Below are 119,034 nucleotides of genomic sequence, written 5' to 3'. Positions count from 1 at the left end.
GGCTATCAGAACCCTACACCCTGCAGCATGTGTGTCAGTAGAAGTGTGTCTGATCCAGGTGATGGTGGAGATTAGATTTCCTAACACCCTGGAGTCAGTTGAACAGACAGTGAACTTCAACCAGAATCACAGACTGGGTGTTCTGGCCATGTCAAGGAAGGACCAACAATCGTATGATATTCCCAACAAGGAATGGAGGAGGTTTTTCCCAAGAAAAGTTGATGTAGTGAGCATGGGGAGGAGGTATGTTGCTTTCAGAGGTTTAAGGCAGCTCTGCAGTCATAGCCACTGTCCTCATCGAGGACACTGGCAAATTCTCCCTGGATATTGGTGAGAAGGTGTTGGACACCAGAGTGGAGCCTCTGCCACATGCAACCTGAGCTGTTGCACATCTTTTTCAGGTTTCAGTTCATGCTTTGGGAGAGTAAAGGGCTGTTTCTGTGTACTCTTTCTTTCTTTATGTGGTGTCACTAGCAGATACCTGGGAAGACAACTGTTAGGGGGAGAGATTCAGAGCTCTGTATCTCAGCGTGTCCAGCATCCCAGCTCAAGAGTGCAAGGGCAACATCTCCCCTTATCTCAGTCAGTATCTGTTTCCCCTTTATGCTCTTGGGTAGAGACCCTGCAAGGTAGAACAGAGCATAGTGAACTCGACATCAGGCAAGTAACAGTTTTTTAGGCAGGAAGGACTTTATCAGTGGACACAGTATGCACAAGCAGAAGACAACCAGCATCCACCCATTCTGTCTTTGAAGGTGTGATTTGTTACAATCACTGTGTGTTATAGCTCAGAGTTATATCTCTCCAACATGCTCAGGTCTGTGGGTTTCCTGCAAACAGTTAATTGTTTAGCAGCAGTGTGTGTAAGATGTCTCCTTTTGGAAGGAAATGGGGTGGCTGTGAGCTTAAAGTCATCAGCTTCTCTTCTTTAAAATATATTTTATAGCTAATCAGTGTCCTGTTCCCTTTACCCAGTGTTATGTGAGTTGAACACACCCTGACCAAATTCAGCCAGGGGAGGAAAGGGTTCATTTCAGCTTACATTGATTTCTATAGCATTTTGGACTACCAGTCAAGGAGTGGCATTACCCACTGTGAGCTGGACCATTTATATTTATCACCGAATAAAAAAAAAATGCATGCCAGGTTTTTGGTGCATGTCTTCAATCTCAGGACTTGCATGGGGGCCAGAGGGACGTGGATCTCTTTGAGTTCAAAGCCAGTCTGGTCTACACTGTGGGTTCTAGGACAATCAGAACTATGTAGAGAGACTGTCTCTCAGTAACAAAAACAACAACAAAAAGAAAACGTAAAGAATGCACTGTACTACTGGCCAGTCTTATGGAGGCCTTTGCTCAATTGTGGCTCTCTCTTTTCAAGTGGTTCTAGCTTGTGTCAAGGTGACACAGAACTAGTCATGGTACACCCACCCACCCACACTAGAGATGTCCTCAGAATGCTCCTGTCTTTTGGGGTCTTGTTTCTGAAAACTGTTTGCCTGTTGGGAATAATTAGTGATCATTTAATATTTGGGATGAGAATTCCCACGCTTAAACCTTGGCACACCTATGTAAGTGCCACACACACCTGCTGTGGGTCACATACAGCTGGAACCATCCAGGACCATGCTTTAAAAACAGCCCTTTTCTGGCAAATCACGAACTGATAGTGCAAATAAAGGCAACATAAGTAAGTTCAGAATGCACAACTGTGTCTGTTTTTCTGTGATGGCACTGCGGCAGCCCCATGTGGATTGTCTCTCTGTTGCTCTTTCCCTCATGTTTGACAATGTTTTCTCATATAACGTAGAATATTAACAAATTTCCACAGCATGTCACTGTTCTAAGGAAGTGCAGGATTTGTGCCCTCACACCCACACATGGTACATGCAGAGTTTCATGAGCAGTTATGTGTACTGTGTCATCTGATGCATAGGAACACAAACCTACACACAGGGAGACACATATACCAGCTCATAGACTCTCTCTCTCTCTCTCTCTCTCTCTCTCTCACACACACACACACACACACAGAGAGAGAGAGAGAGAGAGAGAGAGAGAGAGAGAGAAAGAGAGAGAGAGAGAGAGAGAGGCACAGAATGTGCACCCAGCTTTCCTTTGTATCCAAGGTGAAAAGATCACCTATCACTTGCTCTATAACTAAAGAGAGAACCATAGTGTCCTTAGATGGGGAAGGTGTCTTAACTCTGAATTAAGCAAGTTTGACAACTACAGTTCACTCATGCTTTACTTCTCTCACTCTTCCTTGGACTCTCCATCTAGGTGCTCTGAGGATTACCATTCACTTCTCTTGTAGAGAGAAAGATAGACGTCTCCTCCCCCTTTTTATACCACAGAGTAACTTCATGGTGAATTTGTGACACATTGCAATATAATCGAGTCATGGCTCCAGTTATCTGGAACTTAGGCACTATACCTACATTTTCTATTTCTAGAACTATATTTTAACTCCAACAAGGAAACCAAGGAAGAGCTGTAGTTAGTTCTAAGACAAGAATATACTAATTATGTGACAGTTTGTGTATGGGAGGAGACAGGATCACTGTGAGCCTTCAGATGATCAGAAATAGAACCCTCAGACCATAGAACCAACCTCCCAGTATCTGCACTCACCCAGCCATTCAGATCTAGAATAAACTCAAACCACAGGGAGCTGGGAGAATGCCACAGTTTGAGTTAGGGATCTATTCTTCATATCTGGTAACATGTGCTTAAGGTATGCAGAAATACTGTAAACAGAACCCAAACCATCTCATGTTGAGACACAGACTTCACCAGGAACAGAACATGTCAGCTGCTCCCAGGTTCCTCTCTGAACATGGCAGCAAATGACTTCCCTCCATTATGGTAAATGTTGGGAATGCAGAAATAGATTAAATATGGTGCTAATAGCAGGAACTGGGTGTTTTCCACACCAAGGCAAGGGTATATGTTACTGGGAGATCAACTAAGTACAGCTGTCTACATGCTCATTTTTATACTGAGGCCATGGTATAGGATGTGTGAAGCCTCTGCCATAGGATGCAGAGTCAAGTAGATGTCCACCAGGAGCAGACTATTCAGTAAAAGCTACCAGAATTTACAGATAATGAAGCAGAAAGAAAATAACCTAGTACCACAAGAGAAAAAGAATTAGAAAGAGAAGAAGGTATTAACACATGTCTTCTCACAAGAGGAGGGCAAATAGGGAGGGATAATTAACACTAAAGATCTTTGAAAAAGTCACAGGAAACCTATTGCTACAGAAGGTTCATAAAATATAAAAATGAGTTTAAATTGATTGACCTACAGTGGTGGAGGGGGAAATGCTTCTTTCAGACATCATAGGCTACCAACTAATAAGCTCAGTGTGAAGTATCGGTTACCTGTTTTTGAGTTTTTGGCCACTGGGATCCCATAGACCTCTAACACCATAGCTCTTGCTTCCTCTCCAGAACTTGACAGTAAGATCCTATTGCTGAAGGCACCACACAACTGGGTCACAGGACCCGGAGAAATTAAGCTGGAACCTTCATTTCTACTGGGTAGCTTTCATAATGATGTAAGGTTCTATGCATGATGCTGGAGAAGAAAAGTAATCAGCAATATGATCCAGCTGTGAAATCTGCAAACTACAATACTGAATGCTCTGCCAAGATATTCCCACCAGTGCAACAGGGACACAGATGCTATGGGACTCACCAATAACTTTCTGATTAGTTTTAAAGCCTGTGCCACAATTTCAGGCTCATATCTGGTACTGTTAATTGGGCTAGAAACCCAAACTGGCTATAACATAGGCCCTAGTGGGGGAATCTAATGTTAAGTTTTCATTTTTATACTCATAGATTAGTATATCTCTCAACTCTTATCAGAGAGACTCCTTTCACAGTAGTTGGTAATTCATGCAGACCAAAAGCTGGCTAACATTCAGAGAATAAGAGATTGTGGAGCCAGTTGTGGTGGCACATGCTGGTAGGATTTGCCTGAGAAGGCAGAGGTAGAAGGATTAGGAGTTCAAGGCTAGCCTGGGCTTTTTTGCCAGGCGTTGGTGGAGTTCCAGGTCAGCCTGGTCTATGGAGATAGTTCCAGGACAGGCTCCAAAGCAATACAGTGAAATCCTTTCTTGAAAAGCAGAGAGAGAGAGAGAGAGAGAGAGAGAGAGAGAGAGAGAGAGAGAGAGAGAGAGAGAGAGAGAGAGAGAGAGAGGTTGTGGGGTGCTCAGGTCTCAATGGTAATTCTATGTCACACTCCTTTCCCACAGCTCAGAGATATTTCAGAAGAGAGGAGGGGGAGATTGTAAGAGCTGGAGGTAGTGAATATCTTCAGAGAAATACTATTTGTTGGACATTGTGGGAGTGTTGTATACATGAACTCACAGAGGCTGTGACAGCATCAACAAGACCTGCACAAAATCAAGCCAGTCCCAACCCTAGCATGTTAGGGAGAAGAGCTCATGAGTCCCACTCCTTTGTGAGGACCAATTAACAACGGGTGGCTTCTGGGAAAGGAAGAATCAGTTTTCTCAGGGATGTGTCCCTAGAGAGGCAACCATGGTCCAGTGGATACTCCTACACCCACGTGCATATAGACAACACTAAATGGACCCAGTGGACTTTTAAGACAGAGTACATTATAAATTGTTCTCTTTAAATTATGTAGGGCCACACCTTTAAATCTACCATTCAAGAGGCAGAGGCAGGTGATCTCTGAGTTTCAGGCCATCCTGGTCTACAAAGTTCTAAGCCAACAAGTAGCTATAAAGTGAGTTTGTCTCAAACAAACAAACAAACAAACAAACGAGCACATGAAGTTGGAGAGGGCAACAATGGAGTGGATTTCATAAAAACAAATTATACACATAAATGAAGTTATCAAACAATAAGAAATTTAAAAATTAACCTCTGCTATATTAATACCTAAGCAAATTGAAGTGCCAAAAAAACTCACCAAAAACTAAGAAGTGATTCTGTCATAGTAACAAAATGATGTTGATTTGGTTAGGACACATCGTATCATTTTGTTGATGTGTTATATTGTCCATATGACATAGACAAAATTCCCCATGAATCAAAGTAATTTAAAACTGGCTAAGGATATGGAAGCTCTAACTACATAGATTTGATAGTTACATGTTGTATATCTGTGGCATTCAATCAGTGTCAAGTTGACAGTGTCTAGAAACACCCCAGAGATGGGCCTTCCAGGCATACCTTTGGGGGATATCTTGGCTGCTTTAACTCTCATAGGAAAACTTATCCTCACTTTGGATCAGACCATTCTCTCAGCAGGGGAACCAAGGGTGGATAAAATGGAGAAAGTGAGCAGGGCACCAGGAGGAATCCATTGCTTTGTTTCCTGATTGTGGATGTGATATAGCCAGCTGCTTCAGCCAGGATGGACTGTATGTTGTTCTGTCACTGTGGGCCAGGCTTTCCATTTGCATACCTAGGAACTTTCTCATGTAAGGTAGATGGAAGGAAATGCATCTTCCAGATGTGCTGCACAGTGTCTGCTTACAGGAAAGCACAGAGCTGCCCCAGCTGCCCGGGTTGCAGGTACTCACGGACTTCAGCTCCTTCCTCCCTCTTCTGTCCCAGCTGCCTGTTCGGGACTTAAAGTTTGACTCAGACTCACCCTGAGATTGAACATCCATGCCAATCATTTTCACTGTTTTCTTTAGGCTGTTGAGAAGGGCTAGTTCCTCCAGGGCAGTCAGAGTCCTACCTTCTCTTTATGTGTCATTCTTCCTCATAGAGTGTTGACTCTATCCAGTGCCACCAGGAGGTGAAAGAGCCCTAAGGAACTCTGCCTCCTTAGCTTCTTCAGAGAAGTCCCAATGGCACTCGTGTTATGTCAACAACTTTCTCAGAGCATTCTCCCTTATTCCAGACACACTGCTTTTGAACTTTTTCTGGCTCCGGAAGCGCTCATCCGGAGTTTTGAAATTTGTCAGCCAGGAAGAAGCCTCTAAGGGTTGCTCAAAGTGCTGCTTGTTGTGGGTGGACTGCAGACAGTCCACAGTTTTAAACCAAAGATGAAGATCTGGGATATGCAGAATCAGCCAGTCATGGTTTGTCCAGAATGAACAACATGGCAAAGAATGAAGTTTTCTTCCTATTTCCTTCTGTCCAAAGAGAAGACATTGCACAGCTGGATGAGCAAAATCAGTATTTTTTGAGGTAACCCAGAAACTCTAGGGCTGGCTTCTTCATCATCAGTCAAGCTTTGCCAACTCTTTTGGTGTGACCATGAGGAAATACCAGGTTCAGATCCTGGAGAGGAACGCTTCAGTACTAATCTTCATGCTCTTTCTGGTGGTTAGCTGGGTCATTCATTGTCTCTGGTATGGGAAATACTTTTGGGATACTCAGCTAGAACCTGATTTTGCTGAGAGGCTTGGGCACTCCCATGTAAAAAACACCTTGGGTCCAACACCTGGACCTCTGTTATTCCTGCCAGCATTGTCTTTGCTCTCATGAGTCCCCCCACCAACCAGTTCGCCTGCTGCCAGTGATCCCTCCAGCAGCTGGATCCATGGTGTCAGTCCTGCAGCTCAGAAGCAACCTTGGGTCATGAGATAGGAAGAATGCTGATCTTTTAAAGTTGATTTTGTTGTTTGTTACTTTGCTGAATGTGTTGATCTGGAAACTTTCTGGTGGAATTTTTGGGATCTCGTAGGTATATCATAACATCTGCAAACAGGGATTCTTTTTCTATTTTTAATCCCTTTAATATCCTCCTCTTGTCTTATTGCTCTGGCTAGTATTTCAAGTGTTTTGTTGAAAACGAGTGGGGTCAGTAGGCAGTCCTGTCTCTGGTTTAAAGGGTTTGCTTTAAGTTTTTCTGCATTTAGGATGATACTGGCTGTGGGTTTGTTGTATGTAGTCTTTATTGCATTGAGTTATGTTTCCTTTATTCTGACTCTTTTTAGGATTTTTTTTTTAAGACAGTATCTCTTTATGTAGCCCTGGCTGTCCCAGAACTTACTATGTAGACCAGGATAGTCTTGAATTCATAGAAATCTGCCCACCTCTGCCTCCCAAGTGTTGGGATTAAAGAGATGTTCCACTATGCCTGGCCTTTCTAGGACTTTTATTATGAAGGGGCATTGGATTTTGTCAAAGGCCTTTTCTGCAACTATTCAGATGATCAGTTTTGTCTCTAAGTATATATGTGTGTGTGTGTGTGTGTGTGTGTGTGTGTGTGTGTGTATTACACTGGTTGAATTATGTATATTGTACTATCTCTGCATCTCTGGGATAAAGCCAACTTTATCCTGGTAGATGACGTTTTTGAGATATACCAGTATTCATTTTTTTTTAAAGAAAACATAATTTCTTTATTGATTCTTTGGGAATTTTACATCAGGCACCCTAGTCCCGCTTACCTCCCAGTTCCCCCCATATCTTCTCCTTACCCCTGTAGTGCCATCCCCGCCGCAAGAAAGCTAAAAACAAAACAAATCAAGCAAGCAAACCAAAATTCCTCTCTTTGTCTCCTTTCCTACCTCTGCAACTCCTGCTTATTTGTGCTGGTGGCATTGGGAGCAGCGTGTCACACAGAATGTCTTTTTGTCCAGTCAGCTCTATTAGCAAATGTTCATTGCAGAGTTACTGCTCTGGTTCAAGGCCTCTGGTTTCTGGCACACTATCATCACTGGATCCTCACTGAAACTCCTCTGAGATATCCTATGGGTATCATTCCATAGGACTAGTCCCTTCATGAGCTCCAGCACATCTGTCCTAGATGTCCTTGGGTGGGGCAACCCAAGGTCTGGCTGTGGGCCTGAGTGGTAGCTGAGCTAGTCAGTCTGGGCCACTGGGGCCGTCCTCCTCAGGTGAGGGGACAGAGCTCCTCTGCTATGCCCATGCCATCAGGGTCAGCTCTCCCTCACATGTGGTAAGGTTGGGGCCAAACCTCCTGAGTGCAAGGGCCCGCTCTCCTACAAGGGTTGGACCAGCTCTCTTGCTTAGTGTCCATCAAGAGGCAGGGCCAACTTTCTCAGGGCCAGTGAAGGGCAGGGCTGGCTCAGCATGGCCTTCTGATCTCTTCATGCATGGTTCCTATGGCCCTTGATGTGACACAGGCCACAGACATCAACACAGACCCCAATTGCAGGTGGGCCTCAGACCCAGACATGGCCCTCGGCAGCTGCCCAAGTCTGGATGACAATGGAGTCCTGGGTGACAGCACAGGCCACCCAGACCAGCCTGGCTCCAGTGGCGGCATAGCCCTTGGACACCTATATGGCCGCAGCTACTTGGCCACAGGTGGCAGCCCAGGCACTGGGCATCCTGTGGCCTTTGGTGGTATCATGGACCATGGATGCCCACACAGATCCTGGCTGTGGTATGACCTTGGCAGCAACCCGGGCCCAGATGTCACTATGGCCTCAGATGACAATCAGGCCTCCCTCATCAGCCTGTTCCTCACTTCCTTCACCTCTTCAGCTCTGCCTCTCTCCACAGCACATGAACCACTCCACGTCTCTTTCGCTCCTGTTTTCTATTAAACACTTGCTCATCATAATGGGAACCACTTGCCCAGCCCTGCAAGGTGCCAGAAAGCCTGTGGATATCTTCTAGCCTGGGCCTTGAGGGCCCCAGCTGGCATGTGGGTGGCTAGAACTTGCCTGAGTAGAAATACATCAGGGCAGGCTGTGAATTTCTTCCCACCAGCCAGGGCCTTCTGTATTCATTTTTTAAAAACTTCTGTTTTATTTATTTATTTATTTTTACATATTGATCCCAGTTCCCTCTCCCTCCCTCCCTCTCTCCCTCTTACCCGCTCTCCCCCCCCACATACACCCTGACCACCCTCCCCTCCCATCCCCCCACTCCACATGTAGGGTAATGCCATCCAGGAGGGGTCATCTGAATCTATCAAGTCATTTGAAGTAGGGACTAGGACTTCTCTCCTGTCTCTAGGTTAAGGCAGTTATCCCTCCATGGGGGATGTGCCCGCAAGGTCCTTTTGTGTACCAAGAATCCTGGTTCCACTGTCTAAGGTTCCTTAGACTGCCCAGGCCTTCTAACTGAGACCCACGTTCAGGGGCTCTGAGTCAGTCCCATGCTGGATTCCCAGCTATCAGTCTGGGGGCCTGTTAGCTCCTCCTTGTTCAGGTCAGCTGTGTCTATGTGTTTCTGCAGCATGGTCTTGTCCTCCCTCTCTGCATCTGGATTCTAGTTCAGCTCAGTGTTTAGTTGTGGGTGTTTGCTTCTGTTTCCAACAGGTACTAGATGAGGGCTCTATGATGGTGGATAAGTTAGTCGTTGATCTCATTATCAGGGAAGGGCATTTATGGTAGCCTTTCCACTGTTGCTCAAATTGTTAGTTGGAGTCAGTCTTGTAGGTCTCTGGACATTTCTCTAGGTTCAGTTTTCTCTTCAATCCTATTATGGCTCCCTCTTTTATGTTCTCTCTCTCTCTCATTCCCTCTCTCTTTTCTGTCTTCTATTCCTCCCGTGACTCAATCTTCCTAGTCGCACGTGCTTTCCTCTCCTCCCGTTCTCTTTCTCCTAGTTCCCTCTCCAGTCACTGCCCCCCCCCATATGCTCTGGAGATCTTGAGTAGACAGTCTAAGGGACTTCAGACAGTGGAACCAGGATGTATTCCTGGTGCACAAAAGGACTTTGGGGGGCACATCCCCCACAAAGAACATACCAGCCTAGAGTTGTTGGAGACCTGAGTCCTAGAGAATGAACTCAGGAGACAAGAGGCATTTGGCTGTAGGTGTGAAAAGTTATGTTCACAGCATTGGGGGAGGATTGGTGAGGGCTAAGGAACCTTCTCGAATGTTGTACTCCAGCAGCAATCTCTAGGTCTACATGCCTCCAAATATCCTGAAAGTTTCCCCCACAGCCCAGCAGCTGGTCCCTTTCATTTCTTTCAAGTTCTGTTACCTGTACATCTCATTCTTCACTACTCACCAAGGAAGGGGCAGAGGCAGTACTCAGATTCCCACAGACTTCCCCCTCATGTAGCAATGTAGCCCCTCAGAAACACCCGTTCTTCCATTATGTGGGGTCTGATCCCTGATCTTAAGTTTGGTGGCTTTGGACCCTGTGAGATACCAGGCTCATGAGTGCTCTAGGGCTGAAATGAGAGTGGCTAGTAGCCACAGTGCTTCTCAGTAGAAAGACACCGAGGCAGACAAAGGTCACACCCTTCTTCCCGCTGGGCAATGTGTTTCCCCCATTCACTGGTGTTTTTGGAAACTCCTCCAAATTTTTATCCTTGTCCCCAAGAATCCTTTGGTTTCAGAGAGCACATTTCCTCAGTTGTCTTGGCCAACTGATCCCCCACAGGCCTCCAGGAAACGGCCTTCCTGTTTCTGAATCTTCCAGCCTTCTTTTCATTCTCTGTTCATCTTAAAAGCATTTTCTTTTTCCTGGAAATGGTTATGCTGCCCAGAAAGCACAGAGAGAGCTTAAGTTTCAGTTTTGCTTCCTGCAAAGGCATTGGTTAACCGTCAGCCAGCTCCTGCCTATCCACAGAGACAGCTGAGAGCTTACCTACTCTGTACACTGGGGCCCATCGCTCTAGATTCCACAGAAGGTCTCTCCCAAGCCTCTGCTCTCCTTGATGTTTGCCTGAGGGAGGGCACATCTGGGCAGCTGTTTGCGGCAGTGTTGTGAGCTGCAGCAAGCAACAGATTCAGTGTTTTCTGCTCTGTTGGTGGAAACTTTGGCTCTGATTACGGCAGAAACTCTTTGGAGTTGGTGAGTGAGAAAAGCCCTTGCAGTGACCTGGGTCTCAGCTTTGTGGGCACAGGGCAGAGCTGGCTTGACTAAGCAGCAAGGCATGCCATCATAACTTCACAGAAGGGAGTTGTGTGTCTGGAGCTGCCGTTGGTGCCGGTGGTGCTGAGTTGTGAAAAAGTTCGGACTTTGCAGAATGTTTATGGGTAGCTCTCCCAGGAAACCATGCAGTGCTCACTGTAAAATAGCTGTGTGTTCCAAGTCTACGTTTCACCACCAGGGAGCTTTTGTCACAACTCTGTGAGGTTTCCATAATTAGCAAAAATCTAAGTAATATTTCAACACTGACACAGGAGTGAAACCTGTTTGCTGGGGTCTGCCAATGTCCACCCTGCTCTATAAGAAGACATCCGTTGCCATTTTCACACTCATAGGATAAACCTGAGAGTAAATGTGTCCTGTTTCTGTTTGCGATGCTCAAATATCTCTACTCATTTGTACTCATCTTCTATCATTAGTAATCAGAAATAAGATGATTCTTCTTCCTGTTCCCACTCTTTCTCCTCCATGCTTTTCTCCTTCCCTTCCTTCCCCTCTGTGTCTTCTTCCGTCTTTGTTCTGGGATTGAAACTTGGACTTTGCACATGCTAGAGCAGAGAGCTCCACCACTAAGCTACATTCCCAGCCTTTTTTTTTTTTTAAATAACTTTAATTTTTTAAAAAATTTACTTGTGCGCTTGTGCATGTGCATGCACGTGTGTGTGTGTGTGTGTGATCATACAAGTGCTATGGCACATATGTAGAGTCAGAGAACAATGTTGGGGCATCACACTCACCTCCTTTATGGGGACTGGGACCTCCCTTGTTTCTGTGGCTGTGCTGTGTATACCCTACTAGCTGGCCTGTGACCTTCACACTTAACTCTCCTGTGGTTCTCACCTTAAAGTAGAAGTGTGGAGGTTACCAATGCTCATCACCCATCATATCTGGCCTTTTATGTGGGTTCCAGGGACTGATGGTTGTCAGGCTTGCAGGACAAGTGATTTTACCCACTGACCCATCATCCTGGCCCTGTTTTTACTCCTCATCGCCAATGAAATGGCTTTATTTTTGTCACCGACAGCATGCATGATATGGCAATTGTGTCATTGTTTGGTTTTCAAAATATTACTTAAGTATGCATTAACATAGATTTACATTTAATAATTTTTATATTAAAATATTCTGCAAACAAGATCCTTTCTTAATATATTTTCCTATGTTGTTTCAGATCTAAATACTCTACAAACCCATGAATAAAATATCAACTCTAATGACCTAGAAGTCCATACACATTTTGTAGTTAGAGAGGAGCATCTGCTTGGGTTTTATAAATAATGTGCAGTGTCTACACTGTTTATCACTAATCAAATGCTGATCACAAATTGTTGTCTCCCAACATGGTCCGCTGAGAGTAACCCTTTGTTTCCTTGGTAAAGACACCATGCAGTTTTAAAAACATGAAAATAGCTAAAGCCAATTCTTTTATTAGTTTATTTATTTATTTTTTTTTTACATTCTAATCCCAGTTCCTCCTCCTTCTTTTTCCCCAATCCCCACACTCCCCTCTCTTCTCCCATCTGCTCTCCTAGGAAGTCTACTAAGTCTGTCTCATCATCTCATTGAAGCACAAAGCCAATTTTTTTTAAAGGCAAGATTTTACTATGCTGCCCATGGAGTCAAGGCTGCCCTTGAACTCACAGCTCTCCTTTTTCAACCTCCTAAGTACATGGTGCACTTATCATGGTACTTAGCCAAGCTTATTTTAGTATTTTAAGTCTAATGAAAACCTCCATTAAAACAAAATGCTCCACAGAAAGCGAATGCTTCTACCATCATTTAAAGATTTACTTATTTTTATTTTATGTGTTTAAGTGTTTTGCCTGTGCACACATCAGTACAAGTCATCAGAACCCTGGAACTAGAATTACAGACTGTGGGTGCTGGGACATAACCTGGGCCCCCAAGAGGAGCTTGAAGGGCTCTTAATGGCTGGTCCATCTCTCCTAACCCCACTACCATCATTTAGTTGGTATTAGATAAAACACAATTTAAGAATCAATAAAATGGATTAAAACAGCATTAGGCTTGCAAAACAAAACCCGCGGGGATTCTGTTACAGGAGCAGAGCTGAACCAATACTGTTCTGAATTTTCCAGCATTTATTTTTGAAAAATCACTTCAATGAGTTGTGGCTTAAGGGTAGAAACAAGCTCACTATTATTCCAGAAAAGCATAGTTAAAATTCCTGTTGCACATTTCATTAGTTTTTGTTTACTGAACTGGAAACTTTCATTTCTTCAGAAAATATGGTATATCTTTTAAAATACACTTAGTGATTAAATAGCCATTCATAAGTTATTAGGTTAAAAAGAGAGAAAGGAAAGAAGGAATGAAGGAAGGAAGGAAGAAAGAGAGAAAGATACGACAAGGCCGATATACACATGAACTCTCAGGGACTGTGGCAGCATGTATATGGCCTGCACAGGTCCAAGCCAGTCAGGTTTCCAACACTGACATGGGGAGGTAGACATGAGCTCCCACCACCAACCAAGAAAGTCTCTACAATAAGCAACCATTTGCAAAACAAAATTAATTTGTTCAAGGGAGTCTCACTGGGCATACATACTACTTTTAAGGGCAGGCCCCATGCCCAGCAGTAGATGGCCAACACAGAATGAGCTGAAAGGTTTATTTTGGGAGATGTTTCTGTTGTCATGTATTGCTTTATTTGGGCATTAAAAAAAAAAAACCCTTTCTGGTCTCTTGATTGGATATGATGGTTTAAAATTTTAAGTTTTTATGGTGTATACGTGTGCATTTCTCATTCTCTTTCTTAGTTTCTTTTTCTTTTTTGGTTGCTTAGTTTGTACATTTAGAAAATCCTTGTTTGGCTTTTTTGTTTTCCTGTCTGTTTTCTTAAAGGAGAGTAAAGAAGTAATGGAGCTGGAAGATCTGGGAGGGGATGAGGAAGAGGAAACTGTGGTCAGGATTTTTTATATGAAAATAACTTTATTTTCAATAAAAACTTGTAGGTAAACATAAAAAGGAATTTTGCATATTGGATATTTCACTTTGCACGCTATTCTGTAGGTCTTTTATGGATTTAAGTTTAAAAAGAAAAACTTTCTTAACATTCTCATTAGATTTAGATGGTTCAAACTACAAGTGACACTAAGTTCAACTCTGACATTACCTTTAAAATAGAAGTCTCTAGAAATTTTATTTCTTGATTTAATGAGCTGGTTTACACCAGTTAACTACTCAAGATTTTTTAAAAAGTATTTTCTGTTAAAGCATGGAGTGGAAGAAATGCTTTCCATTCCTGTAGCTTGAAGAGCAAGATTGTGGAGCACAAAGGGAAAGGGATAAAATTCACAAGTGGCTCCCAGTCTCCTCCCAGCTTTCAGTCCAATGCAGCAAAGTCTACAGCTGTCATGTATCAACATGTCAAGACTGAATTTTATGGTGGAAACGTCAGCATGTCATATCTGCTGCTATAACTAGTAGGTTCCACTAATTTCAGGCATAGCAGAGGCACGGATCTGGCAGACAGGCTCTCACTAGGAACGAGGAACACATAACACATGGCAGCAAAGCACAGGGGCCAGGAAGAGCACAGTGCTAAAACCCACTGGAAACACCTCTCTTAGTTCTCTGTCACCCGCTTGCCATTGACTTGCACAGCTACAGCCTCACAATAATTCCTCTGAGAAGGAAACATCTTTCACACTGTTGCAAGAAGCAATTTCACTGCACATTCTAGCCTGCCTGAGACCTTCAGCCTCTTTTGCAGAGGTTGGCCTGTCTCAGCGGGATGTCTCTGAAAGGCCAGCTTCCCCTGCTTCCCCAGCTTCCAGGTCCATTCCTTCTTCATAAAAGTGTATGCAGAGTTCCTGTGTGTGAACCAGGGTTCAAAATTTGGGCTCCCTTGCCTTATTTAGATTGTGTCAGTGGTGGCGGCCATGGTGAGGCCACTTCTCACTAAGAATCAGTCCCAGAAAGGCAGGAGGAGGACCTGGTGTGGAATTGAGGCCTTCCTTTATCCAGGGCAAAGTAGTGATTTGTTCACATCAGGCAGGCCCTGATGGTGGCTTGATCTGCATGTTTTAGGTTTTTCAGTAGTCTCCCTGATTTGCTCAAGAGGCTCATGAACTCACTTTGGAGCTCAGGTGGGTCTTGAACTTGCTACCCTTCTGTCTCAGCCTCCTGACTAGTCGCTATTAGAGGCCACAATAAATTTGATGTGTTTGTTTTATTTTGTTTTGTTTGAGAGTTCAGAGTTTTCTTTCTTCTCTTGAACATTGTTTCAGGAGGATGTGCATGAGCAGGAAGGAGACACTTATTCTCCATAGCTGAACCTTTTGTTTCTGTCTTAAGGACACTAAATGTTTTTGAGGCGTTGGGTATGCTAATTACTGTAATTTCATCACTGGCCATTGCATACTTGTGTGGAAATATCATCTGTTCTTACTCCATGAGTATGGGCAGTTTTTATGGGGCAATTGAAGCAACAGAAATTTATTCTCTTCTAGTTTTGGAAGCCAGAAATGTAAAATGAGTTCAAAATTAAATGTGCAATTGAGCCCATCTGGATAATGTGAAGTATTGACCCCCCCAGAAAGCTGTCAATCACAACAGCCAACTCACTTTTGCTGTGTAAATTCTATATGCACAGATTCTGGGGGTTATGGTGTGGACATCTCTGAGGTCATTGTTCTGATCCTGTAAGGATGGCTGCCATCTCCTGAATCTGAGACACAGAAGCCAACAAGACAGAAAGGTGTGTCTTCTTCAGGGGCGACAACTAAACTCACCAGGAATATAAAGGTGTGACAGTCACATGAATCTGCCTGTGAGGACAGGAGTGGTCCCTAGGGGTCTGTGTGTCTTGAGGGGGTAGGTTTCTGTATTGCCACTCCACTCTCCTTACCTCTCTGGCCTTTCTACTTTCTAACAGATAGCAGCCATGGATCAGTTCATCTCAGACTTCCTGAAGGATCCATCAGGAAAGAATCTCCAAAAGTTGTCTGTGGAATTCCTGCCTTACTACTGTATGTTAATCAGTAAGGTAGGAGGCATACTCTCTCAAGAAACTCTCAGCTGTATTCAAAAGGCCCTCCAGGAGGGAAAACTGACTGACTTGGTGAACCTGATTCAGAAAGCACTGACTATCGTAGAAGATGCTTTCCTGCAGATCGCTGTCATTGGGGAGTCTGGGGCTGGCAAGTCCAGTTTCATAAATGCCCTGCGAAGGCTGAGCCATGAAGCAGAGGGATCAGCTTCTGTCGGGGTTGTGGAGACCACTATGCATAGGACCCCCTATCAACATCCAAAATATCCTCAAGTGACCTTCTGGGACCTGCCTGGGACGGGAACTCCCAATTTCCTCCCAGACACTTATCTAGAAAAAGTGGGATTCGCTGACTATGACTTCTTCATCATTATTTCTTCTTCTCGGTTCACCCTCAATGATGCTCTCCTGGCCCAGAAAATCAAGGATGTGGGGAAGAAATTCTACTTTGTTAGAACCAAGGTGGACAGTGACTTATACAATGAGGAGAAAACCAAACCCACAACCTTCACAAAGAAGAGGATCCTTCAGCACATTCGAGACTACTGTCTGGCTAATCTCAGCGACATTGGAGTGTCTGATTCACCCATCTTCTTGATCTCCAACTTTGATCTGGCTGACTTTGATTTCCCAAAGCTGGAGGAAACTTTGCTGAAGGAGCTCCCTGAGCACAAGCGCCATACGTTTGCACTGCTGTTGCCCACTATCTCTGTTGCTGCCATCGAGATAAAGAGAGATTTTCTCAAGGAGAAGATCTGGCTGGAGGCCTTAAAGTCAGCAGCTGTGTCTTTCATTCCCTTCACACCCTTCGTGTGCGGCTTTGATTTGCCTGAACAAGAACAGTGCTTGAAGGATTACCGAAACTATTTCGGCCTGGATGATGAATCGATTGAAGAGATTGCTGAAAAGCTGGACACATCCATGGAAGACATCAGGGGCTGCCTCAAGTGCTTGAATTTCTGGTCCCTTGTAAAGGATGACAGCATATCAGCAAAAGTCATAAAGGGTGCTGAATCTTTTTTTGCAGTGAAAGGAGGTCCTGAGTCTTCTGTCATCCAGGGTTTGAAAGTCTACATTCTACGCTTAAAATTCCTTGACACGGTGGCTGATGATGCTAAGCACCTCTTGAAGATGATATAAATAGTAAACATTGCCTAGCTAAACAGTAAATGAATTTCAGGGCTTGTGTGTCCAAGTTGGGAATGGGGGTGTCCTTCCTCCAAACTCCCAGGCCAGCTCTTCCCTAAGGTCCACAGATGTCTGTCCCACAGAGAGGGTCCATGCTTTCCTTTAGAGACCTCTCCCATGAGTGAATTTTCTTTTTGGCCATAGCCTGTTTTCTGTGTCCGTTGGCTTATTATGCTTGATTTCCAGCAGTAGCACATCACCTGCTTTCAACTAATCTCTGTGCTAAGAGATAACCTGTTTCTGACCCATTTATACCAAAACCACAAAACAAAACAAAAAACCAGTTTGTAGTAAGAAGATGAGAATTATACATTACCATTTCCCAGTTCTTTCTCAGTTATCATCTAAACACCCTGCTCATCACAATGAAGGATGGTCTGTAAATATGAGGACGTTGTTAAAGGCATAATACAATGTTTGCAGTGGGAAAATGCAGCCCGACCAGGAGGTGGCGAGAAGATAAGATAAACGCAGTGAAGTAGGGGATGAAGGCACAACAGCCCACTTGAGCTTGTGGCTCTGGCAGACCTTGCCCTTCTCTTCCATTCCCTCTGCCTTGCTAAAACCCTTTAGGTTACAGTCCTATAGCTAGACACCAAGGTCTGTTCCCTTATTTGGCCTCTTCCTCCTCCTGAGGTTACCAAGGTCCAGCTATCAAAGTATTGAATCCAGCAGTCAGAAACCCCCTTTGGCTCACCTAATTAACATGCCCAATAAAAATGAAACACATCATCCTAGCACAGGAGTTTCCCCTTTTGCATTTTTAAACTGTCATTTTCCTATGTTTCCCCATCTGTCCTCTGTCCAGAGACAGCTCTTTGCCCCTGCAGGGCAATTCCCCCTTCCACTTTCTCTTGTCCCCGTCTCCTTCATCCCCTATCTCTTTACCCTAGCCCATTCTAACACATTCCTCTCCTCTTAAAAATTGCATCTGCAAGGTCATTTGCTGCTGTTTTCTACCTAAGTCAGAAAGCAGCCACTTTAACTTTTCTCAATAAAGATCTCTCTGTGAAAACAGGTGTTTGTGTCGAAACTGGGGTCTGGGAGGAAGCTCCTGCGGTATGTAGGGATGGGCTGGGGTGTCTCCTTCAGGAGAAGATCCAGGAAAGAACACGGCACGTAAGAGGTGGTGGTGGGGAGCAAACACTGGCTGTGTCTGTAGCTAGGAACCCGGCACACTAATGTGAGAACAGGTATGGCTGCTTGCAGGAACAGCAGAAATCTGATGGGGACTAAGGACTAAGGAGTCAGGGTGGAGAGAGTATGGAGAAAGTACTGAAGTCACTTCAAAGAAGACCTTGCTAGGACTTTGTTTTTTCCCAAGGGAGGCTGAAGGCAGGAAGCTGAGGCGGGCTGGATATTGGAACAGCTTAGCCTAGCTCCCCAGTAGGAAATCACTGGTGACTATTGAAGCACACCTGTGGAGAGATCAGGCTGTCACCTGGGAGGCTGTCTGTCTGTATTCATCCTAGATGAGGTGTCTGCTTGGGGAGTAAACGTGGACTGTGAAGGAGCAGCAAAGGCAGTAGAGAGGCTGGGAGAAGGGATTGTGTGGGTGACCCCTCCCTGTGTGACTGGGACAGCAGCATCACTGCCACCTGACATGGAGAGGGGTGGAAGGAGCTGAAATGAGGAGAGCGATCTGGGGTTCAGCTGCGCTTACATAGTTAGGATCTTCCTAGACATACATACCTGGAGGAGGTGTGTAGCTAATGTGATAACTGAGGTGGGGGGAATCCTGGATGATCTAGGATGGGTTGACTTAACCAAATGGGTGAGTAGATACAGCTGGATCAGAGTCTGGACACCCCAACTCTCAGGTCTCACAGTGGACAGATTGTACTAGACATACCTGCTTTTTGTTTCATTAAAACAAACAAACAAACAAAAAAGCAGGTAATCCACTGGTCTCTCTCCCTCTCTCTCTCTCTCCCTCTCATTCCTCCCTCCCTTCCTTTTTTCCTTCTTCCTTTCTCTCTCTTTTGTCTTTGGGATAAACTGTCTTCTCAAACGCCAGAGTCTTTCCTTCATGACTTAAAGCTCAAACTAAAAGTTCACTAACAAATCCCACTTTGAGGCTGAAGTTGTGGTGGGCCATATAACAGGACCTTGACTAGGAACCAACCTTTCTTTTCCATTTAGACTGAGAAATGGCCACAGTGCCTCCATTTCAAAGCAACCACCCTGGAGCAACTCCAAAGTTGTGGGGAAGCACATGGTTGTCAAATGCTCTCCTTCCAGAAGGCATGAAAGGGTTAGGTTGGGGATGTGTAATGAAACACTTAGAAGAAGTTAGGAGGTGTCATCTAAGGGGACAGGTGTCATGCACCTGTTTTCACCTTAGAGTTTGATTGGGTTGTTGAAGCCTGCTCCAAGTCAGCTAGGAATGCTGAGTAGGGGCGTGGAGATTGAGAAATGACAGATAAAAGAAATAGAGCCAGAAGCACAGAATAGATTTTGGAGGGCTGTTCAGTCCATGCCTTTCAGCACACCAGGCAGCCCTGAGTTAAATTTAGAACCTGCTTGTATACAGACTAGAGGCAAAGCAGAACAAAGAGCAGCACAGTCAATCAGTAAAAAAGCACCCTGCCCTGTCCTTAAATCAGAGCAGGCAGGCTTTCTGTCTATCATGTGAGTCCCGCTAGCAGCAAGACGCTTCATTCCCTGGCTCTATGTGTCTTTTTGGCTGGCCTTCACCAGTCTGCATCTTAAGATAATGCATCTTCCCCATGGGCTTAATCAGAACTTTCTCATAGCTCTCAAGGAGACGGAAACAATCAACCTTGAACTCTAATGTCTTTTAAGTCAGAATAGTCTCCAGATGGAAAGATGTCAGAAGGGATTTTGAAACTTCAGTTACACAGGGCTGGTAAGATGCCTCAGTGAGTAAAGGGATTTTACCATACAAGCCTGGAAACCTGAAATCAAATTGCTGTACCCATGTAAAGGAGGGAAGAAAGAATCAACTTCGTAAATTTTTTTTCTCTGACATGCATACACATGTTATGGTATAACTGCCTTCCCACACTAAACACATACACAAGTAACACCAAGGACAACAATAAATACAAAAATTAAAAAGATCAATTAGATGACAGTGAACCTGTTGCAACTTGACAAATGTAAAGACAAGAATTAGATTGCCTATCTGAGTGGAGTAAGCTTGCTGGAAATAAGGAAGTGTGTGGTCCATGTGTCCCATCTGACTCACATGCAAGAGATAGCTAGTGAGGAGCCATCTCAAGTCCCTTCCTGAGGCATTCTGGGAAGGCTAGCTTCAAATGTGATGTGTATATGAGAGAAAATGGCTGTTAGTCTTGCTAACTCTCTCGTATGTGGAGCCTAGATTTAATATGGCACCTTTGTGTGTTTACAAGTGTGTGTGTATTTATTTCTATGTGAGGATGTGTAGGTCATGAAACCAGAGAGGGGACCATGAGAGGGGAAGAGATCTTATGGGTAGAGGGAACTAGAAATAGAGTGGAATGCACCCAAAACAAAAGCAGAGATTGAAATAACCGGGGAAAGAGAGGGACCTCACTGAGGGGAAGGGGTCATGGGAGATGGCAATGGGGTATGTCTACCTACCTCTTGAGCACACATTGTGGCAGCAATCAGATGCTCACAGAGATGGAGTCTCACATAAAAGGTGACGTGGGGAAGTTAATTCTTCAGCTCTCCTTTCATGACCAGAAGCCTCTGTATCCTATTCATTTGGTTATTTCAGTGTGTGGAGTTGAGTGGTCACCTGAGGGTTATACACAGGTTTTACCTCATTAGCAAATTAAGTAAAAGGAACAGCAACTTTGCAATCAATAACTGTCTTTAACCGCAGTCATCAGTAAGGGCACTCGGTCACTGTCATTCAGTTAGACAGCAATGTGGGAAGGAGATGATGGTCAGCCCACTAGTGACTGGTCTTTAGTGTCCTGAATGTGGAAGGTGTAGAAACTTTGGTTAAGCCCCCATTCGGTACAGAGGGCAAATCAAGACATACCCCCACTGTCTTTGGACCCCCAGGCAACTATTGGTGGCAACTCTTAGTCAGAGGCATTAGCACCTTAATCATGGGGACACCCTCAGGTGTACCTTTGACAGCTTCCCCACCCCAGTTCCCTCTTCTTTGGGTTAGCTTGGCTTTTGACGCCCTCACCACAGAAGCCCATCTGCTCTTCCTCCGTGTGTTTACCACTCCCTTCTAAAGTACCCGTTTACTACGTCCCAGAGCAACCATGGTGGCTTTGATAACTGGAGCAAGTTCTGCATTTACAATGGTTCCATTTGGCAGTGGTGAGAAATGATCTGCATTCAGCACAAATGGAGCTGCAAGGGTTAAATTTGGGTCCTTCTCTAGGTTAGCCACATGTGGCAAAACCTTCTCAGGATGGTAGTCGGCCACAGTGGACCACAGCTCTCAGCCAGGCTAGCAGCAAATGGTTGTACTGTTATCAGCAATTTGTAAATAAAGATCTTTAACATAGTGCGTGTGGTAGCACACATTTTACTGTATACTAGGCTGTGTGTAAGATAATTTCACCCCAACTACAAGCAATATCTGCTAGCAAGTTAAGTAGGTTTGGCTCAGCTGTGCTATTTCCATAGATTAGATAGATGAAATTCATTTTTTGTATTATGTCCAACTTACTAAAGACATGCTCAGAGGAGTTGAGAAGCATTTATGTTAATTAGCAATGATAGTGAGACAAATATCCAAGGAAAGGGGCTTAAGGAAGGGGAGATTAATTGAGCTCGTGATTTGAGAGAAGCCAGGGAAGCCTGGGCACAGGGTGTAGTCTCTGGTTGCAGAAGTATGTGGCAGACTGTTGACATAGTAGAAAGAGTGGGGACAGAATTAGGGGCTGGCCTCTATATAACCTTCAAAGGGCCATTCCTGGTGACTTTCCTATCAGCTAGGACCTACCTCTTGAAGGTTCCACAGCCCCCTGAAATAACAACAGCTGGGAAACAAGCACTCAAAGCATAAGACTGGGGGTCGGCACTTCCGCTTTAAGTCTTAACAGCAATAAACAGGGCTGGGAGTTGAGCTCAGTGGGATAGTGTGATGAGCACAAGGAGGGCCCAGCATCCACTGTGCAGCATCAAACCATCAAACCTACAGACAGAAACCACAGACTCCATTGACTTTAACAAAATCAGCTAACCCGAAGCAACCGAAGCGAATTTTTTTTTTTCTTTTTTCAGTGTTAGACATTGAACTTGGGGTCTCACACACACTGAGGAAATGCTCTTCCTAGGTCTGTGATCATCTCCATTTAACGGATGAGGGCACGAATGCATAGAGAGAAGGTCTGTGAAAGACCAAGAGGATGACCTGGGCTTCACTCTTTTTACCTAACGCTGGATCTACATTTCAAGACTCAGCTCAAATCTTCATGAGAATGTTTGTGGCTGTTTTAGTGATAACAAAAGCTCATATTTCAGCAATAACAGAGAAGAAAACCTAAGCACAACATGTCTAGTGTCACCTCTTAAAATAAAAGCTAACCTGGGCATGATGGCGCATGCCTGTAAATACAAGATTTGAATGGTACAAGATCACACATTCAAGGTCAAGGTCCTCTTGGTGACATAGGGATAATTGGGCATGACATGAGACAACACCCCCACCTCTGTGTGTACACACACACACACACACACACACACACACACACACACACACACACACACTAACCAATCCAAAGCACAAAAATACACAACTTAAAATTAAGAAAATCAAAAGGAAAACAAATTCAAAGCCAGATCCCTTACTTATTTTCCATCCTGGCTGGACTCTTGGCTCTCTGCTGACCCCATGTGTCTATTTGCTTTCCTAGCAAGTAAGGCTAATGTGAGCTGCTGAATTTTCTTTCTTTTTTTTTTTTTATTTAATTTATTTTTTTTTAATTTTGATCCCAGTTCCCTCTCCCTCCCTCCCTTCCTCCCTCACACCCTCTTTCACCCCCTCCCTCCTTTCCTCTTTCCCTCTCCCCCCCCACATGTACCCTGACTACACTCCCTCCCTTCCCCCCACTCACATGTAGGGTGATGTCATCCAGGAGGGGTCATCTAAATCTGTCAAGTCATTTGAAGTAGGGACTAGGACTTCTTTCCTGTCTCTAGGTTAAGGGACCATCCCTCCATGGGGGATGTGTCCACAAGGTCCTTTTGTGCACCAAGAACACATCCTGGTTCCACTGTCTGAGGTCCCTTAGACTGATCAGGCCTTCTAGCTGAGACCCACGTTCAGGGGGTCTGAATTAGATTCCCAGCTATCAGTCTGGGGGCCAGTTAGCTCCTCCTTGTTCAGGTCAGCTGTGTCTATGTGTTTCTGCAGCATGGTCTCGTCCTCCCTCTCTGCATCTGGATTCTAGTTCAGCTCAGTGTTTAGTTGTGGGTGTTTGCTTCTGTTTCCAACAGCTACTAGATGAGGGCTCCATGATGGTGGATAAGTTAGTTGTTGATCTCATTATCAGGGAAGTAGCCTTTCTACTGTTGCTCAAATTGTTAGTTGGAGTCAGTCTTGTGGTCTCTGGACATTTCTTTAGGTTCAGTTTTCTCTTCAATCCTATTATGGCTCCCTCTTTTATGTCTCTCTCTCTCTCTCTCTCTCTCTCTCTCTCTCTCTCTCTCTCTCTCCTGTCTTCTATTCTTCCCGTGACTCAATCTTCCTAGTCGCACATGCTTTCCTCCCCTTCTCTTTCTCCTACTTCTCTCTCCACTCACTGCCCCATCCCCATGTGCTCTGGAGAACTTGTCCCTTCCCGCTTCTGTGAGGGACCTTATATGAATCTCTTAGAATTCACCTTGTATCCTAGTTCCTCTGGTGGTGTGAATTATAGGCTTGTGATCCTTTGTTCTAGGTCTAAAATCCATATATGAGCGAGTACATACCATGTTCCTCCTTTTATTACTGGGTTACCTCACTCAGGATGGTTTCATCTAGTTCTATCCATTGTTTTTTTCCACAGAGTAGTATTCTATTGTGTAAATGTGCCACATTTTCTTTATCTGTTCTTCAGTTGAGGGGCATCTAGGTTGCTTCCAGGTTCTTGCTATTACAAATAATGCTGCTATGAACATAGTTGAGCACAATGTCTTTGTTGTGTGAATGTGGATCATTTGGGTATATGCCCAAGAGGGGGATTACAGGATCCTGTGGTAGACTGATTCCCATTTTCCTGAGGAACCGCCATACTGATCTCCAAAATGGCTGTACGAGTTTGCATTCCCACCAGCAGTGGAGGAGTGTTCCCCTTTCTCCACATTCTCTCCAGCATAAGTTGTCATTGGTGTTTCTAATTTTAGCCATTCTGGCAGGAGTAAGATGGTATCTCAAAGTTGTTTTGATTTGCATTTCTCTGATAGCTAAAGAAGTTGAGCTCTTTTTTAAGTGTCTTTCAGCCTTTTTGATTTCCTCTATTGAGAATTCTCTCTTCAGTTCTGTACCCCATTTTTAAAAATAAGGTTATTTGGTGTTTTGTTGACTAGTTTCTTGAGTTCTTTGTATATTTTAGAGATCAGCCCTTTGTTAGATGTAGGAATGGTGAAAATCTTTTGCCAGTCTGTGGGCTGGCCTTTGGTCTTGTCAACTGTGTCCTTTGCCTAACCGAAGCTTCTAAGTTTGAAGAGGTCCCATTTATTAATTATCAATCTCAGTGCTACTGGAGTTATGTTCAGGAAGTGGTCTCCTATACCAATTTGTTCAAGGGTACCTCCCACTTTCTTTTCTAAGAGGTTCAGTGTGGCTGGATTATGTGAGGTCTTTGATCCATTTGGATTTGAGTTTTGTGTGTGGCGATAGGCATGGGTCTATCTGCAGTCTTCTACACAACATCATCCAATTGTGCCAGTACCATTTGTGGAATATGCTTTCCTCCCTGTGTCTTTTTATAGGCAATTAATTTTGAGGGAAAGTAAGGACCACTGATTGTTAATGCTTGTTTGTTTTAGATTTGTTGTTGGTGGTGGTATTGTGAATATATTTGTCCTGCTTAACCCTTGGGTTCTGGTGAAGTGGGAAGTAGTTAACTTTCTTGAGTTGGAGTTTTCCTTCCAGAACTTTCTGTAGGGCTGGATTTATAGATACGTATTGTGAAAATCTGGCTTTGTCATTAAATATCTTGTTTTCTCCGTCTATAGTGATTGAGGATGCCTGGGTTGGCATCCGTGAACTCTTAGTCCTTGTAGAACATCTATCCAGGACCTTCTGGCCTTGAGAGTTTCCATGGAGAAGTTAGGTGTAATTTTGATAGGTCTGCCTTTATATGTTACCTGTCCTTTTTCCTTCACTGCTCTTAATATTCTTTCTTTATTCTGTATGCTAGGTGTTTTGATTATTATGTGTTGAGGGGTTTTTTCTTTGGTCCAGTCTATTTGGTGTTTGCTATGCTTCTTGTACTTTCATGGGCATGTCCTTCTTCATTTTGGGAAAGTTTTCCTCAATGATTTTGTTGAATATATTTTCTGCACTTTTGAGCTGGGCTTCTTCACCTTCCTCTATGCCTATTATTCTTAGGTTAGACCTTTTCACGGTGTCCCACATTTCCTGGATGTTTTATGTTAAGGGTTTGTTGGATTTATGATTTTCTTTGGTCGATGAATCTATTTCTTCTAGTTTATCTTCTGCGCCTGAGATTCTCTCTTCCATCTCTTGAATTCTGTTGGTTATGCTTGTGTCTGTAGTTCTCGTTCATTTGCCCAGTCTTTCTATTTCTTTATTGTCTCTATTTCAGTTTTCAAGTCTTGAACCGTTTCCTTCACCTGTTTGTCTTTTCTTGGCTTTCTGTACTTTCTTTGAGAAATTTGTTCGTTTCTTCCAATTTTTTGTTTGTTTTTTCTTCCATTTCTTTAAGGGGTTTCTCACATCATCTTTGAGGGCCTCTATCATTTTTATGACGATAATTTTTAAGTTGTTCTCTTCTGCTTCATCTGCTTTGGGGTATTCAGGTCTAGTTGGTGTAGAGTCCCTAGATTCTGGTGGTGGTATGCTTGTCTTTCTATTGTTAGGTGTTTTCTTGTATTGCGGTCTTCCCATCGTTTCTTCTAGTAGGTGTAGGTTGGGTCTTGCTCTCTCTCTATGGTACTTCCCCAGATGGGCTTAGGTGGGTCAGAGGATCGATGTCTGTAGCTCTGGGTAGTCTAAGCTCTATGAGGTCTCTCCTCAGGCAGGGCCAGCGATAGGGGGTCAAAGATCAGGCTCCAGCAGAAGACCTGCGATGGGGGTCAAAGATCCTGAAGGCTGGGAAGACTGGGACTCAGGATGTTCTGCTAGTGCCTGATAGGCGGATCTAGTTGGGACTGGCAGTCTTCAGCTGAGGCCTCTTTAGCAGAAGCCCTGTGATGAGGGGTCAAAGATCCAGTCTGCAGGGTCTCAGAATAGCCCAGAAGGGGTAGGTGGATCTCTGGGAGGGGCTTGGAACATCAGTAGAGGACTGGAGGTGGGGACCAGAGACCAGGCAGGTGGGGATTCCGGGTGGTCCCGCATGGATAGGCAGGTCTAGTGTGCTCAGAACAGCTCCAGGAAGTTCCCCAAAGGTGGCAGGATTGTTGGCTCTACCCTCTGTCCCAGTGCTCAACTTGAGGGGTGGGACAGTGGGCAGGGTAGGGCACAGAGTAGGGGGAGTGTAGGCTCTTGGTGGGTGTGGGTGGGTGTGTATCAGAGCACCTGGAGCACTCGCTCGATGGGGACAGGACACAGGGGGAGAGATCCGGAGCCAACACAGGGAATTCCCGGGGAAGGGTGTGGGGCGGGGAGTCCACCCAAATTCGTCCTAGACTCACCTCTAGAGGCCTGGTGATGGGGATCAAAGGCAATGGGGGTCAAAGACTAGGCTGAGATTTAGGATGTTTCTGCACCGATAGGCGGATCTAGCTGGGGCCTGGCACTCTTTAGCTGAGGCCTCTTAAGCAGAGGCCCAGCGATGGGGGTCAAGGATCTAGCCCCTAGGGACTGAGAGTGGAGCTGCTGAATTCTTACACAGTTATTCACTGTCTGCCTTGAAATACCAATGGTCTTGTCCTAGGTAAAGTGCCATGTGCAAGTCTCCCTCATCCATCGGGCAACACCACTCTACTTCCCACCTCAGTTAAGGACCGGTCTGTCTGGTTTCGGGTTACTCTCAAGGACTAGCCTTCTCTTAATTAATTAATTTGTTCATCCCTCCATCAGAAGAGTCTGCTGACCCGTCTAAATCACACTCACTTCTGACTACTCTACGTCTGCCACTTCCTCCCTGACATTAGCACACATATTGCCTCTCTTCATGAGAGCCATGTTCCCCAGCTGGCCTCAGCTTCTAAATAAAAGGTATTCAGTTAAGTTGTTCGTATACAGCACCTCTGGAATTCCTTGCTTCTTTGACTTTTCCATCATAGCTTAGCCTGTCCACTACCCCGGGCTACTGACACTGAATCTATCTTTGTAAAAATAAAAACCCCTAATGAAAGGCTCTATTAGAAGCTCCGCTCTAAACACTCCCACCCCAACTCTCCTTCCTTCTGTTCCCCAACAATTCCCTCATGTCTACTCTCATTGTCCACCTCATGTTCTCCCAGCATTGCAAGGGAATACCGGCTTCAAGGCCTTCACCGCCCAGTGTTACATCCCTGCAGAGGGCTTTCCCCACTCATGTCCTGCCTTGCTAACTCATCTCCCCTTCACCTACTGAACCCTCCCCTCACACCCTATTTAGAGTTGAATTCCTCTTCCACTCTGGGTCTCTCTTCTGTCTCTGTGACTCACAGCAAGCAATATCAGTTTTGCTGATTTCTGGTCTCCACATTGGAATTCTTGTTTCCCGATGCCTCGTTTGCATACTATAGTGATCCCAGGCTCTGAAAACAGTGACTATATCATATTCTCATCAAATAGTCTTTGGATGGGTAATATTTATATTATACAAAACAGCCTTGTGAAAACTTTTGTCTCTGCACAAATGTCTCCACTCAGTCTGCTGGGTGTGTAGATGATGGCTTTGTTTTTCTTCCTTTGAGTGAGACTGTGTGTCTCACTCCTGTGGAGGAAAACTATCCTCTGCCCCATGTCAGCACTTTCTCTGGATTTCCACTTTCATCTCTCTTAGCTTGCGCTGAGCCTTCTTACCACACACAATTCAACTCAAGGACCCACTGACGGCCTCACAAACAGAAAGAAGGAAGAGGAGTGTTAATATGACATCAAGGAAACACAGGGGGAGAATTAGGTCAAAGTGGAGGGCTATAAGAAAGAATGGAAAATTACTCACTTCCCCATAACCCCCCCTCCCAAAACAGTAGAGGACAATAACCAACACACTGGAGGGAGACAGACAATAGGAGGAAAGGGATATGCTGATACATAAATAGAAAATGAAACATGGACCAATAGGAACTGCCAAGTTGGGATGGAATGACAGGAAAACAACTGTCAGTCACCTCTGGTCGCATGTCCTGCAAGCAAAACAAAACAAAACAAAACACTTAGCACAGATGCCCTGTAGAGGGAGTTCTAGCATTAAAATAATCTCATTGGGCTTTTCCTGTGCTTGCTCTTACTAGTGAGAGGGGACAAGAAACAGCTGCTCCATCTGACCCAATCTTCATCCTTAATCTCCACCAACCTCTCATGCAGGGGTGCCCATGTCAGTTTGGAAACTCCCTACCTCAGGCTGTGCAACTTAAAGGGACAGAAGCCTCCTCTCACAATGATGGAATGTCAAGGAAATGAGATTGTAACAATATCAGTTACAAAAAACGCAGTGTGAGAAAAAGGAGACGTTGCCAAGGACGTTACTGATAGTGCAGAAATGGGTCAGACCAGCGTCTGCACATCTACTCCCTGAGTCCTGCCACCTACCATAACATACTTCTCTCTCCCCTGAGCTACAGAACTCTCACTGTCCAGGCCAATACTTAACCCAGAGAGTAAGTGGGGAAGGTGGATCCCATGGCTCTCATGAAGGCTATAAACTCCAGCGCTGGCACTGGAGTTTCCAAACTCATGATACTAGAGACCCAAAGGAAGAGCCAGGGCCAATAACAACACTGGTCACTGGAAGTCCTCAGGACCAACCAGAATTCAAGAATATAGAGTCTGAAGAGAAGTTTCACCATATTTGTCTGCCTTTCCCACGTCTCCTGTTTCGGCACATTTTCAGGAAGGCACTTGGGAGGGTCTCCAGCTGTGGCTTTCCCCTTTGAGCCCACATTGCATGACAGTCCACACCTTTGCCTGACCTCACAAAGCTAGCTTACATCTTCGAGTCCTGAATGATATGCAGAGAACTATTGACATATTATATAGGGATCAAATATAGTTACTAGCTACACATGAGGGACTGAGGCGGGGGGCGGGGTCATACATTTCAAGCAAGCCTGGTCTACATAGCAAGGTCTCAGACAGCTTGAACTACCAACAAAAATCAAACCCAGCAAACAAAGTGCCATTCTGAACACCATCCTGGCCCAGGGCATTTATAACCCAGAGTGAGGGAATATACTGTTTCCACAGCCACAAATGTTGGTTGGAACATGGGACCTGGGACTCACCCCAAACTCTGTGAGATACTTCTTTCGGCTCAGGAGATGTATGTCATTGTGCCAGCATCACCCTCTGGTCACTGTCCTTGTTTTCACACTGAAATGAATGGTCAAAGTTTTAAGTTTTTGACATTATGTCCATCTTCTCACTGGCCAATCCTGGCCGAGAAGAGTAATGTCTGACCCCTTGGCCTCTGTTTCCCAAGAACAAGGGTTCCTCCAGGCTTGTGGGAGGGCAGGACCATGGGACACATGTGACAGATTGGACATGTGCTCCTGTGGAATTTCTAGCTTAGTTTTAGTAGAGCACAACAAATATACACAGATCTCTGCCTGTGTGAAAATGTCACAACAAAACCACCTTTATGATGAATATATGCTCTTAGCAATAAAACAAGTGGTATAATAATTTCATAGGTAATATCAACACGCCTAATTGCAAACTGAAGAAAGTTATGAAGAAATAACACAGAGAAAAAGAATATGCATCAGAGCACACAGAAACTAAACAATCAAAACCACAGGCGTTAGCATACTTGCTCTTTTTTGTACACTCAGCATTGTTTAGGGATGGGGGAGATGGCTCATTAGTTAATGGCACTGTCTGCACTTTGGGAAGACCTGGGTTCAGTTGCCAGCAACCACATGGAAGCTCACAGGGGATCTGACCCCTTTCTTAGGCACAGACCTACATGCAGGCAAAACATCCAAACACATAAAAAGACAATAGTTACTTTGTGAATAATAAGTAACAGGCATTCAAAATCTCCCTTAGGATCAGGTAGACCTGTTGCCTAGCAGCTTTAGTGCAAAGACTCTGTGTGTGTTTGTTGTGAGCTATTAAGGCTAAGTCTGATGTTTCATGGGAGCAGAGGTTCCCTCTTCCTGTTGGTCTCCATCCTCTTTCCAAATCCCCTCCCTCCCCAACCCAGTTTTTTAAAAATCTGCCTTTTCAGACAGAAGAAAACATGATGCTGATCTTTCTGAGTCTGTTTTATTTCAATGGCTTTTGATTTTATGAGAAGCATTGTCCAGTTAATTGAATTGTGTGCCTGGAAGAAATGCAAGTCTCTTGTGGTCCAAAACTCCACAGATGTCTGTCAATTGAAAACCTGGCCTGGAATTAAGTATATCAGCTCATGATGGGTCTTTGCAAAGCATATCCAGATCCTGGGTTTAAGATTCATGGTACATCTTTGTGTTACATGTCTAGGTCCTAGGTTTAATGCCCATTGTGGGGAACCCCAGAGCAAAGTTAGCATCTTAACATTAGATACTAACATACTGGTAATTTTCCATTCTCCTATGACTGTTCTCTTGTTAACCATATGATTCAGCCTGACCCTGAAAGAGTCTCAGCTCCATGCTTATTATATAGCAATTTATCTTATAGCAGGACACCTGCATTCTGCTTGGAAGGACATTCTGCCTCCCTCACATCCTCCCTTTGGCCCATTCCCTTATTTCTCCACTACTTAAACTCTGTGGTTATATTCATTAAATGAGACTTAATCAGAATACTGTCTTGTCTCTATCTTTCGCATCTCTTGTACCCTCATTTTTACTCCCTCCCTTAGGGTCATCGTCCACTGACCCTGATGGCCGGGGCAACCCATTACTACAAACACAGTAACATCAAACTGGCCTTTGCTCAGACAATAGCATACACTCTAAAGGAACAGATAAAATAAGAACACTCCAAATTACAACAATGACCCAGATAAAAGTTGGAAAAATATTCATTAATATTGCTTTAAAGTATTTACTTTTTTATTTTTCAATTGAGATAAATATTCCAGGCTGTGCTGATCTTCTAATTCTCCTGTCTCCACCTCTCAAATGCTGGATTACACATGTGTACCACTCTACCCAAGGCTGCGTGTATAGCAGGCAAGTAGTTTATCAACTGAGCTACATCCTCTGGATTGTCCTTTGTTTTAATTAAATTTATTTATTTATTTCTTTATTTATTTATTTTTGGAGCTGTGGTCTCATGCATCGTAATTTGGTCTTGAACTTGCTTTATAGTTGAGGATGATGCTGAAGTTTTGAATGTCCTGCCTCTACTTCATGAGTCAGGGGGCGATAGACATTTGTCACCATACCTATTTTATTTTTCAAAATTTAAAGTTTTTATTTATTGATAGAGTCTTGTTAATTCCTAGAATTAAGCAACTCTCTTGCCCCAGCCTCCTAAGTATGTAGGACTACAAATCTGTACCATCACAGCCAGCTATCTAAAACCTGTTAGAGCAAATTCATGTCTTCTTGGGAGAGGGATGAGATAATTCTACAGACTCAGTGCTTATGGTTGACTGGCTCTGGTTGGTACATAGCATGTATGGTTTGATACAAGTGTAAGTGTGCATGGGTTTAGTCAAGGACACTTCCTGGAAGAAGAGAATCTGATTAAACTTGGGCAAGGCAGATGGTTGGGGTAAGAATAAGGAGGGATGCTAGAAAGACATTTACTACTATAAACATTAAAATGAGTTTGCTGGATTGGGAAGTACCTAGGAGGTGTCAATAGAGGCCTATGGTGGAAGTTGTGCACACTTCCACAGTGGAAATTTTGGCAGTTGTCTGGCTAAGGAAAGTAGCTTTGTCTTCACAAATCCTCAGGGACTTCCCTTGGTGATTAGGGCTCTTGGGGAAGGAAACCCCCTACAAAGTTCGTTGAATTAACCATGTTTACAACAAAATGTTTGTTCAGAGAAGTTAGCTTGGTTGACTGTCTAATATCATGTCCCCAAGGTGGCTCTGTCTCTGTGTGTCTGTTTCTCTGTCTGCCTATGTCTCTCTGTCTCTCTGTCTCTGTCTGTCTCTCTATCTCTGCCCCTCTCATCATTGCTAGGATTAAGTTTAGCACCCGCACACGCTAAGCAGATGTGTTCCCAATGAGCTACATCTCATCCACTCCCCTCCTTTAAAATTATACTTATCAATGCTACTGTTATCCATAACCAAAGCCTGAGACTGAGTAAGCACCTTCCTGTGACTTAGCAAAACTTCCAGAACTCAATTCATACCTCCGTCTTTGCTCTCTGTTTTCAGTGAGATAATTGGATTTCCAGGGAAAGATGATTCTATTACAAATGTGGACAAACAACTGATGCCCAGCTCAGCAAGATGGATGTGAGTCCTATTAATAACTGAAATGTAAGAGACATCAAGTTAAAGTTCAAATTTTTCATGTATTATTCTAGGGGAAACAGCTTAGTCTAAACAGTCAAAAGGATGGGTCAGGAGACCACTAGTGCCCAGATGGTTGAAGTCACCTTGAGCATCATATTGAGATTCAGCTTCAAGCAAAGGGAAAAACAATGACAAGAATAAATAAAAACAAAAGTGATAGTGACTTTATTTTGCTATAGGACTGTATACATCCATCACTCCTGTGTATACCTACTATGTCCCACATACAGAATATGAAAATAAATCCATCTTTACCCATTCCTTCTGACTAGGGAAATGTTCTGTTTTTATTTCTTGAAGCAGTCTTGCTAAGGGTTCACAGTATAAAGATGAGACATCTCTAAAAAGAATCCAGAGGCTTGCTTTCTGCAATCTAGAAGATTTTTCATTTATGCCACTCTTGGGAGGCTATATTATATAAATAACAGGTGAGTGATAGCTTCATAAATACATAAGGTACACGGCACAGTATGTAAATTGGAGAAAAATGATCACATATGTTCTAGTGCCTGGAATGTAAGAAACTGAACAAATGGTGAGAAAGGTCATGTCTTCTGGTAAGGGAAACAATCTAACTCTAAATGATAAATGATACAATCTCAATGCCCTGGCATTCAGTGCTTGAGTTAACAAAGCCTCCCCATCCTCTATAATATATTTAGAAACAATTCTGCAAAAGAAGGAGGGGGGAAATCCATTAATCACAAGAGAAATAGTTAGTACTGCTTTAGGGTTTATGAAGTCCCTTCCAAGACAGCAATTGTCATGTACCTCACTGTTAATAATTAAGCTGAGTCTCACAGAGAGGGGATTGTTTACTGGTCACCACACAGCTACGACGTGACAGAGTTCAGTTCCAGAGTTCAGTGTTGGCTGCCAATCCTGCATCGATCCAGCCCTTTTTGCAGTGCTCCTATCACATCCCGATTCCTCAAGCTGTAAATGAGGGGGTTGAGCATAGGAGTAAGGACTGTATAGAATATAGACACCACCTTGTCCTGGCTTGGGGTTCGATATCGCCTCGGTCTTAGGTATATGAACATGGCTGCCCCATAGAAGAAGGAGACAGCTGTCAGGTGGGAGGAACAGGTGGCCAGAGCCTTTCTTCGGGACTGAGCAGAGTGCATACGGAGCACGGCCCCCAAGATTCGAGCGTAGGAAGCCACAATGATGGAGAAAGGAAACAGCAGCATGAAGACACAGCAGACAAATACTACCTTCTCAAATAGGGATGTGTCCACACAGGCCAGCTTCAACAAGGAAAGCATCTCACAAAAGAAGTGGTCTACCTCCCTCAGGTTGCAATAGGGGAAGGTCATTACCACCAACATCTGCACCAGGCCATCTACTATCCCAAAGGCCCAAGAGCTTCCAACAATCTGAAGACAGACCTTCTGATTCATGAGGACAGGATAGTGAAGTGGGTGGCTAATAGCCACATAGCGATCATAAGCCATGAGTCCCAGCAAGAGTCCCTCAGACCCCACAAGGCAGACAAAGAGGCCAATTTGTATGCTACAACCTACAAAGGAGATGGACTTTCTGCCAGACAGGAAGTTGACTGCCATCTTTGGCACATTGGTGCAGACCAACATGAGGTCCATGAGGGAGAGCTGACTGAGGAAGAAGTACATGGGAGTATGAAGTCGGGCATCAGTGTAGATGAGGAGGATGAGGAGAACATTACCACAGAGTGCCACTGTGAAGACTAGCATGACCACAGAGAAAAGAAGATGATCAGCTGGGCTGTGGGAGAAGATGCCTAACAAGATAAAGTCATCTGTGGATGACTGGTTCAGCCACAGTATCATGCCCAGTTGTTGTAGCAGGTCATCTGAAAACATAAAGAAAGACATGGTAATTGATAGCTCTCTCCCTCCCAACCTCTGGTTTTTTTTCTCTCTGACTTACACACTGCACTCATGAACACACACACACACACACACATGCACACACAAACTCTTCTCTTCCTCCCACCCCTTCTTTATCTCTGTACAAATATCTTTTTTTAAAGATTAAAATAAAAAACCTTTTATTTCTGATGTGAGCACTTCCACTGCCTAATAGTCTAAGTAAAAATCCTAAAAGCTTCCCATATTGCTATTAAAGGTTTAAAAGTAGGAGATGTGCAAGGCTTATAGTGTCAGCAATGGGAACTGGGACTGATATATAAAATAAGATTGTTTCTAATTTAAATTAAACATTAGAAAAAGAATCTCAGTCACCCATGCCATAATGGGAGCAGCAATACCTACTTTTCCACATCTCAAGCCCCTACAAAACACTGAGTATGATGTTGGTCTGTATATCAGCAAATAAATACACACAATCTCACTTGAAGGATTTGGAATAATTTTTAGGGAAATTTTAAGATACATTGTATATTTGTCTATAACTGGGGGGATGGGTGATCAATTACTTGAGTAAATGTTTGTTGAGTGGAAAGGGTTGAGGAGGTCAGGGGATGCAGGCGAGGTCAGCCCCCAACCATTCATTTGACCGGTGTGATAGTGAGCATGACTTCATCCTTTCTGTACAAGTATCTTACCAAGGGTCTCGTGCACAACAGGCAAGCATTCTCCCAGTGGGCTACATTCTCAAAATGGAGAAACTCTTATAAGGGAGCCAGTGATATTATCTAATTTTATATGAACAAACACAAATAGCAATGAAATAATGCCTTTAAAAAAAGCAATATTGATGATATTCATGAAAATACTGGACCCCAGGGGAAACAAAAGAACAAATATGCTGGGTGTGGTGGTGTAAATCTGTCATCTCAGTAATTCATGAGGCTGAGACAGGAGGTTCAGGAGTTCAAGGTCACTCTAGGTTCTATAATGATCACACTCTGTCTTTAAAAAGAAACAAATAAAAAACTAACAAAACCCCCAACAAAATAATAAATAATAATAAACAACTGAGTGGCAGACCCTGACTGCAGCTCTTAACATTAGCTTTATTCTCTGACCATTTTCACATTGGCTTCCCTCAATGGCATTTCCAGGTATTATTTATTGTTTTATTTTTGTGAACTAGGAAAATATTTAAACTCACAATTTGTACCATAAAAAAGGAGAACCTTTCTCTGATCAGTTTGTAGCTATACTTCTAATTGCTCTTGCTTTTTTATTCTGAATTATCTATTAGGTATTATCTTTCCTTTTTCTTATTACATTGTTATTATTGCCCCAGTCTCTCTACTGGTAGGAACACAGGGTTATTGCACTACAACAAGGAAGTGTCAGGCATTTTTTTTGTGGTTCTGCCAGTAGCACAGCCGTAAAGTATTTCCCTTTTAATCTTGTATTAGCTGTCTAGCACTGTATAACACGTAGCTCCAAGGTTTAGCAACTTAAATGAAACACGCCACGAAACATTAATTATATCACAGTTTCTGTGGGCTAGTGGCTTCAGAACAGCTCAGCCGAGTGCGTTTTAGTGTTGAGCCCATCATATGGCTATTGTCAGGCTGTTGCCCTGATACTCTCCTGCCAAGGCATGACCAGAATAGGCTTTACTCCAAGATCCCTCATGCAACTGTTGGCAGCTTTTGTTCTCCCCTGACAAGGCATCTCAGAGCATAGATGCTAATGTCTCCAAGGATAAAACATTTGAAAGCACCCTTCCTAACCACTAGATCTGAGTCACTAAATCCAACTACCACTTTGGCAAGGGACCCCATGAGGCCATGGATGCTAGTGAATGCAGATCAAGAGGGACCATAACCTACCACTGGATTTCAAGGGTCAGTTTCAGGGCCTGGTTGCTGGTATAATAAGGTGAGTTCCAGTGAGTAAGAACCAGGAATCTTGTCACTAAGGATAGATGGAGATTTTCACTGACCCTGAGAGCTACGTCTCAAATATTTTGAGATCATAAATGTGCCTTTATTTTTCAGAGATGGGGCAATGATTTCTGCCCCAGTGTTAGGCTGTTTATAGTTGCTAAAAAGTCTCAGCCAACTAACTGTTGCTCCCTGTATTATCACATCCATCATTCCACTTGACCACACTGGTTCAAGCAGATGCTCTTTACATGAGGACACATGCACTAAAGAGATACCTACATTGCCTTGCATGAGGAAATAGACCAGGGCTTTTGATTCTAGGGTATAGGCACTTTACATTGCACCAGGTTATTACTAGGAAAACATACCCTGAGAGAACAACTTGACTTCTCTGGGAGAAATTATCAATTAGAAAACTGAATTCTCTTTCTCTTATTTTTTGGCACATTCAAAAGCCTTCTGGTCCAAATAATGGACTCTTAATATTTGTAGATGCTCTCATTAATCTTAAAGAGCAGAACTAGCTTCCTATGAGACAAAATGCTCATATACAGTGACTATAATATGGCTTATGATAAGTGAGTCTTCTTATCATTTCACTGTGATAGATTTCAAGTATAGGTGAGCATTAAAAGTTCATATCTGACTCTTCCAGACTCAGGACAAATTCCCAGAGTGGTGACAATGACCTTGAGGCACAGGAGTCCTTCTGGTTACCTCTCTGGATGATCCACACATCATTGGCTCTCAAACATGCCTCTCAAGCCTCATCCCAGACTCACACATGCATTTGAAATGAAAAATAAGTACAATAGCATTTCTTTCTGATGTTATGAACAGAACCCACAAAGCTGTCACTCTGTCCCCACATCCTGGAAAATGCTTTTACCTCTTCCCTCCTCTCTTCTCCTCTCCCCTCCCTTCCTTTCCTCTGTTCTCTTATCCTCGCCTTTCACTAAAAAAAAGAAGAAACTCAACAAAGAGCCCTTGATAGGGGCAGGCAAGAAAAGGAAGAGGATATGCTAATATATAAATAGAAAGGGAGAAAATGAACCAACTACTGGTAATAGTGATTACAAAAGAGAAAGTGTGAGGGGGTGCATGTGTGTGTGGGGCAGCAGGAAAGAGACCCTACTCACCTTTCATTGGGATTCCTTCAGGAAAACAAATTCAACATAGATACCCAGTGGAGGAGCTTCTACCAAAGTAATTTCATTGTTATTTTCCTGTGCTCACACTTACTAGGTGAAAGGACAGGAAGTAGATGCTCTTCACAGATCTGATCTCCTTCCCCAGCCACATCAACCTCTGAGCCAGGCTGTGGATGTTCACCACCCTGGTGTTCCTATTCAGACAGTGTGTCTCAGATGAACAGCCTCTTCTCATGATGAGAAAGTTGACAACAATAACAAATATTTGAGGTGGTGGGTATGCCAGTTTTCATTGTATATATTAAAATATTATACTCAATCCCTTAAATATGTATAATTATTATGCATCAAAGCAAAGGAAGAAAGTAGGAAGAAGGAGAAATAGACTGAGTTAATGAGATGGTGGTGACGGATCAGAACCAGCACCTGAGAACTCACTCACTGATGGCTGCCTGCCCCCCTCAGTCATTGGTCTCTCACCTGCCTTGCAGATCTGCTTCCTACTGTTCATACAGGAGATTAATACAAAGACTGAGCAAGGAGCTCTCAGGAGAACCCACAAATGCCCGCTCTGGAATCAGAGTCCCCAAGCTTACAATTAAAGTCACCCAAAGAGGGAGTTTAGAGACAATAGCAGGGCCAAGGCCAGTAGGGACAGAGAGAAGAAAGCCACCTGGAGTTTTCACTCTCTGGGCCAGCCAGAGCTCAGAAATACAGACACATAGGGCTAGTCTCTTGGTGTTCTATCCTTATGACACCCAGGGGTGATGATAGGACCTCTAGCTGTGGCTGTCACCTTGGTCCTTTTTGCAACTACTGTCTAAACTTGCCCTTTCTCTGCCCTCACAGAGTCAACCTATGTCTACTGATTGCCAATGATAAGTAGAGAATTTGATGAGACATCATACTTGAATCAAATGTGAGCACTGGCTAGGTGTGGTGGTCCATAATGCAATCCCAGCACTCAAAAGCCTGAGGCAGGAGAAGAGAAAGTCCAAGACCAGCTTGAGGTACTGTCTTAGTCACTATTTCCTTAAAGAGATACCATGACCAAGGCAACTTGTATAAAGAAGAATATTTAATTTGGGGACTTCTTATAGTTTCAGAGGCTTGGTCCATTATAATCATGGCAGAGAGCATGGCAGCAGGCAGGTATGGTGTTGGAGAAGTAGCTGAGAGAAAGAGAACCTGGACCTAGTGTGGGCTTTTGAAACCTCAAGGGCCACTGTCAGTGACACACCTCTTTTATCAAGGCCGCACCTCCTAATCCTTCTAATCCCTTTCAAGTAGTGGCAATTCTTAGTGATTAAGTATTCAAATATATGAGGCCATTATCATTCAAAACAGCACTAGTACATAGCAAGCCTCTAGGGAAACAAATGAAAAGAAGGCAAAAAGGTGGGTGCTTAACACAAGCTTGCCACCAAGAAGTTTATAAGCTAGAGGGAAGAGAAGAAAGGAATAGTGTTATGGAGTCAGGTTGAATAAAGAAGATAGAAATAAAAAGCTGCATATTTTAATATACTTCATTTTATATACTGTATTTATTCTTTTAATATTTTATACAATTAGAAATAAAGGAAATCTCCAGCTATTGTGAATACAGTATCAGTATAACTCACCAAGAGAACAATTAAAGGTTATATAGGATGCAAACGCAGCTCCCCAGTGTGCTTTACGGCAAAAGCCATGGTAGCTACCCCAGGCCTAGGCAGGAGCCCGGGCTTCTGGTTCCTGGGTGGCCACAGGGTAGAGAATTGGGTTGCAGGAGCTACAGTATATAGGATCAGAGGCTGTGGCATTACCATGGCAGCAGCATCATAGCTTAGATCTTGAATGGCAGTTCACTGGGGTGGTGGTGCTGGCTTCTCCTGGAGTGTGATTGCTTTCTCTGCACTGGTGCACTGATGCTCTACACCTGCCTGCCCAATGGGTGTGGGATCTCCTACACCTGCCTGCCCAATAAGTATGGATCTCCTACACCTGCCTGCCCCATGGGAATGGCATCTCCATCTGTGTTGTGGGCATTGCTATCATCATCATCTCCACCTTCCCTTTCAGAGAAGTCTTCACTGTTTTCTAGAGACAAGAGGGGTGGGTTTGTGGGAGGTAGATAAGCAAGCACATTGGGGTCAACAGCAGTGAAGAGAGGATGAATAAGTCCAACACCTTGAAAGAAGGTGAGAGTGGTATTTCACTCAGAATGAAGAACACAACACTTCATGCAGAATGATGATGATGAGGAAGACAACAGTCAGAGCATCATAAGAGAAGGGATGAGCACAGCATCCCCTGTATGGCACTCCACTTTTTGGTAACCCAGGAGAACCCAGGACTATTCATCATCTTACAGAACTAGTAAAAAACACCAAACAGACCTGAACATTTGCCTCTGTGGAGTGCTTTTAGAGGTTTGGTAGTCACAGGGAACTGGCACGCACAGTGACTTCCATCTCTTCAAAGAAGGAATTAAACCCACGAGAAAGCATGGTGCAAATAAAAGTGGGACAAGTGGATTATTTTTGCTGCAGAAAGGCGTATTCTTCCATGGCCAGGAGAATCTCCCCCTGGACATGTTGAAGAAGAACGTCTATGGGGTCTGTCCACTTTCAAAAAGATAATACTTAAACACAGAGTCATGATGCTAGGGATCAGGCAACTGCAGCATGAATCTGTGATGTGCTTCAGGGAGCACTTAGCCTCCCTCTTAGCACCATTGCTGAATGTACAAATGCAGACAACACCACAATACCAAGCAGGCTAGACTGCAGAGGCAGAAACCAAATGTGACCATGTGATCACCTGTGTCTCAGGATTGAACCATCTGGTAGCTGATGCCATTGAAGATTCTTGCTTGGGTGGTGTGTTACCTGGAAGATCTGTATGTTCTTGGATGAGAGGAACTGAGAGAGCAGCTAGTGTTTTAATAATGGGCTGACTTAAAATAGCAGCCAAAATTGCCTAATGGTACCAATTTATTAATTTCTATTGAAAATAGATTTTTCATACAATATAGTCTGAATAAACTTTCCCCTCTCCCAACTCCTCCAAAATTTTCCCCACCTCTACACCCACCCAAACTATTTTCTCTCTTTTTCTCATTATGAAACAATCAGGCAACTAAAACATACAAACTGGAACAGGACAAAACAAACAAACAAACAAACAAAGAACCAAAGAAAAATCACAAGCAACATACAGAGGCAGAGACATACACACTCACATACATGGGAATCCCATAAAAACCCAAAACACATAAGTATATGGAGAGGGAAAGAGATCTTCCCCAAATGCCACTGAGTTCATTTTGTTTTGGCCATCTACTGCTGAGCATGGGACCAGCACTTAGTGTTGTTTGTACACCCAGCGTGTAGTTTTAATGCAATTGGCCCCCATAAGCTCATAGGGAGTGGCACTATTAGGTGGTATGGCTTTGTTGGAATACATATGGTCTTTTTGGGGAAAGTGTGACACCATGGAGGTAGGCTTTGTGGTCTCATATATGCTCAAGTCATGCCCAGCATCTCAGACCACTTCCTGTTGCCTGCACAAGATATTGAACTCTCAGCTACCTCTCCGGTATCATGTCTACCTGCATGCCACCATGTCCTACAATGATGATGATAACTGATTGAACTTCTGAGACACCCCAATTAAATGTTTTCTATTATAAGAGTTGCTGTGGTCATGGTGTCTCCTCATAGTGAAGACTCAGCTGGAGAAAACTAATTTTTTCTTTGCAAGTGGTTGTTACATTGAATATATCTTCTGGATTAGGGATGGGGGCTTGTGTCTAAATACTTATACATGTTGCTACAGTCTCTGTGCGTTCACATGTGCGCCACCCCTGCTTTGTTTAGAAGACCTTGTTTCCTTTGTGTCTTCCATTCCCACTGGCTCTTACATTCTTTCAACTCTTCTTCCGAAAGTTCTTGAAGTCTGTAAGTGTTTGGGTGGTACAGGCCCCCATGCCCCCATCTTGTGGATGTAAGTGCTTTCCCTTTCCATCTTGTCTAAGGTTAGAAATTACTCAAAGGTAGGACTGTGTCCAGTGCTCACCTCTGGTTCAAGTCACCCCTTCTCTGCACTTCATTCATGATTGAAAGTTGTAGGCTAACTTCATGAGGGCAATTAAAGAATAACTAAAGTGTGGTTTATGGTCATTGGGAACACTTGAGGGGAGAGACATAGGTAGAGGGAGCCTCCTTGGAAGCCTGGGGGTGGAGAGGGGTTAGGGGCGAATGGGGGTTGAGGGCTGGGGCATTGAAATGGGGAAGTTTCTCCACATTCCTGTTAAGGTTCCATGGCCTTTCTTGACAGGCTTCCTTATCTGGTCCCCACTCTCCCCATTTGAGACACTTTGAGTTTCTTTAATTGCAAGTCTGGGAGTTCCAATTGCAGGGCTGAAGTCTGTGGGCCCTCTAGGGACACACAGGCTTCATGGTGATTGCTCAGTGTCAGTGTTAAGTACCTGTGTGGGCAGTGGGGGATAATTCAGTGATTCATTTAAGAGGCTAGTGCCATGTGTAAATGGGGCAGGCAAGAGTGAGTGAGATTCAATGTCCACAGGCTAACTCTGATACTTCAGCCCATCATCTGTGTGACTAAGTCTGCCTTCTCCTCCTCCTCCTCTTCCTCTTCCTCCTCCTTCTACTCCTTCTCCTTTTTTTTCTTCTGATTTTGCTGGGAAGAGGCTATTTTCTGTCTGAGCCCTACTCTCTGAACCAGTATGATGCGGAAGCTGAGGGTTGATGGGGAGACAACTGAATAGATAGGGGTGTAGCTCTTCTGTATCCCCGCTCTACCAGTAAATGCAACAGAAGAACAATGAAATCAATTTGAAGTGAGAAATTCCTCCAAAGGGCATTTCTGCCAATGAATTTTTTTTCCACAGGGGACCCACCAGAAGGTGAGAAAAGGTCAGTCTCTTTAACACAAGTCCTCTCATTCTGGCAGCTCCATTACTGGCTATTGACTTATTCCTTCATAACAATGTGTTTATCAGTTTTTCCTCTGCTTTAGGTTGTCCAGTACTATTAGAGTGATTATTTTTCTTTTCTTTTATTGTAACGATTTATTTTATTTTTTGTGTATGGGTGCCTTGCTTGCATCTGTCCATCTAGGATGGAGAAGGAAATGTTGTTTGCTAGTTTATAGTATAAGTTTATAGTATAAGAGGGTGTGTATGAGGCTGAAAGCTTCCACTTCCTATCAGTAGGATGGAGGAATCTCAGCACACAAGAGGAACTTCTGTGAGCATTAGAGGAGACCTGAGGGTTTTTTTTTTTTTTTTTTTTTTTTTTTTTGCCTGGTTGATCTCAAAACCGATATAGCTAAGCAGATACTTTAAGGCTCTGTGACCAGTAATTCACTCCTATAGCAAATCCCATTCCTAGATTTCGCTGTTTGGAAGAATACCCGGGCACATTTCTGGTACACCAAGCATGTTCTGTTCTGTGGAGAAATGGATGATATAAAACTCCCTGATCCCTGGTCTGATATAGCCCATCCTAATTTAGAGAATTACCCCAGGTCTTTCATTCAAAGAGCCCAAAGTCCTAGGTAATCGCTTCATTTTATCTTTGCAGTGGGTTAGGTAGACATGAATACAGCAGCACACAGAGGTACAACTGTTACCTGTTTGTGAAGAACCTCCTTATGTTTTATAAATAGCTGAGACTATTTCCTATGTTATCATTCATTTTCTCACCGAGAAAGAAATTATGCAACTCTGCACTCAAGTTAAAAACTAGCTCCCTGAAATGGAAGGAGGGGGGATTTCTGCTGTCAGAACTTGGAACTTTTTGTCATGCATTTCATCTGAATTATCTTATTCAGTCATCCATATTCATTGAGGTCATACTATGAAGCAAGTGACTTCCCTAGGGGCTGGCCAGATGCCACTGTGAATAATAGATATTTATGTTCCAGAGAGATGATATAGGCATTAAAATAGTGGGGAAAAGTATTTATGCAGCCAAATGAGGTAATAAAAATTAGATCAGAGAAGGGCCTTGAAAGTGTAAAATGCTTAGATTTTTAATGTGACTTTTCATGTCTAGAGAAGTTGGCACTTGAGTAAAGATAGAGGCAGGTTAAAGACAGAGATCTGGGCAAAAAGCCTGAACAGAGACAAGTTCTAAAAAGTGAAAGGTCAAAGATGCAGATGTGTCCAGTTTGGGCAAATTCAAGGAAGCACTATGAACATTGGGGAATGGTATAATCTCCAAGGTACCAGTGGGGGGCAGATGTGCAGATGTATGAGTGTATGCTCATGTGGGTGTACACTCACACTTGCATGGAAGTCCTTGTTTGTCTCTAAGAGTTTGATTTGTATTAGAGTGGATTGAGAAGTCATTGATATACTTTCAGCAGGAGTTTATTTTTAAATCACTTCAGACATTAGTAGAATCATAAGAGCTATTGTAAAAATAGATTAAAAGGCTTTAGTAACATTCTGGGAAACCATGAAGAAGGCTATAAGTAATTATCAGGATTATAATTACCATGTGGATAGTGAGGGATAATTAGATTCTGAGAAACCTTGACTCTAAAACCAAGAGATTTTCAGATGGCTTGAATCTTGATCGAATGATTGACAGAAATATTGGAATAAGAAAGATTCTCAGATCATTGGCCTGAGTAAAATAAAGGTTCAGGAATGAAGCTAAGCATGTATTATATTAATTACACGAATTACACACCTGTAATTCAACACTGGGAAAGCTAAAGTAGGAAGATTGCTTTGAGATAAAGGCTAACCTAGTCTACATAGTGAGTTCCTTGGCTACCACGGAGTTTTGGGCAAGACCTTATTTCAAAAACAAACAAACATCAGAACATCCCACGATTTTCTTATTAATGAGAGAGAGAGAGAGAGAGAGAGAGAGAGAGAGAGAGAGCCTACATGCATATATGCTGAGTGTGTGTGTTCCTTCAGAGGATTCCCTGGGACCAGAGTTACAGGCTGATGTGGGTTGACTAAGGTGGGTTCTTGGAACTGAACTCATGTCCTCTGCAAGAGCCACAAATGTTCTTAGCCATCGAGCCATTTCTCTAGGCTCCTATCCCCAGGTGTTTGTTCTCTTTCCTTATAATATATTAGTTCTCTTTTCATAGGAGGTAGTTTCAGAAGTGTTAAAGTCTGACCCCAGTTATTTAAAGTCAGTGCTGTATAGAAAACCCAAGTTATTGCTGGCTGGAGGAGGATTGTCCAATGGTTCTGTGACTCATAAAAGACAGATTCTACTCTTCTTGGTATAGATGTATACAAATACAGACATGTAATAAAGTTCTGTGAACTAGCAAAGTGTTGTGGTCCATGAAAGGCCATTGTTCTGTGTGTTGCAAAGCAAACATCATTAAATTTTGGTGAACTACAAATCTGTATCTGATTGAAGAAGATTTCAGGAACAAAATCATGCCATTCGGTCTCAGGACTTTTCTTTGTCTATTTTCAGGTGACTGTGAATCACTGTGCCATGGCAATGTGGCCGAATTCATCAACTGTAGATGGGTTTATCCTCTTAGGCATCTTCTCCCAGAGCCAGACAGACCTGGTCCTCTTCTCTGCAGTTATGGTGGTCTTCACAGTGGCACTCTGTGGTAATGTTCTCCTCATCCTCCTCATCTACACCGACTCCCGACTTCATACTCCCATGTACTTCTTCCTCAGTCAGCTCTCCCTCATGGACCTCATGTTGATCTGTAACATTGTGCCAAAGATGGCGGCCAACTTCCTGTCTGGCAGGAAATCCATCTCCTTTGCGGGTTGTGGCATACAGATTGGATTTTTTGTCTCTCTTGTAGGATCTGAGGGGCTCTTATTGGGACTAATGGCTTATGATCGCTATGTGGCCATTAGCCACCCACTTCACTACCCCATTCTCATGAGTCGAAGGGTCTGTCTCCAGATTGCAGGAAGTTCCTGGGCTTTTGGGATCCTTGATGGAATAATTCAGATGGTGGCAGCCATGAGCCTACCCTACTGTGGCTCAAGGTATGTAGATCACTTCTTCTGTGAGGTGCCAGCTTTACTGAAGCTGGCCTGTGCAGACACCTCCCTTTTTGACACCCTGCTCTTTGCTTGCTGTGTCTTCATGCTGCTACTCCCCTTTTCCATCATTGTGGCTTCTTATGCTCGAATCTTGGGGGCCGTGCTCCGTATGCACTCTGCTCAGTCCCGAAAAAAAGCTCTGGCCACCTGTTCCTCCCACCTGACAGCTGTCTCTCTCTTCTACGGGGCAGCCATGTTCATTTACTTGAGGCCAAGGCGATACCGGGCTCCTAGCCATGACAAAATTGTCTCAATCTTCTACACAGTCCTTACCCCTATGCTCAACCCCCTCATTTATAGCTTGAGAAACAGGGAGGTGATGGGGGCGCTGCGGAAAGGGGTGGACCGCTGCAAGATTGGTAGCAAGCATTGAAAAGTCACCGTCTAGTGCCTGGCTGTGTTACTTGCTGTTTGCATTTCATTGGCAAACCATCTTTGTTTTGTGAATCTCTGTTTCCTTACAGATAAAGGAGAACCATGGCACTGGGTAGGGACCACTTTATATGAATTTAAAACCTCACAAGGGAGCACTGTTTCACTATTATTGTTATTACCTGTTGTTTATAGCACCCTTCAATAAAATTTACTCTTTTTCTTAATTATCTCGGCAGTAGTTGTGATTTATTGAGTGCTTTCTAGGGTCTGGAATTGTCTTATTCCATTCTGTATTATTTAATAGGTAATTCAGGATAAGAGATGTGGGTATTTTAAATGGGAATTTTCCAGATGGCAGGAACTGAGTTTCTATGATTCTTGAATAGTCTTTGCTCCCTCTCACTGCTCTAATAGAGGCTTAAGTTTCTGTTAATGGTCCAGTGAGATGCATCAGCAGGTAAAGGTTTCTTCTACCAGGCCTGACAACCTGAGTTTGATCCCAGGACCACACAGTGGAAGGAGAGTCAACTCCCACCTCCACATGCATTCCAGGACAGATGTACTTAATGTACATACACAGAAAAAAAAATAGAGCAATTGTACAAGAACATGTGTGGCTCTTTTAAAATGTTGGGATATATTCTTATTTGCCTATTTTTAAGTAGAGTTTTATTTTTTTCCCCTAAGTTGCTGACCTTAGCAGAAATGCAAGGTGCAGATACTGTCTCCCACTTCCCTGGTTTTCTTTTTACTTTTGGATAGTAATATTGATGCACAAAGATTTTAGGATTTGTATGAAGTCCAACTTATTTATTTTTTTCTCTCACTACTTGTGGCTTTGGCCACAATGAGACTCCATTAGCAAATTTAAGGCCATGAATATCGGTATCCACATTTTAAGAATGTATTGCTTCTAGTCTTATAGTTAGTTCATTGACCCATGTTCAGATTGTTGTGGCATGGCATGCCATGTAGAAGTTGAACTTCATCCCTTTCTCATGTGGATGGGCATCCAATTATTCTAATGTTTGTTGAAAATATAGACTCTTCCTCCACTGAATGACATTAACGTCCTTGCCAAAACTCATTGTGTCATGAGTATGTGGGTTTGTTTCTGAGCTCTAAGTACATTTCCTGTTTCCTCTCTAAGTTCACTTCCTGTTCCCTTTCTATCCATCTTCATGTCAGTACTGTGTGGTTTTGATTACTGTCATACCACTGTTTTACATTGTATTTTGAAATCAACACTGAGACTCGTCCAACTTTAATCTTATTTGATACTATTTTGCCATTGGGCTTCTGAAGTTTTCCATAAATTTAAGAACTGACTTCTCCATTTAAAAAAATTAGATAGGAATTGCATTGGCTTAGACAAAACTACACTTTGAGTAGTTTTCTCATTTTTAACATCAGATATCTCAATCTGTAAACACTGGGAATCTCTTTGTTTAGCTAATGCTGTGCTTTTTAAAATTTATTTTTTTATTGAGCCATACATTTTTACCCACTCCCCTTCCACCCTCCCCTCTGCCCCCATACTCCCCCATTTACTCAAGAGATCTTGTCTATTTCCCCTTCCTGGGGCGGGGATCCATGTATGTCTCCCTTAGGGTCATCTTTGTTCTCTGGGGTTGTGGCTTGTAGGCTGATTGTTCTTTGCTTTATAACTAATACCCACTTGTGACTGAGTACATATTATATTTGTCTTTCTGGGTCTGGTTTACATCACCCAGGATGCTTTTTTCTAGTTACATCAATTTGTCTGCAAATTTCAAGCTGTCATTGTTATTTACCACTAAGTAGTACTCCCTTGTGCAAATGTACATTTTCCTTCTCAATTCTTTGGTTGAGGGCATCTAAGTTGTTTCCAGGTTCTGGTTATTATGAATAAAACTGCTATGAACATAGTTGAATAAGTGTCCTTGTGGTATGAGTGTGCATCATTTGGGTATATGCCCAAAAGTGGTACTTCTGGATCTTGAAATTGGTTCCCAATTTTCTGAGAAACTGCCATACTGATTTCCAAAGCTGCTGTACAAGTTTGTACTCCCACCATCCATGGAGGAGTCTTCCCCTTACTCCACATCTTCTCCAGCATAAGATATCATCAGAGTTTTCGATCTTGGCCATTCTGACAGGTTAAATGGTATACTTTTTTCTTGGTGTCTAACTGGACAAAGGCCTGCTCAAAAGGATGCAATATATCTCTTGACTGTAAACCTAGCCAACTAACTGTGGGAAAGGTCATAGACTCAAGAGAAGAACCTACTACTACCATTTTCCTAAACAAATATAAATTTTTTTGGGACAAGGTCTTACTGTGTTGCCCTGGTTGGCCTGATACTCACTATATAGGCAAAGCTGACCTCAAAGTCACAGAGATATGTCTGCTTTTGCCTCTTGAGTATTTGGATTAAAGGCATGTGCCACCATGCCCAGTCCTCAATATAATTTCTAACCACATTCAAATACTTATCCATATGCCCACAAATGAAAATATCTCTTATTCTTCATGGAAGAAGCTTCCTTTTTTTGCAGCAGCAGCAGCAGCAGCAGATAGAGACTATTATGGGGACCCACAACTTGTCAAATGCATTGAATAAGTGACTATGGATGCCTAGCTCTATTAAATCTATAAGGCAACCCCTGTACCTAATATATAAGAAACGTCATGAAAGGGGGAGCGGATAGATTATAAGAGCTAGACAACCAGGATTCCTGCTGTAAGATAGTGGTGTCTTCTACACTACAGACCTGCATAGTGACAATGACAGTTGACCAGCTAATGTGGCTGAGGAAATTTCACAATACCTCACCTCTAGATGAAGAGTTATAGTCAGTTGGTGGCTGTTGAGAATGGGAGAATAATTTTTTTTCAGGGTAAGCTCCCTGATAGGTTACTCAATTCCAAGTGTCAGTCCTAAACACATGTATATAGGCAAAACACTAAAAGGACTCAGTAGAATACACACACACACACACACACACACACACACACACACACACGTGTGTGTGTGTGTAAATATACAGATATGTAATTTGTACATACATATAACAATAATAATTAGAGACAAAAGAGATCATGGATTTTAGAGGGAGTGGGGAGACAAGGGAGCAGTTTGAGAGGTGATAGGGAGGGGTAGAAATTAAGTAAATACAGTATTCATATATAAATTTAAAGAATAAAACATTTAAATCGAAAAAAAGTCATACAATTTAACCAAGCTGATTTCATCCCACAGATGCAATGTTGGTTCAATATGAGCAAATCAGTAAATATCATACAACATGTAAGTAGGATTAAGGTAAGAAATCAACAATTGTCTCAACAAACACAGAAACAGACCTTTGACAAAGTTCAACATACTTTCATAACAAATCCCTGAAGTCACCAGGATGAGCAGGGACACACTTCAGTGTAATAAAGGCTTCATTAACACACACACACACACACACACACACACACACACACACACACACACACGCCAGCTAAGAGGTGATAAACTGCAAGCGTTTCCTCTAAAGTCAGGCATGAAACAAGGGTGCCCACCATCACTGCTGCTCTAGTACTGTAAGTATTATAGCCGTAACTAGGGAAAGAAAGGGAGAAAGAAAGAAAGAGATACAAATAGGAAAGGAAGAAAGCAGAGTATTTCTGTTCGCAGATGATATGATTAAAAAGCTCTACTGACTCCACCAGAAAACCCTTCTATCCAAAAAACACTTCCAACGGAGTAACAGGGTACAAAATCAGCATACGAAATCTGTAGTTTTTCTACACACCAGTAGTATACTTGCCAAGAAAGAAAATGGGGTGGAGGAGGTGGGGGGGATCACACTCACAATAGCTTTAAAAAATATATGGGTGGGAGAGATGGCTCCATTGGGAACTACCTGCTGCACAAGAATGAGGGCCTGGATTTGGACCCCTACCACACACATAAAAATCTGGACACCCCCACGATCACCTGTAATCCCTGGGTGGGGGAGGTAGAGACTGATGGGTTTCTGGAGCTTGCGGTGAGGGTCAGCCAGCCTAGTGGAATCAGCAAGCTGGATTTTGTTGTTATTTGCTTGCTTTTGAATCAGTGAGTTTTCAGTTCAGTGAGAGACATTGTCTCAAAAAACTAGGGTGATGAGTGACTAGGAAAGACCCAACTTCACACAAGTGTATGCAGGCATGCAAATATATACACAAAAAATAGGAATAAATTTAACCTAAAGGAAGCAAAAGACCACTGCAATTAAAACCTTGAAACACTGAAAAAGAAATCAAAGAAGATGCTAGAAGATGTAAATATCCCCCTATGCTCATGGATTGGTGGAATTATTGTTATGAAGAAGCAGGCTTACAACCAAAAGCAGTCTAGAGGTTCAATGTAATCCCCTTCAAAATTCTGAGACCTTTTCACAGAACTAGAGGAAACAATCCTAAAATTCATATAGAAGCATAACAGGCTCCAAAATATCCTAAACAGTGCTCAGCACAGAGAGCGATGTGGGAGCGATCACAGCGACCCATCTCAAATTGTATTTCAGGGCCAAAGTGCCAAAAATTGCATGGTACTAGCACAAGAGCAGACATGTAGACCAATGGAAAGGAAGACCCAGAAATAAACCCACACAGCCGTAGCTACTGAATTTTGAGGCATCAAAAATACATTGGGAAAAAGTCTCTCTCTCTCTCTCTCTCTCTCTCTCTCTCTCTCTCTCTCTCTCTCTCTCGTGTGTGTATTTTATATGTGCACCTGTACAGGGGTGAAGAGACCAGAAAAAGATGCTGAGTGTTCTACTCTGTCACTCTCCACTGTATTATTCCTCTGTGGCAGGGTATTTCATTGAAGTGGAAGATAGGCTGGCAATTGGAAGGCCCTGGAAATCTTCCCTCCACAGCTCTGGGATTACAGTGTGTGCCTGGCCACATATGGCTCAACCACAGTCCCTTTGCTAAATGGTGCTGGGAAAATCAGCATCCTCATATAGTGGAATGACAGTAGGTCCATGTCTCTCACTGAATCAATTCAAAAGTGATCAAGGCCCTTGATATATAAGACCTCAAACTCTGACATTGTTAGAGAAAAGCACAGAAGGAACAAGTTGAGGTACAGCATGTGGAAGCAATTTCTGAAAAGATTTCCAAAAGCACAGGGTATAATCCAACTGACAAATAGGAGAACACAAAACAAAACAGCTTCTGCACAGCACAGGAAGTGATTGCCAGAGTGAAGAAACAACTTAGGGACTAGAGAAATTGCTCAGTAGTTAACAATGATTGCTACTCTTGAGGACCAGAGCTCAGTTCTCAGCACCCACATCAGGAAGTCCCTAAGTACCCATACCCCCAGCTTCAGGGGATCTGGTGCCTTCTTATAGCCTCTGCTGGCACCTGCAGTTGTGTGCATACCCTCCCCAAATATGTATTCATTTAAATAAAAAAGAAATAACCAATAGAACAGAAAAAGACCCCTACTAATTATACTCCCTATACAGTGCTGATGAGGGTGTGGGGGGAAGATCCCTTATGCAGTGCTGGAGGGAATGTAAAATGATGCTGTCACTAAGGAAATCAGGATGGAGGTTCCTCAAAAAACTAAAAACAAGGCTACCATATGATCCAGCTACACCACTCCTGGGTATGTACCTAAAGGACCGAGCCAACTTAGCACAGGCATACTTTTACATCCATGTCTGTATCATTACATTATTCACAATAGCTGAGAAACCGAACAAGCCCAGATGCCCATCACTAACTGGATGGACAAAGAAAATGTGCTACAAACACACAGTGTAATCTTACTCAGGTGTAAATGAAACTGAGATCAAATGGAGAACCACATGTTGAGTGTCAGAAAGACAAATACAGCATGCTTTGTTTATTCATTCAGAATATATTTTTTTAGCATATTGTTCTCTGTCCCCCCCAACTCCTACCCCACTCCATGTTGTTTCTCTTCTTTTAAAAGAAAAGAAAAAACTCACAAAAGTAAGCAAGGCATTCAGTTTGCACTGGTCTCCGAAGCATGGGGACTGCCCTGGATTGTGGTTGCTATACCCAGTGTTACTCCACTGAGGAGAACTGACATTACTCCTCCTAGCTGCTCTCATCTGTGAACAGCTCCTTGGATAGTAGTGGGCCTTTGTGTCTCCCTCCACTCCTCTGTGCTGGGATTTTGTCTGGCTTGAATGTATGCTGTAATGTTTTCTTTTGCACACAGACTCTACTTTTAATTCTTCCATTCCCCCATCTCTCTTCCTCAATTTTCTAGATTAGACAGGAGAGGAGGAGGATGAGCAGGCGCAGGAAGGCAAGAGACACGGGTGGGGGGGGGGGAGAAAAAAGGATAACTTAAAAGATACCTGCATTCAAGCACCACACTCTTTCTGACAGGCTTTAGGGAGAATGAAGGGAAGTGACATTAATAACTGTAAGTTTTAGGGCTTACAGTGGGGACATGACTTTATATTGTCATTTAACTTTCACAGTGTGGGAATCGGGCCTCGTCTTGGTTAAGTTGCTTGCCCAAGTTAAGCCTGTTAAGATTCTCATCTAGCCTTGAATGATATTGTCTGCCTAGTGCCTGTGCTGTGCCACCTTTTTTTTTTTGTTTGTTTGCATTGTTTTCTGAGACAGGGTCTCACTTTGCCCAGGCTAGCCTCAAAATTATAATCTTAGTGCTTCAGCTTTCCAATGCTAGGATTGACAGTGTGGTAAGGTAACTTTAGTCTTGAAACTTTCTCCATATGAGAGAAGCCTATTTTGCTGTGAGCCTACAAGATGGTGGGCAGAAGGTGCCAGGGACAAGTGACCTCTGGGTATGTTTGCTATATCCTCCTGGGGACTGCACTGAAGCACAGCAGAATTGAGCTCTGAGGTAAGGGCCAGTGTACTACCCTAAGTGGGTTAGGCAATAGGAAGAGGCCAAAAGACACTTCTGTGTGGGGCTCTAGAATATTCTAGGTGTGCTGATGATTCTACCTACATACATTACTTAATGGCTGTCATCAAAGTAGACCACATCACAACACTGTCTACTTGTTTTTGGAATGGCAGGAAAACCCAGTATCCCCAGGTTGGTCCACAGAAACCTTCATGCCCTGGTTTCTGCTACATCTTCCCTGGGGAGGGAGCTTGCTATGGCCCCAGAGATGACTGGAGAACTTTGCAGAAAGCTCTCTTCCCTCAGAGGTTTAATTTCCAGAGACTGGGACAGAGGTGTGGCGGAGGATAGGTCTCTAAGGGCTTGTTGAGGCAGAAGCAACTTTCCTTAGTCACAGCAGAGATGACAGTGGGTGGGAACATACAGGGGATAAAACCTCTCAGGCAGGAACTGGCTGTGGCCCTGCCAAGGGGTCACACCTACAGGTGAGAACTCTGTGCTTTCCCTCCCCTCTCCCTCCTGGTCCATGGTTCTCCTGGAAGACTAGTGGTGGATCTTCTGGAAGAACTTTCCCTAGTCCCTAAAGCTGGCCCCAGAGTTTTAGGGATGAGCTCTCTCTTCTCTGGGATTTCTATAGTCCCTTTCTCAGCTCCCATCTCCCTCTCACAATAGTATATCTCTTCAGTATCCTTCCACAGCCCCTTGGAATGTGTTGTGTTTCCCCAACTCCTATGTGTACAACATCAAATATTCGAGAGTCACTCTAGACAGGACTTTGTTTGTTTGTTTTCCTACAGATTTCTGTTTCCTAAGCCCTTTTCTTACGCTTCTTTTCCAAATTCATTTCTCTCAAGGAGCTTGTCTTACTGAGACAACCTTGAAGATCTACCTCACTGACTGGAGCAGCTGTTGCTGGGTAGGGCAGTAGATGGATTCTTCTCACTAAGGCCATTAAGACTCTGATTGGGTCCGTTTCTGATCCCTCAGGCATTCCTGACATCATTGTTTCTGTTTGCAGGTGAGAGTCTTCCTCTTTGCATCTTAGTCCTCCCCTCCATGTCCTTTAAAAGCCATCAATGTTTGTGCAAGCCACCACTACTCCTGACTCTCTCTTGCCTACTCCCCTTCGGGTGTAGAAGTCTTGTGTGTCTCCATTTGGCTTCTAATGTGGTGGGTTCTTTGTCTTAATCTCTTATTCTATAGATAGAATTAGAGCAGACCTGGCAGTCTTATTCAGTTCATCATTGAAAGCTGGGGAGACAGAGTAACCCTGGAGAGAGGTGGAATCCTCAGAGTGTCGTCATAGGTTTTTAGGAAGACTGAGTTTGGTTTGGTACTTTCAAGTCCAAAGAACAACTGAACATTAGCCTAGCTCCCTGAAACTGGCATGAAACCCTCAGAGTGCTGGGAGAATTGTGTCTTATAATATTGAGGCATCAGGTTTGTCTGAAAGGCAGCAGCAAAATCCATTCTAGTGGACCAACGACAACCATATACATGTCTCCCTTCTTGAATACAAGGTATTGCTTGCTCTTCCTCTACCACCCATGTATTTCCCCACCTTCATATTCTCTTTTTGAAGGATGATTAGAACTCTGGGCTCATTTGGAGAAGCATGTGTTATGTGTGCACTCCCTTCTCTGATGCTTGTGGTTTTTTTTCTCTGTGAGAAGTCTCTCTGTGGGGCCGATTTCTTTTCCTGATGCAAAGCTCTTCAGCAAAATTCCCAGGTGTGCTTCTGCCTGAGTCTCTCATCTACAAAGGCTTTGTCAAGACCTGATCCTACAAAAAAGAAATTCTAATGAACCCAACTTCATGCTGTGTACTGTTCACTGACAAGGCAAGTTTCCAGATTCCCCGCCCCCCAAAATTATTTTAGCTATTTGTTCAATATGTTTATAAGTGACTGCAGTGGACTCTATACCTTTTTGTTGGCTTTTTATCTCACAGGTTTTCATGACAAATCTTATTGGGCATCAATTTAATCTTATACTTATTTTAACTAGGCCATTTTCTCACAAATTTAAAAATGCTAAAGATTTTGTTTTTAAATGTGTTCCACAAATACTTTCTTCTTTAATTCGGTGTCAGCAATCAGATTCTTAAGATCCCTTCCTCTGACTCAGTGTTGCGGTTTTCTTTCTTACTAGCCTGGTTATTTGATTTGTAAGTACATGTGTTTATTGCTTTCTATTCATTGTTGTGTTTTAAAACATTTTAGAGAGAATTCTATAGAGATTCACTAAAAGCCTATTTCTTGTTTGCATCATTCCATTGTTTATTTAGCCTTTCCTCTATTGAATAATTAGGTTATTTGGGATTTTTTTTTTAACTTGAATCAAATCTACATCTTGTCTACAAGTCATTTTGCACACATTAAAATATTTCTGTAAGATTGCCTGCCAGGAGAGCTGCTCAGAAAACTAGCCTTATTTTCTAAACATCTGTCTTCTGAGTGCTTCTTTTCCCATGTTATCCTCTTATCTCTTCTACCCCACCTCATAGCCTTGTCCTTGTCTATAGTGCTTTTTCTGTCTTACTCATGGTTGGTGAAACGGCTTTGCTACTTCCCTGGGAAGTCTCCTTTCTCCTTTCTATTGTCTTTCCAGTTTTCCTTAGCTAGTGGATAGAACATTTTTATGTCTGCTAGCCTTGGATGTTGGCTCAGATTAAAGTGTTAAGTACTTGTATTAATAATAGTTATCCCTGAGCATGTGTGAGGTATCTATCACATTGTAGCCTGGCTACAACTGGTTTGTGTTTTTCTGTCTGGCATATTGGTAGCTTTGAGTGGTTCCTGAGCTAGTCAAATTCCTGACATCAGGGAGGGTCCACCTGCTTGGTAGAAATGAATCTGGGTCCAGGAGAGAAGCCCGGACAATACACTGTCTTCCTTCACATTGCCCTTTGGACTTGCAGTGGCCTCAGCTTTCCTGGTCTGTAACTTCATTTCCCCTTCCCAGAAACGCAGTCAAGTGTGTTTGCCAGGGGTGAGAAAGGACTCCTTTATGTGGTAAGGGGTTAGGGGAGTAGGGAGTGGGTGGGATGTGTATGTTAGCTAGTGTATGTTTGTTCAGTAGACTTCCAGGTAATCCCTTTGTTGGCTTCACACTCATCCTGGTTTACATTGTTGCATCCTGCAATCATTTCTGAGCACTTGGGGTTTGCTTTGTGGTTACTATTTTATATTATTATGGCCCCTGCAGAGTTTAGCTTTCTTAGTTGCAAGTTGGCCACTTTCCACCCAGCTGTTGCAATATCTAAAAATAGTGTTCGCTGCTGCCCTCCAATATTTACTTTCATTGTATCTGTGGCCACTCTCCTTGATGAAGTTTTAGAGGTGTACATGATGGTCACAGGCAAGCACCCATCTTCCCCCAGAACCAGAGATCATCAGATCATATATATTTTTAAAAGTGATCTTTAGTAACCCTCAGTGATTGAGAAGAGGCTCTAGGGAGTCCCTGGGGCAGCCCGCTCCCCTTTCCCTGCCACAAAGACAGAATGGTTCCTGTAAAGTGTCCATCTATGTGACTCTACTCAATTTCTTTTCCTCTCCTGGGGAGAGTTTGTGTTTTTATGAGTGTGAACTAATGATTTTAGTTTTGTTCATCTTGCTGGAGAAGGTGCCTGTGGCCTCTATTCGCAGGTTCCCTTTCCCATCTCTTCATTTATTCCTTCTACATCTCTATGGCTTTTACTCCTTCAGGATGTATTGTATACTCAGCCTTCAGGATGTACCCGGAATTTCATCTGTTCCAGATGTTCTCACTGCTCTGGGGGAACTTCTAAGAGAACTCCAGCTTAAATGCTTCCATTTGCAAAATTCCAATGTTCTAGGGAGATTCTACATGGGATTGTGAATTATGGCGAGAACTGAACTGTACCCTTACAATGTTGAACCTAATCTATCTTCAGGCACATAACAGACACTCTAGGTGATGGCACCCGCCATGGCTGCTTATGTTCCCACAGCACATCTTTGCTATCCATCAGCTTCTCTGCCTCCTGTGTCTCTATTTGAATAATAGGAAGCGGAATTTTAGAGAGATAGTGTAGGGTGCCCACCTGATCATTTTCACTGCCTACATTCTTTTCTCAAAAGAGCAAATCCTCAAGCAGTTATGACCTGGGGCCTTTACTGATTTCATGTTATCTTGTTGTGTGGTGATGGTGTTTGAACTCAGCGCTTTGTGCATACTAGGTAAGTGATCTATCCTTGAACGACAACTTCAGTCCTGGCCTAGAGAGTTAGGTGTGAGACAGGAGAACATAAACAGTTTCCCACAGCTTGAAACTAATTTCTCAGCTATGTGTAAAAAGTGATTGAAGTTAACCACCAATACTATCCTTTTTTAAAAAAAAATCTTTAAAGATCCTACACATTTATTCTAGACCAAGTCATATTTAACGATGACAATACCACAATGTCCTCAGTATTATGCGTACGTACGTACATACATAAGTATTCTAATTTTGAATTTTATAACCCTTGCAGATCCCAGCTCTCCCTAACAATGGCCTGGGCTGGCAATCAGACTCTCATCTCCCACTTTGTCCTCCTGGGCCTCTTCTCCCGCTCTCCACTACACCTCTTCCTCTTTTCCATCATTATGGTCATGTTCCTGGTGGCCCTCTCTGGCAATGGGCTCATGATCCTCCTCATCCTTACAGACTCTCGCCTGCACAGCCCCATGTACTTCTTCCTCAGCTGGCTCTCGCTCATGGACCTCATGCTTATCTCCACCATCGTACCACGGATGGCTACTGACTTCCTCCTGGGCCGTGGCTCCATCTCCTTCACAGGATGTGGACTGCAGATCCTCTTCTTCCTCACTCTGCTGGGGGATGAGTGCTTCCTGCTGGCCTTCATGGCCTATGACCGCTATGTGGCCATTAGCAACCCCCTGAGGTACTCTGTAGTCATGAGCCGCCGAGTCTGCTGGCTCATGGTAGCAGGGTCTTGGCTCTTTGGCCTGGTGGACGGGCTGATCCAGGCCGTTTTTACACTCCGCTTCCCCTACTGCGGCTCCCAGGAGATCGACCACTTCTTCTGTGAGGTCCCTGCTGTGCTCAAGCTGGCCTGTGCTGACACCTCCCTGTACGAGACCATGATCTATGTCTGCTGTGTGCTCATGCTGCTCCTTCCCTTTTCTGTCATCTCTGCCTCCTACCTCCGGATCCTGGTGACAGTGCTCCGTATGCGCTCTGCAGAAGGCCGGCGGAAGGCCTTTGCTACCTGTTCCTCCCACATGATGGTGGTCTCCCTCTTCTATGGGGCTGCCATGATCACGTACATGCGGCCACAGGCCTACCACTCCTCCAAGCAGGACAAAGTGGTCTCTGCCTTCTACACCATGATCACCCCCATGCTCAACCCTCTTATTTACAGTCTAAGGAACAAAGAAGTGACTGGGGCCCTGAGGAAACTCCTGGGAAAGTGTCCCTGTGGTGGTGGGGCTCTTGGTTGAAGGTGGTGTCTAAAGATGTGAGGTATGGAACTCGTGAGCCTGCATCAGTCAGCTATGGTTTGAATGGGGGAGACACAAATGTAGCCTATTGAAAACACATGCACACATTTGTGTTTTCTTCATTTTTGAATATTTTTTTAACTGGGTGTAAAATTATATGTTGACAAATTTCTTTTCAGTCTTCAAATGTCTTTTTTTTTTTTTTTTGTTACTTCTGAAAGAAATCACTTATGTGTTCTAATGGAGTACCTACATTGTAAGGTTACTTTTAGTTATTTTTTTCTAGCTATCTCATCTTCAGTGGCTTGAAAATGGTATATCACTAGTGTGAGCTTGTCTTTCATCAGTGGACTTGAATTGCCCTAAGACAGTTGGATGTATAGGAAAGACTGTTATAGGAATAACTTTAAAATAATGTATATAAATACCTATTAAACTTGGGGGCCTTTGTTGATATGGTGCTTGTTTTGTCCTTTTTGACAGGGTCTCACTAAGGAGCCCAGGATGGCCTTAAACTATGGAGCCTCCTGCATCAGCCTCCTCTGTGCTAAATCTATATCTATCTATCTATCTATCTATCTATCTATCTATCTATCTATCAATCATCTCCTGGCCAGGCTCAACTCTTTCCTGTTTTCTTAGACCCTTTGAACTGATATTCCACAGACACATATTCATTAAAATTATCCCATGACATATGAGCTATTGCCTCTAACATAACAATTTAAGACTGTCATGATAGCTAAATGTGAGTATCTGATGTAGCCATGATTCTTTCATTTGCTTTGGTTCTGCAAAATTTTATTAGCTCATTTTTCAGCTCAGGGGTCAGCACTACCACAGGCCAAATCTGGCCCACTGGCTGTTTTGATCAAGCACCACTAAGTCTCCTTTATGCTAAAACAAGAGCTGGGTTGTTGTGACAGAAATGGTGTGGTCTACAAAATCCTGAAATAGGAACTGCCTCATCCTTACAGTAAAAGCTCATCTGCTTCCATCATAGGTTATTGACATTTCCTCTCTGCTTCCAAGATGGCTCTTATTTCACACTGACAGTCCATCATTTCAGCCACTGTGTTTCTCAAGTTTAGAGTCACTTTGTTCATGGCTCTTCTATTTCTCCTGCAAACACATTTGAAGATCTCTGTATGTTCAGTTATTCTCATAGTCTTTGCACTCATTAAACAATTTCCAAGACTGACAGTCATGATCTATTTCTAAACTTGTGTGATCTCTGTTAGTCTGGATGGATGGATGGCTTTTCTCTGAACAGGGTCATGTTTTTCTTTATTTTCTACATGTCCTACATTTTCTGGCTTTGTTGTGCACTTTGAATAAAAAACACATTGAAGACTAAACTAGACAGTTTTTGTTCTATTTTGTTTTGAGAGAGAATGTCCTTCAAATTCAGTGTTAATGTAGCAATGTCCAGGTCTTCTTTGGTTTGTAATGAGATAACTGCCCCTCACCAAAAACCTTAATTTCTTCTATTGCCATTCCCACTTAATGTATTTTTTTAAAATCCATAGTAGACTGGATTCCACCTCTGGTCATATGTGTTCAGTTCTGTATGAACCTCCAGCCAGGGCCCTGACTAAAATGTAATCAAGATAACTTTCCTCATTTTGTTTAGCATAATTTCTTGTATAAATTAGCAAAATATCTCTGGGGAGAGCATTTAAATTTATCTAGAGACAAAGACAGAAAGATTGCCAAATTGGAAGCCAGCCTGGGCTATGCAATAAGATCCTTTACCAAAGGAAAACATTTTAACAAAAGATATTCCAGATTTCAACCTGTTATACCAGCCCATTAATAGACTAATTGATCCTGAATTTGGCTTGAGAAATTGATAGGCAGATACTGTATGAGGGAAGTCAATTTCCTTCGCAATATGTTAACTAGAAAAGCAGTGAAAGAAACGGGAGAGTGTCATTACATACACCCAATGACTCTGTGACCTGAGTGTCAATTCATCTGTGAAGGGATTTGCCTGATGTTTACCTGGTGCTTTATGTCACCTCACATATTCATCACTATTACCCCATGATAGAAGAGTTAGTGCTTCAACTTACCTTATGAGATGGATTGAGCTGCAGCTTTGTGGTAGAGCTCTTGGCTAGCATGCACAAGGCAGAGTTCAATCCCCAGAACAGGGAGCAAGCAGACAAAAACATGCTTCTAATCCATCACTTCTTCATTTGTCTTGGTGGCATTGGGAGCTGCAGTGCATCCTGCAGTAGACCCTTTTGTCCACATAGTTTTATTTGCAAATGTTCATTGTTTAATGTGTTGTCAGGTTCAAGGCCATTGGCTTTTGGTACACCATCAATACTGGACTCTCTCCAAAACTCATCTCTGATGTTTCTGCAGTTGTCTTGAGTTGTGGAGATCCTATGCCTATGATTCTGTAGGGCTGGTCCTTTCATACTCTCCAGCCAGTCATAGATGGGTAGATGTTGGAGAGTACACACTAGAGCCCTGGATGGGTGTCTGGGTGGTAGCTGGGTTGTTCTCACCTGGCTGCTGGGACCACTCATATTAGCTGAGGGAAGAATCAGCTCTCTCATGCCAGTGATGAGGGGTGGGACCAGCTTTCACAGTGGGGGGGCAGCTCTACTATTAGCGAGTGGGGCCAGCTTTCTTATGCCTGGGTTTTTGAGGTCCATTATCCCAGATCCCCAAGGGGTAGAGGGAGATCTCCAGTGAGGAGGGAGGGTGGCTCAGCAAGGCCCTTGTACTTCAACATGTGGTTCGACACATGGTTTCCATGGGCCCTTGTGGTAACACAGGCAACAGATAGCAACACAGACCCTAGCTGAGGCAGGGCCATGGACCCAGATGTAGCCATCAATATCAGCTTGAGCCCAGATGTCACTATGGCCCTGATGAGCAGCTCAGGCCTCTCAAATCAGCATGGGCCCAGCAATAAGGTGGTCTTTGGACTCCAACATAGATCCCAGGCTGTCACACAGACTGCCATGAACATCGACACCAACTCTGGCTGAGGTAGGGCCACAGACCCAGATATGGCATGGTCCCCAGCCACAGCTCGGGCCCAGATGACACCATGATCATGGGTAACATGTCAAGCCACTCAAGTTAGCATGGCCCCAGCAGTGGCATGTTCCTTGGACCCCAACATGGCCACAAATGGTGGCCCAGAATCCGGGTATCCTTGTGACCTTTGCTGCCTCATATTCTCCTCCTCCTCCTCCTTCTTCTTTTTCTTTTGTTAAGAGAAAAGAAGTGAAGATGGTTTCATGAGGAAAGTGCTCACTCAAGAATGAGGAATCAGTTTGGATTCCTAGCACTTATATGAAAAAGAAAAGCCAGGCATGGCAGCAGAGGCAAAGTGATGGGAGAGAATCCTAACCTGCAACCTCCACACGCAGGACTACTGGCATGAACATGTCTGAAGACACCACAAATGAAAGAGAGAGAGAGAGAGAGAGAGAGAGAGAGAGAGAGAGAGAGAGAGAGAGAGAGAGGTGATGAAGATAAGAGGCACAGCCGCAGTGCACTCTTTGCTTCAGGTTAGGCAGATCTTACACAAGCACAGTAATAGAAACACTGGGGGTTTAAATTAAAGCTACTTGGGAGGGGGCTGGAGAGATGGCTCAATTGTTAAGAGCACTGGCTGCTCTTCCAGAGAATCTGGGTTCAGTTTCCAGTTCCCACCACCTGTAACTGTTATTCCAAGGGATACAAGGGATATGTCCTCACACAGACATACAGGCAGGCAAAACACAAATGCACATAAAAATTAAAAAATAAATACATTTTAAAAGACTTGATTTTTTTTAAGCTATTTTAGATAGACAGAGAAGTTAAAGATGAAAAGTATGAGGAACTTAGCTTCCCTCTGGGTGTGGTGGTACCTACCTCTTAATTTCAGTCACTGCAGGTTGAGGCAGGAGGATGGTCAGCCTGGGCTACATGGCAAAACCTGTCTCAAACAAACTAAAACAAGTAAACCCACCGAAGAACTACATTTTCAACTACTATATTTGAAGTAAATAGTATTTTAAATTGATCAAAAAATCACCATATAGGCAAATTATTTAGAAATTCATATTTATGTTCCAAGGAAACTGCTAAGATGCACTGAATGTTAGTGCCTGTGTGGACAGGAGCAAAGGAGGAGCGATGTGGGGAAGTAATGTTTTAAAGGTAATGCTGGGTTTCATAAGAATGGATTTTTTTCTTTCATCTTTTACCTTTTCTTTTGAAGTTCTGGGATTGAATACACAACTAACATACACTGTCAACATTTGTTTTGGTATTCACATTACACATTATTCAAATTTTCCCTACTAACTACTTGAAAATTCACATTGATTTTTCTCCTTCCTCCATCCCTCCACTCTCTCTCTTCCAATCCCCCCTCCTCCTCCTTTTTCTTCTTCTCTCACCACCCCCTCCCTCTCTCTGTCAATTAAACCCAGAACCTTTTATATACCAGTTATGAACCAGGCAAGCACAGGAACTCTAGCATGGAGCTGCATCTCCACCCATATAATGATCGTGTGTGTGTGTGTGTGTGTGTGTGTGTGTGTGTGTGTGTGTGTGTATAAATTAGCAGCTTCTAAAACTGTCCTTACAGTGAAAAAATACATCTGTACTGCATCTGGTAAGGAAGTTTACTGCATTTATTCTGCATCAGACACTGGGGCAGAGAGAGAAAAAAAACTGGAGGACAGAAAGACAGATTCAAAGAGACAGATTGGTGCTGACCTTTTTGGGAAATATTTTATGAATGTTGTTATATTCAGTACGCATTTGTACTCATTGGGTATTCTTATATAATTATTGTTTACAATTAATGGGGATGCCACTAGATGGTAGTGTATATATGTGGATTTGGTCTCTGGCAGAGAGACCTCTTGGGGAGAAAGGTGAATGAAAATTTGGCTATAGAAGGAGATAAAATAATGGAAGCAAAGCGATTTGAATATGCCACTTCTCTGGGTTTGAAGATGGAGGAAGGGGTTGAAAGTAGAGGAATACAGGCAGCCACTCTGTGCTTTTCTTTTAACCTTTAAAGACGTATTTATTTATTATGTATACAGTGCTATGCCTAGGTGTATTGCTGCACACCAGATCTCATTATTGATGATTGTGAGCTATCAGGACGTTGCTGGGAATTAAACTCAGGTCCTTTGAAAGAGCAGCCAGTGCTCTTAACCTCTGAGCCACCTCTCTGGCCCCACCCTGTGCTTAAAATAGCTAGGCTGGAAGCCAGCAAGCCCTAGCAAGTTTCTTGTTTCTGCCATACTTGGAGCTGAGGTTACAGGAATGCATGTGTGTGGGATACCACGCTTGTTATGTGGCTCTGAACTCCAGCCCTCACAATTGCATAGCAAGAGCCCTCAACTGCACAGCCATCTCTCCAGCCCCAAGGTTGCTATCTTTAGTAATAATCTAGGAAGCTAAATAGTATTAACAAACACTAAATAGCCAAGTCTTGACGGTAGTAGTACTTTTTTGACAGGACCACCAACCTGCAAATAATGATACGGAGACTTATTATTAATCATGAGTTTGGCCTTAGCTTAGGATTGTCTCAACTAGCTCTTATAACTTAAATTAACCCATTTATATTAATCTACATTCTGGCATGTGATGTTGCCTCTCTTCCATCTTGCACCTCCTGTTTCCTCTCCATGTTTGCCTGGTGACTCTGCCTTTCTTCCTCCCAGAGTTTTTTTCTCTGCCCTGTAGCCCTGCCTATATCTCCTGCCTAGCTATTGGCAGTTCCGCTTTTTAATTACACCAACCACAGCAATACATATTCACGTAGTGTACAAACATCCCACAACACTTGACAAATAACCCAACAGGTCTCCTAATTCATCCCCTGAGTTAGGATCAAGAATGAAAACCTAGATATGTATCCTAACTAGCTGTGAATAGAACATCTCCCTTCAGCCAACCAGCCTCTAGCCTCTGCATGCCAACAGCCTGCAATCAGAACACCAAATCTTATTTTGTTCCCTCTCCCTCCTTCTATTTTAAGAAAGAGTCTCACTGTATAGCTCCAGCTGGCCTGAAACTTACTTTGTAGAATAGGAAGGATGTTCTCAAACTCAGAGATTCATTTGTTTATGCTTTCCAAGTGCTAGGATTAAAGGTATGTATCACCATGTCCAGCTTTCTAATGCCTCTGTCTGCCAATCAAAATTCAACTGACAGTGGGACTCCCTAGCTATAGCAACTCTGGTTAAATAGCCTTTGGTTTTCTTTGATTGGTCTTCATTTATTTCCACAGTGCTTGATAATTATTTGTTTAGTGAGTGATTAGCCAGTGAATGGTCTATAAAAGTATGGGCTGTGAATTGAAGACAAGGGTCACAGAATACCTGGACTGGTTGGTCATCCACTAACAAAACTCTCAGATATTCTTTCTGACACTCAGTAGTTACCCTGAGATAAGGGAAAGATGGCTCTTGGGGAAGAATAGGTATGTCAATATCCCAGGGGGGTCTCACTCTGTAATTTAATGGGAGTCTAGGGTATTTTTCAAAGTTAGGGCTATGGGGAGTGAACTTTGTCCTGAAGCCAATTCATTATTTGGGTTTCCTTTTTGGTGTGGAGTACATGTCTATTCCCTGGTCTCATTAGTAGCTGGGCCTGGTGTCCCAAGACATCTGCCTTGTATAAACCTGGGACATGGGCTCATTATTGGTTTTGAAGGAAACAGAAGACAACCTTGAGTGGTTAGTTCTATAAATCTCTGTCTGGAGCTTTGGAGTTGGGGGGGAGCAAAGAGCATGTGAAGATCCTCCCCAAACAACACTTGCTCACACACTACACCAAAGCCTGAATTTGCAGAGTGAATCAGAAGGAGAACTGTGGGGAGCTCACAGGGGTGGTAGGTACTGAGGAGATGAGACAAGGGACTGACGGTGGTTGGGAACTGGGAAGAGCTGTTCTGGCCTTAGCCTTCTACTTCAGGTTCTCTAGAGAAGCTGGGCTGAACATAGAGATAACCTGGGTGCCTTGAGTGACAATGGTACTGGAAATCAGGAAGATGGCAATCTTAGTTTTCTAGGGTGAAATTGTTGTCTTTGTTCGCCTACTCTTAGGCTCTGGACTGAGTTTGAAGGTCGACAAGTAGACCCACATGTGAATCCACATTCCTGACCCCATCAGTGTTGGCCTGAGCAGATCTTGACCCCCAGGCTATGCTCTGGCTTCCTTTATGGGCACACGTCTACCACTTTCTGTGTCTTAGATTGCTACTCATCGCTTTCCACAATCTCCTAACTCTACCCAGCTTTCCCGCTACTATCCAAATGAGAACAGTTATGGACCCAGATTATCCTAAACCAATGTGTGTAAAACAATCCCCTTTTCCTATATGTACCTGAGGGACTGAATAACAGTAAGTCACAGAGCCCTGCCTAGATCCAGCAAATAAGAATCCTAGGGGGACAGACCAACAAATTTGCTTTGTAATTGGTTTTCAGTTTTGTTTTATTTGTTTTTAGAGGCAAGGTCTTGAACCTGTACCACTGGCTGTCCTGGAACTCTCTGCATTCCTCCTATATCTGCCTCCTTAATGCCAAGATTACAGATGTGATCTACCATGCCTGGAAAGCTTTGCACTTTTAAAATATGGTTCAAAGTTTCCCAGAGGCACAGCCTCTGTAAGAACCCCAAAGATCTTCCTCCCTCACAGATGAGCAGAACTGTTAGAAAACAAGTTTATTGTTCCTTTGAATTAAACCTGGTTAGCTAGCAGATGATAGCTCCAATTACCAAATGAAAATGTGTGAAAGTTCCTGCTTCTGATCATAAAAATACTCATTTCAAGTCTGTGCAGCATTCCTTGTCTTGTTTTGATACCTTTAAGTTTATGTTAAGGATTCTGTCTCTCTGCCTCCCTTGCTCCCTGGCCCCTCCCTCTCTATGTGGATGTATGTATCTGAAAGTGTCTTGCTTTTCAGTCCAGTAGGCCTCAAACTAGTGATCTTCCTGCCTCAAAGTTCTGAAATTATAAGCATGACTTACCACATCTGGTTAGTTTTAGTTGACAAATAATGTTCGTATATATTCTTCAGGGTATGATAAGATGCTGTCTGCGTACACATTACAGGCTGCTTTAATCATTGCCTCACCTGCTTATTTCGTTGTGGTGAGAATGTGTATGCATTGCCATTCTCAGCTGCGGTGAAACATGGAATATTACTTGAACTATGCTCACTGTGTTATGCAGTAGATAGGAAAACATATTTTCTCCTTGGCACTGCAGCTTTCTGCCCTCTGATTTTCATCTCATCATCTCATGGAATGTTCCGAATTCTGACAGGTGCTGATAGAATTTATCTATAGAAATGATAGCGCACACCTCCTCCCCCAACATTAGGAAGTGAGTGTTGGCCCAATTCTTCCTTTGTAAATGGGGTGAATGTGACAGAATAGTCACTTGTTCTAAGCAGTCTAGTCCACCTAGATTAAGCTCCAAATAAGGCAAATAATATTTGACCATGCTGACCATGACACACAGGCATGTCCCCAGTACCCTCCCTCGTGTTTTCTAAGATAAGCCAGTGGTTGGTTCACACCCAGAGAGGCATATCTGAGGCTCTGAGGCTCCCATGATGCCTTTGACAGTGACCTTCATCTTTGTTCAGTGCCTGCCTCTTTCTCCCCACCCAGAGAAAAGAAAAACCTCTCAACAGAGAAAGAGGAAAGAGAAACACTTTTTATTATTGAATAAACCTTAAGCCAGATATGATTGCCCCCTCCCCCCACACTGGGAATATGCTATGAACAGAAAACAGGGAAACACAAGTTTTTGCACACACAAGCTTTGAAATCAGGGCCACATCTTTATGCAGCTTCAGGGCAACTGGCTCGGGCAGCAGAGGAATAAAGAAAAGACAGACACACAGACACACAGAAAAGCTCAGATTGGGTGAACTGGGTTCTGTGATGGAGACACTTCTGCACCCTGGCACCTTGGAATCTCCTCGTGAGTATTTTACAAACTTGGATAGTGAATCGAGGTTATTGCATACGCTGAACAAGGAGGCGGGGTTATGAGATGCATATAATCAAGGAGGCTGGGCTATTAATCAGCCTAACAAAGAGGCAGGTTTACCTGGCTTGGCAGGTGTAGCCTCTATAGGGGAGCAGTCTTCAGGTTGTGGACATCCAAGTGGCAGAGAGCTATAGTGTGTATTTTCTGTACATACTATCAATATTCACACTTGGACTAGGAGGGAAGGCATTGCCATTTCCCTGAGCCTAGCCCAGGGAAGGCTTTGCAATTTTCCATGAGTCCAAGAAACTGAGGTCTTTTATGTGGCCATGGCCATGTCAACGACACACATTTACACGGATGTCACTCACTTCCTACACAGGTATGTAAGTGTTCTTTCAGGTAAATGGACATATCCTCAAAGAAGAGGACTTGGCTATACGATTGTCACACACAGTTTATCTTGAACTTGCTTGCTGGTTGAAGTGACTATCTGCTAGATAATTGGTGTTGCGTAAAGGAAAATTAAACTTCTTACATTTTCCTGAAAGGATGCAATTTTGTTTCTGAGGGAGGTGCCAGGCTCCAGTCAGATTCCCACTATACCCCAGAGACTGAGATAAGAGCAGTCTCCCCTTCTTCCTCCTTTTCCTCCTTTTCTTTCTCCTCCCCTGTGCCTCTTTCCCAAAGAATATACTCAATTCATGGTCTCAAACGTACTGGTCAAGGGTTTAACCACTGAACTACAACCCAAAGCCCTGATTTTTGCTTCTGTCTCTCTTTCTTTTTAAAACAGGGTCTCACTATATAGCACTGGCTGGCCTGGAACTCAGTATATAGAGCAGTCTGGCCTCGAACTCACAGAGATCTGCCTGCCTGAGTGCTAGGATCAAAGGCGTGCGCTACCGCATCAGGCAACAACAGAGTTGTTAAAAGATATACATCCCACAAAGAAGGAACTTACTTAGTTTTCGAAGGTAGGAGCTCCAAGATAAGGAGCGGAGAGGAGTTTCCCCCCTTTAAATTAATGAACATGTTTGTGTACAATGTGTATGTGGGAATCCCTGTGACATGGCATGTGTATGGAGGTCGGAGGACAATTTCTTCCCTTTGACGTTTGCATGTCTTCTGGGGCTCACTCAGCCATTAATCTTACAAAGCAAGCACCTTTACCTGCTGAGCCACCCGTCAGCCCTCTTCCCTTATTCTTAACAATGTGAATTCAACCTTTTGGTTTTTAATTATATTGCCTTCAGCCCTTCCATCCAAACCTCTTTCTCCTTCTGTCTCTTGGGTTATCCAATATTTCACTTTCCTGTCTTTTAAATCTACAGCCCCCTTTCCTAAAGCTGATCCTCCCCATCTGCTATTTAGTTACCACTCACTTCTCTGTGTGCCCTCTGACCCACTCTGTCTGAGCCCTCATTCCCGTCTTTCTCAAGAGAAATAGGGGTCAGTTCATGCTTGGTACGCTTGAAAGCAGCTGAGAGAAAAAGGATTTTTGATGCAGTTGGAAAGGGTGGGGCAGTGCCAAAGGGCCAGCCTTTGCCTTTTGGGAGGAAAATGCTTGCTTTGTTTTATGCTACTGACATGTCCCATGAGCAGTGTTTTGTTTGTTTGTTTCTCAGGGTCATGGCAGAGGAGCTCGGGAACTATTCCTCCCTATCCAGCTTCATCCTTACGGGCCTGTTCAGCCACTCACCTTATGACTCTTTCTTCTTCTCCCTGATTCTTCTGGCCTTTGGGGCTGCTGTTTCTGGCAACATCCTTCTCCTGACGCTCATCCAGGCTGATAGACGCTTGCACACCCCTATGTACTTCTTCCTCAGCCAGCTGTCCATCATGGACTTGACAATGACATGCACAGTGGTACCCAAGGTGGCAGCCAACTTTCTCTCAGGCAGGAAGTTCATCTCCCTGGCAGGCTGCGCATCTCAGATCTTCCTTGTGGTCATGGTAGGAGGAGCTGAATGCTTCCTCCTGGCTGTCATGGCCTATGACAGGTACATGGCAGTCTGCTACCCACTGAGGTACCCTGTGCTCATGAACTGGAAGGCTTGCTCTTTCCTGGCCGTGGCATCCTGGATGGGTGGGATGGCAGACAGTGTGATTGATGTGGGGATGGTCTTCAGCTTCCCCTACTGTGGATCTCTAGAGGTGGACCACTTCTTCTGTGAGGTCCCAGCCCTGTTGCGCCTCTCCTGTGCGGACACCTCACTATTTGAGGACCTCATCTATGCATGCTGTGTGGTGATGTTGTTGCTGCCTCTTGGGGTCATTGTGGCTTCCTATGCTCGGGTCCTCACAGCTGTGATTAGAATGCCTTCTACTGAGGGGAAACAGAAAGCCCTCACAACTTGTTCTTCCCACCTGGCTGTGGTAGGCCTCTACTACGGGGGAGCCATATTTAGCTACATGCAGCGGGCCTCAGCTAGGACACCAATAGGCGATAGAGCCACCTCCATCTTCTACACTATCCTCACTCCAGTGTTCAACCCACTAATTTACAGCCTGAGGAACAGGGAGGTAACCAGTGCCCTGAGGAAGATGCTGGGGAGGTGGGGCATGTAGGCAAGCCCACCCCCACACTTTACTCTAGTGTCTTATCTGCTCCTTCTTCTGTCAAGGCTTCCATGTCCTTCCCACTTTTTTTCCTCTATGCCTTTTTGGGGCTTCTCTGGCCAGGTAGGATTAGGCTGTGAGCTGAGAGTAATCTGCAAATAAGTAGGACATCTGGAAGGAGATTGACTGAGTAACAAATGGCTCTTGTTAGTGTCACATGACCCTTTCCTCATCAGAACCACAGTTTGGAGGATTCAACGCCCATAGTGAAGTTAAGAACCAGCAGACACCCTGTTTGTGTCCTCTGGAGGTTGGCAGGCACAGCCTTCCCTCTAGGCTGCATAGTAAGCTGGGTATGTGGCTCAGTGGGTAGAGTGCTTGCCTGGCATGCACAATTCCATGATTCCCTTCCCAGCATAAAAACCAAACATATTAGCCCATGCCTTATAATCCTTTCTCTTGGGAGATAGAGGCAGGAGGACCAGAATTTCAAGGTCATACTTAGCTACACATTGAGTTCCAAACCCAAGTCATGAGCTGAATCCATTAAATACACACACACACACACACACACACACACACACACAACCACAGTGAAAAAGACTGGAAACCTATTCATAACTCATTTGCATATCAAAATGAGAAAGCTTGGTTATGTAAGAACTGAGAAATTTTGGGCAAGGTCACTTGTCTGTGGACTTTACATTCTTCATCTGTACAACCACGATTGTTGATAAAATCACACCCAAAGTTTCTTGGCATTCACTAATAACTAATTGCTTTTTGGGAAACTCTATTTGTAAGTGTCATGTGATTAGGAAATATAGTTTTGTATCTTTCCACATTTATACTTTTTTTTGTATTAAAAGACAGAGTTTCAGTGTGTTGCCTAGGCTGACCACGGCTCAAGTGTTGTTTGAAGTCGTCAGGACCAATACCGGATGGTAGGACCTTGTAACATGACAACAATGGAAATGAGACCAAGTCATACATCACAAACAAGACAGGCAAACTGTGTTGTGACATGCCTGGCTGACTTTAACTACAGCTAAATAGAGAACTCTGACAACAATTAATAAATGAGACCTCCTGAAATGAGAAGCTTCTGTAAAGCAAAGAACACAGTCAACAAGACAAAATGGCTACCTACAAAATGGGGAAAGATCTTCACCAACCCCTCATCTGGCAGAGATGATCTCTAAAACATACAAAGAACTCAAGAAACTAGACAACAAACTACCAAATAATCCAATTAAAAATGGGGTGCAGGTCTAAACAGAGAATTCTCAACAGAGCAATCTCAATTGGCAGAAGACATTTATGGAAATGCCCCAAATCCTTAGTCATCAGGGAAATGCAAATCAAAACATCTCTGAGATTCTATCTTACACCAATCACAATGGCTAAGATAAAAAATGCCAATAACAGCTTTGGCTGGAGAGGACATGGAGAAGGGGAACGCTCTTCCATCACTGGTAAGAGTGCAAACTTGTACAGCTGCTATGAAAATCAGTATGATGATTTCTCAGAAAATTAGAGATCAACCTACCTCAAGACCCTGCAATACCGCTTTTGGGCATACACCCAAAGGAGGCACATTCACATCACAAGGACATTTGCTCAATTATGTTCATAGCAACAGTATTTGTAATAGCCAGATCTTGGAAAGAGTCTAGATGCCCCTCAACTGAAGAATGGATAAATAAAAAGTACATTTACACAATGGAGAACTACTCAGCAGTAAGAAACAATGACATCCTAAAATTCACAAGCAAATGGACAGAACTAGAAAAAAAAATCCTGCGTGAGGTAACCCAGACCCAGAAAGACAAATATAGTATTACTTACTCAAAAGTGGATACCAGATATAAAGCAAAAGATACTCAGCCTACAGTCCACAACCCCAGAGAAGCTAGAAACCTCTTCCAGAAACATGGAAGCAGATGCAGAAATCCACAACAAACCATTGAGCCAAGCTCCTGGAGTACAATCAAAGTGAGGGAGGAGCAATAATATGAACAAAGAAGTCAAGACCACAATGGGGAAACTCAGAATCAGCTGACCCGAGCTAGTGAGAGATCACTGACTCAGGTCTGACAAATGGGGAACATGCATAAGACTGAACTAGACTCTCTTAATATAGGTGACAATGGTGGGGACAATATATGAGGCCACTGGCTGTGGGTCCAAGATCTAACTGTAATGTACAAACTGACTTAGTGGAGCCCATTCTATATGGAGAGTTACCTTGCTCAGCCTAGACACAGGGGCTTGGGAGGTGGGTGGAGAGGTGCCTTGGTCCTGCCTCAACATGGGACAGACTTAGTAGACTTTCTAGGGGAGGCCTCACCCTCTCTGAGAGAAGCAGATGGGAGATGGGGGGGGGGAGTGAAGGGAGTGGGAGGAGAGAAGGTGGGGAACTGGGATTGGAATGTAAAAACTAAACTAAGAGAGAGAGAGAGAGAGAGAGAGAGAGAGAGAGAGAGAGAGAGAGAGAGAGAGAGGGAGGAGGTCTGAGCTTTAGTCCAGATAAGCTTCTGGTCACTGGAAAAAAAGAGAACAACAGGCTTTTATTAACTTTGCGGAGAGGCATAAACTGAAGTTTGTTAATTATCCGCTGGTCAGGGCCATGGTCTCAAAAGTTTGCCATCTTGTGTGCAAGCTTTGTGACCTTCTACTCGGTGGACTAATGAGTGTTGGACTTTCCTCAGGAACTGCTGGATGTCAGTTGGTGCCACTGTCTTGTGTAAACATCCCAGCTTTATGATATGGCTGGACAACTTACACTGATTTTGTTGACAAGAAGGCATAAGGTCAAGGTGGGAGAAACCCCTGCCAGCTCCAATGGGTATTGGGCCAAGTTAACCATGTATTGCAGTCCTGGACACATTTCTCAAATGGCCAGAATAGCTACAGGAAGAACTGAACAGAGTTTGCTCAAAGGTTCTGAAGCAGCAAAGGATAGTATCGACATTCAGTACAGATAGAGATGCCAAGCCTTGCATCCTGTCGGAGCCACTTATCAGTATCTACAAGTTCAAGGGAACAATCAGTGCTTTTAGCAAATGAGGTCCTCACGTTCTCACAGAGCAACCTTGGCAGTGATTATCATAATTCACAAGCAAGAAGTGTTATCTGTACTGAAGCTAAGGGCAGTTAATGGAGTACTGCCCAGTTGTTCAGTAAACACTCAGGCTTTCCGGACTAACCCAGTGTTTTTACAGCAAAGCCATGGACTAAGTACCGGATGGAGGCAGAGGACAACATAGATCATGTTTTTAATGTGTAACATGTTAAGAGCCTAGAGTTTATTTTATCACCTCGGAGTGGTCCCTGTTGCAAGACTATAGACACTCACCTGCCTTTGTTGTTTTATTATCTATCTGTCTGTCTAATTTTTGTTGTCTTGGGGGTTGGGTCCATGGTAGGCAAGGGATCTACCACCAGGCTATAATCCTAGTTCGGTCTTTTTACCTTAAGCATAGAATCAAGGTGTAGATATGTAACATGAAAAATAAAAGACCCAGAGACAGATATTGGGGTTCAAGCTTCAAGCAGAAGACCAGAAAAGCAAAGCAGCCAAGCCAGTAGATCTTGCCTCTACCCAGCTGAGATGGCAATCCTGTTTCCACGAATCTTCAGAGGCAAGAGCTCTCAGATCCTGTCTCCTCCTACCATTTATTCCTTTCTCCACCTATTTATTCCTGTCTCCCCTTCCCTAGTGCTGGGATTAAAGGCATGTGATCCTAGATGCTGAGATCACCTTTGTATGAGCTGTTTCTTTTAGACTGGATCAATTTTATATAGTCAGTATGGCCTTGAACTAACAGAGATCCATCTACCTCTTAATCATGAGTCCTGGGATTAAAGGTGTGTGCCACCACTGCTCAGCTTCTATAGCTAGCTAGTATGACTGCTGGGATTAAAGGTATGTATCACCATTTCCTGACCTCTACAGCTTGTTGCTGGCTTTGCTTTCTATGCCCTCAGGCAAGCTTTAATAAATCATAAATAATGTACCACCACAATTAAGAAAGCCTTGTGGTACTGTTACTGGGTTGATTTTCTGCTTTCTGGAGACACAATTAACAACTAAATGTGATTAGGTGTATGAAGTATAGTTTGACTTATATGCACACTTGGAAACAATTGCCATGGAGTGTGGCAATCTCTCATAGCCAAAGTTTAAGCTGTAGGAAGTACAGAGACTACAAATACCACACTGTATACAATCAAGAGAGTGCAGAGGTAGATTGACTTTTTTTTGGTAGGGTAGTTCTAGGGATTGAACCCTGTGTTAAACACATATTCTGCTAACCCCCAACTCCCAGAATGTTTATCTTTGAAACCAAAGGTGAAATGGAAATTATGAGATTTCTGCAGACAGTAATTGGCATGTCTCTTTAGTTTTTTGTTGAAGGTACTTTGTATCATTTTGATTATTTGAGATGATGCCTGGTACTGTCCTGGCTGGCTTCAGTCTCTCTATCCAGCCAGCAATGACTTTAAGCTCCTGGTCTTTCTATTGTGCCTGTGTGCTGTGGTTATAGGCATGGACCTATGGACCACTAGGCACAGGCATAGGGATTGACTTCTGAAAATGCAGAGTATCTATGAAGACAGATATTCAGGAGGGGCTTAGGAAGCATACTTCAGGTGTTTTGTCTTTGAGACGGTGTCTCATCTCACTTTCCAGTCTGTTCTAGCCTTGAACTTATTTATGATCATCCTACTCTCCTGCCTCTGCACCCTACCCCTAATTGCTGAGATTACAGGTATGTACCATCATACCCAGGTCAAGAGATAATCTTTTTATCTATATTTTCAACAAAGACCTCCTTTAAACACATTGGACTCAAAGAAAATGTCTACTTAATTATTTCAGCACACAAGAGACCTCCACCAGTTTCCTGGGACTTTAGAGTATGTCGTGTGGAGAAGGAAACCTGGTTCAACCCTTAGGGAGTTTAGAGTCTGTGCCAGGATTCAAAGTGTTCCAGCTAGAAGAGACATCTGAAAATTATTTCTAGAGTGGAGAGAGAGAGGGGGAAGAGAGAAGAGGGAGAGAGAGGAGAGAGAAAGAGAAGAGAGGGGAGAGAGAGAGAGAGAGAGAGAGAGAGAGAGAGAGAGAGAGAGAGAGAGTGAGAATGAGAGCTTGCTGGCCAGAGAGAGCCAGGCCACCCCTCACATAGCCCACTGAAGGGGTTCAGCTGTTGAGTGACTGCCACTTGATTAACAAAGGCTTCTTCCCTGGGTAGATGTGGTTCAGTGGTAGAACTCTATCTAGTATGCAGGAGGCTCTGGTAAGCCATGTGGGGAGTTAGAGCTTTGAACAAGAAGAGACAGGATTTGCCTTGGATTTGTTTGTTGCTTGTGTTTAGGAGCCAGAGACCCACTATATAACCTAGGCTGGCCCCAATCTTGCTATCTGCCCACGTGCTGGGGTTACTGATCCATTTCAGTAGATCCACCCAGGCTGCTGAGCAGGAACCATAGGGATGTTCCTGCACTGATCTGGGTGAGAGGTTATGGAATTTGGATCTGAGTAGAAAGGGTCTGAAAGGATATGACAGGAAGTGAGCAGGCTGTGAATATATTTCCATGTTTAAATAAAAAAAGTATTTTCTACCTTATTGTCAAGGGACACAATCCAGATAGAGTAGCATTAGTCTGGAATGCTTATGATGGAATAGAGGTCTCTGTATTTTTGTTGTTGTTTTTCAAGACAGGGTTTCTCTGTGTAGATCAGGCTGTCCTTGAACTCAGAGATCCTCAGCCTCTGCCTCCAAAGTTCTGGGATTAAAAGTGTGTGCTACCACCACCTGGCTGTTTGTTTTAATGTGATGCTGGGCATCAAACCCAGAGCCTCTTGCAGATCAGATTATCACTAGAGAGGTACTTCTCTCCCCCTTTTTTTTCTATAGGAAGCTCAAGAACAACTTTATTAGAGGTTAATGCAAACTGGAACAGATGAGATGAACATCCTGGCAGCTGTAAGGAGGAGATGGAGGGAAAGTCAAGCCTTTTAAGTTGGGCATGGAGTACAAATAGAGACAGTTCCCCCTCCCCCAAAGACCTTCCCCTTACTTTTAAGAAGTATGTAAGGTTGCTACTGAAGACTGTGCAAACATCTTGCTTTCCAATAGACTTTGCCCAGTGAGCTTAGCATCCATTACTCCTTTTTGTCTATGCCAATTATTCCCATGATGTAACGCTAATAGCTTTCTCCCCATTGTCTTTTAGATAGGTTTCGTTTGATTATTTTTAAAGGTTCCCTTAAAAAACAAAAACAAAAACAGAAAAAGAAAACAAAATGGTTGTAGTCAGATGTCAGCACCTGTGGCACTGACCAGGCCCATTGGGGGTGGGGACAGGGACTGATGTAACCTGGGGGAACTAAGTCTGGGGAAGGGGCCCCGGGAGCTCTCTCTTGCTTGCAGGACAGGGGACTGGGACAGAGAGCATCTAGAGGCATCCTTGGGACCAGGAGCCTGCTGGTGTTCATCTGTCTCTGTTGTAAGTTATTTCTCCCTAAATAAACATCTATTCAGCCTATCTGTTTTTTCCTGATCCTTATTAAACCACAATAGTGATAGCATGGACTTATGCATTTGAATTTTAATTAGTACCTAATGTTACATTATTTTATCTTGTAAACTTTGAGATTATGAAAATTCCATCATTTCTTCCCCCCCCCCACCAAGTCCTCTCACATATCACAACTCCTTACTCTGTTTCAAATTCATGGCCTTTTAAAATTATTTGTTACTACATGTATGTATATGTGTATACATATATATATTCCTAGATATAGCTCATTCACTCTGTATGTTGTCTCTAGTATGTCTATCTCTAATACTGCATTCTTGCCATCCTATCCTCCTCCTGCTGTGCTGAGGAGCTGATGCACAGCCCCAGGGGAAGTCTAGGTGAAGCTGAAGATGTATGATATCCCTTAAGTTAGGAGAGCACTGTACCCCTGACCTCCACCCTAGCCCATCACTGCCGTTATTGATTTCCATATTGCCGCACACATGGCCAGGGAAGTCACCACAAACTGTACCTATGTATCTTTGCTTTTTTTAAAAATTATGTTTATTTACTTACTTTCATTGACAAGCAAAAATTGTGTATATTTGTGGTGGACAGCATGTTTTGATAAACATGTGCATTCTGGAATGGCTAAACCAAAGCAATTGACACATAAATTACCTGACCTACTTTTTTTTAATGGTTAGAACTCTTAACAACTATTCTGGTTTTAAAGTATGCACTCTGTAGTTTCTAATCACAGTCCCCATTTTGCACAGCAGATCTGAACTACCCCACTCTTTTATCAGTTTCTGAAGATAGATTTTATTTTATAGCACAAAATGGTCCAAATTTGGGGCGTTCTCTGTCTCCGCCCTGGAACCAGCCATTTTTCCCGTTTCATTTTTACCAGGAAATGATGTTTAAAACTCAGGTCTGAGACATAGGTGAACTCATTGTTTATGAAATGTCATTATTCTGGACTTTTACAGAATATACAAAATTATGCAAAAACAAAGAACTGTACACAAATTAGCAGATACTTCTGACTTCTCTCCCACTCCACAGTGCACACTCCAGAATCCTGCTTATACACAAACGATCTCTCATTTTCCCGCTTTCTTTAAAGATAGTCATATATACAAAATTGTGTATGCCGAAGTCTTCTTGTCCTGCTGTGTGAACCTGTGTGCTTTGGCAGCAGGGGAGCAAAGCGCTGTCCAGGAGTTCAGAACTCTCCTTGGACCTGGCCTTGAGGTCACCACAGCGCCTCATCACCGGTCCCGTCGGGGTCCAAGGGTTCATAGGGCTGTAGCCAGTGGTCACTGTCGTTCTCTTCGATGACATGTGGCCCTCGAACCGGCAAAGAGCAGATGCTTAGAGGATCTGGGTGTTCGCTGCCATCGTGGGCTCGGGGCCTGAAGTAGGCGCAGAGTGCCCCCGAGAAAGTGTCGGTGAAGGTGAAGATGTGCGTGCCATCAGACGCGTTGAAGAAGGACAGCTTCCCCGCCTCATAGTCCAGCAGGACGCCCACCCTTCGGGGAGGCACACGTAGTGCCAGCGCCACTCGCTGCGGGTCCAACACGAAGTACTCGCAGCTGTTCCACAGCCCCATCACCCAGTAGCCGGCCGCGGGGCTCAGGCGTGCCGGGCCCAAGCGCTCCACCGACTCCAGACAGGCGCCCAGGAACCAGCGGCTGCGCCGGCCTACGTGCACCTCCCAGTAGTGGCGGCCGCTGCAGAAGCGCTCCCGGCTCAGCACGCACGTCTGCTCCAAGAACCGCTGCGGGCGGTGGGCCGCGAAACTGGGTGCCTCGGCTCGGGAGGACACGCTCTTGAGGTCGTCAGAGACCTCCAGGCTAGGGTGCGCTGTGATGGGATCCAAGGTCACGTCCACTGAGCAGAAGCATAGGGTTAGCATCTGCTGGAGAAGGTTCAGACAACTCCCCTTCTCCCCGCCCCATTCCTCTCCCCTTGGCTCCTGTTTCTCCTCCCTTCTCCTCCCTCTCCCCTCCCCTTCTCTCCCCTCTCCTCTCTCCTTCCCTCCCTTCTCCTCTCTTCCTGTTGGAATTCTTTTAGTTTGTTCAGTTGGAGCTGGTGGAATTGTGTGCGGGAGGATACACACACACACACACACACACACACACACACACACACACACACACTATATCAACTACCCCTCTTCAGAGTGGCACACTCCTGAAGCCTATTCCTTTCCTAACAGAAAAGTTCCCAATCCCTTTCTTAGGTTGCAAATGAGGTAGGTGAAATCTTTTGCAGCCCTTTTCCTCTGGCCCCACCACCTGGTCTGAACAGCAGCTCTGTGCCTTCACTTTATAACAATTTTAGGATTCTTAAAACTACAGGAGACCTCTGAGGTCATCTAATCCACTGACCTACATTCCAAACACATCTACTGGATTGAGATATTGAAGGATGCCATGTTCCCCCCCCCACCCCCGAGTGTGCAAATACCCATCCACCTGTTTTTTGAGACAAGGTCTCCCTGATTAGCCCAGGTTGATCTCTGCTCATGATCCTCCTGCCTCAGCCTCCCAATGCTGGGATTTCAGGTGTGTATCATCTTGCCTGCCTGAGGGGCCCTCTGAGGAATGATCTGAGAGGTTCCTTTCAGACTCTGTTCTTTCTTCTGCAGATTCCAGAAGCTGCCTTTTGCCCTTAGGAAACAAACCCAGTAAAGCCCCAAAAGCTGTGCCTGTGTGTGAACAGCTAGTGTATGAAATGTGTGCATATGAGAGTGTGCAGCATGCTGTATGTATCCTGTGCTCATTTCCAGGAGACAGACTTGGCTCTTGGAAAAACCCCTCCTCTAATGTCAGACCCCACCCTATTTCTTCTATGCAAGACCCAACTCAACTCTGTCACCAGTCATACTTGGCAGCTTCAGTAACTTACCTGCATACTGCTGGGCTGCTCTCCACTCTGAAACCAAAGAGAGAGAAGGGACTCAGAGAGCTCAGCCAACAACTCTGGGTTCAAGAGCTGCCCACAAATTAAATATCCTCATCCTCACCTCTGGTTTGGATTGGACAGGGGTCTAATGGTTATGCTGGGTTCTACCAATGCGGTGTGCAGCCTCATGTTACATTGAGAAGATGGAACACAGAGGCAAGAAACAAGCAGCCTTGGTATCCTACAGGATGGAAATGAAACCTACCTCTGCCTGGCCAAGCTCAGTCCTGGAGGCCCTGCTGAGCTGGGCTCTAACCTAAGATGCCTTCTAGATACCCAGTCTTCTCTCCACAACCCCCCTTTTTATTGTGGACCATTCTGAGTAGATTTTTCTTTAGTTTTTCTCTTGTTCTGTTTTGGAACAGAGAGTTAATCCAAAACAATAGAAGACATTTTTTTCAGGATGCTGGGAGATTAACTCTGGACTTGAATTAGAACAGTCAGTGGAACTTTAAAGATATACAGCTCTTACATGGAATAGCTTAGTTCTAGCAAAATGTTAATTCGATATTAGTTTGCCTATAATTTTAAACCATTTGCCCAAATCAACTTGGAAATCTTTAGAGGAACTGTGTACATTTATTGACTTTAAAGGGAACATTGATGAACTTCCAGAAGCTATAATAGTGAAAAAGGAGTTGGGAAGCCAGCCCATGGGCAAGCGCATCTGTACTGAATATACACTGAAGTTGAAACCTTGCCTCAATGGGAGAGTTGTGGCTGGTGTACTAAATGGCATTGAGAAGACCCATTCAGTACACACAGACAAACCGATGGATTGTCACCTCATACCCAGTGTGAGGACATCTGTAGGAGTGATTAATGACCCATACATGAAACATTATTGCAGTTTGGATCTGAAACCTTCTCCAATGGCCCTGAGTTGGAGGCTTAGTCCTCAGTTCTGCACTATGGGGAACCTTAGTCTTTGGCCTCTCCTGGTTCTTTTTGCTTCCTGCCTACCACAAGGCAAGCAGCTTTCCCTACTCCCTGCTACCTTGCCACTGGCCCAAGTGATCATGGATTACTTCTGAAACTGTGATCTTAAGAAAACCTTTGCTCACTGGAAGTTTACTATTTTCAGGTGACGCAGAAGTCTGAGAAATATAGTATAAAGTTAATAGAAACAATTATAAGATAATAGCATTATGGTATCCTTAGTAAAGATTTTTCAATAAGACTTCAGAAAAATAAGCCATGTGTGAAAGTTTGATTAATTAAACTTTATCAAAAGTAATGATCTTTCTTCACTAAGGGAACATGGACAAGACTAACAGCAAATGGTACAACAGCAAAAAGGAATCCATATTGTTTAATGTGAATAATAATATATGTACATATTAATAAGGATATATATCCATCATATATCAATAAGAACACACACACACACACACACACACACACACACACACACACACACACACAAATGTTCAAAGTCTTAGCATCCAGAGAGGAGCCAACTAATAAAAGGAGGAATGAGAAAGCATTTATCCCTGTGGGCCAGCAAACTGAAAGAGCTAGCTTACACAGGATGCAGGTGGACAGAGCGCCACCATGGCTGCCAACAGGATGATGGCTTTCTGAGAAACCTTTGTCTAACTGACAGCCTAATCTTCCTTCCTGGTTGTATCTCTTAGAGACAAAGGGTGATCAGACAACATTACTCAATGTGGTTTGTACTGGTGTGCAGTGAGAATTGGCAAGAAGGAACAGACTTAGCACACATATGAGGTGGATAGTTAAACAGTGATGCACGTATAGACAGCATGAGACTATAAATGATGTCTACTCAACACTAAAATGCATGTGGTAAAGTAGAAATTCAGATTTGCATTAATAGATACAGAATAAAATATAAATGCCTTATGGAAGGAATATAGGCCCTTATGGTATTGTTAGGGTCCAAGAAATTCCCTTCCGGAAAGCCTGGCATTTAGGCAAGAGCAGCATTCCGTAGGGGACATAAGAAGGTAGTTCCGCTTGATAAAAGGAGTCTCCTTAGCCCTGGCAAAAGTGAAGGACGGCTCTTCCATTAACCTATGCCTGTGATGCCTATTGCCACACCCAGGTCTGGGCTAGCCCCTGGGCTCCCTCAGTCCCAGCTGATGTACTCTGCCCCCTACCATAACTCTCTTCAGTCCCTCAGCTTCACTTCCCCCCCCCCCAGCTTCCCCCATGTAATTCAGCCATTTTGGGTACACATTCTCTTGGTTTCCTTCTTGGCTCTGCTCTTGACTCCTCTCCTGGACCTCATTGGTTCTGTTTTGCCCTCTCTCTTCTCTTCCTCTCTCACCTTTCCCCTCCCCCTCCCATGGGCCAGTGCAGTCTGGACTCTTCCAGATGCCTCTGGCTGTGCTCTCCCTCTTATCTACAATAAAAACCTTCTCCTCAATCATACCTAGGAATGGCCACGTCCTTATTTTCATCCAGGTATGAAGAGAAGTGTTTACATATAAAGTGACATGTCTGCTCTAGACACACAGGCAGTTTGAGGGTGAACATCAGAAATTCAGGTGATTGTGGTGTGTAATCAGGATTGGAAACAATGTTTTCCAACATGTAGCCTCCAGACAACAAATATAAATACAAACATACAACATGTGAAGCTTATGAGGGAAGGTGGGTGCACCAGAAATTCTGACGCTGCCACCTACAGAGAGGAGCTGGCCAATGGTAACATGACTTAGGTTTCTTTTGTTTGCTTTATTGTTTGCTCATTTGTTTGTTGTTTGTTTGTCTGTTTTTGTCTTATAATAGCATGGAAGCTGTATGTATCCATTAGAAAGCATACTTGGAATTTTGACCATTTCTCAGGCTGTTGATAGATAGAGATGCTGGGAAGCCATAGTGAGTCACAGCCCCTGACAGTCACATGATCAGAAGGTATCCATCCAGCACCCCAGCACTGTGCAGCTCACCAGTTATACTTGGTAGATGTATCAGTGCATTTCCAACTGAGCAAATGTTCAATGTACAAATGTACAGTTCACACTATGTTTTCAATTCACTTGTAAATGGAAAATGCCCTAAGTAGAAAATGCCTCTAAAGCATGGTAAGTTAGGGAACTGAGAAGCACTGAGAGGAAGAGAAATTGGATCTACTCACCAGCCTGGCCTTCGGACCGTCTCCAGTCTGAAGCAGCAAAGGAAAGGGGGGGATTAGAAAGTCAGGACACCACATTATATCTATGTCAGTTACCTAAGCCTCCCTTCCCTCACCACCCACACCCACAGCGCAGTTCCAGCCTGGGTATCATACTTGGTTGGGAGAGGAGAGGATACATGGACAGCCAGGTGCAAAGACTGGACAGGAAGGAATGGTTCTGGGGATGGAGGGCACTTACCAAGCTCTGTCTGAAGTCTCTCTGCAAGCAAAACAGAGAGAAACATCAACCCTCAAACCACTTCTGGCTGCAACTCTATCCTTGGTGACTCATTGCCTTGTAGAAGGAGGTTCACCCCCAGGACTTCAGGGCCTTTATCCTACCTTCATTTTAGAGGGACAAATCATCAGGCACCGAGCCAGGGAAACCAGGCTTGGTTCTAAAAGTTTTTCCCCCAAGGATTCAATCTGCTTGGGGGGGAGGTTCATTTTTCCTAAAACCACAAGATTTTCCCAGTGTGTGCAGGGAGAGGTGGGGTGGGGAGCCAGGAGTGCATGAGTAACCCAGATGCCCAGCACCGCCTATGTGATTTGGGGGAGTCATTTGCTGAATACTTTGTTTAAAGGCAGGAAAGACATGACAATTATTTCTCCTGGCCCGATGAAAAGGATCTGACCCTGCCACTAGAACATGGTCCTCTGGTCTCTCCATCTCTTACACTCTTTTAAAAGCAACCAATATATTAATTCAGACTGTTATTTTTGACTCATTGAAGTGGCTTCGCTTGGCAGGGTCAAGTAGTCAGCAAGACGGTGCTCTCTTTCTGTTTTGTCTGGAGTTTTGACAGGACAGTCAAATTTTGGTTCTCTGGATCTTCATTCTATTATGGGGGCTTTCTCACCCCCCCAATTTTGGAGGGGAACTCTCATTCTTTTTTTGTATTTTGAGACAGGGTCTCCCTATGTTGCATGGCCTGAAAGCTACCAACAGCCTTGAGACTGTCTCACTAGTGGAATGCTGGGATTGCCAGTCTTTCTTTACCAAGGAGCCCTTCCTTTGTATGGCCCTCCTCCATACCACACCCCTCCACGTTTTCAGTTGGTGTGTTCCAATGAGAGGAAAAGTAATTTACCAGAGCATTCTCATTTTAGTGCAAGTTCAAGGGACATTTGGGTTAAAAAGAGAACAATTGATTCCAGGGACATGAACTGGAGGAAGTAAATACTCCAGCAGGGTCTGTTCTGAGGTTCTTCTGTTGAATGAACCCTGAAGCCTGGGCACCCCAGGCAGCCCATCTCAGTCTGATTGACACCCAATCAGAGACACCCAAAGAGAGACACTCAAAGATAGATGAAAAACCAGATGGATGTCATCCTTCTCTTCCTCAAAGGAGCCCAGTCATTTGGATTCCCTTTTCTGCTCCAGAGGTGCCCAGCTAAACCCACTTGTCTCCAGCCTCCCCTGTGGTGAGGAAACCAGAACTTACCCAACCGTGCAGCCAGTCTTCCTGAAGACAAAAGGAAAAGAATGTTCTCAGAGTGGGGAGCAACCAGACAGGGCAGGTTATGAACACCAGGCCTAGCTTCCCCAAGTTGTGCAGGCTGAGCCCTGTGCACCTGGAAGCCAACCTTGGTGCCTGGACACTGTCAGTCCGAGCAAACCCTGTCCTTCCCTCTCTCTGCCCTCCTCTCAGATGCCCCCTCCAAGACTGAGGTCTTGCCTTGGGAACCCAGGGGGTTCCTGGGCCCTGCTCTGGAATGTAGGGAGAGGGCAACTCTGCTGGCCCCCATGCCTCACCACACTCCACCACTTTCCTACTGAGAGATTAGCAGCTAAGCTCCTCAGTAGGCAGACAGCAAGAAGAGTCTTGGCTAGATTTCTCTGCTGTTATTCATTGTGCTTCAGATTTTTTCCTGCCTTTTAGTTCTTTAATTGGCAGAGAAAACCGAGCCAGTCCAGACCCCTAGACTGTACAACTACAGAGAAAAACCAGCTACAGGGCCTAATTCATACCTTGGGAGCATCGCTGCTTGTAAAAGTACTGCAGTGCCAGGATGGTGAGCACAGCCAGACTGAGTGGGAGAGCCACCAGTGTTCCCAGGAATGCTTTCTTCCAAGGGGACGTTCTGGGTAGGAATACGTCTGGAAAACATAGTACATGGTGTCTGTTATCTCCAATAACCGCTAAAACAAGGCTATCATGGACCTCACATCCCAGAAAATGTTGAAGCCAGGTATGAACTGGACATGAGGGCAACTGCACAGCCTTCACTCCAGGTGCAATGACAGGACTTGGATAGGAAAGCAGAAGGGAGGGCTGGTATAACCTTCACCTCGTATAACTGGGCGTCCACTTCTGGCTCTGATCCCACACTTGAACGAATCCAGAATCTAAAGATTTGTTTTAGAAAACCAGACAGCTGTTTTCCTGGTTGGAGAATCCATGGGTGGTCACCTACTTCCTGACATTTATCTCAGTTCTCATACCACTGGAAGAATTCTCAACAAAGCCAATAGCTCTTTAACCACAGCAGCTCCCCAAGCAATCCCCAAGGGTGAGATGCAGCTTGGGGCTGTGTGTAAGCCAGGGCAGCTCCAAGAATGACCAGAAGATAAGGAGAGGAGGGCAAAACTGGAGCTTAACCCTGCAGAAACATCTATGTCAGTTCAGTAACTTTTATGTCTGCGTGATCTAATTATTCAAAGGTGATGCTTTTATCTCAGAAGGGTGTTTCTTTAAAAAGTAGGCTTAGCCTTTAAGTATGGTAAATTGAGCCTGAGAGCACAGTGGTTAAGAGCCCCGGTTGCTCTTCCAGAGTCTCATGTGAGGCATTGTACGAAGGCGCTAAACCCCAGCCCTCATCTTAGCCATGCTCTGCTGTACACTGGAGTGACATTAAGCACCCCCCCCACATGTTGTGTACCTATCATCAGTGTCCGTTTCTAGAAAGTTTTCATCATCCCACGCTGTCCACTGGACACCAGCACCTCATCCACTCGGCCTCTAGGCTCATTCACAACCACTATTGCGTTCTCTGTCTGTACTAACTTGACTGCTCTGGGTACATTATGTAAGTGAAGTCACACAGTTTCGAATCTGGTAGTCTTTTTTTTTTGAAATGTTGGTTTTCTAGAACCCCATTCTCAAGGTCTTGTACAAAGGGGTTGACCACACTAGATGTATCCTTCACATACAACTCCTACTGTGCCATCTGCTGTCTGCCTGACTTTGTGGTTAGACCTCCGCCCTCTGTTCCTGTCCCTGTGGTCTCTCCACCTTATACCCATTAACATTAGTGGACGTATGCAAGTATGTATAGGTCTAAAGGTCTATATATGTAATCCTAATGATAAACTATGAATGGTATAAATTTAGATATATGCATATCTAGAAAGAAAAAGGAAGGAAGGAAGCAAACAAGCAAACCCAAACTTTTCCTGATACTAAAAGAAATGCACAGCTCTACGGTTCTCTTTAGGAATTTTTTTTTTTTTTTTTTTTTTTTGTAAATTCTTTTTTCCTTTGAGATGCATGTAAGTCTACTTGAAAGCTAAACAACTTTGACAGCTTTGTTACCCAGGACTACTGTCCTTCAGGACCATCTATTTGTGATGCAAACATCAAGGACAAGATAGCCAAATCCCTTTGTGCTCTGGAAATTTAAATTTCGGGTCTTTCTCCAGGTTGTAACTTCATGCTTGCCTTAGAGATCTGTATACTTTATGTTCCCTTTGGATAAAGACAGCTAGCACAGACTCCCCCCCCCCCCCTAGTTATCAGGGAGATTCAGAATGAACTATGCTTGACACATGATTCTGCTAAGTCAACCTATTTAAGGGCTTGTTACAGTTTGTCTTAAGATCATGCATACAGCCAGTCGTTGTTGGAGCATGCCTTTAGTATCAGCACTCAGGAGGCAGAGGCAGAGGCAGGCAGGTCTCTGTGAGTTCAAGGCCAGCCTGGTCTACAGAGCAAGTTCCAGGACAGGCTCTAAAGCAATACAGAGAAACCCTGTCTTGAAAATAATAATAATAATAATAAAGATCATGCATATAGTAGGTTGTCTTTGCCTGATACAAAGGAAGATGGTATTTTCTAACTATTGATTTAAATTTACAGGAAAAATAACTGATAGGTTAGATTTGTCTTCAAGTCTTAAAACAATAAAGACTTTGAGGGCCAGAAAGATGGTTCAGCAGTTAAGAGAACTTGCTGCTCTTCTAGAGGACCTGTATTTGATTCTCAGCACCAACATAGAGGCTTACAACCTTTTGTAACTCCAATTCCAGGGGATCTTATGACCTCTTCTGGCATCTAAGAGTACCAGGCATGCAATTGGTACATAGACATACATGCAGGCAAACAGCCATACACAGAAAATGAAGTAAAATGTAAAACAATAAACTTTGAAACCAAGCAATGGCTGAAATCTGAACTCTGCCTGAACATCTGCTCAGCCGAGTCACTTTTTTATGACTCAGAGCCACATGATGTTACTCCCAGGTGCCCTTTCCTGCTTCTCAGTTCTCTCTAGTACTACCTACTAAGGCAGGCTACATTTACTCATATCATCATCTGAATCCTTCCCTGGGATGGGGTCAGGATTTGGAGTTCTACACTCAGTGGCTCGAGGGACAATATTAGGAACAGATGAGTTCCCACAATGATCTATAATGAGCTTTATGCGTTTGGTGCATGACCTTTGCTATAGAAATGCTGCTGCTCTGGGCCTCATTGCTTACTACTTTGTTGTCAGCTGCACTCTCAGAGTTACTCTTTTTTTGTTTGTTTCTTTGGTTTTTTTTTTGAGACAGGGTTTCTCTGTGTAGCTTTGAAGCCTGTCCTGGAACTAGCCTTTGTAGACCAGGCTGGTCTTGAAATCACAGAGATCCGCCTGCCTCTGCCTCCCGAGTGCTGGGACTAAAGGTGTGCACCACCACCACCTGGCTCAGAGTTACTCTTAGCAAAGTAGATTCAGGTTTCAAAGCCAACCTATCCTATACTCAGCCAGGCCTCAGAATCCTCTGGGCCAATCAACAAGGAGCTTTTGATGATTAGAAAGATCTGTGTTAGCCAGTGCCTACTGACCTGCAACCTGAAGCGCAAACTCTTTCTTCTGGGCCAGCAAGGGGTTCTGGATTGAGAAAGACACATTGCTATAAGCCCCTCCTCGGACAATCACAGATGTGTCCAGACTGAATAGGCCCTGGGCGTTCTGGATGATGGCTTCAGACTCTGGAGGAAGGCACTGCCCCTGGTGGTCTCTCCACTGAACCTTTGGCTTGGGATACCACCCACTGGAACTGCATCGCAGCTGAATGCCTCCTTCATTGAAGCCCTCAAGGGAGAAGTGTGGGACTGAGCCCAATCCTGGGAAAGCAGGAGTGTGGAAGATCAGGCTCACGTCTAGAAGCTATGCATAAAAGTTCATGCCACTGTTCACCATCAGAGGTCACCATAAGATGCCAGGAATAGACTCTTCTTATGTATGCAGTGCCCTTCAGCTATGTAGTGCCAAAGACAGTTTAGATTAGGCAGGGACATTAGGAAATATTCAGAGGAGGGCTATGTGCATTAAGTTATATTGTGCAATAAATGACCCCACCACATTGAAGAAAAGTTTTGTGCAGAATTCCAAGATAGTCCTCTGCCAATTCTCACTATATCTCAAATGTCTATGGTATATGCACTTCCTTCCCAGTCAAACAGACCTGGCTTTGCTATCTATCTAGCTATCATTTACCAATTAATTATCAATTTATGTGCCAGGAGTCAAACCCAGCTCTTGTTCTTTGTTCATCTAGGTAAACATCCTATCACTGAGCAGTATCCACAGTCATATATTTTACACTTGCAAATTATTAATGTGTGTGTGTGTATGTGTGTGTGTGTGTGTGTGTAATATATCCTGAGCCATATTTGTTGGTGGGGCATATGGTTTTAAGACTGACCACTCTGCATCCATGTAACAATAACCCTCAAAGAAAAATAGACTATCAGCTTGCAGGTGCAAGGTATGGGAGGGGTTTGAGAGTAGGTAGCTAAGAACATGTTGAAATATTAATGTTGTTTAAATGCCAATGATGTATAAAATACATACCAGGAATACCCCAGGCCTTTTTCCATCATTTTTAATCCTTACATCCTCATTACTTAGGCAATCAAATTCTATTAGCTTCAACCTTGCACTTCTTACATTTCTTTCTATGATATTCCCCTTTATTTCTTGTGCACAAAAATGTACATCATCATATTTCTTTTGCATGTTTTTCTCGTCTTACTAAAGGACTCTAGGAATCACTACACATCTGTTCATTGAGCTCCTTGTCTTTCTGGCTTCAGAATGTGGACAATGATGATGAACTACATTCGCTCCTGTGTGTTGGTATGTAGCAACTTTTGATGCTCAAGAAATTCTAAATAATACTACAAATACTAATCTTGCACTAATGCCTATTATACCTTGTTATTATGGACTAAAATGATCTTTTCAACTGTTTTGAAGTCTCAGTATTTTTTAATGAACGTTTTCTCCCTTTTATTTGCTGTATATGGACTTGTTGGAATATCTTTTTTTAACTTTTTAAATACTTTTTTCCCCTCCTTTTTCTGGTACCAGGGATTGAACCATGGTCTTGTGCGTGCTAGTCAGGCACTAGACCTTTGAAGTATCTCTCCATGCCCTGCTCAATGTTTTAATACATTGTGTTTGTTTGTTCTCAATCTGAGATTCCCTGTACAATTCTGTCTCCTTGAGTATAAGGCAGTCTCTCCAATCTGATCTTTTTCCTGTCCCTGCTCCTTTTTCTATCTTCTGCTCCTGGCTGGCTCCAGAACATACCTGCTACTTCCAGCTCCCACATGGCTTCACCAGAGAAGTTGGGAGAAAGAAAGCGGCACCCATATCGTCCCTCGTCAGAGGGAGCCACGTTGAGGATATGTAGGGTCACGCTGCCATCTGCAATGCCATTAGCTTTGAAAATGGTCCTGTTGCGAAATTGCATCATCTGCGGGCTGGAGAGGCCCTGCTGTCCCTGGTACAGGTACACCACGTTTGAGACCTGGGTCCGGAACCAGCGGATCTCCATGTGCTCTGCATCCTGGTATGGCGACAAGTGGCACGGGAACTCCACCATTTCCCCGACAAAGGCCAACATGGACTCTCCAGGACCCAACACCTTGACCTCCTCTAGGACAACAATCCAAGACAATGGCCAAGATCAGCTCACTTCAAACTTAAGTTTATAAATTCACTTCCTTTTGCAGATTAGAAATCTATAGCAAATTATTCAAATGACAACAATGAGTTGCTCTCCAAGAACAACCTGTGTGGTTTCCTGGAGAAGCCATTGTCATAAAAAAAAAGTTATTAGAGTATGAGTTAAAAATGCATTTATACACACATTCCAACCAAGCACACTGTGCAGGGCTGGACTGAACTAGTTACTGGTTTGAAACAATTAAGAGTAGATGATATTTGGGGAACTGTGTAAATATGGTCAGAGGAGCACACTAAATGCAATGTTTGACAAAAAATTCCATATTAAATAGAATAGAAAACTGCATATTTGTGTAAATGCACCAAGAAAAAGATCTTGAAAGAGAGAAGCCATATGGCTGATGGCAGTGATTTCTATGCAATGAAAATGGAAAGTCTTATTTTGTCCATGTCTTAGCTAAAATTGCTGTTGCTGTGATAAATGCCATGACTGAAATGAGAAGGGAAAGACTTATTTCATGTTACAGGTAAGTCGGGGAAGGTACTCAAGGCAAGAACCTACAGGCAGTAACTGAAGCAGAGATCCTGGAGGAATGCTGCCTATGGTCTCTGTTCTCCGTAGACTGCTCAGCCTGTTTCTTATATCCCCCAGACCTCCTGCCCAGTGTGGCACCACACACAATGGGCTGGGCCCTCCCATGTCAACAATTAATTTTAAAATGCCACAGGCTTGCATGCAGGCCAATCTTATGGAGGCCTTTTTTACAAGTATGCTTCCCTCTAGTCAGATATCTCTGATTTGTGTCAAACTGATAATAAACTAGCCAAGACAGGCAGTTATGAACAGCCTCTGTAAAAACAAAATATATGGGAACATATCTATGGGACTACTCTGTTCTGTGTATTTTCGTTTTTAAACGCCTACTGAGTTGTGCTGTTGAGAGATTTCTCTTCTTTCGTGCCATCTCCACATGGTCTCTCTGCTATCCTTATATTAGTCCCTTTCCCCTTTTCCAAATTCAGTTAAAACTTTTTCACCAAACTCAAACACCCTACATCTCCCTCCCCATCCTTCGCTTTGCCTGTAGAACATGTATCATTTTGAACAAAACTGTTTGCCTCCCTGATGAATCCCAGTCAATCCGGATCACCTTCCTACCAGGCTCCCTCTCCAGGGTCTTTAACTGTCCTTCTCACACACCTGAGAGCTGTCCTCTTTCTCTCTCTCTCTCTCTCTCTCTCTCTCTCTCTCTCTCTCTCTCTCTCTCTCTCTCTCTCCACTCCATATGTACTTTGCAAGGCTTTCCAGGGAAAAAGAATTGCTCTTAGCTGTGCTTATCTTTGTTCCTGGCAAATGTATAGGGGAAACAGGGCCTGGTGAGCTGATGGAAGGCATCAAGTAGTATGGCTCTCTAACAAATGGCATAGAACTAGCGAATAGTGGTATATAACTGTAATCCCAGCAATTGGAAGGCCGAGGCAAGAGGATTGTGAGTTCCTGGCCACCCTAGGTTGCATGGAAAGAATCCATCTCAAAAACAAACAAACAAACAAACAAAAACAAAACAAAAACAAATGAAAAAGTTAACCAACCAATGAAACAAACAAACAAACAAACAAAAAATCCAAAACCTTGCATAGCCATTCTTTTGCATTTTAGCAATTAGTATGGTCTGCTGCTGTGTTATGAGGACCCATTCCTACAGGGCACCTAGCAAAGGTAAGGGCAGGGTTTTCCCAGTTGCTCATATACTACCTGGGTGAACTGAATATGGCTGCAGATCAAATACACTACCTGAGTCCACCTCCCGCAACTGGTGGAAGAGGAGAAGATGGATGAAGAAGATGCTGCTGCACCATTGCTTCAGAAACACTGGGAATATTGAGAAGTCTGCCATCTGTCAGCAATGCAGGCCACCTAGAAAGTAGTAAACATGCTGGGTGAAATGGGCAGTGAGCCTTTGCCCAGCAGACCTGAGATCAGCTGTTGCTTTCTTATTTTGGAGCTCCACATCAGGCCCATAGCTTCTTTTAAACCCTGACGGGATATGAGAACTGCTTCTAATTTTACCAGGAGATGTTGTTACCAATGGGCTTGTTGGAACTCATGGATCTGTGAGCGGACAGGGCTGAAGGGTCCCAGAGGAAGCCAAGTATTGTTTAGAGTCAGGAATGGAGCCATACATTGTGTGGGGGCTCAGTGTCACCCTCCTCTGGGTTAGTGACTGTCCCCAGAGAATTGGAAATCTCAGAAGAATCTCAAATGCAGTTTTATCTCCCTTCCTTCCTACTACTGATCACTTGTGTACAATTTTCTTTGCCCTAGAACATCAGGTTCATAAGACAGGGGAACAGAGAACTGTTTTTTTGGGGGGAGGTGTTAATTTTTTTTCCTAAACAGAGTATATATCTGGTGGCTGCCTGCCAACTTTAGGGGCATTCTGGGACAATTTCATCTGTTCTGATCCCTCAGGTAGTGCTTTTAGGGGTTAGCTAGTCCCTGTTCTCATGTCTATAGCACCTTTAGGCCCAGGTGATGGAGGGAGGCCATCTGGAAAGCCCTTCTTTCTCCTGTGGTCCAGAAGACTCAGACTCAGCCCACACAGGGCTGTCTCTTCTAGCTCTAAGTCCCCCTTGGACTCTGTGCTAGCATCTAAGCCTAGCAGCCAGAGAGTCTCACATGACCAACACATCTTGCAGTGTACACTGTCTCTCCACATAGCTTTTTTATTTAGTTGTGGGATTTAAGGCTGGTTTTGTAGCTGATGAACCTCAATGTTCATGCTTGAACAATGGAAGGAACCACTGTCAAGGGAAAAGTTTAAGCCTTCTATGGGTTGACAAGATGCTGTTTGAATTGCATGTGATGGTGCACACCTGTATCCCAGAATGCAGAAGGCAAAGGGATCATGAGCATCATGAGAGCCCAGACTCTGTCTCAAACACAGAAATAAAGACATACTCTATAAATAGAAGTCCCACCTCCTTCTCTCTCCACTTTCAAAACATCAGTTTTCCATTTTCTTCTAGAGACCGTTTATCCCATCATAACAGTTCCCACTGGGGAGAGGATATTCAGTGGATTTTTACTATTCATTCTGTTAGTATTCAGGCATCTACACTCTTCTGCCCTTGGTGTTCTGAAAGGATAAGTCCTCAGCTGCAGCCACTAAGAGCACCACCTGTGCACATTCACTATGCTCCCGTTTAAAAGCGACCTGCCCACCTCCCATCTCCCTCCCTCTCCCTCCTTCCCCCCTCCGTGTGTGTGTGTGTGTGTGTGTGTGTGTGTGTGTGTGTGTGTGTTCCTCTCTCTCTCCGCTTTTCTGCCTGTCTCTCTGTCTTTCCCTGCACTCTCTCTCTCTCTCTCTCTCTCTCTCTCTCTCTCTCTCTCTCTCTCTTTGCCTCTCCTCTTCTGCTGTGCCTGTCCCCAGAAGTCAGTCTCCCTGCTCTCCTTTCCCCTTTTTATGATCTCTTTCCCCTAATAAAAAACCCCCTCCACATGAACTCTGTCGAAATAGTGTCTTTCTGTCTCAGGGTATTTTAAAAAAAATTACAACACATCCCTTTTCTCCTCTGTCTTTTGGCACCCTATTTGCCGTGACTTAGTGATGCTCACATTGCCTTTGCTTTAGTTGAGCATCCGCCACACTATCTGAAACCACTGGTAAAAGATGTAGAATTGTACAGCAGAAAAGCAGTCATAGGAAGAAACAAGGAACTGATGAGGGCTTCTTGAGCAGTTTCTGGATTGGAAGGACACAGACTAGTAGGAACACAATAGTGGGGTTGGAAAGGCCAAGGTCTGATAAGTGAATGTGCCAGGGGTTCCAGGGGGGCTTTGGAGCTCAGACTTAGTAGGCATGGAGGGAAGGCAGAAGAGCCTTCCATTTGTGTTTCAGGATTCTTTAGGGGGAGGGAGGAGGGTACACAGTCCTCTGGAGCCAACCTGCCTGTTTTGATGTCAAAACTTACTGAGATTATCAGTTGTGCAATAACTAACAAGATCAGAGGTCCTGGGCAGAGAGCAAAGCTCGGGGGGGGGGGGACAGTGAGACCTCTTGTCCTTTGTGGTTGATGACAGAAGTGTGTATGTGTCTGTCTGTGGCAGCTCTGGCAAGTGGCGGCAAGGCATCTGAAGCCACACTGGCTTTGTGTTCTCCATCATCTTGTTTCCATCCCTTCCTACTTGTGCCTTAGTCCTATGGACCAGGCATCGTTTAGAGCCCCAAGACAGCAAAGCCATGTGAGGCACATCATCACCCAGATAGCAGCTTGCAAAGCAGTGAGACTGAGGCTGTATTTATGGGTCCAATTGGATGAGCTCCAAAGTGAGGAATTAGTCAGCTCTGTTAGGCGGCAGCATGGTTCTACTCAGGAGAGGGTGTAAGGGCAATAGACAGGTCAGCCTAGGAGTTTGTTCTTTCCCAAGTGGTAAGCAAGTGGGGTAGTGTTTTCCAGAATTGCTAGAGGATCCACAGTCCTTTGTTGTCATTTCTCTGTTGTGATATACACACATGATTTCCATCACTGAAGCTATAGGTAGAGGTTGAAAATACAGAAAGCACATCCTCACATGCCCCCTTCCCATGCACACGCAACTCATACATATGCCCACAGCAGTAAACACAAACATAAATTGAGCACTTATTTATCAAACACCTATACCATCAGTATTACTGCTACTTTTACCAATAAGCTCAAATTACAGGTAGGGAAATCAAGGCATGCGGGGACCTTCACACACAGCCAGAGGGTGGTAGAGTGAAGTTTCTATCTCAGCTGTTGTTTACAGCACCTGTTTTCTCTCATCCAGCTTCCCACCAGTTGTGTTGTGTCAGGTCTGGTTTTAGCTTTCAAGTGCATCAATAACCCGAAACCATGACACTGTTAGGGACCACCCAGCCTCAAGCAGGGCTATGGTCAGCTGCACTAAAGAGACTAGATCACAGGTATCCAGCTACAAAACCAACAAATCAGTGCATTTAAATTTTACTGCTAATTAAAGCAACTTAAATCAAAGTGTCCCTAAGACTTTGTCACTAGTATTTTAGATGGGAATTGCAGGTATTTAGTCCCTTGTTCAGTATTCAGGGGTGTCTGCTGGATTGATAGCCTTTCATTGGAAGCCAGTGGTCAGGCAACTTCCTCAAGGGAATGGAAGAGATTTTCCTAAAGTGCCTTTATGGATGAAATACCACATTCCTCCCCATTGCTACCTGGCTGCCTCGAGGTCCCTTTCCCACCTGTCCTTCAGCTAAAGGCTCTAATCCTTCCTGGAGTGGGGCTGCCCCCAAGAGGGAACACTTTCTAGTTCCTGCCATTTGCAACAAGCTTGAATAGAGCTCCGTATTCTGATTCTGGTGGAGAAGTTTGGCTGGAGAAAGGAAGAAGCTAGGCATGTTGAATTTGAGTTGAGCATGGAGACCTCGGTGAAGGGGGCCTCAGACTTAGCTAAGCTGTGTTGGTGGGGACCATATTCTCTCTGCTCTGCTGGGATCTCCAGGAATGTTCCTTTCCTAGGACATGAAGGATAAAGGGCATATTGAAGCCCATCTCTTACTTCTGTTTGGCATTGCTGCTTTTGCAAACCACAATTGGTGTGTTACATCTTGCTGCTACCCACATGAGCTCCAATGGGAAAAAAGCCTAATGTACTTCCCTCCCTTTTTCCACTCCAGTGCCCACTACTGCTCACTGGCCTAAACTAGTGTGATTTTAGTTGGCCCATAAGAGGATTACCACTGTCTTAGTCTCTAGGGGCCAAGTTGCTTTAAGAATGATTTCTTCATTTGCAGGAGGAAAAGAATGCATCCAAGTCTTGCCTCCTCAGAGGGGCCAGCCTGAATGGGCATCTCTCCTAAGACACCCCACCATCTCACAAAATCACTGGGATCAGGCAATAAGAGTGCTTTTCTATGATATGCTTCCCCCAGGGTTTCTCTCTGTTTTCTGTTTCTAGAAGGTTCATACAGGTGTTGCAAAGGAGCCACATACCTTTCAGGTAACAGCAAAAGATCCAAGTGGCAGACAGACGCTGGTAATCTCACCTTCCTGTAAAGGGGATGATTGTGAAGTGTTAGTCCCTGATGCTTAAGAGTCTTTTGACGTGGACTGGCAACTGAGCTCAGGAAGCGGGGTGCAGCTCATGAAGGACAGAAATACCTACCCGCCTTCTACCTTAGGACATAAGCTATTGGCTCTGCCCTTTGTTATAAATACCAGAATAGACAGAACAAAATGAGGAAGTCTCCGTCATATCCTATCCCTGTGTGGAAAATTGCATGCTCAATTCCCATAGAAAATGTCTCTCCAGGGTCTTAGAAAGAGGCCAAAGGTACCTGAGAACTTTATTGGAATGAGCTGCATCTGCAGAGGCTAAGAGTGGAGAAAGGATGCCCAAGCTGGCCACCCAGGAGTGCTGGGTAGGTAAAGCTGGATATCCAGGGGGCAGAATGGCTTTCTCAGGCTAGCCCTTCTCTCTCCCCAGTCACACTGAAAGAGAAAGAGATTGGGCTGAAATCTCCATTAAAACCTGGGATGTGCTTTTGTGCCCCACTCCTACTTAAGCCATTGTACCCCTCTGCAGGGAAACACCGGCAAGGAAGTAGCCTGGGAACTTTGCCATAAGCAGACTTACAACAGCTGTTCATATACAGCTTGGAAAGAGCGGATATCAACATTTCTCTAATGAAGCAGAACACATAAAACTGAATGGAAGAGAGGCCCGCTAGAGGTGGAGAATCCACTCCTCTCTTGAGTTTGTTACTGAAAGTGTGTCCATTTCCTCAGGTCTCTCCAGTCATTTGATTCACCTCTGTCTGCACCTTCAACCTGCATCCTTGCTTTTTCATTGCATTCTTGCCTCTTATCTCTCCAATGAGCAGGGAAGCAAAGCTGTCTGTTACACCCACTGCCCAGGCACAGGACATTCTATCTGCCTCATTTCTGTCAGTTAGCACTCTTTCCCAAGATCCAGCTCAAAATCCCTGTCTCTGATGGGTGAATTTCCTGTGTGCATGCTTCCTCCTTCTCAGTCTTCCTAAGGGTGTCTCTGAGACCACCGAGGCCAGCAGAGTCATGCTCTACAGGAGGCAAGAAGGTAGCTCGGTTCAACACAACTAATTAGCCCATGTTGGTTCAAATTTTGGGAGTCCGACCCCAAGTAGTTTATTTTAAGCATATTTAAGCACAGCACAATTCAGTGAAAATTTTTCTGGTGATAATTATTTCAATCCCATGTGCACAATAAAGCACAAAGTAAGATAAATAAGGACCAGACAGGACCACATAAAATTCTTTGTAAAGTACACGTGACACCTTCAATAAAGGTGGGTTCTATCGATTGAGAAAAACAAGCTTATGATAAGGGTGTGGGGGAGGGTCGGGAAGGGGGTGTCTCAACCACACAAACAGTACAAAGGTCATCAGGCTATTAACCATGTCTGCCCCCGGCCTCCTGGGCAGCGAACAGGTTATGCATTCTCTTCTTTTGAAGGAAGAACCCTGTGTGTGTAACATTCCAGGTTCCCCTAGTGCATATCTGTGAGCACAAGAACCTCTTTATCTCCTGTATCTCCCCCTTTTTTACCTTCTTAAAGGAAAATTGATAGTTGTAACTGAGGCTAAGATTGAGTGCATTGCCTGCATGGCTAGTATCACTAATATAGTCACGCACAACAATTCTAAGATTAGCTAACGCTAATGGAGGACCCAGGCAAGGGGAAAGCTATCTTAACTATGATGGCTATTTAAAACTCACTTGAGAGATATGTTTATATCTTTATGCAAATTGTTAATTTGATCATCAATCGTGTGAGAGAAATCTGACACATGAAAGCAACACATGACAAGAAATTGTTAAGGAACAAAATTATGCTTGAGCAACACATAATCTATAGCAGCTTTATTTTGTAAAACCATGGCCTTTCAATTTGCCAATCCTTTGGTTAGTTTTTGTGAAAATTTTTGCTGTAGCGCTAGTAGTTTTACTAAACATACACACCATTTTTTATTTTCTCATTTTTACATTCTAACCAAAGCTTTCCCTCCCTCCTCTCTTCCCAGTCCCCCTCTTCCCTCCCCTCTCCCCCACCGTCCACTCCTCCTCCACTGTTTCTCTTCAGATACAGGTAGGAATCTGGTGCATATCAGCCAGCCATGGTATATCAAGTGCAGTGAGACCAGGTATCCCCTCTTCCCCCAAGGTTGGACGAGGCAATCTGACAGGAGGAATGGGTCCTAAAATCAGGCAGCAGAGTTAGAGACCCCTGATCTTACTTCTAGGAGTCCCACATGGAGACCAAGTTACACAACTGTAACACGTATAGGGCCTAGGTCAGTCCCATGCAGATTCCCTGGTTGTCACCAAAGGCCATTTTTGAGACCATCATTGTATGCCAATAGTCATTCCTGGGACTGGTAATAAAAAAGTTGCTGTGGATACGGTGATTGAAGGATCCAATAAATGCAAAGAATCATCACAACTTTGGGGGAGGGCTCTTGATTCCATTGATTGATTGCGAAGATTTATTGACCAAAATGTATGTAATACAGCCTATCCCAGTAAGCTGTTATAACCCACAGAAAGGGCAGTATATGCAGCATTTTCCCAAAGGCAGTTGTGACCAGAGAGAAAGGTATGGTTGGAGGTAGAATTACAATAAGGAGGAATATAAGCACGCTTAATGCATAAACAATGCTATTTTTAAAAACCCACCATTGACAGAAGTATCAGGGAAAGCTGCATGGGATGGATACAGGTGCAGGTAGACTCTAATGCGTATGAGTAACTCCTAAGCCATATAAAACATTTAAAAAGTCATAAAAACATTTTAAAAGAGGGATCTCCTCTGATACAAAATATTGTTCTTGTTGACTTCCATATACCAAATGAAGCCAGAGGTTATTTTTCTGAACCATTGGCAACAGATAGTGCTATTCTGGGAACAATAATATCAATACATTAAATTAGATACTCCCTTTTTCCTCTTCATACAACTATAATTTCTACTCTAATTTCTACTATCTGAGCTCTCTGGAGAGTATCTAATTATGTTAAAACTCTGTATTATTGCATTTGGACTGGATAGGTCCAACCAAAGCATCCTCCATCCATGTGACTTAGTATTTGTATAACATCTTTTGTTCAGACAATTGATCCAAATGGATAAAAACAATCCTTAGCATGGCAAAATAACGGCATACTGTCTGTCTCCTATTACAGGAGCATCTTTTATTGCTCCTGATAAAAAGCATTTGGATGCTGACAAGCTGAGAATTAACATGTACTACAGTCAGTAAATATAACAGCATCATCTTTGTATTGTGTCCTTGTTGTCTCCCCAAGGTCTTGACAAGTTAAAGTTTTGATGTCTCCCCAAGTCATAGGCTCACTCTTCTTCTCTAGGGTCATCTCCCTTGATGGGTTTGTCATCTACTTTCAAATGCTTTACTTGTCCAGTGGTCTCTGGGATGTTGTCATGGCCAGGTGCATCCGAGCAGAAGGCATCTGGGACTTAATTCATTTGGTGGGAAGAAACAAACATAACCTCACCCTGATGTTAGGAGAACACCTTGCCCTTTCTATCCATTAGTTTCTAGGTATTGCCATTTAACATACATTTTAGGGCAAACATTCTTCTGGGGCAGCAGCAGAAGTATTGTCCTTTAAGGTGAAAAAATTTAAAGCTAGCATGGTTAAACATAGCATAGTAAGTGGGGATCTCAGTGGGTTTATATGCCCTCTTTCCATTTTTAAAATGTACTGTTTAAATATTTGATGGTGCATTTCCTTAAAAGTTTGCCCTTATAGATTGTAAGGGATTCCAGTAATTGATATTTCATAGATTGTAAACTTTCTTAAAGCATTTTCTAATACAAGCAGGAGTAATGGGAGTCCTTGAAAGAAAAAGGTGTATAATAAATGATAATAGCACCCTAGGTTATTTCACTCCTGTGAGCAGAAGCAACAGTCATACTAGAAAAAGTATCAAGTGTTGCATGAACATATTTTAAATGTCCAAATTCTGAGATGTAATACCTGTCTAATGGGATTAGGTTTTAATTCTACCAGCAGAGGGCAGGAGTGTGAAAGAAGGTCTGTCCAGCTTGCTCAGGAGGAAAAATTATTAATTTTACCTGTAAAGATTTTGCACTTGGATAAGTTCGTAAGATTTTTTAATGTTCTGAGAACAAATATTAGAGGCGAGGAGGGGGCCAGCACTTGTGCTTGAGCAATAGAGGATGTTGATGGACCTGGCAGATTAGAATGAGTATAAGCAGGAGTTATGAAAAATGCTGAGACATCTGAAGGGAGAGAAATAATTATGAAATAACATTAGTAGTGGGGTTGGGTTTAACTTTTACATTTCTAAAAGAGAAATGGTTTCAGCACAACTTGGAGAGTCATTTAAAATATTCAGTGGCTGAGAAGCATCTAATAACAGTTGATTGATTATGGCGAGTTCAGAGTGTTGAGCTGCACAACCAGGAGTCAGTATAATCTGCCATTGTGGATGGTGTAGTGAAGATGGAGTTTCTGTTCTGCCCAGTCCCATGGCCCTTTAGTCCAAAATTAAACACACAGAGGCATTATCTGCAAGTGTTCACTGCAATGAGTTGTTGGTGTGGTTCAATACTTCTAGCTTCTGGTATACCATCAATACTGGACCTCATGGAAGCTTCTCTTGGCTGTATCCCAGAGTCACGGAGATCCTGTGGCTATGGTTCCATAGGGCCAGTCCCTCACCCTCTCCAGCAGCTCACAGATGGGGTAGATGTTGGGGTGGGCCAGCTCAAACCCTAGATAGCAGCTCAGTGGACCTGGTAGAAGCTGAGTTGTCAGTCCGGGCCTCCACTGGGGCCACTCCCCTCAGGGTCAGGACCAGCTCTCCTGGGGCCAGCTCTCTCATTGCAGCAGTCATGGAGGTCGGGGATTGTTCTTCAAGGGCTGTCAAAGATTGGGACCAACTCTCCTGTGCACACTCCCCTGGGGCCAGTTTTCCTGGGGAGGGGATTAACTTTCTTGCTGAGGCACCCAGAAAGGAGCAGGCCCAGTTATTTCTCCAGTGCCTTGGCCACTGGGGTCAGCTTTTCCGTGGCTCCCGGTAGTAAAATGACCCATAGATATAAACACAAATCCAGGCTATTGTAGGACCACGGACCCAGACATGGCTGTCAGTTGCAGCTCAGGCTCAGATGTCACCATGGCCTTGGGTGGCAGCTCTGACCACTCACATTGGTGTGGTCCTGGAGACAGCATGGCCCTCGAACACCAATGTGGTGTTCCAGGTGGTGGTCCAGATCCTGGGTATCAGCACAGCCTTTGGTGGTAATGAGGGCCACAGAGCTCAACACAGACCCCAGCTGTGGTAGGGCCATGGACCCAGACATGGACCTTGGCTGCAGCTCAAGCCTAGATATCACCATGGCCTCAGGTGGTGGTTCAGACCATATTTTCAAAAGATCTTAAAAGAAGATCTTTAGAATACTGTTTACCTATAGAACTTGAGTAACATGCTAATGCTACCTGTCAGTTATTATCATTGTGAAACAAACAATCACCCTGCATTATTTAGTGGCACAGTGTTTTCTATAGACTCTTTCCCAGTAAGTGGTTTAAGACCTGTCCTTCTCATCATTATCAAGTCTATGATTTCTTATCAATAAAGAGATACAGACCACTGTGGAGAATTATGACATGCATTAATTTCCATAATATCATTACCTTTTTGATAATATAATTCCAGTAGGTAATTAGGTGGAAGGAATGATAAATAGTTAATAAGGATCTAAGAGGTTAATTCTATGAATTTCCACTTTAGCTGCAGCATTTTTAAATAAACTATTAACTCACTCTACTATAGGTGTTATGTTCCTTATAGATTTAACTGGGAACCTCTGGAAAGCAACTTAACAATAGAGCCAAATACTTGGTGGTAGGCTATTTTGGCCCCAAATTCTTGTTAGTAGCTGAAAGTACACTGGGAAGTTTTAAGCTGAGTCAATGATGGTAAATTAGATGACAAGTAATAATGTATCCCAAATAATTATAAGGTGGTTGGTTGCTTTTGTATTTTACCCAGAACTATGTTCAAATTTTATTCCTTTAGTTTATTTATCACGACAGTTATGCACTCATTTAAGTATGGATTAGACAAACAGGAGAGGAGAATGTCTTTCCCAAGGCTTAAAATTCCTGCTTCTGATGGGCAAAATTCATCTCCCTGTGTGCAAATCTCTTCTTCCTCAGTGTTTGGCTTATCCCTTAGTTTGAACTTTCATAGATGTCTCATGGGGGACACAGCTGCAATTTTCTCTGGGTGACTGTTTTCTTTTCAAGCATCCTTATCCCTCCTGGAGTGTAGGGATCGAGGCTTCTTGGGTAGACACCTGCAGACTCTTGCTAACTAAGTGCCAGGGATCCCCTTGGACTGACACACAAACGAGACTTTCAAGAAGAAGATGTGAGTTTTGCTTTGTGCTAACTGGATGATTTCTTATTCATCTCTCCCAGTGTGGACCTAACTTCACATTCCAAAAAGACCCAGTTCAGTCCTTATGTGTTATGAGTGTACATTCTTTCGATTTGAATTTATGAACTTTTGACATTCTTTCACATTTTTGTTTCCATGTTACTTTTGTTCACACTGTTCTTATCTTGGCACTGGCATTATATTAATCTAACAACGGATTTAACATTTTTATTCTGCTTTCCATAAATTTGACATAAGAGTGTGTTTATTCCTCCCTTTAAATATTTGGTTGGTTTTGTTAGTAAATTATTGTGACGTTGGTATCTTCTGTGACAGAAGATGGATTTGATGCTCATTGGCTATGAGGCGTCTGTGTGGGAAGGCTGATTCAATGTCCATTGGCTATGAGATGTTTGTGAAATACTTTGACTTTTATTTATACTGTACCTTTTTCTATGAAATTTTTGTTCTGCCACATTCAAGCATGCAGTTATTTCAAACACTTTACCACTTAAATATCCACTCTATCTGTAGTGCTTCCCTTTGCTGTTCCCTGAGCAACATAATCACACCACTTCCCTTGGTTTTGATCTTTGGTGCAGGATGCTCATCCATATCGATAACATTTTATGTCTTTTTTTCTTTTTATGAGAGTGTCTTTGTAGTTCAGGCTGGCCTCAAGCTTGCTATAGAGGTAAGGATGTCCTTGAAAACTCCTAATCCTTCTTCATCTGTCTCTCAAGTGACAGAGTGACAGATGTGCACCACCATGACCAACATATTAACAGTGCCTTGCAATGTCAAACTGCAGCTTGTTTCTCTGCATTCCTTGTCATTTTAGTTAACTCTTTCTTATGGTTTCCATGCTTCTTTATCTTTCAGATTGTTTCAAAGTAAATATTAATATTTTAAGATATTAAAATGCTACATACAAATATAAAAATGCAATAAAAATAACATTCTTATGTATGCCTTATCTACAGTCTTTCCACTTTTGTTTCTTTTTCTTTGAGACAGGATTTCTCTGTGTAGCCCTGACTGTCCTGGAATTCACTCTGTGGAACAGGTTGGCCTTGAACTCACTGAGATCCCGCTGCCTCTGCCTCCTGAGTGATTGGATTAAAGACATGCACCACCACTGCCCTCTTTCCACTTATAATACAAATAATTATGGTATAGCTTAGACTAAAAAATTATATTAGCTAAGTTCATAATCAGTGGTATCATTCATTTTATTCTAATTAATTCTAGAAATGTATAAGCTACCACAATGATTTTAATGATTTCCTTGGTTGCTTTAGGATTTTTGTATTTTCAAACATAAAGTTTTAAAAATTATCCTCTATTATTGACATATAGCACAACTGCATGGTGATTATTAAGTACTGTCTAAATGACATCAACTTCTTGAAAATTCTTGAAAGCCATCTTGTGGGGCTGTAACCTGGTGAATGTTGACAAATGTTCAGCCTATGCTTCAAAGTCATTTCAGAGGAACATCACTCTTCTAAAACTGCCCACTTGGTCAAACTTATTTATTTTAATTCACATTTCTCTACTGTAACTTAAGTCTATTCTTATAACCAGCTTTAGGGGGCACCACATATAATTTCCTTATATTTATGCCATACTTTCTTTATGTGTCTTATATATATATTAATATCATGAGAGGTCAGTATTTCTTTAAATTTATTCTTCATCCATATATTGCATCCTGACCTCAGTTTCCCTTCCCTCCACTCCTCCTAGTTCTACCCCTATCCACATCCCTTCTCCCTGAGATCCATCCTCCTCCTTTCCCTTCAGAAAAGGGCAGGCCTCCTAGGAATATCAACCAAACATGACATGTCAAGTTATAATAAATCTAGCCATAACCCCTCATATTAAGGCTGGATGAGGCAACCTAGTAGGAGGAAAAAGGTCCCAAAAGCAGGCAAAAGAGCCAGAGACCTGATCCCGCACCACTCCCCTCACTGTTAGGAGCCCCACAGGAACACCAAGCTACACAATAGTAACATCTATGCAGAGGTACAGAGGACCTGGGTCAAACCCATACAGGCTCCCTGGTTGTTGGTTGAGTCTCTGTGAGCCCCTATGAGCCCTAGTTTGTTGATTCTGTGGACTGTTTTGTTATGGTGTCTTGACCCATCTGGTTCCTACAATCCTTCTTCACTCTCTTCTGCAGGATTCCCTGAGCTCTGTCTAATGTTTGGCTGTGGGTCTCTGTATTTGCTCCCATCAGCTGCTGGATATAGCCTCTCTGATGATGATTATGCTAAGCTCCAGTCTATGAGTACAGCAGGGTATCATTAGGAATCATTTCATTGACTTTTTTTTTTTTTTTGGTAGTGTTTGGTTCTATCCTTGGTCTCTGGGCTATACAGACTGGTTCTTGGCCCTCCAAGCAGTGTCATGGCACGGGTCTCAACTTGGACCAGTCATTGGTTGGCTGCTCCTGGAAGTTCTGCTCCACCATTGCCCCAGCACATCTTGTAGACAAGATTAATTGTAGGTCAAATTGTAGATCAAAGTTTGTGGTTGGGTTGATGTCCCAAACCCTCTACTGGAAGCCTTGTGTGGTTAGGGAAGATGGCTGGTTCAGGTTTCCTGGGTCACCCTCATGGATTCCTGGGAGTTTCTATTGCACTAGGTTTCTACCTACCCTATAAAATGCCCCCCATTTCAGTTGTCTCTCCCAGTATTCTCTCCTTCCACTCCTCCCCCTACCTAATCCATCCTTTTCCCATCCCCACCTACCCCTAGTCTACCCATGAATTCTATTTTATTCCCCTTCCCAGGGAGATCCATGTGTTCCTCTTTGGGCCCACCTTGTTACTTAGCCTCTCTGGGCTTGAAGATTGCAGCATGATTATCCTTTATAGCTATTAGTCACTTACAGAATACATACCAGGTTTGTCTTTTAGGATCTGAGTTACTTTACTCCATGACTTTTTTCTAGTTCAATCCATTTGCTTGCAAATTTTGTGATTTTTTTAAACATTGTGTAAATGTACCCACATTTTTTATATCCATTCTTCAGGGACATCAAGGTTGTTTCCATTTTCTGGCTATTATGAATAATGCTGCTATGAACATATTTGAGCAAGTGTCTTTGCAGTATGATGGAGCATCTGTGGATATATGCTCAGGAGTGTTATAGCTGGGTCTTGAGGTCGATCAATTCCCATTTTCTGAGGAATCTCCATATTGATTTTCATAGTGGCTGTCCATGTTTGCACTCCTACCAGCAATGAAGGAGAGTTAACCTTGTTCCACATCCTCACCAGCATGAGCTGTCACTTGTGTTTTTGATCTTAGCCATTCTGACAGGGGTAGGATGGAATCTCCCCGTCATTTTGATTTGCATGTCCCTGATGGCTAAGGATGAACATTTCTTTGAGTGCTTCTTGACCATTTGAGATTCTCTGTTGAGATCTATACCCCATTTTAAAATTAGATTATATGGTTTGTTGATGTCTAGTTTCTTGAGTTCTTTATATATTCGGTTATCAACCCTCTGTCACATGTGGGGTTGGAGAAAATCTTTTCCCATTATGTTGGCTGCTGTTTTGTTCTATTGACCATGTCCTTTGCATGGTCATGAGGTCCCATTTATTGTCAATCGTAGTACCTGTGCTATTATCTGTTTTGTTGTTTCTTGTACCAGTGTGTTCAGGGCTATTCCTCACTTTCTCTTCTATCAGGTTCAGTGTGTCTGATTTTATGTTGAGGTCTTTGATCCACTTGGACTTGAGTTTTGTCCATGATAGATATGGATCTATTTGCATTCTACATGTAAACATCCAGTTAGGACAGCACCATCTATTGAAAATGCTTTCTTTTTTCCATTGTATATTTCTTGCTCCTTTGTCAAAAATCAGGTGTTCATAGGTATGTGGGTTTATGTTTGGGTCTTCAATTTTATTCTGTTCTTATGCCAATACCATGCAGGTATTATTATTATTACTATTGCTCTGTAGTACAGTTTGAAATCGTTATGATGATACTTCCAGAAGTCCTTCTATTGTACAGGATTGTTTTTGCTATCCTGAAGTTTTTGTTTTTCTACATGAAGTTGAGTATTGTTTTTTCAAAATCTGTAAAGAGTTGTATTAGAATTTTTATGGGGATTGCATTGAATCTGTAGATTGCTTTTAATAAAGTGGCCATTTTTACTATGTTAATCCTACCAATCAATGAGCATGGGAGATCTTTTCATCTTCTGATATCTTCTTCAATTTCTTTCTTCAAAGACTTGAAATTAATGTTAGTTATATGGGTATTTCACTTGCTTGGCTAGAGTTACCCTGAGATATTTTATATTATTTGTAGCTATTTGTGAAGGGTGTTGTTTTCCTGATTTATTTCTCAGTCCATTTACTGTTTGTACATAAGAGAGCTGCTGACTTTTTTGAGTTAATTTTGTATCCATCCATTTCTCTGAAAGTGAAGTTGTAGGAGTTCCCTGGTAGAGTTTTTTGGGGTTGCTTATATATACTACCATATCATCTACAAGTAGTGATACTTTGACTTCTTCTTTTCTAATTTGTGTTCCCTTGGTCCCTGCTGTGGTACAGGTTTTGGTTCACACAGTCTGTGGAAAGAAGATTCAGAGGTACATTAAAATTAATTTAGCTTTTCTTAGCTGCAGGGTGAAACCTTCTCTAAGGACTGTACCACTTTTCCTTTGCCCAGAGCATTTTTATTGTTCTCTATATTTACACTTAAGCAAGTTGATTTCCACATCTTCAAAACATTTTGAGGAAGCTCCCAAAGGGACAATGCCAAGTGCAAAATCTCAAAGAGAAAATACCAGTTTTCTGGGTTGTCTGTTTGTCTGTCTGCCTGCCTGTCTGCCTGCCTGCCTGTCTGCCTTTCTTTTTTATTTATTTATTGGTTTTTTGAAACAGGGCTTCTCTGTGTAACAGCTCTGGCTGTCCTGGAACTTACTCTGTAGACCAGGCTGGCCTCAAACTCACAGAAACTGGCCTGTCTCTGCCTGCCAAATTCTGGGATTAAAGGCATGCACCACCACCACTTGGCTGTGGGATGTTTTCTAATCAAGTTTTGCATAGGCATTGCACCTTTGGGAAACTCTCAGACAAGATTCATGTAGGCACAAGAGAAACAAAAGGTATCTATCTGCTAAAGAAAAGATGGATTAGGGCTAGGTACTTGCTTTCTGGAGCTAGACCAGGTGAAGCCCAGTGGGAATGGTCCCACAGATCTCCTTGTGTTGTCTCATTGCTTCAAGTACTATAGTGAAGAGAGTGGACAGCCTTGTTTTATTCCTGGTTTTGGTGGAATTGCTTTGAATTTCCCTCCATTTAATTTGATGTTGCTGTAAATTGCCTTTATTATGCTTAAATAATAATACAAGGTATGTCCCTTGTATCCCTGATCTCTCCAAGACTTTTATCATGAAGGAGTGTTGGATTTCATCAAAGACTTTTTCAGCATCTAATAAGATGATCACGGGAGTTCTTTTCTTTCAGATCGTTTATATGGTGGGTTACGTTGACAGATTTTCATATATTGAACCATTTCTACCTACTTGGCCATGGTGGATGATCTTTTTGATGTATTCTTGAGTGCAGTTTATGAAAATTTATTGAATATTTTTGCATCTATATTCATGAGAGAAAATGGCCTGCAATTTTCTTTCTTAACAGCTTTGTGTGATTTGGGTCTCAGGTGACTGCGGCCTCATAAAATAAATTTAGCAATTTAGCAATATTCCTTGTGTTTCTATGTTGTGGAATAGTTTGAGAAGTATTGATATTAGTGATATTAGCTCTTCTTTGAAAGTCTGGTAGAATTCTGCATTAAAACCATCTGGCCCTGAGGATTTTTTTCCTATTTTCTTAGATGTTATATAAGTCTATTTCAATTATTTATCTCATCTTAATTTAACTTTGGTAAGTGGTGTATCTATCAAGAAAACTGTCCATTTCTTTTAGATTTGTCAATTTTGTGGAGTACAGGATTTTGAAGTATGACCTAATGATTCTTTAGGTTTCCTCAGTGTCTGTTGTTATGTCCCCCTTTTCATTTCTGATTTTGTTAATTTGGATATTCTTTCAACTGTGAAATGCATTCTGTTGTGGGAGGTGCAAACTGTAGAAGCTGTGGCTAAGTTAGCACTAACGTGAAAATGACTATCTAGCCATGGCTTCCTGCAAGTCAAACAAATTGTTTTTTAAGATGAGTGGACAAGGATGAGAAGTATGCCAGGTGGAGGCACACATATGCAATGTCATGGGACTTCTATGCAACCATTTGTTCTGTCTATGGCAATGCCACAAAGAGACATGAAATCCCATGTGCTGTCTCTGTGATCCCCAGCATCTAAGGCAGTGCAAAATTCTGATAAATACTTGCTGATCAGATAAATGAATTAAATTATGGTCATAAATGTTTTTATGTTCTTATTGCTGAAATAAAATATCATGACCAAAGCAACTTACAAAAAGAAATCATTTAATTGGGCTTATGGTTTCAGGGAGCCATGGCAGGGCAGCCTGGCAGTAAGCAGCAGGCATGGTGGCAGGAACAGCTGAGCGCTCACATCTTGATCTGCAAGCAGGAAGCAGAGAGGCATGTTGGAAATAATCCAAGCCTTTTGAAACCTCAGAGCCCATCCCCAGTGACACACCTTCTCCAACAAGGCTGTAATTCCTAATCCTTCTCAAATAGCCACCAGCTGGGGACCAAGTACTGGATCACTCAAGCCTATGGGGGTCATTCTTACTCAGAACACAACTTCAGAGACTAGGATATAAAAAGTTCTGTGGGTATTGTCTTTGCTCTTTCTTGCGTCCTTTGTTATCATTCCATAAGGACGCTCAACTAGACCTGTGGAGAGGCCCTTATTGTTAGCAGTCATGTATGTGGGTCCATTTGGGAAGTGGATCCAACTCTAACTAAGATACTTCTTCATATGGATCTCATGAGAGATGTTGAGTCAGAACCACTCGGTGAAAGAGAGCAGTGTGAATATGAGCAAAGGACACTATCTACCTGAATGGAAATGTCATAAATGCGACTATAAAAATAAAATGTGTTCAAGTTCCTGGCCAAGAGAATTATGTATGTATGTATGTATGTATGTATGTATGTATGTATGTATGTATGTTTGCATACATATATATGTATGTATGTATATACAATCTCAAGCTATAACTAGTTCAAAGATCAAAGAACAGGGCTTTTAAAGATAGACAGACATGGAGTTTGGAAAGAACCTTTCGACTCCCATGGAAAAGTCTCATGTTGCTTGAATTCAGATTTCACAAGTTCATGCAACTAATGAAGCCACACTGACCATGGTTCTGGATGGTGATAGTTTTGGTTGTTGGATGGTGACAGTTTTGGTTTCAGAGTTAAATGTGATCCTAGGACTCCCCCTATTTTTTGAGGTGACATGGATATGAAAAGACTGTCAGTGTCAAATATTCACAGCTCCTCTTGTTGGCAGGTTCCTTTGCAGGTATAATGACTGAGTCTGTACAACTTGATCTGGCCAAAAAGATAGGTGTGACTAGAGACACCGCTAGGCCCAAACCTTAAAACATATATCATGGGGGTAGGGGAACTGGGAGAGACAGTTCAGCACTTGCTGCTCTTTGAGAACCAAGGTTTGGTTCCCAGCACCCAAATCAGACAACTTAAAACCACTCCCAACTCCAGCTCTAGGGGTGCTAGGAGCCTTTTCTAACCTCTATGGGCACTGCACATATACGGTACACAAGCAGGCACATATATAAACACAGATGGATAAAAGTAAAAATTTAATGATTAAACAAAAGTCTAAGATGGAACCTTCTAGCCTTCTCTTCCTCTACAGTAGTGCCTCCAGATATTTCAGCTGCAAGGCAGAAAAGGAAGAATTGACTTCCATTGAAAATTGTATGAGACTGATAATCTCCAGTTAGGTCACTGGAGTGGAAGGTTTAATTGTTACTTCAACCAAGTCTGACCCATCCTGACTATCCCTTTCCCGGATCTCTGGATCTTTGAAGGGCGAGGACCAGGGCCTGTGTCTGTCTAGATAGCTATCTCATTCAGTTTTTTTTTTTTTTTTTTTTGTGTGTGTGTGTGTGTGTGTGTGTGTGTTCTAACTCAGAGTCCTGTGCATGCTAGACAAGTTTTCTCTCACTGAATGATACCTCCAGTCAGTTAGTATGCTTTATACATACAGTTCACTTCTAGAGTTTTGGGGATCCTGGCAACCACCATGCCTGAGTCTTGCCTGTAATATTCCATAGCCCATCCAAAAGCAAGTCATGATATTTCACAAGACTTGGAAATTAAAAGAATAGTCTACCACTGAGTACTCTAGATACCCATAGACCCTGTGTAATTTCATAAGATCTCTTCAGAGGACAACGCACTCACACACACATAATCCATGCATGCACACATTCATGCACACATGCATGCATGTGATGGGGGCCTGTGGAGAGGCAGGGGGAGTCCTGGCTTGATCTGCTGATCAATTGGCCCACTTTAAAGTTGCAGTTTGATGTTCTTAGGAACTGTCCTTTCTTTTCCTAGGGGATAGACAGAGGTGATTAACTCAGGGTAGGGGCAGGGACAAAATACCTACAGAGCTGACCTCAGAAACATTAGTTAATATTCATATAATGTTTGTTATATGGAAGTCCCTGTTTCTTTTTTTTAATATTTATTTATTTTTATTTTGTGTGCATTGGTGTTTTGCCTGCACATTTGTCTGCGTGAGGATGCCAGATTCCCTGGAACTGGAGTTACAGTCTGTGAGCTGCCGCATGGGTGCTGGGAAATGAACCCAGGTCCTCTGGAAGAGCAGCCAGTGTTCTTAACCACTGAGCCAACTCTCCACCCCTGTTTTAAGTGCCTCACATACACTAATTTAATCTTTACCACAATACTATGAAGCAGCTACTACTGTCATCTATCTTACAGATGGTGAAACTGAGACTCGGGGAAGTTATACAATTATGCAGTCGTAAAAGAAATCCAGAACCCAGCACCGGTCGAAAAGAAATGCTTTGGAGCAGGGTGTCATTTTCCAAGAGTTCTTCCTCAAAATTAGGAAAACAAAGGACAACTACTCTAAAACAGAATTTGTCTTAATTAATTAATTAACTAATTAATTGATGTGTATGTGTGCCATGGCATACACCATACCAAGTGTGGAGGCCGGAAGACAACTGTCAGAAGTCTGTTCAAACCTTCCCCCATGTGAGTCCGGGAATCCAACTCAAGTCATCAGGCTTGGCAGCAAGCGCGTTTCCCTACTGAGCTATCTCACTGCCCCAGGACAAGTTCTTTGACCTACTACATCCTCTAACTATGTTAGTCCATGTGTACAAGTTCAGTTGTCTTTCTTTTTAAAGATTCCTTCCTCCTTCTTAACAGGCAGATTGCAATGGCCGACAAAGATATGAAAGAAAAGGATGCGTGTGGCCCCTGCGGAAGGCAACATGGAAAGCTGCTAGTTTCATTCCTGCTGCAACTTTGTTCAGGGACTTGCCCTTCAAAGGCTGTTTGCAAGTTTTTAAGTCCAGCCCTCTCTCCCTTCCAACACAGCTCAACAGCGCCACCTGCCACACACTGCACACACCGAGCTTTCAGGTCTGAAAGGAAAAGGGAATCAATCAGTCACTGGGCAAACCGGAAGGCAAAGCTCAGGACATACTCCAAAGGCGACTCTCTTCTTAAGGCAGCCGCTGTTCCTGCAATGAAGTACAAGTTCACACAAGACTTCGGGAAGATACCGCCTCTAACATAAGGACAGGTAGTCCCTAAGTCCCTAGAGAAGTCACAGAACCAGGCAAAAGTAAATTAAGCCGCCGGATCCTCACAGCCCGCCCATTTGGAAAGAAATCAAGCTTCCAAGCACAGAACCAAGGAGGCAGTTTGCTTCAGGTCGGTCTCCTCACCAGTCCATATGAGTCCCTTGAGAGTTTAGCAGTCTGGCACAATTTGGGTTTCGTTTTAATTTTTCATTCACGAATGCATTTATTTATTATTGCAAGTGTTTATTAATGTAAGTGCTTATTCAATAGGTAGCATAGGTCAGTTGACTTTGCCCCAGTCCTTGAGCATACAAGGATAGGTGAGGTTTGCTCTATCTTTTTGCAGCTCTCATACTCTAATTATATTGTGTATTGTGTTTGGGGTCATGAAGTAAGCTGGTATAATAAGGAAGTGAAACCTTTCATCCTTCCAGTTGCCTTATTATGTTTAAATTTGAACTTGAATAAACAAGTAAAATGTCTCCTGGTACAGGGATAGGCACTGAAAATTTTCCTCTCCACCTCTGGCTTCCAGCAGCCCAGGCTCCTCCCCATGGCCAGCCAATGTTAGTGGTTTCTTTCTGATCAAATGCTTGGGAACATTTCTATGAGCATACACGAATATGTCCATGTTTGTTTACCTTATATAAATTATGCAGTATTAATGGCGGGGGTATTTTTTTATATTGGTTCCTTAGAATACATCCTCCCCCTTTTTTTGTTGCCGGTATTTTGTTTCTTGTTTTGAGGAACTTTCTCTCACTGTGTTGCTCAAACTACCAGGCTCATGATCCTGCATACGTTTCTTGAGTAGCTGGGGCCACACATCTATACTACAGTACCTGGTTTATTCACTTTAGAAAGAATTCCACTCTTTCTTCTTCACAACTGAGTATGGAATTATGGTTTAGATGTGTTCTCCTCAAAGTTCATGCCTTGATGTTCTAGCTCTCACCACCCCAGAATACAACCTAATTTGGATCTGGGGTCAGTTCAGATATAAATAACTGAGTTGAAGTCATAGTGAAGAAGGTCAGCACAGTGTGACTGGTTTCTGGGCAAAAGATGAAGGTGAGAACATCCACAAATACAGGCAGAACACCGTGAAGACAAAGGAAGAGGCTGGGACAATGTGTCCACGTGTGCAGGAACCCCTAAGCCAAGTAAGAAGTGTGGGATAGATCCTGTCTGATCGGCCCAGGAAGAACTGACCCAGATTCTGTTAAAGCTGTGTGTGTGTGTGTGTGTGTGTGTGTGTGTGTGTGTGTGTGTGTATGTGTGTGTACATGAGTGTGCATGGGTGTGTAGGGCTGAGGTCAACAATGGGTGTCTACCTCTATCATAATCCACCTTACTTTTTGAGACAGTCTCTCTATGAAGTCGAAGTTCACAGATTCAGCCAACTACACAGGGCTGCTTGTCTCTGCACCCTGGTGCTGGACTTACAGACCTACACTGCCAAGTTTGACTTTCCCCATGTGTGCTGCAGATCCAAACGCCAGGACTCCCACTTTCACAGCAAGTGCTTTACTCCCCAAGCCATTTTCTCAGTCCTGGAGACTCTTTCAATCTTGGATTTTAAGCTTCCTGAATTGTGTGATAGTAAGTTTTTGATGTTTAAGCCTCATAGTTTGTGATGTTTGATCATGGCAACCCAGACAAACTAATACATGTGGGTATACAGTAATTCCTTTCATACTTTGGACTTATAGGTGTTTCTCCAATCTGTTACTTTAAAATACAGCAATGAATCACCTTTTTGCTATACCATTTCACAGCCGTGTGTGTGTGTGTGTGTGTGTGTGTGTGTGTGTGTGTGTGTGTGTGTGTTAGTCAGTTTTCTGTCACTATGACCCATACCTAAACTAAATCAAATTAGGGGAAATAATGAAATTATGGTTTAATTTGGGTAGCAGTTTCAGAAGTTCTAATCCATGGTTGCTTCACTCTGTTTCTTTAGGACTGTGGCAGCATAGTATGTTGTGGTAGGAACATGTGGAATAGGAAAAGCCAACCACCTTGGGTCAGCCAGAAAGCAGAGAGAGATAGGAAGGGCTTGGGGTCTCAGTACCCACTCACAGGGCATATTCTCAGTGACCTAATTACCTCCATTAGATTCAGTCACCTCCTAATGTCACTGTGATTAAACTTCCAACACATGAGTCTCTTAAGGACATTTTGGATACAAAATATGGCACTATGGCTATGCCACATGGTGAGTGTCTAGAGCAGAACTTCCGTGCAAAGGCTATGTGCACATGAATCCATACTGCCCAGGGTCTTCCCTAGAGGCTTAGCCAGGACCTTCCAACCCACACAGCAGAAGAATGTACTTTCACCCAGTATGTTATCAGATTTAGGGACCTGTCATTTTGATGGGAGATTTAAAAAAAAAAATGGTGTTTCTGTAAAGTCAGGGTTTGCATTCTTTGAAAAAGGGATTTATTTACATGGATGAATGCTTGCATTTCTGTATGGATGTGCACTGTGTCCATTCCTGGTGTCTGTGTGGATCAGAAGAAGACTGGAACTGGAGTTGTAGGTGGTTGTGAGCTGCTGTGTGGGAGAATCAAACTGAGGTCCTCTGCAAGAGCAGCAAGTGATTTTAATTTCTGAGCTATCTCTCCAGCCTGAGGTTTGTACTTTTCATGAGGTGTTGGTACCAGCTTTCTTTGAAACCAGTTTTGCAGGTGGGTTGTCCAGGTGGGTTATTCATCTTCCTTATGACTTTTAGAAAAACTCCTTGTGTTTCAGGGGAAATGGCCCTTTGTGATGGAAGATGCAAATATTTTTCTTAGGTAGTAATTTGAATGTTTATTTTCCCAGTGGTGGTTTTCCATAAAAAGTATTTGACTTTGGTGTGTTTGAGTTTGCTATTCTTTATTTTTTCCACTGTTTATCTTTTGTATTATAATAAAAAGAAAAGTATTTCCATATTCCAATATGATCAGAGATTTTCTGTGATTGTTTTCCTAATACTTATATGGAAGTGGTAGCAGCAATGGTGATGGTTAATGCCTGTGCATTTTCTTATTTATGACAGAGGTTTGCATGTTGCCCAGGTGAGCCTTGATACCTTGGGCTTAAGTCAGCTTACTGCTGCAGTCTTGTATGTGTCTGAGACCACAATTATCCACCCTCCTCAGCCCCACTCCTGACTCATCCTTGTATTTAACACTTGAATTTTTTTTAATATCAGTTGCTTCTGGTATGAGGACTGGGGTTTAAAGAAAATAAAATTGTTTTTGAAATGCTTCCCAGTTATTCTGTGCCATCTTCCTCCCACTGACTTGAAATATGACCATCATATATTAAGTGCTTGCCCTGTGCTGCTCTGCAGTTAGGGTTTATATGCATGCCTTGGAATTATGCCCACTTAATCACTGATATGTTTTCGTAGTCTCCCCCCCCCATCACTAGCTCTTTTTCTAAGACCTTTTCTTAGAAACGAGGAAAGGTCTGCTTGTTTTCCATATGAATTTCAGAATTGAGGGTGGGTTGCAAAGAAGGTTGTTGCTGTTTGCCATGGGGATCATTACAGAGGAGAAAAGGGCATCGTTCTGATCCCAAGTCATTCCTCTTGTTTGAATCCAAGAAACTCTGCATAAGTTCAGTTGTACTTCTCTGTTCCCAGGAACAGTGCAGTCTCTTCATATAGGTCATACACGTGCATTGTTAGCTCCTATTTCATTTTTTGCTTTGTTTCTATTGTAAATGTACTTTTGCTTCATTTATTAGAATTATAGTTTATACATAAGGAAACTATTACTTTCTTTGTGTTAATTTTGAAACACATACTTTACAGTGTTGTCTTATTGTTTACTCTGGTTTTCCAAGTTAATTCCTTTGGGCTCTATAAAAATAAAATCTTGTTATCTGAAACCAGGATAATTATACCCTTGCTTTGCTATGTTTATATCCTATTTTTTTTTCTTATCCAGCTGCAATGGGAGATAATGATAGTAATGGGTAACATCTTTTCCTGGCTCTTTGAATGTTTTCAGTGTTTCCCCTGTTACACTTATAAGTGCCTCAATCCCTATTGTTCTTATTTGAGGTCTCCTTAAAATGTTTTGTCTGTTGATCTGGTTATTCCTTCTTTTGTCAACCATTCCAGGAAGCATTCAGAAAAACCTTTGCCCAGTATTGTTTATTACCAAACTAACGTACTTTTTAAAGACTTAATTAGGAAATACCACATCACTGAACAAGAAGAGAGTAGTTAATGAGATTCTAACTCAATAGAACATCACAGAAAATAGTAGCATTGTGGGAAATTATATAACATCGTTTTTAAAGATGCACTATAAAAATGCATATGTCCTTTTATTGCAGCACTCTGAAAAACATCCTACTAATGGTAGAAAAGGAGAGACAGCTTGGTGTGGTGGCACAGATAGTAACAGCATGGTGGAGACAGGCAGGTGGATCTCTGCGAGTTCAAGGCCAGCTTGGTTCACATAGTGAGTTCCAGGATAGCCAATGCTAGATAGCAAAACCCTGTCTCAAAAAAGAGGGAAACTCTTTATAAAGATGTTAATGGTAATTGTCATTAGGTAATTGTCCTGATTTTTGTTTGCTTTTTTTGTTTGTTTTTTTGTCACCTTGACACAAACTAGAGTCATCTGAGAGGAGGGAACCTCAATTAAGAAATGATGGACTATGGCTGGGCAGTGGTGGTGCATGCCTTTAATCCCAGCACTCGGGAGGCAGAAGCAGGTGGATCTCTGTGAGTCTGAGGCCAGCATGGTCTTCAGAGTTAATTCCAGGACAGCCAGAGCTACACACACACACACACACACACACACACACACACACACACACCACATATGCACTCGTGAGCTGTCTCAAAAAACCAAAATTAAAATAAAATAAGTGACAGACTACAAGCTGTAAGATAGATGATGAGCTACAAGTTGCTTTTGGTCATGGTGTTTTTTTGTTTGTTTGTTTGTTTTGTTTTGTTTCACAGCAATAGGAAGCTAACTAAGAAGTAACAAAATGGAAAATAATATTTTCCTCTTTCTTTCAAATTTTACATGACAAATTGATGCTTTGCTATCTAGGAAAGGAGATTTTTAAGAAATAAATTTGTAACCAAATGGAACAGCTACACTTGGGCCCCTCTAAATAAGACTAAATTTGAGACATCACAATCACAACACCCACTGGCCTTCTGAAGATGCACATCCATTTCCAATGGACATTTAACATGATTCATGTATGAAATCTGATTTTCTAGTTGGCATATTTAAAGCAAAAGGGGGCATCTGAAAATAATTTCAACAATACATTTTATTCCATCCAGTGTGAGACCCCTCTTCCCGAGGCACTGGTTAAGTTTTAAACACTATTAAGAGACTTTAAATCTGTTGTAATCACTTACTGTTAACCAATTCTTTACACTTGTATTAAAAGTATCCCTTGTTGACAGACTTTGCCTTACCCTCTTTGAGGAGTCAATGGGGACAGGGTGAGGGGGAACCAGGAGTAGAGGAGGAACTGGGATTGGCATGTTAAAAATAAATAAATAAAAATATGAAAGAAATAAAGCATTCCTTCTAATGTCCACCTCCCTGTAAACAGACACATATTGGAGGATGGGGCAACAGACTTCTTAATTAGCAGCTGTCTGACTCTTCTTGCTGCCCTTTCTGCCATGGCTATCTTAAGCAAAAAAAAAAATCTGAGTCTAATAGCCAGGACCTATCAGGAACACTGTTTGGACACCTTAAGAAAAATAGAGCTTGTTGGGCCAGGAAGGCCACACCAGGACTATTTGAAACAATCTGTACTGTTGTTTTTGCTATCTCAGGCATCAGTAAACCCTAGAGGATAATACAACCATTTCCACCTTGGTTATTGGGGTCACTTGCCCTGGTGATCTGGCAGAGTAACTGTGCTTAGAAGCAAGGCTGTGATTGCCCCTCAATATAGCTGTGATTGATCCAAACACCCATTCTCAGGCTATATGAGCAGGCTGTTCAGGTTCACTTAGTTAACCATCTGGGAGAAATTCTCCTGCTTTACATCCTCTGATGTTGCAAAAGCAGGTTCAGTAAAGCCCTCTCCTTCATGGTCTGGCCTGCTCTTACTAGTGTAGGTTGAGCTAATAAACACAAAAAGAAACATCAGGGACATCAGAGAGTGACAACCATGATGTCAGAGGTACCAGTGGCAACAGCAGAGTAAACTGAAAGCCGTGAGACTGCTAGCTGCTTCATAGTAGGCAAGAGCCAACTAAACTGTTTGGCCAGTGTAGAAAGAAGGTGGCAAGAAGAGGGAGACAAGAAGGTAGAGCTCTGGTGCCGAAGAAAGCTCAAAGACCATAAGAAGCCAAAGAGGAGAATGCATCTGGCCATCAGAAGAGCCAAGAGCCATCAATTCTTCAGGGCCAAAGTATCCCTAGGTTAAGACCTGTAACACTCTGTCCAAGGCTATTCGGTCTGATACCCAAGGCTTGCGTGGGGGCTGTGACACTAGAGCTCTTGCTAACACTGTCGCTTACTGCCATCAAACACCGAGAGAAGTTAAACGTGCAAGAGACCTCCAGCACTTGAAAGCTTACCTTGTGCTTCCCATGGTATTAGAGCAAAGTAACTCTTAAACCAGTTGATTGGTGACAAATGGAACCCAACCATTATCACTCTAGCTTGTCATCAGCATAGGAATATTGTTTTTTAAACATTCTCTTTTCTCTTTAACTTGGACATACAGTGTGAATTTTACATTTATAATGCTTCTTAGTTCAGAGTAGCCACATTTCAAATGTTCATAGTTCTACAAGGGACAATCTTGGTCTAGACTGTCTTTGTAGCTGTTCCAAAGGGCAAGTTCTGAAAAGGGAGGTGTGTGTGTGTGTGTGTGTGTGTGTGTGTGTGTGTGTGTGTGTGTAAAATGTGCCTGCAAAATGGAGGGAAAAACTATCATCCATGATAAACAATCACTTGCACCAAGATGCT

General features: G+C 43.2%; 6 protein-coding genes and 1 pseudogene across 7 annotated transcripts; 4 read left to right on the top strand and 3 right to left on the bottom strand.

The window, feature by feature from the left end:
• Nucleotides 1-5,632: 5,632 nt before the first annotated feature.
• On the bottom strand, nucleotides 5,633-8,056 carry LOC127218732 (28S ribosomal protein S29, mitochondrial-like; annotated as a pseudogene).
• Nucleotides 8,057-10,521: 2,465 nt separating this feature from the next.
• LOC127219374 (T-cell-specific guanine nucleotide triphosphate-binding protein 2) lies at nucleotides 10,522-18,018 on the top strand. 2 transcript variants are annotated; one of them, XM_051180849.1, is made up of 3 exons: nucleotides 10,522-10,723; nucleotides 15,420-15,524; nucleotides 15,702-18,018. In XM_051180849.1, the coding sequence occupies exon 3, from the start codon at nucleotides 15,711-15,713 to the stop codon at nucleotides 16,953-16,955; it is 1,245 nt and encodes a 414-aa protein (XP_051036806.1). In that variant the 5' UTR covers nucleotides 10,522-10,723; nucleotides 15,420-15,524; nucleotides 15,702-15,710; the 3' UTR covers nucleotides 16,956-18,018. The 2 variants fall into 2 exon arrangements, with proteins under 2 accessions (XP_051036806.1, XP_051036805.1); XM_051180848.1 differs by lacking the exon at nucleotides 15,420-15,524.
• A 15,559-nt stretch (nucleotides 18,019-33,577) lies between these two features.
• On the bottom strand, nucleotides 33,578-34,525 carry LOC127219789 (olfactory receptor 2V2). The gene has a single exon (XM_051181558.1). It carries the CDS (start codon nucleotides 34,523-34,525, stop codon nucleotides 33,578-33,580), a length of 948 nt encoding a protein of 315 aa, XP_051037515.1.
• A 10,611-nt stretch (nucleotides 34,526-45,136) lies between these two features.
• LOC127219788 (olfactory receptor 56) lies at nucleotides 45,137-46,084 on the top strand. Its single transcript, XM_051181557.1, has one exon. It carries the CDS (start codon nucleotides 45,137-45,139, stop codon nucleotides 46,082-46,084), a length of 948 nt encoding a protein of 315 aa, XP_051037514.1.
• An 11,397-nt stretch (nucleotides 46,085-57,481) lies between these two features.
• On the top strand, nucleotides 57,482-58,435 carry LOC127219787 (olfactory receptor 56). The gene has a single exon (XM_051181555.1). It carries the CDS (start codon nucleotides 57,482-57,484, stop codon nucleotides 58,433-58,435), a length of 954 nt encoding a protein of 317 aa, XP_051037512.1.
• Nucleotides 58,436-69,056: 10,621 nt separating this feature from the next.
• Nucleotides 69,057-69,995, top strand: LOC127219786 (olfactory receptor 2M3). The gene has a single exon (XM_051181554.1). The coding sequence runs from the start codon at nucleotides 69,057-69,059 to the stop codon at nucleotides 69,993-69,995; it is 939 nt and encodes a 312-aa protein (XP_051037511.1).
• Nucleotides 69,996-77,465: 7,470 nt separating this feature from the next.
• Btnl9 (butyrophilin like 9) lies at nucleotides 77,466-91,766 on the bottom strand. Its single transcript, XM_051179724.1, has 7 exons — nucleotides 91,610-91,766; nucleotides 89,437-89,784; nucleotides 87,684-87,965; nucleotides 84,608-84,736; nucleotides 84,081-84,101; nucleotides 79,434-79,460; nucleotides 77,466-78,413 (listed from the first exon to the last, which is right to left on the bottom strand). Exons 1-7 carry the CDS (start codon nucleotides 91,710-91,712, stop codon nucleotides 77,776-77,778), a joined length of 1,548 nt encoding a protein of 515 aa, XP_051035681.1. The 5' UTR covers nucleotides 91,713-91,766; the 3' UTR covers nucleotides 77,466-77,775.
• Between the last annotated feature and the right edge of the window lie 27,268 nt (nucleotides 91,767-119,034).

Source organism: Phodopus roborovskii, unplaced genomic scaffold (assembly GCF_943737965.1).
Source record: "Phodopus roborovskii unplaced genomic scaffold, PHOROB, whole genome shotgun sequence".
In the NCBI taxonomy this organism is placed as follows: Eukaryota; Metazoa; Chordata; class Mammalia; order Rodentia; family Cricetidae; genus Phodopus; species Phodopus roborovskii.
Note: the sequence above shows the minus strand (reverse complement) of the source record. Positions and strands in the feature narration are given on the sequence as shown.

What these genes read in the sequence shown, in the direction of transcription:
- LOC127219374 (XM_051180848.1), top strand. Translation starts at nt 15,711, where the DNA reads ATGGATCAGTTCATCTCAGACTTCCTGAAGGATCCATCAGGAAAGAAT.
- LOC127219789 (XM_051181558.1), bottom strand. Translation starts at nt 34,525, where the DNA reads ATGATACTGTGGCTGAACCAGTCATCCACAGATGACTTTATCTTGTTA.
- LOC127219788 (XM_051181557.1), top strand. Translation starts at nt 45,137, where the DNA reads ATGGCAATGTGGCCGAATTCATCAACTGTAGATGGGTTTATCCTCTTA.
- LOC127219787 (XM_051181555.1), top strand. Translation starts at nt 57,482, where the DNA reads ATGGCCTGGGCTGGCAATCAGACTCTCATCTCCCACTTTGTCCTCCTG.
- LOC127219786 (XM_051181554.1), top strand. Translation starts at nt 69,057, where the DNA reads ATGGCAGAGGAGCTCGGGAACTATTCCTCCCTATCCAGCTTCATCCTT.
- Btnl9 (XM_051179724.1), bottom strand. Translation starts at nt 91,712, where the DNA reads ATGGCAGACTTCTCAATATTCCCAGTGTTTCTGAAGCAATGGTGCAGC. An exon ending in GTTGCGGGAGGTGGACTCAG is followed by an intron (nt 89,785 to 91,609) that starts GTAGTGTATTTG and finishes TTGTTGTCCTAG; the next exon opens with AGGAGGTCAAGGTGTTGGGT. An exon ending in AGCAGCCCAGCAGTATGCAG is followed by an intron (nt 78,414 to 79,433) that starts GTAAGTTACTGA and finishes GCTTCTGCTCAG; the next exon opens with TGGACGTGACCTTGGATCCC.